The 120,912-nt window shown below is 36.1% G+C and overlaps 4 protein-coding genes across 4 annotated transcripts; 2 read left to right on the top strand and 2 right to left on the bottom strand.

The window, feature by feature from the left end:
* Positions 1 to 6,908: 6,908 nt before the first annotated feature.
* Positions 6,909 to 7,967, bottom strand: LOC138305721 (uncharacterized). Its single transcript, XM_069246001.1, has one exon. The coding sequence runs from the start codon at positions 7,965 to 7,967 to the stop codon at positions 6,909 to 6,911; it is 1,059 nt and encodes a 352-aa protein (XP_069102102.1).
* Positions 7,968 to 16,352: 8,385 nt separating this feature from the next.
* On the top strand, positions 16,353 to 81,640 carry LOC138305723 (uncharacterized). The gene is made up of 18 exons (XM_069246002.1): positions 16,353 to 16,485; positions 23,779 to 23,870; positions 25,741 to 25,845; positions 26,543 to 26,823; positions 27,277 to 27,389; positions 28,544 to 28,699; positions 28,948 to 29,042; positions 29,476 to 29,634; positions 30,086 to 31,574; positions 32,903 to 34,386; positions 50,955 to 51,059; positions 52,385 to 52,547; positions 53,290 to 53,412; positions 54,644 to 54,830; positions 58,874 to 58,963; positions 73,188 to 73,286; positions 75,215 to 75,338; positions 76,401 to 81,640. The coding sequence occupies exons 2-17, from the start codon at positions 23,802 to 23,804 to the stop codon at positions 75,297 to 75,299; spliced, it is 4,803 nt and encodes a 1,600-aa protein (XP_069102103.1). The 5' UTR covers positions 16,353 to 16,485; positions 23,779 to 23,801; the 3' UTR covers positions 75,300 to 75,338; positions 76,401 to 81,640.
* Positions 81,641 to 84,308: 2,668 nt separating this feature from the next.
* On the bottom strand, positions 84,309 to 94,097 carry LOC138306719 (dentin sialophosphoprotein-like). The gene is made up of 4 exons (XM_069247180.1): positions 92,612 to 94,097; positions 89,245 to 89,351; positions 87,142 to 87,187; positions 84,309 to 86,858 (listed from the first exon to the last, which is right to left on the bottom strand). Exons 1-4 carry the CDS (start codon positions 92,709 to 92,711, stop codon positions 86,212 to 86,214), a joined length of 900 nt encoding a protein of 299 aa, XP_069103281.1. The 5' UTR covers positions 92,712 to 94,097; the 3' UTR covers positions 84,309 to 86,211.
* A 14,846-nt stretch (positions 94,098 to 108,943) lies between these two features.
* Positions 108,944 to 118,916, top strand: LOC138306727 (uncharacterized). The gene is made up of 3 exons (XM_069247195.1): positions 108,944 to 109,115; positions 115,412 to 115,721; positions 118,814 to 118,916. Coding segments are annotated over exons 1-3 (384 nt in total). The 5' UTR covers positions 108,944 to 109,042; the 3' UTR covers positions 118,815 to 118,916.
* Positions 118,917 to 120,912: the final 1,996 nt, after the last annotated feature.

Below are 120,912 nucleotides of genomic sequence, written 5' to 3' on the forward strand. Positions count from 1 at the left end.
AAACATTCGTTATGTTGTATTATATCATTGATCTGCAAAGAATTAAAAAAAAAATAATTCTGAAATCTTAAAAAAAATGCTATCTAAGGCTAATAGTTGTAACCTAGATGTTTCCTATAAAAACTAAGAAAATCATGTTCATAAATGTGTTTTTCTAATATAAACTATAGTTTGACCCCCTTCCCATGAGACCCCAGGGGCATATTATTCACAATTTTTGTAAAGGACCGTAAGACCTTTACATCTATGAAGAGTATTTAATTCTACCAGTTCCGGAATTTCAGAAGAAGATTTTTGAAATTTAGCCTATTTGACCCCTTTTGGCCCCGCCCTTCCTGGTGGTCAGACATGGAAAATTTGTTATTAAGATTTCATGGGGATAATTCTGACAACATTTGAGAAAAACATCCTTTTTATAAATGACCAAATAATGCTAAAAAAAATTGTGTTTGCCCTATATAAACTATAGTAAACTTAACCCCTTTCCCCAAAGGGGAAATTAACATTTTTTTGAGAGGCCCATTGAGACCTTTCTATGTATATGAAGAGTATTTGATTCTACCACACCTGTGAGTGAGAAGGAGATTTTTAAAATTTTAGTCAATTTTCCCCCTTTTGGCCCCTCCCACATCCCCCTGAGGGTGGGGGTAATATAATTCACATTATTGATTGGTCCTATGCCTTAGAAGGTTTTTGGAAAATTTCATTGAAATTGCTCAGCGGTTTAGGAGAAGAAGTCAAAAATATAAATTGTTTACGGACACACGAAGCACGACGACGGACAAAAGGCGATTAGAATAGACTTTATCTCAGGTGACCTAAACACTAAACAAAATATTCTTCCGATAACACTAGAATATAAATGCTAATAAAAACATCAATGATTGATTTTACTTGTAATCTTAATATCATATTTGTTACATTAAACCATCCGGATTACTGAACTTGTGAACAGTAATCTGTTATTTGATCAAAATAAAACAAACACTTGTTGTAATTGGAGTTACAGGAGCTGGAGAACTCGCACATAGTCATGGTGTCATGGTGTAATGGATATCATGCGAATGCGCTGTTTTAGGTAGCTAATAGGGTGTTTAACAAAACAAGTAGCATTAGATACAAAAAAAACAGCAACAACAAACCAATGGCCCTACAGGTATGGAGTTAAAATTGTACTTGTTCTTCTTATTGCATGAGACGCATTTGTCTATAAAAGTGGCAGTTTCTGCTTGCTTAACGCTCAGCATTAAAGGAGTGAGACGACTGGTTTGTTCAAAGAACATTGAAAAATAAAAAAACCCTTTATTGTTGCTTTATAGATAGATATTAAAAGTGCGTTTGATATATATTATACATACATGTGCAGAGTAAAAATGTTTTGTTAAGTCTTCTCATATAAATAGAGGTTACACAACGAGTGGTTGTTGGTTATAGAATTTATTCCACACGAGTGAGTTATTTTTTAAAGTTACAAAAGAACGAGCTTTAGCGAGTGTCTTTTGTAACTTTTAAAAAATAACTTACGAGTGAAAATAAATTCCATATCCAACAACCACGAGTCGTGTGACTTGTTTCTACCACAATTATATCCGCTTTTAGCCGATAAAAATACGACGAGGATAAGTACGCTATCCAACAGCAGTTTTGGCGCCAAGCAGCGATCACAGCATAGCATGACGTCACTCGATTATTGATGACGTTGACAAATGAAGACACGACACTGAGAAAGACGTAGTTCGGTCAAAGTTCATCGTTTCAGCCAATCAGAATGCGTAGAGAGTTTATACCACGTGTGGTATAAACAAATTGTTAATCAACAGCTGCATCGTTTATTTGATACCTGAGAGTTGAATAACACCGCCTATTGTGGTAGAATCGGGGAAACTTTATGCAGTTTTTTATGGTTGTTTCGTGTGGTTTGTCTCGGTTGGTCTGTATAGCTGTAGTTGGTTCTGTAATAATAATCAAGCCATCAATAAGGTTCAGAAGTTTATTCGGTAATCATGTTTCATAATTCAAAACATACAATCGAAAGCAATAAATCATGATTTGCATGTAGTAGTTCGAATACCTGTTATTTTCTAAGTATTGAAGTTCTTACAATGTTGAATAAACAATTCTTTGGTTTTGGGAAATACTAATTAAATGAGCGGAGTTTTTTTGTACGGTTAAGTACATAATAAACGCTTTGCGTGAGAATTTACAATAGTAAAATCTTAATTCATAAGTAAGTCAATAAATTGACCAACTACATATTATAGTAAAAATAATCAAAGCAATAGCAATGAGCATGTAAGTTAATGACGTTACTTCCGATAATGACAACATCACCGATGCCTTTAATTATAAAAAATAAAGACAGATCATAATGCTAATTCTAAAGACAATAACCTAGTTCTGGCTAACACATAAATGACTTCAACATCTAATATTTTTTTGTTTTTGTATTTTTTTTTCTTATTTTTTAACACATTTGACATGACAAAGAGAGACACTTTCATTCTTCAGAGAAAGGAGAGAGAGGGGGAGGGGAGAGAGAGAGAGAGAGAGAGAGAGAGAGGGGGGGTTAGACAGAGAGATGGTATTTAGAATTATATCAACAACAACAAAAATAATAATAAAATAGATAAAAAAAACTAAAATATCAAGAAATGTATGCATATATATACATGTATATACGATTATTATATTGTGAATATTTCAGGGTAAGGAGAACGAATATAAAGCTAAAGTTTAGCTATTTTTCCCCATTTTTTCCAGTCTTTCTCAAATTTAATTTTAGTTCTTTCTCCTTGGCAGTAAGCTATATATTTCTGAGTATTATTATAATCTTTTAAATAATAGACAAGACCATTAGTACTGAGAGACTTATGGAGAAATCTTATTATATAAATATACTGTTTTATAACTGGCAGAATTTCAATGTCAGCTTACATGGAAATGAAGTTGGAGGAATGTAGACCAAAAATAAAAGTTTGTTTATTGAAACCAAAACGAATGAGTAAAACATCAAGTAGAGCTGTGAAACAATATAGTTTGTTTGTTTGTTTGTTTGATTTATTAACGTCCTATTAACAGCTATGGTCATGTAAGGACGGCCTCCCATGTATGCGGTGTGTTGCGTGTATGTTGTGCGAGGTGATTGTACTGGGAGACTGCGGAATGTTCGTGTTGTGTCTTCTTGTATAGTGGAACTGTTGCCCTTTTTATAGTGCTATATCACTGAAGCATGCCGCCGAAGACACAAAGCAACACGCCCCACCCGGTCACATTATACTGACAACGGGCGAACCAGTCGTCCCACTCCCTGTTTGCTGAGCGCTGAGCAGGAGAAGAAACTACCACTTTTTTAGACTTTGGTGTGAAACAATATAAATGATTTTTACTACTACTTTACACTCCTATAGAATATGAGTTATTGTTTCATTTTCAAAATTACATAAAATACAATAAGGAGAAACAGAAAGATTTGCTTTCAAAAGAAAAGTGTTTGTAACTTCTGTAACTTTGTGTTCTTAGTAATATGGAATGATTTTTTTAAATTTGAGACCACGTTGCATCATCAAGATCAAAGTATTTGTTCCACACAACTTTACCAGAAGGGCACAACTTCGTTATATTAAAATATTATAAAAAAAATCTTTAGTACTTTTTCTTTCCTCAGAAAAAAATTAACGTTCATTGGAACAATTGGATACTGAAGTTTTGATTGAGCAATTCAATTCAACAGCCGATGATAAGAACTTTTTAAGAGCCAATATGATACTATGATAATAAAGAAAGTTGGTATTTACATTGTACCTTTGAAGAAACTCATTGAAAGTGTAAAAACTCTTTGTAGGACTGTCTCTTAATGAATCATTAAATTGTAATAACATTTTTTTTTCAAAAAGATTTTTATCGAAAATTAACTTCTTATTAACGGTTATATTGTTATTAAACCAAACAGGGTTTTTCTGAATAGATACCTCTATAGTGGTCTTCTTATTATTCATCTTGATCAGTGTATTCCATGCTTTAAAAACTTCAATCCAAAATTTATTGGACATTTTTTTCTGGCAAATTTGTAAATTATTTCATTTCCACCATTTAACTAAAAATAATTTTCCATTTAGCTGTAGTTTGAAAAAGATCTTCGAATCCAACCAAGTTTTAAAGAACACAAATTAATCATTTTCAGGCCACCATTTAAAAATCTTTAATAATAATATCCCTTTTAACTTTATCAACCTTGTTGTTCCATAAAAATTCAAAGATAGTTGTATTCAGTTTTGAGATAAATGATTCATCAGGATTTGGCAATACCATAAACAAATGATTAAATTGTGAAAGATTTGATTAACGATGCTCCAGCGCCGACAGAGCATAAATGATATTCATCATTTGAACAATAATTGGTGTTTAATCGTGTATATATATGCCTAATTAACACAAAAATTAAGATAAAATAATTTATTTCGCCTTTGGTGCATGCGCAATCATCACTTCATTCCATATAAGATATAGTACCCCGGATTTTTTTCGGAATGCAATTAATTATTTTTCATATTTTCAACTTGAAGTAAAACTAGAAGCTCAAACTTTTCAGTGGTGGTAATGGTGTAAAGTAAGTAACTTTTGTAACTGTAGAAAAATACTAAATCGTCTGCTCCTGTATTGGATAGTGAAAAATTACCATTTGTCACCGCTGGAGCATCTTTAACTGAATTCGTCCTATTGGAGTAAGTGATCTTCTTTTCCAAGTTTTTATCAAATACTTCAGTTTGATCATTTTTTTGTTAAAGTTCATCTTTGGCATCTCATGTAAGTTAACATGGAAGTCAATACCTAATAGAGTAAATCTCTGTTTGCCCCACTGTAAGTTCAACTCTGAGAGATAAGTATTTTCAGAGAATTTCTTACTGCCAATCCAAATAACATTTGTTTTAGAGACATTCATTTTTAAACCAGATATTCGTTTATAAAAATAAGTTCAGTAATGGATTCTTTTAATGATTGTTCTGAACCATCAAGAGCAAGAGAAGAATCATCGGCATATTGTGACAGAAGAAGAGGACAATTATTAATTTCAATGCCTTTGATATTACTATTCTGTCTTAATCTTAAAGCTAAAATCTCAGCACAAAGGATAAAAATATAAGGTGCTATAGGGTCCCCCTGTCGACAGACTCTTTGTACCTTTAATTAGTAAACGAAAGTTGAAAGATTTCCATCCTGATTGATTGTCGCACTAACATTACCATGGAAAACCTTTACCCAATCTATAAAATCTAATAATTTAATATTTACAACAAGTATTAAAAGCATATAGTACACGACTATTGTCTAAAAATACATCATGTCTGTTCAATAAGATTCATTATCAAAATCCTTATTATCTATATTCTAATACAATAATCAACATATGCCGATAGCATTTTAATCAAAATGATTCTATTTACAATGATAAACAATAATAATTAACATGTGAAGTTAACGTTACACAGCGCAATGTGATTCAATGTAATTTCAATTATATCATCGACTTCCATAATTCCGATAGATTTCTACCATATCAGGAACTTTGGCCGATAATGAAATTAATAAACATCAATTCCAATTATTAATTGTTTGTATTTATAAATTACGCATCAAGTTTGAAATACATTGTACATATTACCCGATAAATCGCATACAATGTAACAATCAAAACAGTCAACAATTTACACTTTGAAGTTACAAAATTAATCCTAATGGTAAAAAGAGGTTACAAACAGATATATACAACATTATAGAAATTCTTACTAATAGAAATAGTCAAGTCATCATTAATGTTCAGACGTTTATTTGGTAATGACCATTTTTAAAACCTTCTGGACTTATATAGGCACTGGATGACCACAGGTAAAAAGGTAAAAATAAAAGGCGAACTACCTTTCCCAGATGAATTTTTGACAGCCTACACGAATACAATGGTTACACACACATTGACCACCGTATGGTTCCAAATTCATCTATATAAATTTGTGTGACTTCCTTTGATTGACATTTCAAGGCGGCCCAAATATTCGGAAGTTAATCTCCCTTTCAATCATACGAGTCGGTCAGATCAAATATATTACAGACTAATTGATAAGCCGACATGACATTTTTCTCATGTCAATGAAATGTCTTACCAACACTGATAAAAATGTATACACAATATTACAATAGCTATAAAATTATACTTTTGAAAGTTCTATGTATTAACAAATAAATTTTAGCTTTATAAAGGTAAAATATTCCTTATGATAATACTGATATGCTTTTGAGAAACATATGCACACAGAGAAAAAAAATTAAAAATAGCATGGATCGATATAACCCTGTAAAATGAACATAAAACTTTATAGTGAATTTACACGCATGTTAATTATGTTAATTGAGGTAAATTTAAGTCGATGTTTTCCCAATAATAAGAGACATATAAACGACTGAGGTGTGTATTAACGAAACACCATGTTACACTAAATATTCTAAAGTCGGTTGAACAGCTTTCCTCCTTAATACGATTTTTGATGCTTTGCAATTATAAAACCTTTAAGATGCTACATCGCTGACGAATGTTTTTTTTAAGTTAATAAGACATATATTTACATGAGTAAACGCAAATTATTTTTCAAATGATGGGTCGTTTTTTGCTTTGCTCGGTGGAGCATCTGTTTTAATCTAATGTTTTGTCTATCCCACTTGCAAAAATGTTCACAGTTCGAATTTTTTTTTAAAGTTTAAAACAATGCCATGCAAGAGAATGCATTATTTCCAAGATGGCTATAATGTGCCATATAATCCATACTTTCACAGAGAACCATTTGTTTATCCTGCTTCAGGCCAGTCCTTCGTTCCAATCGAGCGTTCCGCTCTTTCATCAGTCGGGTTGTCTGTGATCTCTATCGCGATAGGGGTGCTGGATTCCATAGAGTGTACGTCTGATCTATGACGGATATAGTTGGAGTCATCTGGGCCATCTCTGTGCCGACGCATTTCTGAATTGTCGTCAGTTCGCACACCCCAACGGGATTGGGAGAGTGTGTCTCTCGGACATTCTGGTCCGATCTACTCTCTAGGAACGGCGCCAGCAGTACTTTCTTCTCGTATTTAATCCGATCACGGAATTTCTTATTCCACCAACAGACCATTTGTAACGTAGAAAGTCTGCAATCTCTGAACCGTAACATGAATAGCAACGGAATTACAATGCCGGAAAGGTATTTGACTATATCGGCAATTAACCTAAACTCTTTTAACGACTCTTTCAGATCCGGTCTTGTTGTCCAGACCAGACGGTGAAGAAGTGAAGGCATGATCAAAAACTGATATATACATATAAAATGCAACAGTTTTACTGTATTTTGAAAACGTTCCTTACTATTTGGCGTCCTGATCTGTATAGCCCAGATCCTGAGGATCGTACTGACAGAGCAAGTGACTGTTAGAATCTGGGCGACCGATTCTAGAATGACAAACACGCGTTCCCTGATTTGTTTCATCTTGAAGTATAGTTCAGCGTTACTTTTGTCAACACCAACATCACGGCCAAACGTCACAATGGCCACAATGACCCATACGGCCACATACAATACTCGCACCCGTTTGTTTGTGATGTATTTCATATATGACATTTCAAAATTAAGACATATGCATCTGTCTACCGATATGAGGAAGGTCACAGTGTATAATAGAACCATGGCAAACGCTACCAAGGCACCACCAGCGCGGCAGATGTGTTGATACAAAGATATTATAAAAGAGACTCCGAACACAAAGTTACTGACACACAACATCATGAGTGGAACACGGACTCGTTCGACGATAGATTTCGATAATGCCATAGCAACAAACGCACATACGTTTAAACACATGATAAGACAACCGGTCGTTCCTGTTAAAGCTGAATTTCGACCAAGTTTCGGAAAACAAACAGTGGAAAAATTTAGGGATGTGTTCATGTTGGCTGTCATATAATCAAATGGTATAATCATACCGAAATGACAATCTGGATAATCCAGATTACCAAAACTACGAACGTTATCTGTAAGATGATATCATATCGACTCCGAGGAGCGAGTCGACCAATCGGAGATGACAGACAACAAATGGCTGAAATCGGTGATAATTTGTTTTGCAAGACAATAAATGGAGGTAGGGATCGCTAAGGATTACCAATGTGCAATTTTTATAAGTAAGTGAGATTATATTGAGGTTCTGTACGTCAGGGAAGCATTCGTTGAATGGATGGCGATTTTAGTCGGTCTGTGCTTATTAGGGAATCGTGACCTGCGGATGTAGCGTGTACTTTTCCGACTAACGATTTTTACACGAATCCAATTCAACTTTCGATATGAAATAAAGTTCGCCCCATAATACTATCATATCAAATACCATAGTGACCAGTAAGGAATTGTCTCCAATGCAAGACAAAAACATCCAGATCGGAAATTTTTTGCGGTCTTCAGAACATTTTGAAATTAATTACTCCATTTTTCTGGAAATGGGATACAGGGCTAAGTAATCAACAATACAGTATTTTTGTTTTTATTTTTATTTTTTTTTTTTTGCGCGTCGTAAACCTGTGATCCAACGTAGATCAACGTAAGGATATGTATTTACGATTGTTTTCGTAGAGTGATATCCGAGTTCACATAGCGGGGTCTTTCTGTCTCCTAATTATCCCCCCTGTAGCTTAAGTACATGGTAGTTGTTCTGAATCACCTTTCTACAATAACCCTACAAGTTGTACCTGTTGCTCTTATTGCATGATCATAAAAGGCGACTAGATTTACAGAATATCTAACGGATTTTCTTCTTCCTTCCGTCTCCCTTGACACCACCTTACTTATAGTGGAGCGACTAAGCATAAACTCATTCAAAGTCTGAAGAAATATTACACTTAGAACTATTCTCTAAACGAATCTGGATTGATGGATAACATGCAAACGTTAATTTCCATAAATTGGGTCGTTCATGATCCCCGACATCGTCCTTATGAACACAGTGGTTGACTTTCACTAAGGTTATTAGTAAACTTTTAATCATTTCATCCTTTCGGGCAGGTATCGGACATTTTCCTCTTTCAGTCTACAGCAGATTGAAAAACATATTTCAAATCCATTTCATTCCTAAAAGATAATTACATCGTATATAGTTCTATAATAAAATTTTACACGATAGCAATACTTGTCTGGAAAGAACACTCATACAAGAACTCAGTGTTAATGTTTTAACTCTAAAAAGAGGCTTTGACAGAGACTTTTAGATCTTTACAACAGCACAATGACCTATTGGTATACCTTATATTGTCTACAAATGCAAGATATGTCTAAACCTTATAAAAGATACTGTAGAGACCCAAATGTCATTTGGAAGAAAAATAGGATATCTGATAAACTTTAGAGAGCAGAGCAGGTGATTTCGAAAAATACAAATTGTAAACAACAAAAAACAATTCAGGTTCATCTCCTTTTTGATTGTAAAATCACTTCAGTGAGCATCCGAGTGATACTTTGTGATGGAGATTCACCTTAATATCAGACCTACAAACAGTACTAAATGTAAGAATATCATTGGGGATTCGTACTTCAAAGGAGGCTTCATGGATTAGATGGCCGCATTTATATTGCATAACCATGTTCATGCCCGGCCGTCAAATTCATCTCAGGAAATTTGATGTGGATTGAGGGGAAAATATTCCCTCTATTGTTAATAGTCATATACAAGAGGCCCATGGGCCTTAACGGTCACCTGAGTTCAGATACAGAATGAAACAAAGACATAAACACTATTTATATTGGCGCATCAGGTCCTTGAAGTCAATTAGTGATTTTATAAATTTGACTTTCTCTTTCTAATCTATGAAGAGTATTTGGTTCAATTAAATCTGTGAATTCACAAGAAAGATTTATGAAATGTTATCCATTTTGAACCCTTTTTGCCCCGCCCCTCTGGCCCTTGGGGGTCGGCTAGGACCTATATGGATATGACGTTAAAATGCTATCCCATGCTAATAATTCTAACCCAGTTTGACTCATTTCCTATTAAAACTAAGCAAATAATGTTCATAAATGTGTTTTCCTATATAAACTATTGTAAATTTGACCCCCTCCCCAGGGGAAAATCTGAGATCCCAGGGCCATGAAATTCACAATTTTCGTAAGGGGCCATAAGACCTTCCAATCTATGAAGAATATGTGGTTCCATCAAATCTGTGAATTCAGATGAAGATTTTTGAAATGCTATGCCATTTTGACCCCTTTTCTCCCAGCTCCTCTGGCTTCTGGAGGTCGGCCAGGACCAATAAGGATATGGTGTTAAAATGTGTTTTTCAGGCTTATACTTCTAACTCAGTTTGACTAATTTCTTATGAATTATAAGCAAATAATGTTCATAAATGTGTTTTTCCAATATAAACTATAGTAAACTTGACCTCCTCCCCAGGGGAAACACGAGACCCCAGGGTTATATAATTCATACTTTTTTGTAAAGGACCTTAAGACTTTTCCATCTATGAAGAGTATTTGATTCTACCAGTTCCATAATTTCAGAAGAAGATTTTTTAAAGTTTAGGCTATTTGACCCATTTTGGCCCCATCCCTAAGGCCCCTGGGGTCAGTCATGGAAAATTTGTTAATTTGATTCAATGGCCATCTCATAGGGATAATTATGATAACATTTGACTAATTTCCTAATAATAAATGACCAAATAATGCTCAAAAATGTGTTTTCCCTATATAAACTATAGTAAACTTAACCCCCTCCCCAGGGGGAAAACCTGAGATCCCAGGGTCATATAATTCACAATTTTTAGAGGGCATTGAGACCTTTCTATCTATGAAGGGTATTTGATCATACCACATATGTGAGTGGAGAAGAAGATTTTTGAAATTTTAGCCAATTTTACACCTTTTGGCCCCTCCCACAGCCCCATGAGTAATTCATAATTTTGATTGGCCTTATGCCTTAGAAGGTTTGTACAAAATGAAATTGCTTCAGCGTTTTTGGAGAAGAAGTCGGAAATGTAAATCGTTTACGGACACACGACGGACGACGCACGACGCACAACGACGGACAAAAGGCGATTAGAATAGACAAAGTCTCAAGTGACCTAAAAATGCCGGGAAATTGGTTCGATGTACTCCTGAATGACTACAACAGCATCAGGAGACTCCAATTAAGGAAGGACTTCGAGTAAGTTCATGGCAAGGTTTTGACGCCAAAGCTTTGATGTCTACCTCGTCTGACATGACCCGTTAATACGTCTATCAATTTGACAGTAGTGGCTCTAGAATTAACCACAAACAAGTCCTTGCGAAGAAAGTCATAAATTCCTCTATTTCAAAACTCCACAAACGTTAGCTGAGCCGCCTCCGAGCTAGAACTCCGAATCTTAACACATGCATAGGGGATGAAGATGGCGAAGGCAAGACAGTGATGGTGTTGAATTAGGGAGAGATATGAAACGCTCGGCTAGCAGTGCAGTATATAAAAATAAAACCACCTAAAACACTTAACCACCGTCAGTAATACATGCATAAGGTACCAAGGATTGGGTGAAAACAAAATGTAGCGATGGAGAACAGAAGAACAGTAAGCCTTCAAACTAAGCGCAAAGAGTGGAGATGATTGATTATAAACGAGATTGGGAACCACATAGACAGAAAAAGAACTTAGTCAGATATTGGTCATGTGAAACCTTGCCGAATTTAGTTCTGGTTGACGTTAATACATATGACAAAAAGTGGGACCGATAGCGCAGGCTGCTGATTGTGCCACCAGGAACTCTTGCGCGTTCTACAACCCCAGCTCCTTTACGAAAGTATAGTGGTCGCCTTCAGAAGGTGCTAAGTAAATGGACAGACATCTTGAAAAGAGAAAAAACAAAGAAGCCCTAGCCACTAATAGAAAATACTTTCATCAACTTTGATAAAAGAAAATAGAGGTGACAGACGTCAGTATGATCTGAAGAAGGAATTCATACATACACATGAGAAATAAGGTTGATTGACACCGTAAGGTAAAATTTGTATCTAGATGTTCTCAAATGGTAATATATAACTTGAAAGTTACGCTGTGAGGAAGGATTTGAAAGGAGGAAGATCAAGTAATATGGTTCGGTAGAAGATATCAATACCCTAGAATGTAGGGATGGGTATTCTTGTTTCCTCCACGTTCAACTTAAAAGCTATTGCCAACATTGGAAGTAATGGGTAATGACAAGCATTCAGCTGTGGATCTACTGTCAAAACCAGAAGAGAAGGCGCCCGACTGATCGCAGTAGAAGTCACAAAGTATGAACTGGGTGTTTTCCGCAGATTTATGAATTTATTCCAATATCATTCAAGGCATATCATATGTATCAAAATTTTAAGAGTATAATTTTTTTTGCTCGATCACGTAAGGTAAAATACGGAACGGCCATCTTGGATTTAAAAATGGCGGTCATGTTGAAATTAATATCAGAATCAAATGATTTATGTATTAAACAATAAAAAGTATATTTGCTTAAAGCCGGCTTAGTCAATTAGATGTATTTAATACAGGTATACAAAATGTCGGTCCTTCCACATGAAGTTTAACACTACCAGAATATTCCTAAGAAATACTAATATGGGTGGACGAGTAAAGTTTGGGTCTAGTTGGTATAAAACGTGATATATGGGTTGCAGAAAGTGGTTTTTGGCTGCCATTTTGAAAAACAATATGGCGGCCGACCTTAGCCGATCCACTATTTTTGAAGTCATGTGAGCCCTCGCCTTGTGCGGCTCTGGGTTATGTTTCCTGAAAATAGTCATAGTGTTAAAAAGTGGTAGTTTCTGCTGCTTCTGCTTAGCGCTCAGAATGAAGGGAGTGGGACGACTGACTCGTCCATTGTGTTTGTAATATCAACACTGGGTGAGTTGTGCTTGTTCGTTGTTGCCTTTACTGGCACGTTTCAGTGAGATAGCACTTTACCTAAGTCAGGAGTTTAGCTATAATATAAGGGTTTGTTTGCTTGATTTATCAACGTCCTTTTAACAGCCAGGGTCATGTAAGGACGGTCTCCCGTGTAAGCTGTGTGTAGCGTGTATGAAGTGCGTGGTGTGTGTTTTGGGAGACTGCATTAGATTTATTTTATGTCCTCTGTTATAGTAGATCATACATGAAAGCCGTCCTTACATGACCCTGACTGTTGATAGAACGTTATACATGGGAAGCCGTCCTTACATGACCCTGGCTGTTAATAGGACGTTATACATAGGAGGCCGTCCTTACATGACCCTGGCTGTTAATAGGACGTTATACATGGGAGGCCGTCCTTACATGACCCTGACTGTTAATAGGACGTTATACATAGGAGGCCGTCCTTACATGACCCTGACTGTTAATAGGACGTTATACATGGGAGGCCGTCCTTACATGACCCTGGCTGTTAATAGGACGTTATACATGGGAGGCCGTCCTTACATGACCCTGACTGTTAATAGGACGTTATACATGGGAAGCCGTCCTTACATGACCCTGGCTGTTAATAGGACGTTATACATGGGAGGCCGTCCTTACATGACCCTGGCTGTTAATAGGACGTTATACATGGGAGGCCGTCCTTACATGACCCTGGCTGTTAATAGGACGTTATACATGGGAGGCCGTCCTTACATGACCCTGGCTGTTAATAGGACGTTATATGTGGGAGGCCGTCCTTGCATGACCCTGGTTGTTAATAGCATATTAATTAATGAAACAAACAAACCGCTTGGCTAGAGAGAACTTCTCTGTAGGTCGATCGGTTGAGCGTCAGACTAGTGACCCTGAGGTCATGAGTTCGATCCCTGGCAGAGCAGTGATTATGTTCATATCAAATCATGCGCTCTGTTACAATAATACCATAGAGGACTATTCACTTTAAGGAAAGTTAGTTTACACTAAGGTGTTAATTCTTTCAATTTTGAAGCTGCAACGTTAACATGCATCATGCAGATCGTTTAGTGTACATGTTATACTGATAATCAGCAATAATCAATTAACTGTTCGATGAAGTTAAAATAAATTCAAAGTTTTACAATCCAATTATTGGAAACTTATTGCAAACAAAAAAAATTCTCTTCTAAATCATAAAAAAATAATCAAATGATGAAATCTTTATCAATTTCTATTTTAGTAATTCACTCAAAATATTAGTTAATTTTTTTTTTCAGCCAATAAAACTTGTGAATCCAAAATATGCAAATTCACAGACTATATATTTAATTCAACATATTATAACCATGCAACTATCTGATTCCTTTTGCAACCAAACAATGTCATAATGACTGATTGATTGTATTTTTTCATGGATTTTGAATTTTATTGTGCTTTCATACTTCCATTGCTCTAGATCTACATAGATTAGTTATCACATTATCTATATAAAACATTTATTTTAATGTTTGAAAAATTGAAAATAAATCCTCTCAATTCAAAATGTATTAAATACTATTATTGTATACAGATCTTTTCATTGCAGTTTATTTTATATATAGCAGAAATTTTGTGCAAAGCAATTTATTTGTTTCCCTTCGCCATTGTTAGATAGCATGCAGTCACGCTTTCTGTAATTTGGACAAAACAAACAATACTAATTTGACTTTGTTTACACCATCTACGGATCATATTCAAAGTCAAATACTCCATATTGACAATAATAGAAAATGTATTTGGGATGTTTTCAATTTGGTGCATATTTTCCAAAAAGATAAAGCTTGCTGAATGTGTATTACGGCCACGCGTATACGTGTATCGGGATTGTAAACAATGTCTATTTTGGTCAAGGCGAACCACATGTTCACCGACTAAAAGTTGAATAAAACCACTTGTTGCACAAAGATATATGGATTTATGCAAAGATAAATATCTTCAGATAAAAATGCAACAATTAAATCTACCGATTCATTTTCTTACCTGTTCTTTCCGAAACATGTTCTTTTCCACCTGTTGGGGTTTTCTTTGTCGAAAATACATCAAATACGACCGTCCCCTTTGTCTATACCCGGCACGCGCTTGTAACGGGATCAACAGGTGCTCTTTGGACGAAAGCGTTTGGACGACGCAGTATTGAAAGGAAAGCTACAAATACTGTCCAATCAAATGCGTTCTTTTCGAATGGCGCGCGAAAAGATCTTCCTTTGTACACGTGGCCTGAACACAAAGAGAACTAAAGTGAAATTGATAAAAAAAATATTTGCTTAAAAAATAAGGACACGAATTTGCCAATAAACGGTCAATATCGTATTAGAGATTTAGTTTGATAATTTAATTATCTAAATTTTTGATAATGTCTCTGATCGTACTTAATATACATTTGTAGAAGAATCATTGACACTAAAATAAATCTGGCCAAATAATAAATGCATACACATACATTTTTTCATGTTTTTTTCATATGTGCAATTTTTTTTGTCATACAAATGAAGTAAATGACTAATAAATCCTTAGTCATACATGGGAGATGTTTTTTTCACGGTCCCTTTCATTTGCATTTTTTAATAAAGGGAAGGCTACGAATGAATACAAATAAATAAAAATCAGATACATGCATTAAAAAAAGATCAATTACTTGTGCAATCAGTTCTAAAAATAGACATATAAATAGTGCAAGGGTTTATAAGTGAGACACTCACTCTCATCAAGGATTTATAAGTGAGATATCTCATATACGTCCTTGCTCTCATATACGCCCTTGAGATAGCGTAAATTTCTGCTAAAATTGTATACATTAAGTAAGTTTAAATATATTGCACGCAAGAAAAGTGTCATTTGATCCTACAGACGTATGTGCAGAGATTTAGATATATATTGTATCAAAATAATCTCTTTAACATATAATTAGACTTTTTGATATGACTCCTTGTAATTTTTCCCGTGATTTTTTTTCCAGTGCAACTCTATAATTTTTAATTTGCCTTAATATTAACAAAGGCATAATTAACAATTTTTTATTAGTGTTTTCTTATCATATCGATATTCGTTTATGTTTTTGACAATGCGTACATTATTCTCTTTGTGTTTCCTTTTATATCCGACACCTATTCCAACATCAACGTGTAGTTTATAAATAGGTAAATGAAAAAAAAACAATATTTTTTCTAATGTTTAAACTCTGAAGATTTCATAATCAGAATAAATTATATAAACAATAAGTTTTTCTCGAGTTTCAAGAAGTCTTTTCCTGTTAGGAATAACAATTTGCGATTCATAATTTAGATTTGTACGACAGTTTACACATTTTACTTCGCATACATATTAATTCTCTGCAAAATGATCTTCAAGCATCTGTTGCACATATCCCGGATTCCGGATATTATTAATCTGCTTTGGCCGTTAGTTGCTGTTCGACCTTGACCCGTAAGAGAAATAGATTCCGCTATCATCGCAAGTAGAAGATAAACAAGGGAGGTTTGACCCCGTGTATCACTGAGAAATTATGACGATCAAGGCACAGAGGTAACTCGACAGGTAAGAATTATCCCACCACAAATGTTACAACTCGAGTCAACGCCCCACGCGTTGCAAATTTCGAAGCTAAGACATTTGTATCGATGTGATACTGAAGCTGTGTGCCCCGTATGTTTTTCGAGGCAGATCAATTTCTGCTCAATATCTTTACGATTCACTCTCCCTGGGTGTGAACTTATAATTAGCTTACCGATGTATACATATTGGTTTATCGATGTCGTCTATACGTGCGTAGTATGTGTTTGCCATTTGACAAGGATTTCGTGTTAATTGGTCCTCGATCAGCTGTGCTGGCAAAATCACAACAAATTGAACAAAACATTGGTGTCACGGATCTAGCTTATGGCAATACACAGCGAAGTTATTAATGTTACTAACACGGCACTAATGATATCATATATAGGTCATTTGTTTTGGGATAGGCTCAGTGATTTGCTAGGACAAATTCCAATAATATGATAATTGTACCAACTAAAACATAAATATACATGTAATGATTAAAAAAAAACCTCAATGAATATGATAATATATATTGATGTATGTTTTCCTATGAAATAAACATTTCAATGAGTGCCTTGTTAAAACGGAGTCATTGACTGGGATTCCATGACCGATATAATTTCCGAAACAAACTCCTGTGAAAACATAGGGGGGATTTCAGAGCAGAACATGGACAATTCATATTCCTGGTGAGTGTTAGACCCACTTGTACACCTTTCCTAAAGTGAAGTAAATACAGACTGATGGAGGTGATCAAGCGTGGTGGGAAAATAGCTACCTTATAGATATATATATATTAATAGGGCTGAAACGATTAGTCAAATAATCGGAGGCGATTAGATTAATGAAACGAATCGCTGATGATCGATTAATCGTTAATCGTAACATGCATAACAAGTGCATTGTAAGCTGACTAAACACGTTGACAGATCATAGATTTCTAAGGAAGCCATTCTGACTGTAGTTTCATATCTTTTTATGTACACGTTTTGAACTCAACAAAGCATATATAATGTGAGAAATACTTGTTAAACTACGTCTCTGTGAAAGTTAAAGTCAGTAATCAATGAGAAAGTGGATGTCATGAGAGCTTGCAACACGCTGTTCGCCAATTTTCACTAGCGATCGACTCCTTGTTGTTACGTCCCGGAGGCCTAATCGCCGCCGGGATGCTCGGGGGCGGAAGGAGCAGTAGTCTTGAACATTTTAATTTTACTATTTCATGTGTTTATCATATAAAAAGAATGTTTTTGTTCATATTATAATTGAAGATAAGAGTTGTTGATTTTTTTGTGATTTTTTTTTCGGAATTAAAAAGTTCATTGACGAATATTTGGTCATGTCGCTCTGTGGCAATCCAGATTTGGTTGATCATGAGTTTCATTTTGGTTTTTCTACATAAAAACATTGAATACAAACGTATCTATATGATCATTTGTAACAATTTAACAATAACAATCTTTTTCAATGAAAAAAATTTAAATCTATGGTATATATTAGAAGCCTGGATAATTTTCTTTTCCTTTCCTCCACCTCTTAAGTTTCTCTGTGCAAAAGGATTGGCTTATTGATTTTTACTTATAATATATATTAATATATAGGGCTGAAACGATTACCTGATAGTAATTTTTGTATTCGATTATTCGGTCACATGTAATCGATTACTAATCGATTAATCACTTAAATTGAAGGCAACTATATTGTCTCACTCCTGACTACTGAAAACATGTTTTTGTATCAACTAATAATAACATCTACGGTACGATATGACGGAGCACATGCCTTACATAATATAAGCCTACCAATAAATAAGAATAGATTTATTGGCAAAACAAATGTATTTTATCCCAAAAAAGCTCTGAATTCCGTTCCTGTATCATAGTCTGTAACATCGGTTAAACTCGCTGTTTTAACGTTACCTTCACACGTACGACTAATGATCATATTTCGTGTGATGTTCTTTGTAGCTTCACTTCGAGTCGACATTGAAGCGTGTTACAGTCCTTACGTTATCATTATCAATGCAGTATTTTGAATGTATGTACAGATCAGAGAGCTCGAGGCCGACCGCTTTTGCGCGTATAGCTATGACAAATGCATATGGCACCTACTGAGAGAAACACTTTCGTTTTCACTTTTGGGCGAGTGCATGTCGCCGGCGTCATAAACTAGACAGAAATCCTGGAATCTGACTCAACTTGTCAACTGTCTTGAATTATGTGTTATATCCCTGATACTGTGTTTTTATATAGTACAGTAAAACCCTGTTATATCGCCACCTTCTGTTTTCCAAGATTTTGGCGATATATCGAGTTGGCGGTATATCAGATTTGTCGTTGAAATCTGAATTAGGCCAAAATATTGGTAGTCCTTCGGTGCCGTACTGAATCAGACTTTCTAGTCAGTCTATGTACTGTACTGCCACTTCGTATTTTGTAATATGGATAGTTCCAAAATCAAACTGAATTTTGATAGTAGTCTTTCAATCAATATGTCAGTTTTATGTGTGTAAAATACGAAAACCGAACTCGTTTGTGTTACCAAGAATCGTGCCGTAATTGCCTGCTAGCTGGGATTTTCTCGGTTACATGATATTTTTATCCCAGGAAATCCCGCTCGTAAATAAAGAATAGAAGTTCTGAGCAAGGGCAGTGCGGTCGTGACCTCACTTCCGCGCACATGTTTGCAAATATCAAAACAGGAACTCCGGTAATAAACGGCACTCAGATGATGATATGATCTTGATAGTTAACGGCGGATTCTTCTGCACCTACGCAATATTTATATCGCACTTGAAATTGCTAGTTGCATTTTATGGTCTAATATAAACGAACGGCTATATCGAAAAACAGACTTGTGGGTTCTTTTTTGTCAATAAACAACTAACGTTATATAATTATATTAATAGTAAGTAAAACAAATGTGCAGAAGTAAGTTTTATTAACCACAACTTGCAACACCTACCTGTAAAACAATAACAAAGGTGTACCCATATTGCTAATTGATTTTACTGTGTACACATCGGTCAGGTCGCGCGGGCATAGTGTGCATGGAGGGAAATCCTTCAGAATAAATTCATGGCGATAAGGGTTTGGCGGTAAAACGGGTGGGATATAACGGGTTTTACTATAAAGGGTTTCATTAATTTGATATAATTAAAACGTCTTGTCATTAGAACAAAACCAGCAAGTTTTGTATTCCGATTTGTCGGTCAAATGTTTGTAAGGCTAAAAAAAAATATATGTCAATGTAAACTACTATATGTCAATGTAAACTTAACAGACATATATTTACCGGTAACGTGTATTAAATTTTCAAATCATTCAAACATTTGCACGACGTTGAAAATAAACAATATGACAGTAGGTAGGCCAGTTTCTGAAACATATTGTCAAGCTGATTCGCTCCATCAATCAACAATACCGGAAGATTTCTCTAAACAAATTTAAGGCCCAGTGAATGCATGGCTGCAGGGTTTTTGCCAGCTATTTCAGGCTTCATATCACCCGCCGCCATTTTCGAATTCCTACATGTGTCAAAACAACACTGCCAGCCAATCAGCCCTTTAAAGTTTAACAGTCTGTGACGTAAATTTTTTTCGCTCCTGGTCATTTGGGCTAGTTAACCCCAAAATTTTACTAGTCCGACTATTTAATCACTAGTCCAAATTAACTTACTTCAATCATGAAAAGTGTTTGACCCAAATTACAGTTTGGATGCATTAGTGAACCCCAATTCTCACAAAATGATGCATCCCGATTCCGGACAGAAATAATCGCATACAGAATGCACTGAAAATGTGTTGAAAGATACAATTGACCATCACTCTTGTAAATATGATATATTTACTGATTTTAATCGAGTGGGGAGCCACTAGTCCAGTCCAACTGGTTCATAACAATTGGTACTAGTCCAGCCATAAAAGTAATAGTCGTGGGCAAAGTGCTTAAAGTCGCAGATTGGTTTAATCAAGACCATAAGATTATTTTGCCAGGACAAATGTACTTAAATTTGTTCATTATTTAGGTTCGAAATTGATATGTAAATATTTACAGACACTATCATGTTTAGTTATTGCATTATTATTAAGTTGCGATCGTTTATAGCCTGGCTTTTTCTCAGATTCGTAAACAAGCTAGAACCTCACATTGGAGCATTTTTGTAACTTAACAACACGATTAAATCTACTACATTATATAGCATTGTATGTTTGTATACTGTAAAGGGTGTTTTTATTATGGAATATATACAAAATAAACACCACATATCCTAAGGTCAAAATATTGCAATACATATCACAATACAGCTGTTGTGTATGACAATATATCATCTGTGACGTGTACGCTTCTGTCATATTGCCGCAGCCCTAGTATATAAGAATGTTAAGTTAAATGAAAATGAAATAAACTACAAACAACAATTCACATTTTGAAATATTTTTTTTAAAATCATATATAAATATGATATACATAAGCTTACAAAATCTGCAGTAATTTTTATCATCAAACTAAAGGGACTTTGTATTTTAGTATGTGACCCTCAAATTTTGAACTCATATGAGTCCCTACATGGATCCTCTAGCTCGATCAAAGTCAAAACTAGAGGGAAAACCCTGTCTTCTTTCCCTACAATAGTGGTATTATATATAGGCAAGTGTAACAAAGTACTCATTCATTCTATGTGCATGGCTTCATAAATTATAAAATATTTATTTTTGACATTTGGATATTTTATGTCTGCATACTTAAAGGCAAAATTTTGCCACATGCAGTCAAAGGTTTGCAATTTTGCAATTTTAAATGTAAACAAACCATATACACAATGAACCTGGTTATAAACCTAAATATATTTTTTATACAATGTATGTAATGTATTTCACTTCGGTTTTACTTGTAGACTTTCAAATTTAAACACAAACAAGTAAATGGATAAAATTAGTAGGAAAAAAAAGTTTTAAAGTGTACATTTTTTTTACTTGGGAATTAAAAAAAGACGAGCATTCTACCATAAAAATTTCATAATGTAGTCTTCAATGATTTCAGTTATTTTAAATATGCACATATAATTTTATTCCATTTCTTAGATGTTGACGAAAATAAAAGTTTAAAATAAAAATGTAATGTATATGTATGCTGTGAGTAACTTTTCATACATGTCAATTATTTTGCCTTTTCATATTAACTTTATGCTAATGATTAATAAACACTTGATATCACTATTACATAAATACTACCTGCATTAGAGGGTGACAGTGCCTAGTGTCACCCCGAGGGTATCACTGTCACCCGAGGCGAAGCCTCGGTTGACAGTGATATTCCGAGGGGTGACACTAGGCACTGTCACCCTCTAATGCAGGTAGTATTTATTTTATTATACCAAAAGTCTAGAAACAAAACTAGTTTTCAAGTATTTGCAATCTATTGAAACATTTTAACTGATTTTAGCAAAAGTCGAACAGTCACCGTCGGCAGTAGAATAGCATATCAGCTTCTACTCAGTAGCGCTAACTATCATTGCATTATAAAAAAGAATACTCACAATAAGCATTTAGTGAAAAATTCTTGTTGTCTTGTCTCCTGCGTTTGTTTAAATCTTAATGTTTTTGTATATCTCAATGAATTTTGGTTTCGTCCTGTCATACTAACCATGTATTCTGTTTATCCTGCAACCATTATGGCATTCAAAACGACAACAAATTGACAGTTCCTTACTTTGTTTCGCTTAAAGCGAGACGCTTCTTTGATGCGGAGGTAAAGATTTATTCACCTAACCAAATGAGAGTGTACTCCTTTTTACTGTGGTGGGAAATAAATAAGCGCATTCACAAACAGTAACCGTAATTCTATTCAGTGTGATATATCACTGAAAGAAAATGAAAATACTCAAATAACAATAAATACTCATTAAAGAATTACTTTACAATACATACCTTTGTCATGAGCCAATAAAAAGACGACACCGCCATACGAGATTTTCGATATCGTAAAAATGACGTCATTAAATGACGATGTTTTGCGGAAATCGGAATATTTGGATATTAAAGCGGTAGGCGGAATATCAGTCTCAAAAGCGGTAGACTTCCGCCAGAATCGGTAGGGTTAACATGTCTGGTCATTTTGGTGAATGTGACGTCACGTTTTAGCGGGACTGAATGATGTTTCATTCACCGGAAGGTTCAAGTTCTGGGTCAAGTAAGAAAAAGTTCCGTCAGATATGGAACAAATTCACATGATCGTATTGACGGATAAAGCATATCGTATTGACGGATAAAGCACAAGTTTATCCGGCAGTAGTTATCGGTCAGTATGTGGGACAGTTGCAGGATAAAAACACTTACTATCACACTAAATACTTACTAATTAACATTCTATATATATACCGTACTATAAAATCACTCAAAGGGATACATGTTCCTGTATCTTGACCTACTTCAAGTTGCTGGGTGATAAAATATGAAATTGTTACTGAATATGTAAATATTTTAAGCTATACCTCTGATCATGAGCTGACCTACTTCAAGTTAATGATAGTCAACATGTTTACTGATGAGCTAAAACAGGTCAGACCTGATTAAGAATTTATTTTCTCCTTAATCTCTAAACTAAACAAATACAACTGGTACAATATGTACTAGGTGGAAGGCAGGACATTTTAATGCATAAATTATTACATTATTGACATTGCTCTCTTGTACATACAATGTATATATACAATACATTACTGTAGGTATGTGTGATATACTGTATGTGGAGGCGAGACGACCAGTGGTTTTGTTGATGTGATAAACATGGTAAGGCTTATCTGTCATGTAACCTGTGACCACCAACAAGATTGGGGAAGGGGGAGGGGATTTGTTATAGACTGATTCTAGGCGTGGGTATAGGCGTGGGTGGGGCTTTAAATTAATTGATTTATAAAAGACTGATTCCCTGGGGTGGGGATTGATAATGGACCGATTCTTTGTTGGGTGGAGGAGTGGTAAAGGGGGAGAGAGAAGAGTGAGAGTTGGGAGAAGGGGGCTGGATTTATAAAAGACTGATTCCCTGGGGTTGGGGATTGATAATGGACCGATTCTTTGTTGGGTGGAGGAGTGGTAAAGGGGAGAGAGAAGGTTGAAAGGTGGCCATTGGTGGGGAGGTGCTGAAAAGGGGCATGTTACACTTTCTTAGAGATCTCTCACAGCTGTTAAATAATAAAATTGAAAATTTATTGTAAACTACATATTTACTTAATAAAGGTTTATTTTGGGCAACAAATCAATCCTAGCCTAATCAACGCTTTATTTTGATGTAGACTGTCTGTGATGGCTGGTGTTAATGGTGGAGGATGGTGATAAATATCTGAACATCATGGAGGATTACTTAAAGTTTACCAAGGAGGCGCAGGTAATTATTTTAACATAACCATCATGGAAGATTACTTAAAGTTTACCAAGGAGGCCCAGGTAATTATTTTAACATAACCGTCATGGAGGATTACTTAAAGTTTACCAAGGAGGCCCAGGTAATTATTTTAACATATCACCGTCATGGAGTATTACTTAAAGTTTACCAAGGAGGCTCAGGTAATTTTTTAACATACCACCGTCATGGAGGATTACTTAAAATTTACCAAGGAGGCCCAGTAATTATTTTAACATAACGTCATGGAGATTATAATTTACCAAGGAGGCAGGTAATTATTTTAACATACCATCATGGAGGATTATGTAAGGTTTACCAAGGAGGCTCAGGTAATTATTTTAACATAACCGTCATGGAGGATTACTTAAAGTTTACCAAGGAGGCCAGGTAATTATTTTAACAGGAGGATTCCTTAAAGTTTACCAAGGAGGCCCAGGTAATTATTTTAACATATCACCGTCATGGAGGATTACTTAAAGTTTACCAAGGAGGCCCAGGTAATTATTTTAACATAACCATCATGGAGGATTACTTAAAGTTTACCAAGGAGGCCCAGGTAATTATTTTAACATAACACCGTCATGGAGATTACTTAAAGTTTACCAAGGAGGCTCAGGTAATTATTTTAACATAACCATCTTGGAGGATTACTTAAAGTTTACCAAGGAGTCTCATCAGGTAATTATTTTAACATACGACCTTCATGGAAGATTACTTAAAGTTTACCAAGGAGGGTCAGGTAATTATTTTAACATACCACCATCATGGAGGATTACTTAAAGTTTACCAAGGAGGCTCAGGTAATTATTTTAACATACCACCGTCATGGAGGATTACTTAAAATTTACCAAGGAGGCCCAGGTAATTATTTTAACATAACCGTCATGGAGGATTACTTAAAGTTTACCAAGGAGGCCCAGGTAATTATTTTAACATACCACCGTCATGGAGGATTACTTAAAGTTTACCAAGGAGGCTCAGGTAATTATTTTAACATACCACCGTCATGGAGGATTACTTAAAGTTTACCAAGGAGGGTCAGGTAATTATTTTAACATACCATCGTCATGGAGGATTATGTAAGGTTTACCAAGGAGGCTCAGGTAATTATTTTAACATAACCATCATGGAGGATTACTTAAAGTTTACCAAGGAGGCCCAGGTAATTATTTTAACATAACTGTCATGGAGGGTTACTGAAAGTTTACCAAGAGGTCCCAGAAAATTATTTTAACATAACTGTCATGGAGGATTACTTAAAGTTTACCAAGGAGGCCCAGGTAATCATTTTAACATACCACTGTCATGGGGATTACTTAAAGTTTACCAAGGAGGCTCAGTTAATCATTTTAACATACAACTGTCATGGAGGATTACTTACCAAAGGCATTAATCATTTTAACATACCACTGGAGATTACTTAAGTTACAAGAGGCCCAGGTAATTATTTTAACATAACCGTCATGGAGGATTACTTAAAATTTTCCAAGGATCCGGAGGCTCAGGTAATTATTTTAACATACCACCCTCATGGAGGATTACTTAAAATTTTCCAAGGATCTGGAGGCTCAGGTTATCATTTTAGCATACGACCATCATGGAGGATTACTTAAAGTTTACCAAGGAGGCTCAGGTTATCATTTTAACATAACCGTCATGGAAGATAACTTAAAGTTTACCAAGGAGGTGGAACATGACCTACATAAGACTCTTTGTCTACCTGCAATATGCCAGCAGAGAACATAGATCAAAATACAGAAATTAAAATGCATGTTTTTAGTTATTGCTTTGTTGTAACCAAGATCAAACAACCTAGGTAGTACATACTAACTTTGAATGATTTGTCTTCCAGCTACGCCTGTCTTCTTACCAGAAAGTTCATGTTGTCCTCGGCAATGAGACATGTGACCTTGACTCGGCAATATCGGCAATCGTATACAGCTTCTTCCTTTACAAGGTAAATCATTTAATATTAGAGGTCATGTGTTAAATCATTTAATATTAGAGGTCATGTAACCTCAGCTCAACCATATTAAATCATGTTCTCTATTATAAAAATTCTTTTATTAAACATGTCTATAAAGACCACCCAAAGTTCATGTAACTTCAGCTAAACTATATTTAACCATTTTTTTATTATTATGTGATTTAATACTAACTAAAGCAGAAAATCTTAGATTTAAACCAACCAATGAACAAAGATCAATGACCTTGTCTGTATATAGTGGTCACTGGCTATTTAGTATCGGTCTTATTAAACAGGTTACTGTAATACAGAGGGGGTTTCTAAGGCAGGTACAGCCAAATCTCTTAGTCATCATAGCACATACTGTAATCCAACTTCTCGTGGATACCAAATTTCTTAGTATTCATTTCAAAACAAGTTCACAATGATTAAAATTTGTGTATTTTAAACATTGAATTTCAAAGGAAATTTCTATCAATAGATATGATGTTAATTCATGCAGATAAACTTTCATGAATTTATTTGGATTGTGATATTCGCGAAAGGAAATTGATGCCATACAAAGAAAGCCGGTTTACACTATTGTTTCAGCTATTGACAATGGTATGTTATTTACAATGTTATGGAAATATATAGAAGTTTGAGTGTTTGTTAACTGGTATTTGATAAATACTTTGTTTGTTTACAGACACTGAAGGAGGAAAGTTGTCTGGTTGTTCCTGTTCTAAACATACCCAGGAAAAAATACCCACTCCGTACAGAGACAACATTTCTTCTGGGCCGGCATGGTATCTCTGACAACCTTTTGACCTTTAGAGATGATCTTGATCTCTCTGATCTGCACTCTTCTAAGCGCCTGACCTTGACCTTAGTAGATCACAATGTAATGTCAGCATCAGATGCTGGCCTGGAAGATGCTGTTACCATGGTGATCGATCATCGCCCACGACAGCGGCCTGAAGATGACAAGTTTGTGAAAATTTGATTTCTTAATAACCTGTTCATAGCTTCAAAATTTGTTGTTCTGTATTTTCGTATAACAGAGTTATCTGCCCTTATTGGTAGGTACTGACTGTGATATCAGAAGTTTGCGAGCATTATGTCATACTTTCCAAAGAAAACTACGAGATCTTCTCGCATAAAATAACGACATCACAATGAATATCTACCTGCAAGGGAGGTAACTTTGGTATAAGGACTGGATATTTGAAGGTGATGGTTTGAGTCTATGAAATTTGATTAGAATTATTTTATATCAATGTTAACTTAGATAATGTTTTCAAAATGTTGATAATGTAAGGGTTTTTCTAAGAACTGTTCCACCAGGTTTAACTAGATACTTCAACATCACCATTACACAGAACAGTTGGCAGTGATAAAAGGGGAGGTAACTCTCACAGTAAAAGTGCAAATTTATTACAGAGTTTGTGTAATCATTGATACTACTGGTTCCTGCTCTACTCTGATTGCTGAGGAGCTGCTGATAAACAATGAGAATTTTGTTATGGATCATGAAGTGGCTGTTCTATTGTACGGTAAGAATCATTTAACTATTGGGTTCTGGATATTGGCAGATCTAAAGGGGTCTTATTGTTTTCATGACATTCTTTCCTTATTCTCAGAGTTTTCTTCGAAAATAATATATTTTTACCATTTCCTCCAATAGTACAAAGCTAAAGAATATTGTCCTATAGGTTGAGATTCTCCAATCTTACTCCTCAGCCTTGTGTTTGACCTTTGTACTCACTCTGAGTGAAACTAGGGGTCACATGAGATGAGGGGTCACTTTTAGTGTTACTGGGGGTCACATGAAACTAGGGGTCACTAGAGACTAGGGGCTAGGTGAGACCTGGGGTCACATGAAACTAGAGTTCACTCGAGTAAAACTAGGGGTCACGTGAGACTAGTGGTCACTCTGAGTGAGACTAGGGGTCACGTGAGACTAGTGGTCACTCTGAGTGTGACTAGGGGTCACATGAGATGAGGGGTCACTCTGAGTGAGACTAGGGGTCACATGAGACTAGGGGTCACTCTGAGTGAGACTAGGGGTCACATGAGACTAGGGGTTATATGAGATTAGAGGTCACTCTGAAAGAGACTAGGGGTCACATGAGACTAGGGGTCACTCTGAAAGAGACTAGGGGTCACATGAGACAAGAGGACAAGAGGTCACTCTTAGTGTGACTAGGGGGTCACATGAGACTAGTGGTCACACAGAGTGAGACTAGGGGTCACATGAGACTAGGGGTCACTCTGAGTGAGACTAGGGGTCATGTGAGACTAGAGGTCACTCTGAGTGAGACTAGGGGTCACGTGAGACTGCTGGTCACTCTGAGTGAAACTAGGGGTCATGTGAGACTAGAGGTCACTCAGAGTGAGACTAGGGGTCACCTAAGACTAGAGGTCACTCAGAGTGAGACTAGGGGTCACCTGAGACTAGTGGTCATTCTATGTGAGACCTGAGACTAGGTCATTCTATGTGAGACAAGGGGTCATGTGAGACTAGTGGTCACTCTGAGTGAGACTTTATATTAAGAGGTTTGGTCCTTAAATGTTCATAACTCTTTCATCTCATCCCTGTCCTATCACATTCTTGACATATTCTTTCATGTCCATGTTTCTTATGGGTACAGTGGCAATTATACAAGAATAAGAGTTATCTCCCTTCTCTCTAATTCTGTCATTATAGGAACAATCTTGGTGGACACTATTAACCAGAGTCCTACAGCAGGGAAAACAACTCCGCGAGACACAGCTGTTATACAGACCCTGGAAGGCTGGGTCTCTAATCAGGAAGGGAGAGAACTCTATGATCAGCTGCAGAAAGCCAAGTTCAACTTATCAGGTACATTGTTTGAATTTATAACCACCCAGTAATTACAAGCTTAAACTTAAGAAAATGAAAAAAAAAAATTTTGCTGAATTCTTGAAAAAAAGATTGATATGGCGACAACCGAAAATGACCAGTTAGACGACGTATTTCTATAGCTGTCAGCTACTTCAATTCATATTTACCATGATTGATGCTTGAAAAATCCTTATTATATCAAGGGGAAATAACTCTAATGGCATGTTACATTTTTGTTTTACCAGGACTAAGTAACACTGACATACTAGAGAAGGATTTAAAGATGGTGGCAGGAAGTTGTTGTGTGGTTGCCATGGCATCCGTGTCTATGGAAATGCAGGTAAGTCTCTATTCCAGTGCTGTACATGAGTCAATTTATAGTTTACAAGGTATATCCATATTTCTTTGCGTTTTGATTGTTTCCTGGAATTTTATCAAACTTTTAATCTTTTTTCAGTTTCATAACACAGAAAATAATTGATGTTTTATTTTGATTACGAGTTGGATTTTTGAGATCAATTTTCAAAATAAAACAAAACTACAACCAGGTACCATTAGTCATACCTGATGATATCACCAAAGAAAGAAAAAAAAACACACCAGGTTTTCAGCTAATTGTTAAATTAAACAAGAATAAATGTGACCTGCTGTCTGCAAAAAAAAATAAAAAAAATAATAATAAATTTTAAAAAAACGAAACGCCATCAAAATCTTGTTCTGAAATGTCCAGCTCTGATGGAGGGGGCATCTATATAAAATATCATATTTTGCAGGAGTTTATCAGTAGGGCAAACTTCTTAGATGACTGCCAGGAGTTTGTACGTGAGAAAGGAGCGACCATTTTACTAATTATGACACTTAGTACAGACAGTACAGGGGAACCCAGGCGACAACTGTCTGTGTATTCATCAAACAGAGACTTGGCTAGCAAGGTAACAATACATGTAGATGGAGTTTCTCAAAGCAAGGATCAGAGACTTAAGTTTTTTCCTGATGTAAATATGTCAGATTTTTTTTACTTAAGTCTGTTTTTTACTTCAGTTTGTTTCGAGAAATCTGAGTGTGGTATGAACCATTTAAAAGAAGAGGAATAAATGTTGTTCTTTGGTAATGCACCATACATCTACAAATAAACAAATGAACGATTTTGACTCGAAACAAAAAAATTGATTTAGCCCATTCACAATCCAGTGAAATACATATGATTTATTAGTTAGCTTTTCTTGTACAGATTAAGTTTTCATGATTACAACTGTACATCCTGTGAAAATATCACAGAAATTTACCAGCTGTATAGTATTTGTAGGTCATAGATTTCATCAACTGTGTAAGGTTCCCTTAGGTGAATTTTTTCATTAGAAATTATTGTTCTTTGTTTTTTAGCTCACATCAATGTTGGAGAAATCTGACGATCCAAACCTTGGTCTTTCACCACTGCCTGTCGGCCATGATGGATTGAGCTGTTATACCCAGGGTAATGTTAAGGCGTCCAGAAAGAAAGTTTTACCTCTCGTCACTGATTTCTGTAACACAGTTACCTCCCCTAGTGGTACGACCGACAACACAGGTGTCTCCCTTGAAAATACAAATCAAAACTCTGTAAATTCCACAGAAAATGATAGACACTCCCATGTAGTCCCAACGTTGAACTTTGTGAATTTTGACGATGACCTTGGAGAGTTGAATGAAGCAGACATTTTAGAGTCGCCAAGGACACCTGATGTCATGGTTACTGGTGTGAATGGGTGTTCTGGGAATTCCTCCGCGACAACGTCCCGTCCCGGGTCAGGTTACCCGAGTTATCCTGTCACCCCACCTAACAGCTACATGGATGGTGGGTTTATGGGTAAGGAACAAACATTACCAAGTTTTAACAGCTCGGAAATGTTACGGAAGATCCAGGATAAGAAAGCATCACTTTCTACCAATAGTGGGAATCCTTCGTGTAGTGGATCTGCAGGTAACAGCGTGCCATACACACCACAAAACAGCGTGATTGACGGAGGATTTGACTGGTTCGCCAAGGAACAAAATCTTCCCAGCTTTAACAGCTCAGATATGGTGCAGAAGATTCAACAAAAGAGGTCGTCCATGGGAGATAACTCTGATTTCAGTCTCGGTGGTGATTTAATGATGTCGCAAGGAGAGAGACATAATGATTATGTGCCATTTACTCCACAGAACAGTTACATGGAGAGTAACAAGTTTAATTCTTACATGGACCAGTCTGTAGATCCAGGACTTCTGAGTTCCCACCTAGAGGCCATTAAAGGCCATAGGTCAGAGGTCGGAAGTCACAGTCCAGAGGTCAGAAGTCATAGTCCAGAGGTTGTGATTTCAAATCAAAATAATGTGACTCATTCCAACAGTGATAATGTAACTAATGCGACTGATAATCTGAAAGGTGACCTTGAATCTGACCAAGGTCAACCTATAGAGGATAATAATGTAGTTGCCATGGAGATTGCTCTTGCCATGTTGAGGGATGCTGACACAGATGCAGAATTTAGTGAGTCAAACTTGACATTTGACAGAGATGATCCTGGTAACTATGATAACCAAGGATCAAATCAAGGTCAAAATCAGAGTCAGGATAGAGGAAATATCAATGAAGGTGAAGGTCACTCTCCACAAGGTGACCTTCATGGTGAACGAGGTAAAGGTTCCTGTGATGATGTTCAAGAAGAGATTGTGTTTAAGGAGTATGTCCACTCACTAGCTGGACAAATGATTGCAAACGCTGTCGAAATATTCCCTAATATGTCCAATCCTGATGTGGCCAAGAGCATCATGGGAATTCTCCAACCAAGCATGGGAGAGAACTCTTCATATCCACTTGAAATGGCTTTTAACAAAGGCCTTACATTTCCAGGTAAACATCTTTTCATTGATCAACAATTGTACATGTTTTTACTGTATCTTAAATGGTAGTAGAATAGAGTTTTGGTGGGGTATATGATATATTGGTGTATCTTATACTGTACGTTTATAAAAACTAGTGGTGCACGGTATTATCGGTATACCGATATATCCAGGTTCAATTTGAAAACGATACGTATCGCGGTACAATTTAGTCGTATCGGTTCACTCGGAATCATTCGGGGATTTTCCGTATATTTCCGTGAAATTTTCGTTTTTGACAGGACATATTTTAAAATGACCATTTTTATAAAAATTAAAACTAAAATATATGTTTTTAACAACATTTCAGCCAACTGTATAGGTTAAAATGGATTTTTGGGATGTTATTATACGTAGATTACGATCGATCTTGTGCTTAGTAACATTTCAAAATGGCGGCCTTCATAGGCACGGATGATAACCTCGTAAAAAATCCCGAAGCAAAAGCGGCTGTATGACAGCATTTTGGTCTTATAGTACATAAAGGGGAACTAAATAGCGAGGAAAACATCGCTAGTGTCGTTTGTGTAGGGCAATCGTTAAATGTAGTGGCGGGACAACGAACCTGACGACTCACTTGCAGCTAACGTCCCGTCAGGTAGTAAGTGTGTGCAAAACATCGAGCGATAGTAACACAGACATATCTCGCATTTTACAGATAGAAACAAGAATAAAAGTGATAAATTGACAAATTTATTTCATACTCTTTTGAGGTGATTGACAGAAAAAAAACATGCAATTCTTATTGTACAAAATAATACCAAAAATCATGATACGTATCATAATACACTTATGATGTATCGTGATATATCGCGATACAAAATTTTTCGCGATACCCATCCCTAATAAAAACTGAAATCATTAAAAAGGCCTTTATGTTATATACTACGGGGCAACTTAAGCTTATAATTATCATCAGGAAAATCCTGGCAAATCACACATTGCCTTATCACTTCCGTATTTCTATCGACAATAGTGGACATATATGTTTTTAAAGGTTACAAGAGATGTCTACTTGTAAGGCTGACATATATAGTGAAGAATATAACATAAACGACGGAAACATCTAACAAATTAAGGGACTACGCATTATCCAAAACAAGTTCGCAAATATTGAGCATTCGTGGATTTAGAATCAAATGGAAATACATATCAGTATAAATGCTGTAGATATTAATTTGCGGAGATAAAATTTTACGAATATTCTTGAACCACAAAATTTGCAAAAGTGAATTCCATGTAAAAGAAAGTTGAAAGTATTTAGGTTACCATGGTAATTTTGTTTCTTGTGATTTTCAGTTCAATTAAAGAAAACACCAAGTTCAGCGTCCATCACTGTGGAGACTGATTATCTCTCCCGTATTGACCCACTCCATGGCAACCTTGACCTTGCGACCTCCGGTGAGAAGGAAGTAATTGAATGTACCAGTTTCAGGAAGATAAGTGATGACCAGGATATAGAGGCCCTACAGGGGAAATCCTGGTATACAGTCATACAAGATTTAGAAACCATGAAAGGAAGTGACGCGACATGTACAGGCGACCAGAATGGGGAAAATTCTTCAGATTTACCTAAAAACTTTGAAGCCTCTAAAGTTTCAGAAATTCCGAGAAACTTTGAATCTTTAGACAGAGAATCAGAATCAGATTTACCAAAAAATGTGCAGGCTCTCAGAAATAGTTCCTTAAATAACGTAGACGCTGTGAAAAAAATGGTTCATGTAGAAAAACCCTTTCTTCACCCTACAAATTGTGTTAATTCAGTAGAAAATAGACAGAATCCTGGGATTGTGTTGTCGCCATGTAGTGGGGAGGTAGCTAGTCTGTCGGCTGTTAAGAACATAGAGGAGTATGCTAGTCATCTTATCAGGGAAATCTTAGCAACAGCAATCGCCGTGGTAACCAAATCAGAAAAGATGTCTCTGGAAACCATAGACTCTGACAGACTTATAACAGATGATATTAGTTGTAGTGATGTTTTTGAAGAGAAAGACCAATCAGAACTCTCTGATGAAATGCAGGAATTATATCCATTGACTGCAGGTGGCAGCACTGGTGGTAATACATTTTCACCGGATGGAGCCACCTGTTCTCTTCCACCAGTAGATGGCGCCTCGTCTGATAGTTCGGACAGTTGCTCCACAACAACAGAGGGAAGTTATAGAATTGTGATGAGTCCTGATACGGAAAATCTGGAAGGTCAAACAATTAGTCAAGGTCATGAAGAAACTGGTTGTGAAAATAGAGGACTTTTGAATGGTCAGAAGATTCGAGGACTTTCCACAGAGGAGATAGAGAAATGGAACGATCATGGACATTATGAGTCGGGTGAAATGTACAGTGACCATGCTGTACAAAACAATTTAACGAAGAATGTTGAAGAAGTGTTAAGGAAAACTTCAAATCACCAATTAAATACTGTAGACAGTAGTGTTAATGTCAAGTCTGTGGAAGGTGTGTCTCAGTCTGCTAACATATCAGGTGAAAATGGTTGTGATTCAAAGGGGGATAACTCTAGTCAAATTAATAAATTAAGTAAGGGAGGTAACTCTCTAGCAAACGGTGCCAAATCTGACAGCTGTCATCCTGATGTGGTGACCAGTCATGTGCCAAATTGTAACACAGACTATACTAAAGCGACACCTAGTGGGAGTCTGCAGGAGAAGAAGGGAGATAATCCCAAACAGAAGGGAAAGGGAAATAACTCCAAACACAGCATTACAGATCAGATCACAGTAAAAAGTGAAGCCCCAAGTCAGAGTTTCCAAAATGAAGACAAAGTGGTAAGTAAACTTATATATATATACATTACAATAGTTCTGGCATTGTCTGTTTAAAATAATTTTATTTCCTGTTTTTGTATACAATCCGCTATGTACCCACATTCCTATAGATTTAAACTCCTGCTCTCCTTCGATTCCGATACTTCTCCTATGATCTTTCACCATAAATATGTCCCTGATTCCAAATAAGCCAAAATCTCAATCAAATTAAAGACTGTGATGACCAAGTGGTTAAAATGTCCATATACATGTATATAATAATAACTGAATTAGGCCTCCATCTGTGGGTTGCAAGTTCGAATCCCATGTGGAACCAAATTTATCAAATCATAATACACATCTCTGCGTTGATTGGCTCTCCAAACTTAATTGACCAATCAAAGTCGAGAAAACAAATGTACTATACACACATATTTATATACTAATATGGTGATTAGAGACACAAATTTGTCAATCGAAAATTTCAAAGGACTATATTGAGCAAATGGATGGTATATAGACATATATACTAACATACCGGTAAGTATGTGTTCTACCTTACTTTCATTCTTAGGGCCGCAGTGGCCAAGTTGTTAAGATGTCTCGACCTTTTACCACAATCCCTCCACCTCTGGGGTCATGGGTCCGAATCCCATGTGGGGCAGTTGCCAGGTACTGACCGCTGGTCAGTAGTTTTTCTCCGGGTACTCTGAATTTCCTCCATCAACAAACTTGACATGTCCTTACATGACCATGGCTGTTTAAAAGGACGTTCAACTATATGAATAAAACCAAAAGTCTATAGAGCCAAACGCTAGTGGTCTTTACCAGGCAGTTACATGTACTATTGAGTGGCTTTTATTTGAAAGGAAGTAAATATTGCAATATTCGCACTCAAGTTTTAACTTATTTCCGATAACTTCACTACCTGTGATTCAAATGAAAAGAATGAAAGGTAAGATAACATGCATAGATCTGCAATGATATACATGATGTATGGGTGTCCTATTACCACAAGCTCAACACCTCTGGGTCATGAGTTTGAATCCCATGTGGGCAGTCTCAAGGTACTTACTGCTGGTTAGTGGGGTTTTTTCGGGTACTTCGGTTTTCCACCACCATCAAACCTGGCACGTCCTTATACAGTGTAACTTCCCGAAACTGAACCTTCTCAAAACGGATTACTTCTAGAAACCTACATGGATGTCATGTACGGAATGAATTCCTCTTTATTAATAGTAAATAAAACTTCTCAAAACTGATCCCTCCCAATTCCGAATATTGGACCGATTTTGAGATCGGAATAGTCAAATGTAACTAAAATACACCTCTGAAAACTGGCCTTACCTGAGCGACACTGATATTTTGCATTGAGGTGTGATCATGATCAACCGACCATGAAATACACACATAATACACACATACCTGTATCCATAGTTGTCGCATGCCATGTCCTGGAGCATGTACAGTGGAACTCGGTTAAAATACGAACTCGAAGGGACCGAGATAAAACTTCAAGTTATCCGAGTGATCGAATTAAACAAGTTATCATGTCTTCTGACGATCTCTTTACTTGGTAAAGATAGAATAGTTCCATGTCGTAAAATAATGTGAACAAGAGAGATGTCAAAATAGCCGATGGTAGTTGCAAAATTATAACAATAAAACCTAAACCTATAATTTAAAATGCTGTTCTACGGCAGATTTATGAATAAGAAAAACAGCATTTTCGGCGAACTCGTTGTCCACAAAATCTCATTTCCAGTTAAAAGAACATTTTATGTATGAATTTGGTCATTCAGACTCGAAATTTACATCGTATTATCCAAGTTCTTTGAGTTTTCCGAATTCGATTTATCCAAGTTCTTTAAACAAAAATAAAGAGATAATTCGGCGGGGACCGGCAAAATACTTTGTATTAAGCCGGTTTGTCGGATTATCTGAGTTCGTATCTACCAAGTTCCACTGTATATAATATTACATGGCCCTGGCTGTTTATAGGACATTAAACTAAACAAACCAAATCAATGATACATTATATACAGGACACAATGTGTATAACGATATAATGAATGTGATAAGATGCATATCATGCATGGACATATTTTCCGCTGAAAAAAATTTAAGGCAATAAGATAGTGAAAAACTTTATCTGATAGGTAATCATGGTCACAAATCATAACAAATAGTACAGTAATGCACTAGCACTATAATTTTCATGGAGATTTTAAGAGTGAACCATAGCTTAAATAAAGTTTTGTATCATAAGAAGAACATATCTTCTGTTTGAATAACTTTTTTTAAATGAAGAAAAAGGAAGCATCAGATTGATTTGGTGTGACACAGTTAAACATCTCAATACTGTTTACGATACAAGTAGATGTATAGTTGTAGCACTAAACTTGTAACTAGCATATGCATGTACCTGTTCAATATTTATTATTTTATCTCTGAAGGACCCTAGCGCGAATCCTGAGTAATGGTTAATTTAGGGTATCGCTATAGTTGTAGGTTTGGAAAGTAAAGGATTTTTTTTTTTTTTTTTATTAATTAATGTCCTATTGACAGCCAGGGTCATGTAAGGACGGCCTCCAAAACATGCACCTCGCACACATACACACAACACACCGTATACATGGGTAGGAAGCAAAGGAAAGCCTGAGTACCTGTAGGAAAAACATTTATCTCAAAACTTGCCCGTCCAGCCATGTCATATGACAGCCATGTCATAAATATTGTAAGACATAACACAAATATGACGTCACATGTAGTTTTACATCATAATCTATATATGACGTCGCACAAATATTTATTGTTTTATATAGAGACGAAATTAAAAGTTTCAATTATATTTGTACGGTAAAAGTTATGTGATAAATAGAATCTTACACTCATGACTATGTAATATGAAATTTATCAAACTCGTTAAAGAATTTGATATGCCACTCACCTAAAGGCGCGTGGCATATTAAATTATTGAACTCGTTTGATAAATTTCATATTACATAGCCACTCATGTAAAATCCCCCATGTAACCCTATAGAAGTTGTTAGAATTATATCTATCTGATGGTTAGATATCGATGCAATAGTAATTAAAGTAACATTTAAATCCTAAGTGTAAAAACGACTCTGAATAATTCACAGGTCTATAATGAAGCAGAAGGTTCATGAAGGAATTTGTTGTGAAACGGTCATGTAAAATGCAATTTTTCTGGTTAAAAATTCTTTGTGATTAGCTGGAAAAGTACTAGTGCAAGGGATGTCAGGGGAAGTTTGTGTGGTCTTGATTTTCAGTCCGTCCATCTGTTTCTTGGAGCTAATTAACAGGCGGATAATTTCAATTAGCAGATCTGAAGCTGTCTGGAGGGTTTCATAAATATTGATTGCAAACTTGCAGAAATGTTTGCAATTAGTTTTGTCTTTTTTTTTTATTCGGAATTACTTTTTGTCTAATTTGTTCAATAAAAAAATAGATGAAGAAAATGATAACGTTGCTTTTCAATATTGTGATTCAAGACTACAAGCTTATCTTATTACCATGACCTAACAGTGATTTTTCAGGGGTGGATGGGTGTTGCCTTTTGGGCTAATAAAGGAAAGAGAAATTTTGCTTTTATTTCTCAATCTTATGTGAATATTTTCCCAAATCCAAAACATAGACACAATTCCCCAATGAAGTACAAGTCCCTGAAATTATAGAGTACAACAATCATTGTATAAAGAAATAAAGATTGATCATTCACAGATCACAGAATGTCACAAAAAGTTTTCAATAACCGTATTCGTCTTAATTAGTACCGGGGTGCTTATTACGTACATGTATAGGCAACCAAGTTTGTAATATGAAATAATTAGAAAAAAAGTCAGCTATATTTCAACTCATTCTGTACTCAGGGCACCTTAATCACTTTTTCCGTTGATATGCATCATATTTTACGTCATGATCAATCCAAGGTCCCACAGCCTCTGTGAATAGGTACCTCTTCAAGTTAATCTCATGAACCTGGAACTGTCGTCTTGTGAGCAGGGTACTGTGTCATGATCGCTATCCAATCGATTGCCGGATGGCCAGTTTTCAATCAAACCGCACGTGACATTCCATTTTGTATTGTGTAAGCTACGATGTTTGCTCCGCATGTTTGCTCCGACATTGAATAGGTACACATGCATTTTTCGATGTTTTCACCTGGCTATATTTCGCCTTGCGAGCATTCAATTCATATGGGAATGATTCGCAAGTTTGTAAAAATGACATAGCATAAATTTCATGTAATATATTTGGGATAAAACGTCAAAGTAAAAATTGTTGTATAATCCACGAGATCCAATAATAGCGTTTATATAACTAAAAAAAATTCTCCGGAAGAAAGAGAGGCACTTAGAGGGGGAAGGTGCACATGCTAATTACGACGAATACAGCCTATTTCAGTGTTTCTTTATAAATTATCTAATAAATGATCAAACAAAAAAGGGGTTCATGACTATTAGATATAGATAAGGTAAGTTCCCATGTATCTAAATATTAAAATTTGAACATTTTTCCCATCAAACAGTAGTTCAATCAGCTCAGGTGTTTGACATTTTCTTGATACACATATAGCTTCAAGGGGATTTGATTTTGAGAATAATGAGTATTTAACGTTTTAGAATGTATAGTTGTAGCACTAAACTTGTAACTAGCATATGCATGTACCTGTTCAATATTTATTATTTTATCTCTGAAGGACCCTAGCGCGAATCCTGAGTAATGGTCAATTTAGGGTATTCCTATAGTTGTAGGTTTGGAAAGTAAAGGATTTTTTTTTTTTTTTTTATTAATTAATGTCCTATTGACAGCCAGGGTCATGTAAGGACGGCCTCCAAAACATGCACCTCGCACACATACACACAACACACCGTATACATGGGTAGGAAGCAAAGGAAAGTCTGAGTACCTGTAGAAAAAACATTTATCTCAAAACTTGCCCGTCCAGCCATGTCATATGACAGCCATGTCATAAATAAGACATAACACAAATACGACGTCACATGTAGTTTTACATCATAATCTATATATGACGTCGCACAAATATTTATTGTTTTATATAGAGACAAAATTAAAAGTTTCAATTATATTTGTACGGTAAAAGTTATGTGATAAATAGAATCTTACACTCATGACTATGTAATATGAAATTTATCAAACTCGTTAAAGAATTTGATATGCCACTCACCTAAAGGCGCGTGGCATATTAAATTATTGAACTCGTTTGATAAATTTCATATTACATAGCCACTCATGTAAAATCCCCCATGTAACCCTATAGAAGTTGTTAGGATTATATCTATCTGATGGTTAGATATCGATGCAATAGTAATTAAAGTAACATTTAAATCCTAAGTGTAAAAACGACTCTGAATAATTCACAGGTCTATAATGAAGCAGAAGATCCATGAAGGAATTTGTTGTGAAACGGTCATGTAAAATGCAATTTTTCTGGTTAAAAATTCTTTGTGATTAGCTGGAAAAGTACTAGTGCAAGGGATGTCAGGGGAAGTTCGTGTGGTCTTGATTTTCAGTCCGTCCATCTGTTTCTTGGAGCTAATTAACAGGCGGATAATTTCAATTAGCAGATCTGAAGCTGTCTGGAGGGTTTCATAAATATTGATTGCAAACTTGCAGAAATGTTTGCAATTAGTTTTGCCTTTTTTTTTTATTCGGAATTACTTTTTGTCTAATTTGTTCAATAAAAAAATAGATGAAGAAAATGATAACGTTGCTTTTCAATATTGTGATTCAAGACTACAAGCTTATCTTATTACCATGACCTAACAGTGATTTTTCAGGGGTGGATGGGTGTTGCCTTTTGGGCTAATAAAGGAAAGAGAAATTTTGCTTTTATTTCTCAATCTTATCTGAATATTTTTTCCCAAATCCAAAACATAGACACAATTCCCCAATGAAGTACAAGTCCCTGAAATTATAGAGTACAACAATCATTGAAAGAAATAAAGACTGATCATTCACAGATCACAGAATGTCACAAAAAGTTTTCAATAACCATATTCGTCTTAATTAGTACCGGGGTGCTTATTACGTACATGTATAGGCAACCAAGTTTGTAATATGAAATAATTAGAAAAAAAGTCAGCCATATTTCAACTCATTCCGTACTCAGGGCACCTTAATCACTTTTTCCGTTGATATGCATCATATTTTACGTCATGATCAATCCAAGGTCCCACAGCCTCTGTGAATAGGTACCTCTTCAAGTTCATCTCATGAACCTGGAACTGTCGTCTTGTGAGCAGGGTACTGTGTCATGATCGCTATCCAATCGATTGCCGGATGGCCAGTTTTCAATCAAACCGCACGTGACATTCCATTTTGTATTGTGTAAGCTACGATGTTTGCTCCGCATGTTTGCTCCGACATTGAATAGGTACACATGCATTTTTCGATGTTTTCACCTGGCTATATTTCGTCTTGCGATCATTCAATTCATATGGGAATGATTCGCAAGTTTGTAAAAATGACATAGCATAAATTTCATGTAATATATTTGGGATAAAACGTCAAAGTAAAAAATGTTGTATAATCCACGAGATCCAATAATAGCGTTTATATAACTAAAAAAAATTCTCCGGAAGAAAGAGAGGCACTTAAAGGGGGAAGGTGCACATGCTAATTACGACGAATACAGCCTATTTCAGTGTTTCTTTATAAATTATCTAATAAATGATCAAACAAAAAAGGGGTTCATGACTATTAGATATAGATAAGGTAAGTTCCCATGTATCTAAATATTAAAATTTGAACATTTTTCCCATCAAACAGGTAGTTCAATCAGCTCAGGTGTTTGACATTTTCTTGATACACATATAGCTTCAAGGGGATTTGCGTTTGAGAATAATGTGTATTTGGCGTTTCAGTATGTGTTGCCATTTGCATCAGCACTGTAAACATTCATTTTCACTATAATAAAATTCTAGTTTTGTGTATTAGTAAAGATAAATATGTATAAAATATTGACAATTGTATAACATATTGGAAATTTATAATGTGGAAATTTATAATGTTACAAAATGGACGTAATAAAATGTTATTCCATAATATTCCGAAAATACTTCTTAAAATTTCTTGATAATTTCTTTCTTAGAAAGTATATAAGTATATAAATAATTATGCATGTACTTGATATGTGTAAATTAATAAATTTTCCAATTAGGAGTGTTACACATGTAATCCACTTGACAAACTTTTTGCTCTTTTCCCCACCAAACTGAGTGTAAACAAACATCATCTTATGTGTATATCCTAAGTATTACGTGTGTGTACTTTGATCAACAGTATCATACATCCTGTTAGAGCCTCACCAGACTATCATACATAACTTGTTCCCCGTGGGGAGCCCCTGTACTCAGTCTAGTCACAGGAAGTTCTTCCCAACTTTTTGCATCATCAGCCCCTAGCAGTTCACAGTGGATAGAGTTTCCCAGACAAGGGACTATAAGGATCTGTCTTAGTGGTTCGGGAGTTAATTAAGGGTCAGTTAATTGATCCCTAGGGAATCCTAAGGGTGCTAGGGTACAGTAGACAGTAGAACCATCCGAATCAGACTTCAGCAGCCTTAGAGGGGTGTAGTGTGACCTACAGAGGCAGTCAGCCGATTCACTGGAGGTAAACACATTCACTACAGTGTATCCCAGTGTTGTTTATAAACTTAAGGAAGTTTTCCTGGGGATCTATATCATCTAATATACAGGTGAGATTGATAGATAGTTAGGAGTACCATACACTATATATAGGTATATCAGTATGGGATATCATGTTCATTTACTAAGTTTTTAATACTATGATATATATAATGTTCCTGGTAACTTCTAAACTATACATTATGTACATGGGATACATACTACTAACTGGACACTGACCAATATCGTCCAAACCAGTTCTGCCCATACAAACTGTCAACTGATGAATGTTTTATGTAGTTTCATTGAATATACTTTCCTTATATTCGAGAGGTAAGATGATCCTGTGTACGTACATTTATGACAAGCTAAAGACACTATCATAAATGATTAAATATTAATTAAGATTCCTATCAGTTTTGTCAACTATTATATACATATTACATGTTTATAGGTGATTATACTGGTGAAAGTGTTAAGGTGGATGAACATCGATCACACCACAAGACGCTGATTAAAGCTCATGGATAAAAATACAATAACTACCCTTATTCCCTGTTACCTCCCTATCTTTTAATTCTCATTTTCCTTTCTTTTTCTTTTCTTACCTCCCCCCCTCCTCTTAATAAAAACCAATGTAATTTCTTGTGTATGAGAGAGGAAACTTAATGCCAGAATGGAAGGAAATTGGAGACAAGTAATTTATGTGTATAAATGGCAAATTATATGTATAAATGGCAAATGCAGTTTTAGTTGAAACATTGTTTGAAAAGTAAAAAAAAAAAAATTGGAAAAAAAAAAACTGAAAAAAAAAGAAAAGAATACAATAACTAATTGGGGGTATAAGATGTTTTTAAAACAGGTACTGTATATATAGCTGTACTCCTAAACAGATGATATTTGTCCCATCTAAGCAAAATGTCTGCTCCTTACCTGAATGTATAAATAGTCCTAACGGACTGTAAACTATAATACAGGAATTTGGGGCGTAAATCAAATCATACACTGTAATTATAGCTAAGAGGTGGGAGTTTGTGATATTTTGCTTTGGCAGCACACTCCACAGGGTACTGGCAAGATTAAATGCCAACTTCATAAATTTTGGCTGCTGTATTAGGAAGTTCTATATATATATATATACCTTATCAAATATCTGTACATGTGCAGAGAAGGAAGTGGATTGTTTACAAACAAATTATCAACGACACTCCTACTTAAATTCCTCCGTAGTCTATTTATAGAAACCGTGACAAACAGATATGACCCTTGGATAAAACTTATAGGTTAAAGTTTACAAATTCTCATAACAGGGAATGGTGTATCAATATACAGTTAAACATAAAACAACTTTTCTTTAGTTATCTCTGAACTGACCATCAACCAAAGAAATTAATTCATAACTTCATTTTGTAAAATTCAGGAATAAAGTAATTGAGAAGTAAGAACATGAGAAATTTTAGAGCTTGGATGGGCTCACACCAACCCTCTGATGTTGAATGGTCGTAACAGATTTAAAATGAGGTTTATGAATATTTATTGAATACTCTCAGAGAGCTCCATCTCTGTACATTGATGGGAGGGGTTTCTAACATATAGTTAATATCTTTTCAGATTGAAAGAATTCAAAACATGAAACCCCAATATTATTTGCCCCAGTGGTTTGAAACTTCAAGTTGGAGACTTAATATTTTATAGCTCAATTTTGTGATTTAATTTGATATTCTAGAGAAAGAGACAGCAGAACAGCCTTAATACAGAATTTCTACAGAGAACTCCTGCTGATTGAACCATATGGCATCCCTGACTCACCCCATTTAGGCTGGATAAACCCTGTTTAGTCATTAAGTCTTGTGACCACATGCAGGGACATATGGAAGCAATTATAGTGAAATGTCCAGTTTGTGGTCAGCAGAATGACCACAAGTTTAGAAAATAACGAATCTTAACTAAAACATTTTAGCTGCGTAAATTTTGTCTCTTCTCAAATGTCTGACAATTAACAGTTGAGGGCTCTAGTGTTAGGCTAAACCAGCAGAGGAGATCTTAACAAAAAGGTAGATCTGAAGGCATGATGCTTGTGTTCAAAATTTCATGTTTATGTACTGGAGTTCATAACCTTTTCTACGGAGAGGTCGTGTAAACAAAGTATGGTAAGCTTTATGTTTGTAGGTACAAGTAAACATTTGCATTACAGAATTTGTGTATTGCTCTGGTAAACATTCAATTAACAGTAACACATAACATCCTTTGAATCATCAAGCTATGAAAAGAATACAGAAATGTAATTATAGCGATTTAACATGATCATGTGTACATCATATGTTTCTGCTTTCACATTTGTAATCGCAAGCTGACAATGCTGTAGCAATGTTCTGAAATATTGAGGCATTCAGTCTATAGGAGGATGTACACACATACAACATCAACAAACTGGTAGATAATATCTATTGGTACCTAGCTTTATACAAATAGGATAGAAATGTCTACTGCTCCAGCGGGTCACACCATATTGGAAAGTTAAACTCATTTACCCCTGATATTTTATAATGAAATGTTCCAGCTTTTGTTTTGGAAGAGTTCAAAAGTGTATTAAGGGGTAAGTGAGAGTTGGTCAAGCACACACCTGACATATATGTCAGTTACTATTTAGTCTACATATGACAGGATCCAAATATAAAACAGGAGTCAACTAGCTTCGACATTAGTTCACCCATAACAAAAAAGGTATGTCAAACAATTTAACTGATACATTTTATGGTGATTAAATTCTCAGCCAATACAACATACATCATGGTGTATTCTGTAATATTATTATAATTAGTAAGCCTATTACCATATTCGCCAAAATTAGTGTCCTGCCCCTCTTCTGGAGTAATTGAAGTTACATATATGACCCCTCCAATACCATATTAGGTTTTAACAACATCTAAGTTTCTGGTGTCCAGTCTAAATTCCTAATTTTCAAACTAGGGGGAGATAACCTAGTATTAGAACTGTGAATAGAAAATTTATCAGCAACTTAGGGTTGCCAGAACACTGTGACTATAAATGGTAATAGTGTATAAACGTCTACAGAAGACTGTGACTATAACTAGGAATGGTAATAGTGTATAAACGTCTACAGAAGACTGTGACTATAACTAGGAATGGTAATAGTGTATAAACGTCTACAGAAGCCTGTGACTTAAGTCGGAATGGTAATAGTGTATAAACGTCTACAGAAGACTGACTATAACTAGGAATGGTAATAGTGTATAAACGTCTACAGAAGACTGTGACTATAACTAGGAATGGTAATAGTGTATAAACGTCTACAGAAGACTGTGACTATAACTAGGAATGGTAATAGTGTATAAACGTCTACAGAAGACTGTGACTGTAACTAGGAATGGTAATAGTGTATAAACGTCTACAGAAGCCTGGCTTAAGTCGGTGAGACTAAGCCTATAGTAATAGGTGGAGTTATGTAAGCTATAAACTAGCAGCTAACTAAGAATTGGATAGAAGTTTTTGTTCAGTCAAACGCAGTTTATAATTAATCTCTGAGAACCACAAAATTACTTAGTTATAAGCGTAGTTTGTTATCACACATGTTACACACATCTTAGAAGAACCTTGACAATAATGAAAATTATTATGTATAACCATGAATTCGCTGTCAGCGTGTTTAATTGAATTACTCATGGTAACCGTGATAATTAACTTAAGAGTTTGGTCCAGACCAAGAATTTTTTTTACTTCAACTTGAATAGTGTGCTTTGATTTAGAGTACATAGTTAATTATAGTAAAGGAGTTACAGCAATGTCATGTACAATTCCCAGGCAGAACAAATGACCCGGTTTTAGCCTCATAATATGAGAGAACAGCATGTAATGGTTCTAATATAGCTACTCCCATGTGGATGTAACGTGGCACTAGAGTGCTGACATTTAGGAAGTCCCTACAGTTTTATGTCATTAAATATAGACTAACTGCTGCGACTTTCACCAAGGGCACATTGTTAAAATTTATTTTTGTTAAATAACACTAGAATTCTGTACCTCAGAATCAGTATTGTGAAATTGTGTAAAATCTCAATCATTTGTTCAGACCTACTTTATCTTTAACTAATTATTAATTGTATAATTAATCAGATAATATATATACATTCCATTAGATTTATATATCTTAATTATAATTTCATAGTAGATTTATAGGTGTTTATAATAGCCTCGTTGTGGCCTAATGTAATATATGTGAGTTATCTCCCCTTTAATAGTTGCTCTATCTTTAAGGATATATTAGTTGACAGATTGACAAATTAAATATTTGTCCAAAACTAACCATATCAATATCACAAATTCTATGAAGTTAGGATTTGGAGTTTATCTCCACTAGGAAACGGTCCTGGGGTAGGGTGCATTAGGGTGGCATTTCTCAGAGAAGTTTGCAAGAAAATGCCCTTTTTCATGACATATTGGTACACATTCTTTTAATAATTACGATTCTTCTATTTGATAATATTGGACACAGTATCACTCATGATCAGTGCTGAAAGTTTATAGTTTACATTCAACAGATACACAGGAAAGGGATGTTAATGATTATACACTACAACACATTCACAACAAATGTATGATTAAAACAAAGTTATTTTCCCGTCATAGTTCCTATAAGATGTCTGTAATTCATATGTATTATGAATTATGGTTATAAAGAAATTTTGTTGTTCCTCTAAGATTTTCTATATAAACTAGTACTGTGTTTTACATTATTCATTTGAATGTTTCAATACCTTAGATAATCTGTATTTGCATATTACAGAGTTATCTGTCCTTGCGGATAGGTATTGATTGTGACGTCATTTGTTTCAGAGGGTAAAATTTTCCTTTTCTGAGAAAACGATGCAAATTGCGCTCACAAAATAATGACGTCAAAATGGATATCTACCTGCAAGGGAGCTAACTCTTAATGTAATAGAAAGCCATTGCTAACCCCACTATTTCTGTGTCTATATATATATGTGCCATTGTGTCATTCCCGAGGATGTGAACTTCCTGTCTATTTATGATGAAGGACAAGGCACTTCACTATAACATCCTGCTCGGAAATACCTCAAGTTTGGTTTCATCTTTTATCACATGTGTACGTGTGTGCATGTGTCACGTTTGTAATGTGTATAACTGTGTGTATCACAAGCCTGTATATTGCAAGATCAAATTGCAATTGTTTCAAATGGCAGATTTGGTGGTTTTTGTATCCTGACACCCCTAAAGTTTTAACTTGAACTGTTCCAGCCTTAGAATAAGAAGAGTTCAATTGTGTCCTTAGGGGTGAAGAAGTAAGATTTTGAGATTTGGTTTCTCTGTTGTAGCTGTTGGCTAGTTGAGGAAGCCAATAACTGATGGATCTAGATATGGCACTAGTGCATGATTAATTATAAGCATTGATGTCACTAAAAAAAAATTCTGTCTGTCCGTCTGTCTGTCTGTCCATCTGTCTGTAACACTTCGTTTCCATGCAATTACTGTCACAAATGTACACCAATTTTTTTCAAAGTTGGTGACAAGGTTAAATGCATTAAGGGCTCGGCCAAGGTCGATCGCGACTATCAATGAACCTCATTTAGCGGAGTTATGGCCCTTTGAATTACTAAAAACATCATTTTCTGCTATTTCCGTGCAATAAGTGTAACAATTAAATGTAAACCGAATTTCTTCAAACTTAGTAACAAGGTTAGATGCCTTAAGGACTAAATATGAAACTTGTCTTTATACTCTAATGTCTACCATTATCTAGGAAAGCAATATATAGGCAAGTTGACCTTACCTTTTAACAAGTATATTTTATAAAAGATTGGTAAACAAATAAGCATGCAAGTGTTACAGTAATTCATTTCGGACTAGTCTATTATTTTTATGTAGAAGAGTTTAAATATTCTTCAGGGTGAATGTGTTTAGTATTAACAGTTATAATTGAATTTACAGTTAAACATTCTATTAGGGCCATAACATGAGCAAAGAAAAATGTCCTTAATTACCAAATGGTCTTTATACAAAGGTCAGATTGTTTTTTAAAATGATATTATCAGTTGAGATCTGAAGAAATTGAGTGGTCATATTAAACAGGTTGTTGTTATACCGAGTTGGCCACTAAGGCAGGTTTTACAGAACATAATGAACATGTACAATAAGGAATGGTATATATTTATATATGGGAAATATCATGAAGAGTTCAGAAGGTTTCCAAGCTGTGTATTATTTATAAGCTATGCCTACATGACAGGTTCCATAAGTTACAAACACCTCTAATCAACTAAATACAAGCTCCCCATTAACACTGATTTACCGAGAATTATGGGTAATTACTGGTAATTTGTACCTTGTATACTGTATCACTTGTATAATGAGGTCACATCATAATGTTCTGATATCTGGGTTACATCTAGATCATAACATATCTAGTTATGACTTGTCCTATTTACTACAACCATGTTATTTTTATCACTATGGTATATGGTTTTTATACCATGGAGCAAAGAAAGATGTATGTCCAGTATCCGAGCTGGTCATGTAAAGTGACCACAAGGGCAATGGCCAACATCCTTAATACAGTAAAACCTGCCTATATATAATAGCCAGCCAATGTACAGTGGGAAAATGGTCTTTATAGCCAGGTGGTCTTTATACACAGGTCAAAGTGTGTTAAAATTTATCATTTGGGACACTAGAGAAGTGGTCCTATTAAGCAGGTGGTCTGTATACAGTGGTGGTCAGTAAGGCAGGTTTTACTACAAGCATATGTTATTTGTTAAGTTAGAAATTTGGATGTGACCATTATCAAAATGCTGATCAAGAATTTGATTGTGCTAGATCTAAGTTGACATGGTAACTATACCTAAATCATAGAAAGAATGAAGTATTTTGTGATGCAATAATAAACTTTGTATATAGTTGGTAACATGTTGGAACATCTTAATCACTCAGCCTCTGCAGCCCTCATACATAGCTAGCCCAGTATATATATATATATATATGTAAGTTCATTCTGTATGATTGATATTTGTAGCATATAATCACATCAGTCAGCATACTTGATGGTTAAATTGTATCGTGTTTGTATTAATAATTATGATGTAACATGTACCTAAAGATGTACATTTGGGTGGTGTACAAATAATTATGATGTAACATGTACCTAAAGATGTACATTTGGGGTGGTGTACAAATAATTTATGATGTAAGATGTACTGACCTAAAGATGTACATTTGGGTGGTGTACAAATAATTATGATGTAACATGTACCTAAAGATGTACATTTGGGTGGTGTACAAATAATTATGATGTAACATGTACCTAAAGATGTACATTTGGGTGGTGTACAAATAATTATGATGTAACATGTACCTAAAGATGTACATTTGGGTGGTGATGTACAAATAATTATGATGTAACATGTACCTAAAGATGTACATTTGGGTGGTGTACAAATAATTATGATGTAACATGTACCTAAAGATGTACATTTGGGTGGTGTACAAATAATTATGATGTAACATGTACCTAAAGATGTACATTTGGGTGGTGTACAAATAATTATGATGTAACATGTACCTAAAGATGTACATTTGGGTGGTGTACAAATAATTATGATGTAACATGTACCTAAAGATGTACATTTGGGTGGTGTACAAATAATTATGATGTAACATGTACCTAAAGATGTACATTTGGGTGGTGTACAAATAATTATGATGTAACATGTACCTAAAGATGTACATTTGGGTGGTGTACGAATAATTATGATGTAACATGTACCTAAAGATGTACATTTGGGTGGTGTACAAATAATTATGATGTAACATGTACCTAAAGATGTACATTTGGGTGGTGTACAAATAATTATGATGTAACATGTACCTAAAGATGTACATTTGGGTGGTGTACAAATAATTATGATGTAACATGTACCTAAAGATGTACATTTGGGTGGTGTACAAATAAAGATGAACAATTTGGGTGATGTAGATCAGGAGTTTGAGGCCCAGATAGGGCACGAGTCATAAAATTGTCATTCTTCATCACTTATATGTGTTTCTCAGATATTATCTTATCAAAACACAACATAAGATATACACTATGTGTTGTTGATTCAAAGGTTAAGATTTGAATTTCCTGTCCAAAATTGTGCTCCGTTGATGATAAAGATGTATATCAATGTACATGTTGATATCCAACCATCAATTGTGCGCCGTTGATGATAAAGATGTATATCAATGTACATGTTGATATCCAACCATCACGTAAACATTTCTGGGTTGTTATTTTATGTACTATCTCCGTTAGTTGATATATATAATTACATCACGACAAAAACAGCGATCAGATTCTCATTACTGGTATATAATAATTATACACAATGCTAAATCTGTATTACCCAAGGATCATATTTGGATGATTTTGTTACAGATTAATCATAAACTAGCTAGGTGCTTAATCCCTTGATAGAAAACTCAAAATGGGCCGGGGGGGGGGGGGGAACATTTCTTATAATGATTTGATTAAATATACTAACATATCCCAGTACATGTATTATAGAATTGATTTATCATTAACAGAATGATATAGGATACATAATGGTTTACTGGAATTTTAGGATATTAATATTTTGTGAAGATAGAAATATTAGTTCTTACTATACAATAAGTCTAACTGTACATAACTGTCCATTACTGGGCCAGTTGTATGGTTTTTGTCATAGTTTTTAGGTACCCTACCTGAAGAACTGCTGGATTGTCTCCCCTGCATTTGTTCTTAAATTCAAATTAAAATACTTTGTTCTTAATTTTAACATAATAACGCATTTGGACTAAATCACATACCTGGTAGTAGATTCTTGGAAAATAACCTTGACCTTTGTTCATGTGTTTCAGGTCAAGGACACTGCTGATAGTCAAAACCCACAGACGTCATCGCCATGGGGACCGGAGAATAGCCAGACAGGAAAGCCAGCTGTATCCATGACTGCCAACTCCAAGGTAAGCATGAGATTCTAAGTCCAGCGCAGGAATTATGGTAAAGATTTGGAATATTTGCCATATATTGACCTTCAATTATTTGCTACACTGGGAAAAATTCTGATGAGAAAAATAGAAATGTTTGTCAAATTTGGGGTATACATGTACAATTTATTTATATATTGTTAATGAAAGGAGAACAATCATCAAGCGTTTAAAGAATACTTGGATAATAAAAAGAGAAATGTTCAAATTTATATTGATGAAAGTAACATTACAGTCATGAAACATTGAGGTAATTTGGTTATACATGGTAATGAGATATTTTAGACATTTACGGTAATTTGATATAGATAAGGCTTACTACTCCCAGATAGTGGGTACAGAAGCTGATAAAGCATGTCAACGTTATCTCTAATGAAATTCCTCTCTAGGTTTTTATCATAGAATATGTTCACAAATGTCTGCTTCCTTGTTGTTAAAAGTGAAAGAACATGTTGTTTAGCACATTAAGAACATCATACTATTGGCTTGGAATCCAATAATCTATACATTGGGTTACCCTTCCAGCCCCATCATGGAACCCATTACAAACCCCACCAATACGGTGGTTTTGAGATCCCAAAACGACATGGGTAAAGTACTATTTACCGTCGATAAGTCCCACCTTCTGGTGATTATGACGTGACAAAAATCACATCAAATAATGACGTCATAATCACCGGAAGGTGGGACTAATTGAAGGTAAATAGTACTTTACCAATATCGTTTTGGAACCCTTGTATTGGGCCAGCATAACACCAATATTACACATTTTATTATAAAATCATTTAATGATTATCTCAGTCACCCTGAAGACACATTTGAGCTCTCCTGCTTCAAAGGCTGGAACAGTCCATTATGAGTTTTCAGGGGTGAACGAGTTAATAATTAACAGTGTAACTTGTCCAATTTGGATGTCACAGAGAACAGGGCCGTTTTCATTTATACGGAACAACCGGTTCGACCGTTTGTAAAAATCTTTATTTCAAGAATAAATCCTGACGACTTTTGATACAAGCCTGTAAAGGCTTTGTCAAGGCTCGTCTGATAACAATATAAAATCACCGGGTCCGTCTTTTATTCATAAACGAACAACTAGGTCCAACCAGTCAAACCGCATAATCGAAAACGGCCCTGCATATCTGGGCAGTATTGCCAGATTTCCAGATTATTCAGGTTTTAAATTAAAAGGACTGTCTATATAGAGACTTTGGTAATATTTGTAGAATTATTCAAATATTTCAGTGTTATCTACACAGCTTGTGGTAATAAATGTTTAAATACTCTATTGAAATTGATTTTAGGATCGTCTTCGTGGCATAGAGTTTTCGGAGGAATGGCAGGATGATGACATTCCGGGAATGCCACCGACGGAGGAAGAGGATGACGATGACTCGTCAGAATCGTCAGGGTCAAGGTCACGGCACAGTAGTGGTTCCAGCCAGGGAGAGGATTACTCAGGACCAGGTAGGATTGACAGTTTCACCCCTAAAAGTTCTTAATGCACTGATCCCGTCTTTGAATTAGAAGAGATTTAATTAACTTATCGGAGAAGAATGGTCTGTCTATCATATGATTCACAATAACTCTATAGTTTTAGATCAATCAAAATTTTACAATAAAATACCAAAAAATATCAACTAGACAAGGGCCAGTTTTTATTATAAGTTATACTGTACATTCAAATCCTCAGTCATGTTCTCCTAATCTCTTCAGAATGTCATCTTTTGAAACAATATACAAATGAAAATGACCCATGAAAATTTAAATAATCATAGAACGATTATTAAAATTCAATTGATTGGTGACCAGAAGTATTTCCATAACTGCAAAAGCTTTCATAGCAAAAGACAATACATGGTTGCAAGATCCTAAAACAACGTAAGTAGTTGTAGAATTTACCTTGTATTAGTCCCATGTCTGGTGATTGTGTTGTCATTTATTGACGTGAATTTTGTGACGTCATAAACACCAGGATCCGGTTAATCACATGATTATTGAAATTTTCATTTCTCATCAATGCAGAAGATGGGTTTAGTCAATAGTAAATTGGACTTTGGGATCTCGAATTGAAACCGACATGTTGTTTCTTTACAGATGGTAATGTGCTTATAACAGATACAAGTGCTTCCGAACGAAGACAGATTGTTAGGATAATTATTACTAATAGTGATGATTATTATGCTAAAACCAACATTTGTCTTTTTAGTGCGACCCACAAACCTGACTGACCTTCAGAAGAAAAAGAAATTGGCTGCCAATGCAAACATCCTGACAGAGGATATGGGGAACGACCTTGACCCTGCACTCCTTGGAGAACTCGAGTGGGAGAGTAAGTGTATTTTTATAGAGTAATGTTGTAAGTAAAACTTGTTTATTAAACCTCTTAAACAAGAGATGTGATTCATATAAAAAATGTAATTCGCATGGACTGGCCACCAGTCTCTAAAATATTGAAAACATCACTAAAATTTGGCTTGATTATTTTTGTCTCAATTACATGTCTAATTCTAGAGACCCTAAGTTTCAAACTAAGGGGAGATAATCTAGTAAAGAACTCTGCTGAGAAACTCTTATCAACAACTGGTCTGGTGGCCAGTCTAATTTTGACATTTCATCAGCATTTTAAGGGACTGTGATTTATCAAATTAAATAACTTTAATGTCAATTTGAATACTTTTCTTAAAACACACTTCCATCCTTATTATCACAAGCTCTCTACCTCTGGGTCTTAAGTTTGAATGCCAAGCAGAGGAGTTGTCAGATACTGACCATTGTTTGGTGGTTTTTCCCTGGATACTTCTGTTTTTCTCTACCATCTAAACTTGACATGTTGCAGGAATCAATCTAGCTCTGATTTATTACCGTTTATGAGTAAATTTCCCCTCAAGGAATGAATTCCTCACTGGACTAAAATTCCCTTGAAGATTTAATAATTCCCTATTTTAAGCTAAAAAAAGACAGTTTTGGTTACACAATTTTCCCTGCGACTTATTTTTCATTAATTTTTAAAGACTTTTGTTTGCAAATTTCTTCATTTTTATCATACAGATACTGTATATTTAATGATAAACTCAAATTTTTCATTTATTGAGCTTAAAATCTTGCTTTAATAAATCTAAAAATAAAATTAATTGTTTTACAGTACTTTTTTGTCGAAATTAATATAAGAAGAAGAAAGAAGAAGATTCAAATTCCCCTATATTTGGCCAAACTTTTCCCCTATTTTGAAAAAGGGTAGTTTCCCCAAAAACCTAGATTGATGCCTGTGTTGCTATATGATCCTGACTGTTAATACATTGTTAATCTAATCAAACCAAACCAGTCTATATTTTACCAGAATCTGGATTTGAAATAAATACTTTTATGTCTCCTCTCCTTAAAAATGATTCATATTCATTGTTGATTTTTGTGGCTGCATGTGTGATGAAATTACAAGATTGGTTGATAATCATGATAAATACTTATCAATGAAATAATTATTTATTGAATAAGAATAATTGTAAGAGTTATCTGTTCCTGATGAGAGTGATTTATTGTTTATGAAAATTTCTCGTTTTTAGACGACACTCCTATCAAAAGTCCAGCCGAACCTATTCCACAATACACTGCTGAGGAAGAGCGACAAGATGCTAAACTCTGGCGACTCGTTGAAATAGCGGGTCGGGAACAGAAAATAGATCTTACAGTCATCGAGCCATTCAAAAGGGTTTTATCCCACGGAGGTATGACATTACCGTTCTCTCTGGGGTATTACAGTACGACAGTGAACACTCACTAATCTGGACACCTTCGATCCCAGCCTAAATTGTCCAGATAACAAATTTTCCAAACTAACAAATTTTGTATTCATAGTCAATATGTAACGTTACGGTAATCAGTTCCCTAACAATGGCCATCTGGACTGAGAGTATTCTGGACCATCAGCGTCTGGATTATAGGGGTCCGCATTATTTTAGAGTAAATTTATTGTATAAACCAAAATTTTGTATCTACTTGTCCTAGAGGTAGTATTTCTGTTCGCATTATAGGGGTGGCATTGTAACCAAATTTTGGCCATATATGGAAACATTAACTTTTTGGGGGAAGGGGAACACGAACAATTGTAGTAAATTTTTCTCTCTGATATCTTCAGGAGGGGACGGGGCCCAATAGGGGAAATAGAGGTAAATGCTATAAATCCTGAGCTCGTAACAGACTACAACTATAGTTCTGCATGGATTACAGTTCATCTGGTAACCACTAAATATTACCTGGCCAGACGACAACACATGTGTTCCTTGGGGGAAGGATGAACAGAACTTGTATAAATTTAAGGTATGGCTTTTTATTTCAGGAGGGGCGGGACCCCTAAGGGGTAACATAGAGGTAAATCCTATGTTTTATGACTACCTTTCCTAGAGTTTTAGACATATGGATTGTACCCCCAAATACATTGGCATTAAACATCATTCCCATGGCCGGTACAGTACCTGAAATAGATGGGGTTAACAGAATTCTTAAGTGGGTTTTCTCTTATTCAAATTTGAATCGGACTTGGAGGGTATGGCATTGACCTTTTTTTGTAATCTCTTATTACAGTACGAGCAGAAACTAAGTGGAAATTAACCAATTTTTGTCCACACCGTTTTTAGAGGTTAATTTGCCCATAAGTACGACTTAGAGTTTGTTTCCTGCTAACAAATATGAACATAGTATCTCAGAACATTACCTAGGGTATTACCTAACAAACCAGGTGAGACATTTTGATACCCAGTCTGGATATTGTTTTTGTGTATAAAACGACCAATATATTGTGATTAAGTTTTGACATCTGAACTCCAACGCAACAATAATAAGTATAGTTTACATATCTTTAAAATCTTTCACAGGTTACTCACGAGAGACAGGACTGAACGCTATAAATTGAATTTGAGTCGGAAGCTAAACCCTTCCAGAACTCGCGTGCAGTCGTAAAGAGACTACACAACACTAATAAATAGGAACTAACCTAATTTTAGTACATATGACCAAAAACTGATAATCTAATGGGAGGACAATACGTATGCGTCTTGAGTAATGATTTTCGTTGCATAGCGTGCCACTTGAATAAAGAACGGGCGAGAGATCGAGTGTGGTATTAGTGGGTGTTAAGAGGCACGACCATTTGCCATTCATCACTCTAGTCCCCGCCGGAGTCCCGTTACGACTCCCCAGCGCACAGGTGAAGACGACGTAAAACGGTTTCTCCGGGTCATACCGTGCACCCGAATCACTGTGGTTATATCCCCGTCCTGGCACTCACTGTTTCCCTCCCACATGCACTACAGATCCCCTCGTGTCATGCGCATTACAATCCAGGCCTAAACTAGAGAGCTGAATTTGCATACTCTACCGGTTGTTTAGGAAAAAAAAAAACAAATTGTTTTGAGTTAATCGGATTGTAAAATACACATAAGAGTCTTCTCTAATATATATATCAATTGCATCTAACAGATAAAAGACGACAGACACTAGACCATGAAATCACTCAACCACCACAAATAACGTCCGACTACATACAGACCGTACGATGACCTTACTTCTCTTTTAGGTTGCCCCAAAATATACTACTAGATAGCATCACACTGTATACCTGCAGTGACCAAGTACTTATATCATTATGAGGATCTATAGTTTTCATTCAGTAGTCCCACTGTACATCTATATTAGTGAGCCTATATTACTCAGATAGTGTAAGTGTAGAATACCGCGGTTTCCATGTCAATCTATTGGAAACTATTAATGATCACAAAAACCAACAGTTGGCTTAGTCTATTTTGTCATACCTTGAAAATATATAATGCTATTTATAGACAAACTGTGTGAAATTTTATAACACAGGGAGTCATTCCGCTAAATTATAGCCAATGTCGCTGAGTAATAAGTCACGAAAACATTTACCCAGCATGGTGACATCACTCAAGTTGGAGGAACAACAATTGTAACGACCCCGTGAGTATGTTCAATAATTCTTCAAGATAACAATATTCTAAATATGTTTTAAAATATAAAAAAATTCTGAGGGTAACTCTATCATGACGAAAACTAACACCTACACACGGAAGTTTTTGAGTTTTCTGCAATCTCGAAAGTAAGAGCACTCACAAAAACTATCTGCTTTTACCAGCGAATTGATTTTTTTAGAAGTTGAGTGATTTCAAAACAATTTTTTTCACATGACAAAAAGCTATAGAATGCTTGCCCATAGTGTCTTTTTAAAATGTATGATTCATTAGTGTCAGCACACTTGTGTATAATTTGTGTACAGTATATATAAAAATTGTCTCTATTACTCAGACACTATGTTGATGTGTGAGGAGTACGCTAAAGCGTCTTGTTTGCCGAGGACTACATGATGTTTACTTCCTTTTGGGCCACACCACGCAGACAGATGCCAAGCTTTAGCTGGCACACAAAGAAAATGTTACCATGATGATAGACAGAAGGTAGAAAAACGTTCTGACTTATCATTCATCCCCTATAGACACATTTAAACTCTTCTGATGTTCTCAGGTTTGGACCAGTTCATTATGAAATTTCATGGGGTATTGCTATGGTGGAAATTCACCAAATGGATCGATTAACATTCTAAAGCGAATATACCAATATATTTTTCTTATATGATTCCAACTTCTTGTAATACTGTGATCTGAAATTTCTGTAATTACTCTCGCAGTCAAAAACTATTTCACACTAAAAGAACAATGCTGATTAAATTACAGATCCCTTATTATCACTGTTCTTGAATAGAGAAGATCTGACAACATTTCCATTAGAGGGTCACGATCAGGATGACCTTTGGAAATGGCCAATCAAATTGATGCCACTGCCATAATCTTGACTAGGGACAAAATAGTTTTGAAAAATCTGTCTAAAATTATTTTTGTGTACCGTAGTCTCATCTCAACCCAAAGAGCATACAACAAAGCTAAATGGTATATGTGTACGGGGACAAATGACGAGCGTTACCTAATTGACATAGCCAATGTGGTAGAAAATGTATTTGATCTGAAGTTACATGTGGTAAAATAAGGTCATCCGAAACATGACCCACCAGTATGGGATGTTGTCACAGAATCCTCTATTCTGCAACGGACAGTGGTTATACAGTTTATAAAACGAATGATTTTTATACATGATTAAAACACCAATTATTGTTCAAAGAATAATTAATATCATTTATGCTCATGGTCGGCAGTTGAAGCATCTTTAAAGAGTCGGAAATAATACTGGTAATACTAATTCTCTGATTAACGGGCCAAAAAAAATAATATGTCTGCTTAGGGTAATCCGACCACAGTCCCTAATTTTTTTTTACCCCCCGACCTGCTAAGTTTTTTCTTTCCCCACACTTTTCTACGACGAAAAAAAATTAAAAGTCAGGATTTCGATCTTTAGACTCCAGTTACGGCGCCATTATTTTAGATTGAAAAGACACCAAAAAAAAATTTATCCTCGTCAACTCTACTGACCCTCTTCTTTTTTTGCCAATGTAACCCTAAAAACAGACAACATACTTTTTTTTTTGGCCTAATGGTAATATGATATCTAATACAGTTCCACGAGAAATAGAATAACAGACTTGAAATTTACATCTGGAAGTTTGTACCATTATTGATAATAATGATTACTGACGGAAGATGTTCTTTGTTTGATTATATATATACATCACTTCTGGTTTCGTATATGTATAGGAGCCCCAGTAGTTACAATGTTTACATACAATATACTCTTACAGTTATTAGTATTAAGAATTAATCTTACTTTTGTAGACTAAAAAAGAACCTGAAAGGTTTGTTACTGGTCCATCCAACTCTGTGGCTAAAGACCATAGTGAATCATGAACCAAGACCCTTTATCAGGTAAATTTACTTTTATTTTTTTTTTAAAAAGTTGTAAGGTGTCTGATATTCCACCTATCAGCCCAGCAAATCAGGTTGAGGGTGTCAAGTGATATGATAGTGTAACCACTCAGCCACTGGAGGCCCAGATCCACTAAGTATGGGAAGTGTAACCAACTATCAGCCCAACTGCTCACCAAGGCCCACAATGTCACAAGTTTGAGAAAGTGTAAACCACTCAGATCCACTGGTGTGGCCCAATCACAAGTATGGGACTGCAGTGTAACCACTCAGCCTCACTGGTGGCCCAATCACAAGTATGTAGAAGTGTGCTCCACTCAGCCACTGGTGGCCCAATCACAAGTATGGGAAGTGTAACCACTCAGCCACTGATGGCTCCAATCACAAGTATGTGAGAGTGTAACCACCTCAGCCACTGGTGGGCCCAATCACACAAGTATGACGGACAATTGTGTAACCACTCAGCCACTGGTTGGCCCAATCACAAGTAATTGGAAGTGTGACTACTCAGCCACTGGTGGCCCAATCACAAGTCTATGGAGAAGTGTAAACCACTCACAGCCACTGATGGCCCAATCACAAGTATTTGGGAAGTGTAACCACTCAGCCATTGGTGACCCAATTCACAAGTATGGGAAGTGTAACCACTCAGCCACTGGTGGCCCAATCACAAGTATGGGAAGTGTAACCACTCAGCCACTGGTGGCCCAATCACAAGTATGGGAAGTGTAACCACTCAGCCACTGGTGACCCAATCACAAGTATGGGAAGTGTAACCACTCAGCCATTGGTGGCCCAATCACAAGTATGGGAAGTGGTAACCACTCAGCCACTGGTGGCCCAATCACAAGTATGGGAAATGGTAACCACTCAGCCACTGGTGGCCCAATCACAAGTATGGGAATTATAACCACTCAGCCACTGGTGGCCCAATCACAAGTATGAGAAGTGGTAACCACCTCTCAGCCACTGGTGGCCCAATCCAAGTATGGTAACCACTCCGCCACTGTGCCCAATCACAAGATGAAGTGTAAAACACTCTAGCCACTGGTGGCCCAATCACAAGTATGGGAAGTGTAACCACTCAGCCACTGGTGGCCCAATCACAAGTATGGGAAGTGTAACCACTCAGCCACTGGTGGCCCAATCACAAGTATGGGAAGTGTAACCACTCAGCCACTGGTGGCCCAATCACAAGTATGGGAAGTGTAACCACTCAGCCACTGGTGGCCCAATCACAAGTATGGGAAGTGTAACCACTCAGCCACTGGTGGCCCAATCACAAGTATGGGAAGTGTAACCACTCAGGCCACTGGTGGCCGCAATCACAAGTTAAAAAAAATGGGAAGTGTAACACACTCAGCCATCTGGTGGCCCAATCACAAGTATGGGAAGTGTAACCACTCAGCCACTGGTGGCCCAATCACAAGTATGGGAAGTGTAACCACTCAGCCACTGGTGGCCCAATCACAAGTATGGAGGAAGTGTGTAAACCACTCAGCCACTGTATGGCCCAATCACAAGTATGGGAATGGGAGTGTAACCACTCAGCCACCACTGGTGGCCCAATCACAAGTATGGGAAGTGTAACCACTCAGCCACTGGTGGCCCAATCACAAGTGTGGGAAGTGTAACCACTCAGCCACTGGTGGCCCAATCACAAGTATGGGGAAGTGTGAACCACTCACTGGTAGGCCACTGGTGGCCACTGGAGGCCCAATCACAATAGTGGGAAGTGTAAACACACTAAGCCACTGGTGGCCCCCAATCACAAGTTTGGGAGTGTAACCAATGTGCTCACTGGTGGCCCAAGTTCACAATTTGGGTGACTACATGACAGAACTTCTACAATACTACAGTAAAACTGCTAATCGAACTATAAAACAAGAAAACTTTGCAGTTTTAACATTTTCATGAATCTGAGTCAAACCCCGGGAAAATGACTAGCTTTTATACGGTATGTGAATTATGATTTGGAAGAGGCAGTGGCCAAGTGGTATAAGATGTCACATTATATTTACCATAAGCCTAACCAGCTCTGTGTCGCGCGAGTTTCAAATCCCATGTGTAGCCAGATACTGAACACTGGTCTGTGGTTTTACTCCAGATTTTCAGGCTTTCCTCTTAATCTAAATCTGGCACATCCTTCAATTAGTCTGGCTGTTTTATTATTATTGGATGCTAATCTTATCAAAACTAACTCTTCATAAAATGCACTTAATGTCATATTCTCTTCTCACTAAATGTCCTGATCTCGTCTCTCACTAAAATGTCTGATCTACCTCTCACTAAATGTCTGATGTCTCTCACTAAATGTCTGATCTCTCTCTCACTATAAATGTCCCCCTCACTATCTCAGATCTCTCACTAAATGTCTGATCTCTCTCACTAACCTGTCTGATCTCTCTCACTAAATGTCTGAACTCTCTGATCTCTACTTAAATGTCCTGATCTCTCTCACTAAATGTCCTGATCTCTCTCACTAAATGTCTGATCTCTCTCACTAAATGTCTGCTGTCTTCTCTCTCGTCACCAAAAATGTCCTGAACTCTCTCACTGAATGTCTTCATCTCTCTCACTTTTCTGTTGTGATCTCGTCTTCACTCGGAATGTCTGATCTCTCTCTCACTTTATGTGGTGATCTCTACGCTCACTAAATGTCTGGATCTCTCTCACTACTAGAATGCTATTGTGATCTCCTCCTCATCGATGAATGTCCTCTGATCTCTCTCACACCAGTTTTCATCTATTAATCCTCAAGTTCAAGGTCTTTTATTTATATACCTTGGACCACCGCCACGGCCCACGGTGGCCAAGTAGTTTAAGATGTCTCGACATATTACCCACAAGCCCGCAACCTGGGTTGCGATTTTGAATCCAATGTGTTGGCGGCAGTTTGCCAGGGTACTGAATGCTGCGGTCTGTGGTTTTTCCTCTGGTACTGAAACCCGCTTTTCTCCACCATACAAGACGGACCGTGACATGTCCTTTACATGACCCTGGCTGTTCTATAAAAAGACTTTAAACTAATAAAAGAGTGGAAAAGAAAAACATTCAGCTTATGAGCTCATCAGTTTAAGATGGCAATCAAAAACTCTCCCTTTGATAAATCTGTAATAGTATGTTGCATAGGTAAAATAACAGAAAAAACTTTTTTTTGTTTCAGTTCCATCTGATATTTAGCTCCAAGCTCTTTCTGGTTCTGTAAGGTGTACAAGGTCTAAGTACGCTACAAGAGCTTGCTAAGTTATAACCAAAATATAAAGTTCCCTATACGTGTCCTGGTAATATATATATGACAACAAAGTAATACTTGTATGTAAGTATGTAACCCATATATAAAACACAAGAATTACAATGTACACAATAAGTATACATACAGTAAGTGCTAAAAAAAGTAAGTTTTGGTTACACAAATTTCTCCTGGTGACTATATTTCATCAATTTATTAAAGGCAGTATGTTTGTCAAATTTCTTCTTTGATTAGCATACAGATACTGTTATTATTTTTTGCTAAACGTCCATAAATTTTCATTTTTTGAGCTTTAAATCTTGCGTTAAAATATAATCTAAAAATAAAATTAGTTATTTTTACAGATTACGTTTTTGTCGAAAATTAATACAATAAGAAGAAGAAGAAGAAGATTCAAAATTCCCCTATATTTATGGGCCCCAAACTTTTGCCTTATTTGAAACGTGGTAGTGTCCCCAAAAACCTAGATTGATGGCCTGTGCTGTTATAATGATCCTGGCTGTTAATTCATTGTTTAATCTAATCAAACCAATACAGGTCAAATTTCTACCAGAATCTGGAATTGAATTAGATACTTTTATGTCTCCACTACCTTAAAAATGATTTATAAATTCATTGTTGAATTTTATTGGCTGCATGTGTGATGAAATTACCAAGATTGGGGTTGATAATAATGATAAATTATCTTAATCGAATGAAAATAATTACTTTATAGAACTAAGAATAATTGTAAGGAGTTTATCTGTTCCTGATAAGAGTGATTTATTAGTTTAAGAAAAATTCTCTCTGTTTTTTAGACGACACTCCTATCAAAATGTACTCAGCCGAACCCTAATCCACAATACACTGCTGAGGAAGAGCGACAAGATGTAAAACTTGGCGACTCGTTGTGAACTAGCGGGTAGGTGAACATAAAATTAGAATCTTACAGTCATCGAAGCATGTCAACAAAAGGGTTTTTATACCCACGGAGGACATGACATTGACCTTTCCTCACTGGGGTATTACAGATACGGATCAGTGAACAACTCATAAATCTGGGGACAATTACACTTCGATCTCAGCCGTAATTAAGTACGACAAGTGAGAACACTATGGAGGTATGACATTACCTTTCTCACTTGGGGGTATTACAGTTACGACAGATGTGAACACTAAGGAGTATGACATTTACCTTTCTCTCCTGGGTAATAACAGAACGACAGTAGAACACTATGGATACGTATGACGGTAACCTTTCTCTCTGGGTATTACCCCAAAGACAATGCACACTGGGGGAGAAATGAGAGTAACCTTTCGGGATCTGGGTAATTACAGTACGACAGTGAACATAATAGGGGTATGACATTACCTTCTCTCTGGTTTTTACAGTACACATGAACACTATGGAGGTAAGGACAAATATATTGTGATCTGGGGAATTTGGACAGTAGCGAACAGTGAACACTATTGAGTAATGACATTACTTTCTAACTGGGGTATTACAGTACGAACAGAATACTAGGAGGTCTGTAACATTACCTTTCTCTCTGGTGTACTACGGTGATGGACAAGTGAACGCTATGGAGGTATGACATTACCATTCTCTCTGGGGTATTACAGTACGACATGCACACTATGGAGGTATGACAATACCTTTCCTCCCTGGCGTAATTACAGTCCGACATTGGAACACTATGGAGGTATGACATTACCTTCTCACTGGGGAATTACAGTAAGACAGTGAATACAAAGGAGCTAAGAAACATTAGCCTTCGCACTGTCAATTAACAGTACACAGTGAACACAATGGAGGTATGCACAAAACCTTTCTCTCTGGGGTATTACAGACGACAGTAGAACACTACATACGTCATGTAATGATGTTATCTCCATCTGTGTGTAAATAACATGATAAAGACAGTGGGCACTATTGGAGGTAATGACAATACCTTTCTCACTGGTGTCTTACAAGGTACACAGTGAACACAATGGAGGTAAGCGACATTACCTTTCTCTCTGGTGGTATTAACTGTACACAGAGGAACGGTAATGGAAGTTATGACATTACCTTTCTCTCTGGGGTATTACAGTACACAGTGAACACTATTGTAGGAATGACATTTACCTTTCTCTCTGTAATTACAGTCGACAAGTGTAACACTATGGGAGTAATGACATTACCGGGCAATCTGGGGTAATTACAGTACGACAGTGAACACTATGAGGTAAACCATAACTACTCTCTGGCTATTACAGTTCGACAGTTAACACTAGGAGGTTGACATTACTAGTCACTCTGGGGTGTTACAGTACGACAGTGAACACTAGTTGAAGTATAGTACATATAACTTTGTCTCTGGGTATTACAGTACCGACAGTGAACACTATGGAGGATGACATTACCTTTCTCTCTGGGCTAATTAACGTACGAACATTGACCGCCTTTGAATGAATCAAGCAATTAACCTTGTCCCTCTCTGGGTATTACAGTACGACACTGAACACTATGGAGTTGCCCTATTACCTTTCTCCCTCTGGGGTATTACAGTTACGACCGTGAACACTATGGAGGTATGACATTACCATAATATCTTGGGGTATTACCAGTAAGTATCTGTGAACACTAATCAGAGTATTCATTTTACCTCTCCTCTCTGGGTATTCAAAGATATTGTACAGTGTGATGCTATGGAGGTAAGACATTAACCTTTCTCATGAAGTTGCTTGTTACAGTTCGACAGTGACACTATGGAGGTAATGACATTACCTTTCTCTATGGGTATTACTGTACGACAGTTCTTAATAAGTGTGAATGAGATTTCGCTACTCACTTATGCCTAAAGTACGACTGTTACAGCGAAAGTTCTCCCCGCATACAAAACCGTTTCTAAGTGGCGAAATAACAGAACGACAGTGAACACTATGGAGGTATTACAATTACCTTTCTGTCTGGTATTACAGTAAGACAATAGAACACTATGGTTTATGACATAAAAAAGTCATCTCGGTGTATCTATCAGTAACGACAGTGACCCACTATGTGAAAATTGACATTAACCTATTCACTCTTGGAAATTACAGTAACGACAGTGAACACTATGGAGTATGACATTAAATTTTCTTCTTGAAAGGGATGATTACAGTACGACAGTTTACACAATGGAGGTAAAGAACATTACCTCTTTCTCTGTGTTTATATAAAGTACGATGTCTTAGTGAACACTAAGGAGGTATGAACAATACCTTTCTCTCTGGGGAAATTACATTAACGACAGTGAAACACTAAGGAGGACTGACATTACTTTCTGTGTGGGATATTACGGTACGACAGTGAACACTATTGGTCCGTATGGATACATGGTTTATTCTCTCTCAATGGGTATTCAGTACGACAGTGAACACGCAGCAGGTATGACCTCAACCTTTCTCTCTGGGGTATAGACATGTATACGACACTGATGAACACAAGGTAGTAAATACGTTTAACCTATTCTCTCCTGGGTATTACAGGTACGACAGTTCAAACACTATGGAGGTAAATAGGTTTGGACAGTTCTCTCTGGAATATTTACAGAACGTTGCCAATGAGAACACGATGGATGTAATGATCGATTAACCTTAAAAGATATTCTAGGTATTACATTTACACATGAACACTATACTGTGATACATTACCATTTCTCTCAGGGGTATTACAGTACGACAGTGACCACTAAGGAGAATGAGACTGATTAAACCTTTCTCTCTGGGTATTACAGTACGACAGTGATAACACTATCTGACAACATTTTTTTTTTTTTTTCACTCTAGAGGTATCACAGTACACGACAGTGAGACACAAAGGAGGTAATGACATTGCCTTGCTCTCTGGGGTGATTACAGTACTACAGTGGAACAATTCATGGAGGTATGACCATTACCATACTTGTCTGGGGTATTACAGTACACAGTGAACACTATGGAGGTTATGACAAGTACCTTTCCTCTCTGGGGTATTAAAGTACGACAGTCTACACAATGGAGGATGAAATTGTTTATGCTCTACTGTGGAACGAATTACAAGAACGACCGTGAACACTATGGCGGTGTGAGAAATGCCCTTTCCTCTGGGTTAGTACAGTAACGACATGAACACCTAGGAGTATGACAAAACATGAATTCTAATCTGTTGTTTGTCAGATACACACTTGAACACGGCATGGAGGTTAGGTACATTACCTTTCTCCTCTGGGGTATTACAATAAGACAGTGAATTTTATACACGATGACAACACCAATCTATCTGGGGTATAAATTACAATAAAACAGTTTACAACTGCTGTCGGTTTGCATTACCTTGAGCTCTCACTGTTATACAGAACGACAAGTGACACTATGGAACACTGACAATACCTTCTCTCAGGGTATTACAGTACGACAGTGAAACCACTAAAGGATGTAAGACATTACCCTTTGCTCTCAGGGTTATTACCAGACCGACATGAACACTAAGTTTTTTACCCCCGACCTTTCTCTCTTCCCTCAAATTACAGTACACAAATGTAGAACACTATGTAGTGAATGACATTACCTATTCACTCAAGGGTTGCGTTACAAAAACGCAGTGCACACTATGGAGGAAATGACCATTTACCTTTTCTCTCTGTGGGTATTACAGGTACACAGTTAACACTATTGGAGGTATGACATTACTCTCTCTCTGGTGGTTTGCCAATGTCACACTACAGTGACACTATGGAGGTAATGACATTACCTTCTCTCTGGGGGTATACAGTACGACATAACACTATGGAGGTATGACATACCTTACCGTCTCCTGGGGTAATACAGTAACAGACTAAGTTGAACACTAAGGAGGTTTGACATTACCATGTTCTCTCTGGTATTACAGTACGACAGTGAGAAACACTATTGGAGGTATGACATGACCTTTCTGCTCCTGGGGTATTACAGTCGACAGTGAACACTTTGGAGGGTATTACATTAGCCTTACACTATGGAGTACTTGCAGTACGACAGTGAACACTAAGGAGTATGACAAACACTTTCCTCTCTTGGTGGAATTATAGTACGACAGTGAACACTATGCGGTATGCACATAACCTAACTTCTTCTGGACCTAAAAACAGAACGACAGGAGAACTATGGAGGTATGACATCTACCTTTATCTCTGGGGTATTAACAGTACGACCAAGAACTACTATGGAGGTAATGGACGATTACCTTTCTCTCTGGGTAATTACAGTAACTACAGTGAACTACTAAGGAGGTATGACATTACCATTCTCTCTGGGGTATTAACAGTACTACAGTGAACACTATGGAGAATGACATACCATTCACACTGGGGTATTAACAGTACAACAGTGAACACTAGCCCATTGGAGGTTATGCCATTACCTTTCTCTCCTGGGTAATTCCAGTACGACATTGAACACTAAGGAGAGTAAGACATTACCTTTCTCTCTGGGAATTACCTAACGACAAGACCATAGTGAACACTAAGGAGTATGGACCATTACCTTCCTCTCGGGGTTAACAGTACGACATTTGAACACAAAGATGTATACATTACCTTTCTCTCTGGTATTACAGAACGACAGTGAACACCTATGAGGTATGACATTACCTTTCCTCTCTTGGGGTATTCAGTACGACAGTGTAACCACTCAGCCATGGGAGGTATGACCCACCTTTCTCTGGGGTAAGTTACAGTACCACAGTCAGCACATGGTGGTATGACATTAGTATGGGGTATTACAGTACGAAGTGTAACCACTCAGACATTACCTTTCTCTCTGGGGTATCAGTACACTGAACACTATGGAGGTATGACATGGCCCAATCACAAGTATTTACAGTACGACAGTGAACAATATGGAGGTATGAATTAACTTTCTCAGCACTGGGGCCCAAGTACAACAGTGAACACTATGGAGTATGACCCTTTCAGCCACTGGGGTATTACAGTGGCCCAATCACAACTATGGAAGTGTACATTACACTCAGCCACTGGTGGCCCAATCACAAGTGATATGGAGAAGTGTACCACTCAGCCACTGGGGTGGCCCAATCACAGTAAACTATGGAGGTGATCCTTTCTCTCTGGTGGCCCAATACAAGTGAGTCACTAAGTGTAACCACTCAGCTCACTCTGGGGTATTACAAGTACGACAGTGAACACTATAAGGTGTAACCTTTCTCTCTCAGTACACTGGCCCAAGGTAGTTACCTGTGTGGTATTACCCAGTGAACACACTGGTGACATTACCTTTCTCTCTGGGGTATTACAATCACAATGGAGGTATGGAATTACCACTCAGCCACTGGTGGCCCAACAGTGAAACACAAGTCTACATTACCTTTCTCTCAGTACGACAGTGAACCACTGGAGGTATGTCACAAATGTCTCTGGGGTATTCAGTACGACAGTGAACACTATGGAGGTCTGACATTACCTCACTGGTGTATTACAGTAATGAACACTATGGAGGTAACACTCAGTTCTCTCTGGGGTGTAACAGTGAACACTATGGAGGTCAGCCACTTTCTCTCTGGGGTCATTACACTCAGCACAGGTGGCACTACAAGTATGGGAATGACCTTCTCTCTGGGGTACCATCACACTAAACCATCACTCAGCTTTCACTGGGGTATTACAATCACAAGTATATGGAAGTGTGGTATTACACTACGACAGTCAAACTGGGAGGTATGACAATTCACAAGTATGAAGTGTATTACCACGACAGTCAACATGGAGGCCCAATCTCTCTGGGTATTACAGTACGTCTGAACCACTCATGGACTAAAAGTATGGAAATGTCTAACTTTCACTCAAATGTCTGTGAACACTATGGAGGTAAGTGTATTACCTTTCTCTCTCTCACTAACAGTACTGGTGGCCCAATCACAAGTATGGGACAGTGAACACTACCAAATGTGACATTCACAAGTAATTTCTCTCAGGGTAATACAGTAACCACTCAAGTGGCCCAATCACAAGTATGTCTCTCTGGGGTAACAGTGTGAAACACTCACAAGGTATGGAAACACTAATGTCTGGCCAGTACACAATCACAAGTATGGAGGTAACATTACCTGTAACCACTCAGTACGACAGTGAACACTCACTGGTGGCCCAATCACAAGTATGGGAAGTGTAAACCACTCAGTGCCACTGTGTGCCCAAATCACAAGTATGGGAAGTGTAACCACTCAGCCACTGGTGGCCCAATCACAAGTAACAGTGAACCACTCAGCAAAAAATGTCCCAATCACAAAGTCTCATAAAATGTGATAACCAAATTTTGATCATTGCCACTAAATATTTTTCACATAGTCAATATGTGTTACGGTAATGTAGAGCCTCTCACACTTAATGTCTGGCTCGTGATCTCACTAAACTGTAATGTAATATCTCACCAAAACGTCTGTGGCTCAAACTCAAAAACTGTCTGATAAAACCTATTTTTGTACATACCTAAACTACATCTAGTACTGTAATGTGTTCCAATCTTGATAAAGAATAATGGTATCTCAGTGGTAAATGCCATTTCATCCACTAAATGCCCTTTCCCCTAAGGACGTAAAAACGGTTGGGGTGAATCTGCCCTCACGGAAATGTTTTCTAACTCTTTCCTCACACTAAATGTCTGATCTGTCGGGCCATCTGTGAATTGTACTGATCTCTCAGTTGTGTAAGTGTAACCATGTAAAATAGATCTCATCTGGTGGAAGCAATCACATCATTTAATTGTCTAATCTCTCTCACGAAATGTTAAAAATGCTCACTCAAACTGTGTGATCTCTCACTCCAATGTCTCATCTCACTCAAAGTAAAGTCTGATCTCTCTCACTAAATGTCTATCAACTGTAATCAGATTAAATGTAAGTGTGATACCTCTCACTAAAATGTGTGATCTCTCTCACTGTTTGTCTGATCTCCTCAAAATGTGAATCTTTTTAATTCAGCACTGTCTGATCCCAATCACTAATGTAAATCCTCATGTAAATGTCTGATTGGGAAAAACTCTGGGTGTCGATCCCTCACATTTAACAATGTGGCCCAAAATGTCTGAAGGTCTAAGTATGGGAAATTGTAAACCACTTTTGTTTGCAAATCTCAAATGTGGTGATCTCCAAAAATCACAAAATGTCAGAAAGATTTCAAAACACTACATGTAAAAGTATAATCTTCCCATGCACTGTAGATTCTCTCACTAAAATTGTCTGATCTCTCAATAAATGTAACCAATGAAAATATATGTCTGAGCTCACTAAATGTTCTGATCCTCACTAAATGTCCAATCTCTCACTAACTGTATGATCTGCAATAAATGTCTTAACTTTGTTCCACACTAAAATGTCTCTAATCTCTCTCATTAACTTGTGGCAAAAATTTTGTTTTACACTAAATGTATGATCTCTGACTTAATCATCACTATAGTTTAATGATCTCTGTCACTACATGTCTGATATTTCACTTGCATATGTAACCACTCATAAAGACTAAATGTCTTTTGTTCAAAGAAATATGTGGATCTGAAATCTCATGTTAAACTGTCTAAAACATCTCACACTAACTAAATGTCAAATGGTAAATTACTCCAATACACAAGTCATAATCTGACTTTCACCATTATGTGTGTCTTCATGGATGACCTTTGAAATGTCTCAAATCACCAAAGGTATAGGGACAAAATGTCTTGAAAAATCTCTCTCACAAGTATGTATGTACAATCTCACCTAAATGAGCATAAACAACTAAATGTATGATCTCTACAACGTAAATGGTGCGACAACCAATTAAATAGCAATGTGTAAAAATGTATGATTTGATCTGAGTAACTGTGGTAATTATCAAAATCCAACATGACCCTATGGGATGTTGTCAATGTCTATTGAACACTGGTTAAAAACGAATGATTTTATACATGTTATCAAGTTGTTCAAATAATAAAATGTCATTTATGGAATTTATCAAGATGTGGTAAATGTCTCACTCATTTGATAATCCTCTCATTATCTAAATGTAAATAATTCTCTTGATTTTTAAAATGAAATCTGTAATAAATTCATTTAAGTGGCCAATCATCAACTAAATGTTTGAACTGGGGTGTAACCACCATCCCTAATTTGGTTACTGATACAAGTCTTCTACGAAAAAAAAAATTAAAAGTCAGATGGTGGTACTCAACTCCAGTTATGGCCATTATTTTTAGTGTCTGATCCGAAGACACCACTGGTGTCCCTCAACTATCACACAGTTTGTTTGAATCTGTAAACAGTTCATATACTTTTTTTTGGCCTAATGGGATTGATGGCTAATACACAGAAATAGTAATAACAGATAAATGTACATGAAGTTGTACCATCATCCACTGTGATATTTTCCACTAAATGTCACTCTTCATGTATTGTCACTATGTAAAGCCACTCAGTTACTGTTTACATAAATCACTTACAGTTTTGTATTAAGAATCTGTCTCAATCTACCAAATTGTGTTTGGTCCTTGCAAAGATCCAAAGTGATCATGACATGTAAATAAATCTCCAAGATGGCAGCCCAAAAAATGTCAGGTCTGAAACACATTTTGAACTTCTTCTCAAGTGTCACTCAGCCACTGTCTATATCTCTGATACCACTCAGCCACTGTTGGCCCAATCACAAATGTCTTAATGTCCACCAACAGCCACAAATGTCCCAATCAAATGTATAAGTTTGTAACCATGCCATTCTGATCAATCTCACTAAATGTCTGGCCTCAACTCATGGGAGTGTAAACCACTCAGCCACTGGTGGCCCAATCACAAGTATAGGAAGTGTAACCACTCAGCCACTGGTGGCCCAATCACTCGTATAGGAAGTGTAACCACTCAGCCACTGGTGACCCAATCACAAGTATTGGAAGTGTAACCACTCAGCCACTGGTGGCCCCAATCACAAGTATGGGAAGTGGTAACCACTCAGCCACTGGTGGCCCAATCACAAGTATGGGAAGTGGTAACCACTCAGCCACTGGTGGCCCAATCACAAGTATTGGGAATTTGTAACCACTCAGCCACTGGTGGCCCAATCACAAGTATGAGAAGTGGTAACCACTCAGCCACTGGTGGCCCAATCACAAGTATGGGAAGTGTAAACCACTCAGCCCACTGGTGGCCCAATCACAAGTATGGGAAGTGTAACCACTCAGCCACTGGTGGCCCAATCACAAGTATGGGAAGTGTAACCACTCAGCCACTGGTGGCCCAATCACAAGTATGGGAAGTGTAACCACTCAGCCACTGGTGGCCCAATCACAAGTATGGGAAGTGTAACCACTCAGCCACTGGTGGCCCAATCACAAGTATGGGAAGTGTAACCACTCAGCCACTGGTGGCCCAATCACAAGTATGGGAAGTGTAACCACTCAGCCACTGGTGGCCCAATCACAAGTATGGGAAGTGTAACCACTCAGCCACTGGTGGCCCAATCACAAGTATGGGAAGTGTAACCACTCAAACCACTGGTGGCCAAATCACAAGTATGGGGAAGTGTAACCACTCAGCCACTGGTGGCCCAATCTCAAGTGTGGGGAAGTGTAACCACTCAGCCCACTGGTGGCCCCAATCACAAGTATGGGAAGTGTAACCACTCAGCCACTGGTGGCCCAATCACAAGTATGGGAAGTGTAACCCACTCACACTGGTCTACAAGCCCCTCAACCTCTGGGTCACAAGTTCGAATCCCATGTGTGGGCAGTTGCCAGGTACTGACTGCTGGTCTGTGGGGTTTTTTCTCCGAGTACCTCCGGCTTTCCTCCGCCAAAGGACCTGGCATGTCCTTTACATGACCCTGGCTGTTATTAAGATTTTAAACTAATAAAAGAAAAAAAATTCAGCTTATGAGCTCATCAGTTTAAGATGCAATCAAAAACTCTCCTTTGATAAATCTAATAGTATGTTGCATGGTAAATAACAGTAAAACTTTTTTTTTGTTTCAGTTCCAAGTTTAGCTCCAAGCTTCGGTTTGTAAGGTCATTACAAGAGCTTGCTAGCCTAGTCCCTATGGAATATATATACGTCCCGGACCATGTACACAAGTAAGTGGAAACATTGTAATACTTGTCTGTAAGTATGTATACAAAATATAAAGAAAACATTGTAATACTTGTCTGTAAGTATGTATACAAAATATATAGAAAACATTGTAATACTTGTCTGTAAGTATTATACAAAACATATAGCAAAACAAAGTAATACTTGTATGTAAGTATGTATACATAAAATAAATAGAAAACAATGTAATACTTGAAAACATTGATGTAATGGTATGTTGTATAGCAAAACATATAGTAAAACAAAGTAATACATCTAAAGTAATACATAATTATATAAAACAATGTAATACTTTGTATAAGTTGTATACAAAATATATAGGAAAACATTGTAATACTTGTTGTAAGTATGTGTACAAAACATATAGAAAAAAGTAATACTTGTATGTAAGTATGTTACAAATGTATAGAAACACAAAGTAAACTTGTATATAATATGTATACAAAATATATAGAACAACATATTGTAATACTCTGTATGATGATAAGTATGTATACAAAAACATATAGAAAATCTCATGTAATACTTGTATGTAAGTATGTAACAAAATATATAGAAAACAAATGTATAAATGTCTGATCTCTCTCACTAAATGTCTGATCTCTCTCACTAAATGTCTGATCTCTCTCACTAAATTGTCTGATCTCTCTCACTAAATGTCTGATCTCTCTCACTAAATGTCTGATCTCTCTCACTAAATGTCTGATCTCTCTCACTAAATGTCTGATCTCTCTCACTAAATGTCTGAACTCTCTCACTGAATGTCTGATCTCTCTCACTTTATGTGTGATCTCTCTCACTAAATGTCTGATCTCTCTCACTTAATGTGTGATCTCTCTCACTGAATGTCTGATCTCTCTCACACCAGTTTCATATTTCCTCAATTTCAAGGTCTTTATTACTTTGACCTGGGGCCACGGTGGCCAAGTGGTTAAGATGTCTCGACATATTACCACAAGCCATCAGGGTTGCGAGTTTGAATCCAATGTGGGGCAGTTGCCAGGTACTGAATGCTGGTCTGTGGTTTTTCTCTGGGTACTCCGGCTTTCCTCCACCAACGGACCTGACATGTCCTTACATGACCCTGGCTGTTAATAAGACTTTAAACTAATAAAAGGGAAAAAACATTCAGCTTATGAGCTCATCAGTTTAAGATGCAATCAAAACTCTCCTTTGATAAATCTAATACGGTAGTATGTTGCATGGTAAATAACAGTAAAACTTTTTTTTGTTTCAGTTCCAAGTTTAGCTCCAAGCTTCGGTTTGTAAGGTCATTACAAGAGCTTGCTAGCCTAGTCCCTATGGAATATATATATGTCCCGGACCATGTACACAAGTAAGTGGAAAACATTGTTATACTTGTATGTAAGTATGTATACAAAATATATAGAAAATATCATATGATTCGGTACTATATATTATATATAAGTAACATATTCTCCCAGAATGGTTACAAGACGTTAACAGAAAAACGATACAAAAATGCGTCTCTTTATTACAAGTTAAGCCAAATTCTGTGACCTGAGAGTAGACTATCTATCCTTCACAGCTGAATATGTAAAAGTATTTTTCTCTCATTCTTGTCCTTAAATAAGGTATTTCCATATGGGTTTTTTTTTAAACTTTAATTAAACAATATTTTATTCAAACAAACAATGACGATATACATACAAATACCAATACATACAGCTAGGATGGGAAAACAAACTAAAACCTTTTTATATCAATTCCTTTTTTAACTTTGCCCTATATTTGTTAGTACTATATTTTTGATATTTTTCTACTATTTTTCTAGTATTTGAAGACTTTTAACATAATATTGGCTTTATATGATGATGGATCCCATGTGTATTGATCGCTGTAGTAAGACATGAAATGTATATGATGCAGTATTTAATGTTTTCTTTTGAAGGTTTGATGATAAATTATCAAAGCACTCACCGCAAACTTCCCCGACGACCTCTGACCCTGCACCTTTGACCCCCACAAGTCCTTGACCTTGCACAGGCTATTGCTGAGAGTTAATATATTCCACAGTAAGTTGTTACACACAAGAATGACTTGCAATCTAATATTTACTCATTCACCCCTTCGGACACGTTTGAACTCTTCTAATACAAAAGCTAGATTGGTCCATTATGGATTTCCAGGGGTGAATGAATTAAAAACAATGGTTTCCTCAGTCAAATTAAAACTAGACTTGTCTAGATCTAACAACTCCCCGTTCGGGGGTCACCTCTGCATGACCCCTGTGGTTAGCCAATCAGCGTCTCGCCTACGAAATCTTCAGTGTGGTTGATTCTCTTGGAAATATAAATGGCCAACAGTATATCCCGAGATGTTTGGTTCTAGGCCAGGGGTCATGCTGTGGTGACCACAAACTGGGAATTGTTAGATCTTGTATTGAAGTGTGTATCATAAGACCCTTTCATATGTGGATATGAAGTATAGGGATATTCTACCCGAGGGTCACAAAATGTAGTAAAACCAAAGGCTTGCCGAGGGTTTTGCAAATTTTGTGATCCCGAGAGTAGGATATCCCTATCCTTCATATCCACTTATGAAAGAGTATTTTTCTTTCATACCTCGACGTTTTATTGCAATTTTACAACAATAATATCCCACCATTTTGAAATAAATTCAAAGAAATTCACGGCTGAATGTCAATTTTTCATACATAAAAAATTACGTGATATTTTCAACATAAATTATTTTGTTTGCATCTTTTATAGTAAAACCAGTCAAGTTTGTGAGAAAAAAAATTTTTTTACTGAGGAAATAGAAATTTTGTTGACGCTGTGATGTCATGAGGCTTTATTGCATGGGTAGCCATGCAATACAGCCTCAGGCGGCATGAGTGTATTGCCCTAGGCCAGCCAGTATAAACATTAATTTATACGTGTGCATTGAAAGTAAATCAACTGGCTTAATTCCAGTGGTTTGTATATTTTCAAGGCAAGGTAGGGAATGATTGTAGAATTTAAATACAGGTCTTTTATACCTTTTTGTTGATAAAATGGTGCACATTTTTTGTAATTTTAAAGATGTCTTTTACATAGATATTTATCATACAACAAAATGTTTGTCTGTTATGTCAGATTGGATTTAAAGAGCAAAGGAGGAGCGGGGCTCCGAGGCAAAAACAGACAAGAGAAGGAAAGGAAGAAGAAAAGGACAAAATAGAAAGGAAAGCCAGTAGAATCATATTAAAACACAAAGATTATTATTATATGTATATACTGTTGATTGCTTTATATCTTTGTTACTAGGTTTTATTGTAAAACCCCATTTAAACTGTGATTTTCATGGCTTCTACGCAAGTACAACATCATAACGTTCTACGCTTTTCTCATCACTGTATACAGTCTCCTTATGTCTTCACACACTTAAGCTATACTCATTATTTTCATCAGGTATCTGAAAGTACCTAAACAATTTTACATAGACATGAATTTCAGGATTAGGAATTCATTAATGTTTTATTTTTAACATCAAATTCATTTCTTGAATCATATTTTGGAGGATTAGTATAGATTGAACATCTATGAAATAAACTAAAATTACACCCTATCATACACAACATTATGTTATCAAAACAAAGATTAAATGTGAAACAGGAGGTATATTAATATAGGTAAACTTATTCACCCCTTGAATTTCATAATAAACTGCTCGAGTGTTTGATTAAGAAGAGTTTAAATTTGTCTTTAGGGGTGAATGTGTTAATAAAATCTTTTCTGGTTCTGTTGTCAAGACATGACATCTTAGTCGGAGTATTACGTCTTTGCATATTACAGAGTTATCTCCCTTGTAGTTAGATATCCATTTTGTGAGCAAAAAAACTTGCTGTTGTTTTCCTTGAAAAGTATGTTGTTTCCTTGAAAAGTATGACATTTTGCAAACATGTAACGTCACAATGGTTACCTACCCATAAGGGCAGATAACTCTTAGATGCAAATTCATTATATGTACAGAATTAGCGTTTGATTTGTAAGCGCTAGGCTTGAAGAGCTGATTAGGTTTAAGGTTCATACCTGAGTCTGTTAAGTAGATAGGGGTATCTATACCTAAGTGGAAGGTTTTTGTTTATCAGCATGAAGCATGCCGAGTGCTGACAGGCCAGATTTTGTAAGAAGGGATGAGATATCTCGTATATGAGAGTTAGGCAATCCGGGGGTTTCGAGATCCTAAATGACATGAGTAAAGTACAATTTACCGTTGATTAGTCCCACTATCCGGTGATTATGACATCATCATTTGGCGTGATTTTTATGATGTCATAAACACCGGAAGGTGGGACTAAATAGACAGTAAATTGTACTTTACCCACATTGTTTTGGGATCTCAAAACCCCCGTATTAACCGTAAGCTCCCAGTAAGGTCTGTAAAGACAAAGTGATGTGGCTATCATTTATAATATAGTGATTTATCATAAAATAATGATAATGCACTGTAATTAGTGAATAGTCAAATCTTTCCCTTTTCCATCTACAGATGTAAGGTAAAATTATTTTTCCAACCTCTGTCGAGTATATGAGAACTGTATGTGAGAGTTATAAGGGAGATTTGACAAAGTGCTAGAGACTTCTAATATATAGTTCCATGTATAATATGATATTAACATGTATAAGTTCCTGAAAGTCTACAAGAAACAAAAGGACCTATAGATTTTTCTTATGTATATTTTGTCGCCCAAATATTTTGTACATTTTTTTTTAGTTAAGATGCTTTTAACCAAATATTTTAACAGGTATTATTACATTGACATATGAAGGCTTTATCATAATGTCTGAATATTTTGTGCTTGCCATGAAGCTTGTCAAGTTTTTTATTACCCAATTTTATAATTAATGAGGATATATGTAAGTAGAACCGTGAATAAAAGTACCTTGTAGTCTATTTCTGGCTATTTTCAAGTATTTATAATTTTGTGATTTTTATTTCAACAGAAAAATTCCATTTTTAACTAATTTTACTTTTGCGATATAACATAAAAAATATATGATTCATCATTTTACAGATTATTTTTTTTGTGACAACAGTGTACAATGAAATCGCATATAAAAGTCATCCGTGCAAAATACTGGCCATATGTTTCTGGTGTAAGAGTTTATGTTATTGTCGCCAAAAAAATATATATATTTACTTATTTTTATATATTTAAGCTGAGCATAGTGGGACCTTACTGTCAGATTTTCCTTAGAGAAATTCCCCAGATTTTATCGTAACTTGCCATAGATTACTTTAGATGATGAATATTATATATATAGATCCCTGTCTTAGGTATAGAAAGTTGATAGGTTTGCGGAATGGTCATTTGTTTAGCAATTGATAGATTATTATCATTTAAAGAGTTTCTTCAAAATTAGAGGGGGCTTATTTGTGAACATGGTATTTAGAAATTAATATCTACAAAATTAGAGGGGGCTTATTTGTGAACATAGTTATTTAAAAATTAATATCTACAAAATTATAAGGGGCTTATTTTTGGACATAGTTATTTCATAATTAATATCTACAAAATTATAGTGAGCTTATTTGTGAACATGGGTGTATTTGTTGATTAATACGGTAATTTAAGGTCAAAGACTGGTCTTCCCACAAAAAGATAGCCAAATTGTAATGCTAGAATGGTTCATGTTATGGTTATCTTTCCTTAAGCTCTCATTAAAATAAAAGCAAGAAATTTTTCAACTAGTGCATATTTGGGCATGGCAATAATTGCATCATATGTGCATAGCACAAAAAAAAAGACCCAGCAAAAATATTCATGTGAGTAATTATTTCAGTGGTCATCTCATTTACCATAACTTTTATATTAATTACTGCCCTGGTATACAGAATTAAAAATGTCTTCTTTTGCTAAGAAATCAGTATTAGATTTAAACTTTGTATGCATGTTAGACACAAAATTGTACACTTTCAAATGATTACAGAGCTGTTTTTAATGTATCGTTAAAACTGCAACCATATATATAGTTATCAAAAGTTTTGTTACATTGAATAATAGATAATGGTACAAGTTTTTATTTTCTACTTTATTTGTTTTTAAATTTTTCCAAGATGAGAGGTGATATCAAATTGTTTTTTGTGCCATTCTGTCCTAAAAATTGACATTTAATGATAGCTGTTTATAAAATTTTAATGTAAACCATCTGATTTTAATTTGCAATTCATTTTTGCAAAATGAGAAAGGGAGGTAACTGTTGTCATGACATTTTAATTACCGGTAGAATCATAGGTATTTGTTAACAGTAGTCAAACCTATATTTGTGATGTGTTGGGCATTTCATTTGAACTGCTGATAAAGTTTACCCCTATTGATATTAATGGAATGCTCTGATACTAAAGGTTAGAGTCTACCACTGTGTATTTGAGGGGAGGAAAGGTTCCTGATGTCTTCCAACCATGAGTATTAGTTGGCACAGCATTATGTTTTTCCGTTCATTGTGTGATCGGGTTTTCATTGTTATCTGTTGATTGGTACATTAGTACTTCGATTTCGAGATACCAAAACGACACGGTGAAGTACAATTTTACTCTTAAGCAGTCCCACCTTCTGGTGATTTTGATGTGATTTTTTTGTCCGCACAATGGCCAGAAGGTGGGAATACTAAATCTAAAGTAAATCATAATTTACACACGATGATTATTTTGCTATCTCTGTACAACCTTGCTGCACATGATTAATGTTGTGTTTCATACAATATGGAATACCAGTATCTTTGTTTTTGAATTAAACAAAAAAAAAAAAAAAAAATTAGAAACAAAATCGTTTCTAAGATGTTAAGTAATTTACAACATGAAGTGGTTATTTAATTGTGACATGATTATCCTAATTACATGAATTGCAAACAGTTTTTTCCTAAATATTCAAAACTGCTATGTGATGAATGGAATATTGCACTCCTTGCTACATGTAAATTTCATATAGAATAATTGACAGGTATGGTTCACATAGAGGTTCATTTCATATTAAATTACTGAACAATTGTTGTTCACATAATTGATCATGCTGAACAAGTTAGCATAATGAGGAATTCATGCATTTCAATTAATTAATTGCTACAATATTAATATTTTGTGCATAATTGGATAATGTTTAGAATTAATGTTATAACCTAAAAGTAATGAAGCATGAGATGTACAAATGTAGCATGCCACCGATGTAAGTTCATCTACCTGCTGAAAAAGTCCAACAATTGCAACTATCACAGGTAAAGCTTATTTGACAGGTGATAATTCAGGAAAATCAATATTTTTCTACAAACATTTGCCCCAAAAATATTTCATGGATATATCATTATCTTAAACAAAGATTGATATCAAACAATTAAAGATGCTTCACCACTGACAAATGGTATTTTTTCACTATCAAAAACAGGAGCAGACGCACGATTTAGTACTTTTCTTCTGTTACAAAAGTTACTTACTTTACACCATTACCACCATTGAAAAGTTTGAGCTTCTAATTTTACTTAAAGTTAAAAATAAGAAAAATAATTAATTGCATCCCGAAAAAATTCCGTGGCACTATATTCTATATGAAATGAAAGTACTGATTGCGCATGCACCAAAGGCGAAAGAAATTATTTTATATTATTTTTTGTGTTAATTAGGCATATATATACACGATTAAACACAAATTATTGTTCTAATGATGAATATCATTTATGCTCTGTCGGCGGTGGAGCACCTTTAAGATATCTCAATATTACAAAGAAACATTTCATGGAAATAATGTTATAATTACCATACACAACTTTTGATAGCAAACTACACGTGTTTGGATAGCCCCTTATTATAGATGAAGATATGTGAAACATTTCATTGTACTGGCCATAATAGATATGTTTTATTGTATTTCCAATTTAAAACCATACTACTGTCATGTTTGATATAACAATAATGTATTTTCCATTCTGGTCCATCAGAGTTTATTTGCAGTAATGACAGAGTGAAGTTAAAGGGGGAAAACTCTGTACGGAAGGAGTAAAGCAAAGGGGAGTAACTCTTTACTTACGGAGTAAATTAAAGGGAAATAACTCTGTACTAATGGAGTAAATTAGTAAATTAAATGGAAATAACTGCACTAATTGAGAAAATTAAAGATTAAAGGGGAATAACTCTGATAGATAAGAATGGTATTGACCCTAATCACGATGTTTGATATTGTTACACGTACATAGTGACACGTCTTCCAGATGTAACAGTTATCCCCCTTGATGATAATGTCATTGATATTAAGGTATATAGTGCGAGTGGAAAGTCATGCTTATATTTTAACCAGATTTTATTGTGATGTCATCATGTATGTGATCAATAAACATGAAATATATTTACGGCTTCTTTGTTTTGTTGTATGAAAGATCTGCAACGGTTACCATAGCAACAAGAAAGTGGACAGACGGACAAAAACGAATCCTTCTGTATTATTCCCCAGGTTCCTGGTGAGGGACTTATATCTAGCATGTGATAACAACTACTACATATAGGGCAATATCAACTGCATGAACATGTATCAATATTATGTATGCTATAAATAAAATATGCTAAAAATAGTATGCAGGCTATACACAGGTGTGATTACATTAATTTCTAGCAAGTGAACGGTAGTACTAGCAGGCATAGGTACTAGCAATCGAAAACTGAAATCAGCTTACAGCGATATTCATTTACAAAACTTGTTTGAGTTAAGTACAAGCAGGTAACAACTACATGTAACAGGCGTTAACTACTAGCAGGTAAGAACACTGAGCAAAAGCTCAGCAGGCAATTCTTGTAACAAGCGGTTACTTCTAGTTGGCAATACCTACATGTACAAACAGGCAATAAATACTAGAAAGGTAAAACAGCCAAGGCAACAACTACTAGCAGATTACTGGGCGAAAGCAGGCAATAAATACTAGAAAGGTTAAACAACCAAGGCAACAACTACTAGCAGATTACTGGGCGAAAGCAGGCAATAAATACTAGAAAGGTTAAACAACCAAGGCAACAACTACTAGCAGATTACTGGGCGAAAGCAGGCAATAAGTCTACTAGCAGATTACTGGGCGAAAGCAGGCAATAAATACTAGAAAGGTTAAACAACCAAGGCAACAACTACTAGCAGGTTACTGGGCGATAACTACTAGTCTACTTCTGGCATCATAATAACCGAGAACAAGAACAGTCACATTATACTGACAACGGGCGAACCAGTCGTCCCACTCCCTAATGCTGAGCGATAAGCAGAACCTACCTCTTTCTAATCATAGATTATGGTGTGTCTCGGCCCGGGGACAGAACCCAGATATTACCTCACAGGGGCAGTTCGTAAGATAAAATGATGAATGTTTGTTTGTTTCATTAATTAACGTCCTATTAACAGCCAGGGTCATGTAAGGACGGCCTCCCATGCATCCGGTGCGTAGCGTGTATATTCGTGTTGTGTCTTCTTGTATAGTAGAATTGTTGTCCTTTTTATAGTACTATATCACCGAAGTATGTTGCCTAAGATACCAAGCAACACACCCTACCAGGTCACATAATACTGACAACAGGCGAACCAGTCGTCCCAACCAGTATGCTGAGCGCTAAGTAGGGGCAGAAACTACCACTTTTATAGACTTTGGTGTGTCTCGGCCCGGGGACAGAACCCAGAGCCTGTCTAACACAGGCGAGCGCTCAACAGAAGGCCAAAGGCGAGGCGGTGTCAAGGTAGGAAGAAGAGGAACTATAAGATCTTAAATTTAGTCGCCTTATACGATATTCTGCAAAAGGGGCGACAGGCACAATTCTAACGCCCTACTTGCAGGAAACTAAATGATGTATAAAATGATATGACGCGTTGCAAGATACTTACACTATCGTGACGTCAAATGGCGTAAAATACGGATAAGGACGTGCCGTGGATTTAAAAAGGTTAAATAAACAAATATCCAATATAGAAACACAATAGTAATGTATGTATTGAATCTTTATAATATGGTCTATAAAACCATTTGCATGAAAATATATGTATGTATTGTGTGTCCGTTTCTGGTCAGTATAAAGTGGCCTGTGACCGGGTGGGGTGTGTTGCTTGGTGTCTTAGGCAGTATGCATCAGTGATGTAGCACTCAAATAAGGGGCAACCTTTATTCGTGTTGTGCCTTTTTATAAAGTGGAAGTGTAGCCCTTTTTATAGTGCTATATTACTGAAGATTGCCGTTGATGAAACCAAGCAACACACCTCATTCTGTCACAATATACTGACAACGGGCGAACCAGTCGTCCCATTCCCTGTATGCTGAGGGCTAAGCAGGAACAGAAAGAAACTCCCACTTTCATAGACGTTGGTTATCTCGGCCAGGGTACAGAACCCAGAGCTTCCCTCACAGGCGCAAGCACTCAACAAAATGCCAAAAGTGAGGAGGTGCCAAGGAAGACGTTAGGAAGAAGAAAGTAAGGTCCTAAATTTAGTGCCTTTTACGATCCCAGTGCCAAGAACGCATGCAATGAACAGTTAAAACATCTCTAATGATAAAAATAAGTTTTATCTTTAAAGTGAACAGTCGGGCAAGGATGGCTAAAGTCGGTAAAAATTGTGTGAATGTATCCAGTATAATTTCTTATGAAACAGAAATAGAATATCTCTCGTCAAAATCTGTCTGCGTACGAAGAAATTAATTTTAAGTAAAGGAATCCTAAAACGTCCTCCCGGCTGATTATGTCGGTGGTTACATTTCCACGCAGCCTCGCTTTCAATGCTTGAATTTTTATTTATTTCAATGGTCAGAACTGGGAAATGTAAGCAGAACTTGACCGTCGTATTAATATGTGAGAACTTTTGGAAGGCCAATGAACGCATTTAGACCGATTTTCTTTGCCCGACTATGCACTTTAAAATTACTTAGTCTAACCTTCTTAGTATCAAGTTACTGAAAGGTGAAAAGACCATTATTAGCTGGACGACATCACGCTAATTTATTGTTCTGTTCTTTTGACATACCTGGTTAATTAAAACAAGAATGACCATTATCTTTTTATAAATTTTATTTCAAACAAAAATAAATTACATGAATTATTTACAGCATCAATATACATGCAACAACAGGAAATAAAATTTAATGTTTGATATTTGTGTCATTGTTATGAGGATAACATGAAAAACAAATTCTATCCGTCTTAAAAACTGAAAAACGAACATGTATATCAATACATTTTGTATTTTACAATTTAGTTATAAACGCGTGAAAGTTCTCCCAGATAACAACTCGCAATCGCAACATTCCAAACTCCATTAACTTACGGAAAAGTGAAATGAAGAAATTAATCAAATTAGAAAATATGATAATTTTGGACGGTTATCATGACAGTACTACAACTGTAATGAATCAGGCACGTATTAAATATTTCAAATACGTTAAAAATTAATGGAATTGTGGACCAGAAAGGTATATCATACAAAGTCTATTAGCGGAAATTCCTTCCGATATGTTGCGATTGTAGAAACTGGCAAGATATTTGTTTCTATTTAGTTATATCATACGTACAAATGTACGTTATGCTTTTATTCCTTCAACTTATAATTTATCTATAAGTAACATGAGCACTAATGTCTGTGTTATAAGCATTAAAATAAAACATATTCCTTACAATCTAACGATCTATAACCTGTGCCCGGTTGTTCAAAGAATGATTAACTTAATCACATGATGAGTGAAACTTTCAGTTCTCATTAGCTGCAAAAATTGTGATTATATATCTTTACTAAACTCAGCAAGTAAGTAAAGAATGAAGTCCTTAAGAATCGTATAGAATTTTGTGAAGTCCGTATAACGATATTTTAATTTGAATATTGCCGTTAAACTGTGATTCACATACTCACCATTTGAACAACTTGGCCCTGGCCAATTCTTCATTAATACTGATAAACACATTACATAATTATACAAACATAAAAACAAGTCAGGGACAGTCAGCTCAAAGTGTTTATATAAGATACTCAAATTACGGAAGTTCCCGACAAAATACAAAAATTAATATATCAGTTCACCACGATATAAAAAAGAAATTATCAATATGATAATATGCACCTTACACAAACATATAATATATATTGTTTTAAGAGATGATGAATTGCCTATTTTTATGTTTTGTCCTCATCGCCAAATTAACTTCAACTTGTCTGTTTGAATAGCCATATTTATCAATTATAGACCTTCGTTGAGGTTAATACGGTGTTATATCATCCTCGTAGAGTAAATAATAACCGAAGGCGTAGCCCGGTGTTATTGTCTTAGGATTGTATCAGAACCATATTTGATATGCATGTTAATATTGCAAGATCGATGGAACGAGGACACCACCCTAATGAACTCCACGACGGGGGATTATGACGTCACAAAACTAGCATGGAAACCAAATTGAACATTGTGGTAAGGGAAAAATACGTGCAAATATGTGTAAACCGCACCTATTCAAAAGAATTCGAATATATGCATAATTTGTTATTTATAAAATCTTTTTATGACCGATTTTATTTAGGGACACAGCAAAGTACACATACAATGATAGAAAGTGTTTCAGATAAGATATCAACCTTGGATTGTCACATTTAATATATCGTAGAGGATGCTAAGCCCTAAGCCCTGGATGTATCATTGTAGGACCCACCAGGTGGCACTGTTAGAGGTTTTACGTACACAACCTTAAATGACGTCACGTAAGGTTCTGATCAACCAATAAACGTTAAATTCTCTACTGTACAACTGTTTGTCGCCCATATATAATTCATGACGTCATTCAAACGGCAACACGGCGTTAATTCAACGACGTCACGCTTCGTGCAATTGACATATTGCTCACTTTACGGTCCTCAAACGAAGCGAGTTCTTGTCTTTGTTCTTCGTCCATACTGTGTGTCTCATATAAAATGTGTCCCTACCCAAAGTTAAATCCCTGATTTAGTAAATCGGTCGGGTCGAGAACGACCAGACCTGACGATGAAGTAGAACCCGATGACGAGGACGATGATTGCGATGTTGATGGCGATGATTGCGATGTTGATGGCGATGATGATGAAGATGACACGTCGTTGTTACTCTGTGTATCCGATTCGCCCTCCTTATCTCGAACTATGGTTAAAGACGTATCCGGATCAGTTGGCGTGGCGTCCGTGTTTGAATCAGAAATGCCACCATTACCAGGACTAATGATAACAGGAACGGAGTTATCTCCCGTGTCGGTAGGACCTACAGTGTCGCCATCTACCGGCATATTATCAAATGAATCCCTGATCATCGTCGGTGTAGATGAATCGTCAGTCGGTGTCGTTTGAGAGTTATCGCCGATCCTATCGACATTCTTGTCACCAAGTATTACGATTGGTATGCCTTTACCTACAGTGGCGGTCGACGGAAGTGACGTAGTAGTATCCTCAACGTCCCGCACAACAATCAATGTTGGCGCATCAGTACCGGAACCGGAAGTGCTACTAGGTCCTACAAATGGCACAGAACCAGAATCATCGGTATCCCGCTGTATTTGTAGTCCGGCGGTTTCCAATGTCGCTGTCGGAGAAGTCAACTCTAAAAAATCAAAGATGCATTAAGCTTTTCTTTACAATTTATTGAAGATTTCGCAAGTAAAACACCGTGACACTAAACTATATATTTTCATCAAAACTGCGCCTTGAAACCTTCAACATGAAGAAATGGTGTGTTTTTTTAATTCCACGTGGTGCAAATAAATGAAGAAAGAGAACAGATTGCGATGCATCGAATGAATACTTCTGGGGTTTTTTTGTAGGTAGCAGAAAAGGTGCTGATGAAAGAATTTTCTAATAACGGAAATATGCCTAATAAAACATACCTGTTGCTAAAGTGGTCTTTGACAAGAGAGGATGGAAGTTGAAGTTCTGAAAAACATAAACAAAAGTATTTAAGAAAATCAACACATATAATAATGAATGTATATGATGTGAAAAACAGATTTCTTAACACAGTTTTTAACTTTTTACACCACTTCTGTTATCTCTAGGTGTCTGGTCACCGGGTGGGGGGTGTGTTGCTCGGTGTCTTCGGCGGCATGCTTCAATGATCTAGCACTATAAAAAGGGCAAGAGTGAATACACCACAGTCTCCCAAACCACACACACCACATTCAAGTCTGGTCATCGATTATAACAATGATTGTCCAAGCCATTTTTATAGGTATTTCGTTGGTGTAATTCAACCCTCTACCGTAGAGGGGGATAATTTGATGTTTGTAAACAACGCCGTCCTTGCTCCGAGAGGAATGGACAATGATACACAAACGATGATAATTCGCCCAAAGGCTGCACTGATAAAGCCAACACTTTGTTCATTGCTAATGTCTAAATTTTGTCTAAGGCTCCAGTTTTTAAGGAAATTCCTTAACTAACAATTCCCCAACGGAGAGCATTACAGAAGTTAAGAAAAAGCTCTTTAAATTTTGCAGTGGTTCCTTTAGAGAAGTTTAAGGTAAATACTGTTCATGTAACTAGACCAAGCAACGCTATATAATTTTAATAAACATAATTCTCATGATAGTACATTATACAAAAGGAAAATGTCGATTCTCTATCATCTTACTAAGCGTATGTGCAACGTATAATCTAGACAAAGGTATCGTTTCATAACCCATAAACGGGTGTTTTCTGTGACCGATATTATTGAATTATTTTGATGTGGGAGTTGAAGACAATTCTGAGGATGTCGGGTTTATTTAAAGCCGCAAACCAATCTTTATCCGCAACCGGTTTAATATATAACTGAATAAGGAGTTACCAATATCACATGTAAATTCGAATAAACATTATTACAAAGTAAACATCTTAAAGTAGGACGTTAAACTTTAACATGTGTTTATTTTTAAAGAAAAGTTATTAATTTATGCAGAAATGTTGTCCTGGTGTCAATATTCAGCCATATGGCGATACGGTTAATGATTCCGGGCGTTATAAACACTTGCCTCCAGCGTAAATTACACGCTGTTTACAAACATCAAGCCGACCTCGAACATATAGTTAAATATATTATTCCCGCCGGTCATTGACAAATAACAGTCAACTTTCTCGTATTGCCGTACGGTAACCAATATTTTACTTCAGATAAACTGTGTCTTTGTTTTTTACTGGTCTAATCGATCTAACACTCCGGTAATTAGGGTCGGAGAACTGTATCGGCTCTGAAAAGTTTCTTCTTGAGAGACATTTTTTTCTATTTTTTTTTCATGAAATGGGCAAGCGTTTCCATTATACCATTATGGCCACAGTTTGTTTATTTGTTTGATAAATTAACGTCTTATCAACAGCCAGGGTCATGTAAGGACGACCTCCCATGTATGCGTAACGTTGTGTGTGTTTTTGGAGACTGCAGTATGTTCATGTTATGTCTTCTTGTATAGTGGAACTCAAACAAGCATCACATGCAACATGCAAATTTCATAGAGGAGAGACCGTCATAAAATAACATTGACTGTTAAGAATATTCAGTTTCAGTCTGAGTTGGGCATCCATACCGGCGGTGCGGCAGCCCTTCATTTATCGTCCATACGGTAATCGTAACGTATTGAGTTTTAACGTATCGTTAAAACGTATCGAAAGTGGAGTAACAAAGGCACTAATTCGTCGCGGGAAATTCACATGATGAAATATCCCTGTAGATAAAATAAATGTTTTATATAGTTCTATGAATGAAATACGCAATTCGATTAGTCGAGGAAAAATGTATAGGCATTTCGGATTTGTCTGTTTGTTTGATTAAATTAACGTATATGAACAGCCACGGTCATATATCACCTTTTTTCATCAAGTAGCATTCGTCAGGTTTTGTCGTCTGTGCTTTTGGTAGAGTATTCCATTTTTGAGTCAAAAACCCATTGGATTAATTTTATTACCCCAAATATGTTGATTATGAGTACATGTATCTAATATTAGATAATTATACTTACAATCCAAGAGTAGAGGTCCTTCCGGCTCATCAACCTTATCAACCATCTATAGATGAGGCTAGAGTTCATCCGAATGGACTGGATTGGAGTGCGATTACTATCGGCATCTGAGGACAGACAGAACACTCATTAGAGCTACCTGATTCACCATTGGTTTATGCAAATGATAACGTTATTAAATGATCTCCTTAGCTCAATTCATCAAACCTGGTGACTTTTAAATAGATTACTGAACAAAAATTAGCATGTCAAAATTTTCGCCTGGTTTCGGCACATATAAGTTAAAGACATCTTCTAAAAAAAGTAACAAATATGCAAATAAATCATAGAAATTTGAAATTCAAATGAACGGGCTACGCCTAACTGGGATGCCTAATGGTCCGCATTATTCTTACGTTTTATCGGCTTTTCACAAAGACCATAAACCAAAGACATCAACATTAAAACTACAACACAAGTTAAAAAAGCAAAATCTATTACAAATGGAGCTAAGTCTATTACAAATGGAGCTAAGAAATGATGTGATCAAGGCAAAACTAAATCACGGGGGAAAGAGGGAAACCAACTATGTGTACATCATCTGGTCAGGTTTTGGAGTTTGTTAGGCACCTATGAACATGGTGGCCTTGGATGGTAAATATGGTGTTATACCGCAATGGTACAATACTAGTACATTTTATATAACGCCATATTGACGTTTGTGTAAAATAAAACAGCATGAAAGAGCGACGGCCATAGGACACTGCCTTGGGGAACTCATTCAGTTCACCAGCAGAATATCAATCGTGTTGTTCGCAATAGAAAAACATTAGCAATAAAATTATTTTATGTATAAGAAATATATACAAAAGTATCATTAAAACTAATTTGTCCGTGGATGTCCCCATAATAAAATGTCGGATGTCCTGACCTGTGGTCTGGCCGAGGTCACTCGGTCCATACCCCGTACCTATTTGACCACACGTTAAACACAAAGATTACATCTACCCATTGGCTCCTGGAGTACGTCACGACGGTCATTTCTGACGACAGTAGATCAAACCATTGGCCTGGAGGTCGATCATCAATATGTCAGCAGTATTATCATGTGTTTATAGTTTGATCCTAAGACACGTGGTCGGACCATGGACTACGCGCCTAGGGTCCAGATATCGGTAATACATGTATATTGAAATACATGTATATCTGGACCACGTGTTCCCATGTAATAATTTCCCTGAAATTTATATAGACCACGTGTGCTTAACATCAACCGTCATGCTCTAGGTCCGATAAAGGTATGATAAAGTTCAAATATCAATTTCAATCATTTCGCGGACCTTACGGTCCATAAGTGAAAATTACAACATGTCAAATATACTATTTATATTACAAAAGAGATGAAGAGTGATTTATACCATATTTTCATTTCATTTTCATATTTTATAACTTTTTAACTTTTTCAGATATTTTCTTAAAAAGCAGAATGATTAAATTTTCCAGTACAGATATTTTGTAATTCTTTAATGTTGTTAACAATTAAAGTAATTTAATTAACACTTCTGATATACTCTACATAAAATGGACATTGTATTACATTGCAGAAGGCGATCATTTCATCCTAATGTTCATTTAAATCAGCTATACATGTTAACAAGCTATACTCTCTCCGTCTGGCTTAAATATTTAAAACCACATCGCCGAAAACTACATTTTAATTCAATCCCGAAAACTTTTAAGAACAAAAAGCTGATTTGTTTCAAAAAATGCAAGCATAGGAGAACTTTCGGACGACAGTATGGACAGCACCGAATCTAATCTACGATTTTGTTTGATTTGGTATTATTTCAGAATATTCCATTGCCAAATTGTTTGACAACAAGCATTTTATTTGTGTGTTTGTCTGTCTGTTTTGGAAGCAGAGCTATATTCATGTTTTGTCTCTTTGTAATACTGGGGTCTTGACAAGGAGGAACACTAATCACGAATATACCACAGCCTCCCAAAACATATAAAACAAGAATACATTTACCCACGTAACACATTACATAAAGCGGGATATCATTCAATGGCTGTTAATATGGAGTTAAATATCCTCATCGAACAGTTGCCGTGATACTTGTGGCAACACTTATACATTATACATGGCTATCCTTTTTAGAATACTCGTTTCTATTCTTGCTCTCAATGATTCTCTATGTAATACATATTTTTGTGTATTGTCCTTTACTACTGTTTTGTTATTACATAAAAAATCACATGGCCTTGCCGACAAAAATCAATACCCGATAAGAGAAGAGAGATTCCGTATTTTCGTATGGTACTAACATCGGCAATACATGTAGTTTCTTTTCTATATTGAAATGAGAGATCAGCACGTGCTTGATGACCTGTATGGTCGACTGATGACCAATACACGCTCTACAATTAGTAAAGTTGAACACAGGGACGCGCCACTAAATACGGACTCGGTGCGTACTTCCGCGGCCGTCTGAGGTCGCGAAATAACGAGAGGAATGTTCCAGGAAATGGTGTCGACCGCTACCCATCCATCATACAGCTAAATAGATAGCTGTCGTCTATCTGTATCTGTGTTACTGATCACCAGGTTGCAAGGAGCCATTATAATTTTACTGTACACATTTCAAAGTGAGTGATTAAAAAGATATCATTTTAATCATATTACAAATTTGGAATTAAATTATTTAGAAAAACTCATATTTAAGTCAAAATAACTAGCAAGACGCCTTTATAAATTTTATTCTACAATTTTATAATTGCAGAGTTTGTTCTCTTAATTTAAAAGACCGTGCCCGGGGCCTTTTGAATTGGAAATTTGGTTATTTAGAAAAAATATTTCATTTGGAGTCAAATTAGCAAGTTTTTGTTTCCAAAGGAAATACTTTGTTTAATGATATCATTCTTTTGTCATAGTTAATCATTCTTACAATATACTGTAAATATGAAGGATTAATTGGCTACCAGTTGGACAGATTGACCATTTTCAATTTGGAATGGAGTTTTATATTGGTCCCAAAATGTACTACAGAATAAACTCTGAATTATGACAAAAATACGGAATGCAATAAATAAAGCAAATATTGCGACTCATCGTAAAATGCATTGATACATTGGTCGACTCATCGTAAAATGCATTGATACATTGGTAAGCTTTGATAACAACTATTTGCGTAGTCACAATATTTTGTAAAGTAGAGTGAATTAATTTTTCTTAAATATTCAGGTTTTTGAGATCTTTCTACTAAAACCTATAGATAACGTATCAAATGTGTCGTGAAATGGCGAATTTAACTAATAAACCTAAACGTCGGGAAATATTTTAGTAACGCTAAAGAAAATGATACACAAAATGATAATGACATCTTACCTGAATTCCACACTGGAGCTGATTCTGATCCATGTCCAAATAAGGCGATCATCATCATGGACGCACATAGAAGGCGAAATAATACTCCGATACACGCCATGGTAGACAGTTTATATAAAAAATGACGAGTTCAATACAAGTCTGCTCTAGTATTAAATGGTATAATGCTTCCACAATTCAATGAAAATAATCCGAAGATAAATCACCTTTGTGTTGTAGAGTTAAGAAAAGTTAGTTAATTTAACCAGAAATTATATACTGTCTTAGTGTTTCAATTCATCCAAAAATAAAATTATACCATGTTGATCCTTTTGTATACGAAGTTGTCACTTTCTGTTGGGGAAATTAGATTATAGGCCAAACAAACTACATGTAACTATATGTTACGATGATACAATTCAAACAGCTATTGTACACCACCGAAAATTGTATAATTATTTCGCTAGCAAAAGTCACAAAAATCAGTTATACACATTGGCTGTCAGTGGCGGTATGATAGATAATGCGCTTGTTTATCATTTAATACCTATATATCCAGAATATATCTTACTGCCCCCGGGGTACAGCATATTTCGAGGAACTGTGGGTGACCATGCGACCACGCGACCTTTCCCGCGTAAACATCCGGAAGCAATGTTTAACGGCGTCGCTATGTCTGGTATTCTTCACATTCGGAACACTTCGTGCAACTAGATATTGCCACAAGTGATCACAGTTCGGAACATTTATCCAGATGATCCAAGCAACATCACGATTAATGTCGTAATCCAATTTGGGCTTGTTGGAATGTTGGATAGATTGCGGGATTCGTGTCATTGATTTCATGAATGGATCACATACTTTTGTGTGCGATTATATTTCAAAGCCGAAATACAAGAAAAAAAAAATGCGGAAATCAATCGCCGTCAAAATGATCTGATCAAATGACTATAAGTTGCGATATTAATAGTTTAAGAAGCTCCACCGCCGACAGAACATAAACGATTAATCAAGCATGTACAAGTCTAACCAACACAAAACATTATTTTTTTTTTTTTTTTTTTTGCTTTTGGTGCATGCGCAATCAGTACTTTATTCCATATTGGGGAATGTAATCAATTATTTTTGATTTTTTTTTCATGAACTAAAATTAGAAGCTCAAACTTTTCAATGGTGGTTATTAATTTTATAAAGTAACTTTTGTAACTGAAGGAAAATACTAATTCGTCTGCTCCTGTTTTTTATTGAGAAAAATACTATTTGTCAGCGCTTGAGTATCTTTAATGAAATGGTCGTTCGGCATAAACACGCGAAATGAAAGTGTTTACAATATTAATTTAACTGATACTGATTAAAACGCGGGACACTAAACAGCACCCTTACGGACACCTTAATATAATGAAAATTAATTAATTCTGAAATAAAAAGACACTAACATTTTTGATCGGGCCTATTTATGGATTATATGTTAAGTAATTAATTTTGTTTGTTTGTTTGATTGATTAACGTCCTATTAACAGCTAGGGTCATGTAAGGACGGCCTCCAATGTATGCGGTGTGTTGCGTGCATGTTGTGCGAGGTGCGTGTTTTGGGAGACTGCGGTATATTCATGTTGTGTCTTCTTGTATAGTGGAACTCTTGCCCTTTTTATAGTGCTTTATCACTGAAGCATGCCACCGAAGACACCAAGCAACACACCCCACCCGGTCACATTATTCTGACAATGGGCAAACCAGTCGTCCGGTCATGCAGGTTATATCTTCGAATTTTGCCTTATGATATATTTTATTGCGCAATTTTATATATCATGGTATTAGGCATAAGATTTCCAACTTATATGAAACCCTCTACCTAGATAATTATAATTAATTACATGGCAAATAACACAAAAATAGCAAAAATCCGAGATTGGCACGGGAACTCGACGCTATCATGACGTCATAATAGAGACGTCCATTTTGCGTATTGATTTAGAAAAAAATGGAAAGTCACTGGAATAGTACGTTTAAACGTAATTTACGTTATCAAGTAGTCTGAAAAAAAATAAATATAAACAATGATGTAATAATTTTTAATAAAGGAATTTTGTTTGCAAACTTCACACAGATCAGGGGCGCAATTTTGAGAGTAACCTTTTTGCGATTCTTTGCGATGTGCTGCATATCCACAAGGCGCAAACGGACAAGTGGAAAGGTACAACATCACTCTCATGGACGCGGTAAGATGCTTTGTTGGGAAGAGAGAAACTGATTGGGATATATTCCTCCCACAACTAGCCTGAGCGATGCGATCAACGGTGAACCGAAATACTTGACAAACACCTAACAAGATGATGATTGGCAGGGAAGTCAATCTACAAGCAAAGATTTGATGGGGAAGGACATTACCTCAAGAAGTAGCACCATATGTGACCCAACTTGTCGCGTCTCTTCATAGAGCCCATGATCTTGGCCATAAAAAATACAGGAGACACAAAGAAGGATGAAACGGAATTACGACCAATGCAATTCTGAAGAAATCCTATGACAAGGGGGATAACGTGTACATCCAAGATGACAGCGCACTGAAGGGAAAATGCAAGAAACTCTGCCCACCTTAGAAAGGGCCATGTGTTATAACAAAAAAACTTACCCTATATCTCTTTAGGGTGAAATTACGTAACAAGGTTATGATTTTAAATCATGATAAACTAAAACCGTGTGGCGATCGACAATTGCCCGCGTGGCTACGTAATTTCTCTGTCGATGATATCCCTGTTCCAGACACTGTTGCCGACAACGGAACGTACTGCGTTTGTAGGAAACCTTGGGATGGTCAGTTTATGATCCAGTGTGACTACTGTGAGGAGTGGTTCCATGGTTTATGTATCAACATATCCCCATCAGATGCTCTGGACATAGACAAATTTAAGTACACGAATTGCCTACCAGCAACCTCAATGTAATGTCTTTTTCTTTTGCAGAAGAGATAACGAGTAGGAAGGTGAAATAAGGAGAAAATATCCTCGTGTAGATAGAGCAGTCGACAGCGAAGGCTCGCCTAATGGAGACTACCACCTTACTTGGAAGGTTGTTTAATGATACCACGCTTACCAGAGAGCAGTTGGAAAGGGTTATCCGAGGCCAAGTGGCAATAGCAAAAGAGAAAAGGATGAAAAGCTGGTTGAGGGAGGCAGCAGAATGCGCAAAATCCTTGTTTTCAAATACGTTGGTGTCGGAGCATACCTGGAGGCAAAAGGAGAGGTCAGTTGCCTCAGTCAAGGAAGATGTATTAAAGACCAACAGGACTACAGGGAGACCCCATCATTCAATACGTGACAGTGGATCTAGGGAACCCAGGAACCGTGTCTACTAGCAAGACCTTCATTCAGGCAGGAGCAGATGGAACGGAAACACCACCTGATGTATTCTGGATGGGAGGTAACCCCGTTGCAGCAACAGGCTATGGAGAATGTCTGCCGGGTGCAGGGATGAGAGATTCCAGTGGAATTTAGTCTTGACCTTGTGAATTCTTCAGCAGCCCTCATTCATTTGCGCTGTTTGGTGGTGGTCGCGAATACAGGTCTAACCTGGATGACTTTCGAGCGAGATAGTCAAAAGCTATCAGATCATCAAAAACAGGTCAGAATTTCCAGCAGAGGGTTTGCAGAAGCGTAAGGACAGTAAGGAAGAGATGTATGGTTTCAACAGGTGATGTTCGCCTTTAACAGCCATTTCCACTTAGATCGCCTTCAAAATAAGCTTCAGCTTAATAGTAGGGTAATGGTTAGCGACATCTCGACAAGATTGCCCGAATCATCTGCTGAAGACAGGGTCGAATTGGCAGTATATTGTGATCCCAGTACCTACCCTGAAGAGGAAGAGATCCAACTGCTGCGATAGGAAAATGTCAGGGTTGTCGTGGGGATTCGCCCTATGAAATATCTGCATGCAAAGGACTTGGATCGGCTGAAGGTGCTACTAACTGTACCCGGAGTTGTGGGACTTGATGAAGTGGTTTTTTTTTTTTATTAATTAATGTCCTTTTAACAGCTATGGTCATGCAAGGATGGCCTCCCATGTATGCATCGTGTTGCGTGTATGTTGTGCGAGGTGCGTGTTTTTTGAGACTGCAGTATAATCATGTATCTTCTTGTATAGTGGAACTGTAGCCCTTTTAAAGTGCTATATCACTGAAGTATGCCGCCGAAGACACCAAGCAACACACCCCACCCGGTCACATTATGCCATAGAGATCAACCACCCGAACACCTGTACTAACAGGAAAGGCAGCTGAAGTCCATGCTACAATTCCTACAAGCGACAAGGTCCTGGTTCTGCATATCAGAGAGACTCGGGGAGACAAGGCTAGATTTTAGGCCTACAGGAGGTGCCTGGGTATTCTGGAGGCCAGGTTGACCGCCATCAGAAGATCAAACTCCATTGCTTCACTGGGACAGCACAAGTTGTGGAGTGCTTGCGTATTGACTTTCCCAACACTCATTTCAGCTTCTCTGGCATTGTGGCCCAGTTCGACGAAGAACAAAGAGAGGGACTCCAATCGATTTCGAAGAGGAAACTTAATTGAGACGGATGCACCATACTCTCCACTATGTCAGCAACAACAGTGCCCCTCATTTCCTGAACAGGAGAGCTCAGGATGTGGCAGTTGTCCTTGGAGACATGACTTTTGAGGAGGTGACGGAGCTTACGTAAAGGAATGGCGTCAGATTCTTCGGTCCCTGCTAGGGTGAGAACCGATTTTGGGCTCCCCTTCCAAATGCACCAATTTTACCTTGAGCGACATCGCATACCAGCTACCATTAGTGATTCCGCATATGACATACTGGGAGAGACATCATGTGCCTCTACCATAATGAAAACAACAGACCGACTCTTTGCGACATTGCAGGAGGATCAGGGTTTGTTACCTATCTTTTGTTCAACAACCCATTTACCACAGATCAAACTTACGTTGCCCAATAACATCAAAAAGAAAATTGGGGAGAGTGCGGTATAATTACGGTAATGCCGATGGAGATCAAGCGTCTGAATGAGAGCGAATAGGGGTGAGAAATTCGCTTTTTTTTTAGACCAGACCGATTTTAGAGATAGAACTAGCAACACGCTTATCACACACAAAGCTCTATATACAAAAATGTAGCCAGGAAATGCATAATGTGGAGTTTCTTGCAAGGCAGTGTCTATAGAACGTTGTCCAAAAAAGTGTTTGAAGCGTGTGGAGGTCTATACAAAGTGCACAGGAGAAATTTCTTTCTTGGACACTGGATCTCTGTCCATATCCCTTCGCCCACTTCGCTCACTCGAAAGCCGCTCTACGACGGGTGCAAAAGAGACTGGATGTATACACAGGTATCCCCCCTTCCCAGACCTCCCCTATTCTTACGGAATTCATAACCACCAAGGAGTAAATCAGTGTCAGCAACAGAATTAACAAGGTAAGTCTCAGTGACGCAGATAACATCATTATCAGAAGTTAATATTCTAACTGGGATAGTTTATTTCTTTAACTACGGATACACTAAACAGCACTCAGACGGACACCATAATGTAATAAAAATTAAATGAATTCTGAAATAAATAAAGACACTAACATTTGTGTTCGTCATGGTGCCATTATTATTTGAAATGGATAATAATTCCCACTATTGTTAAGAGACACAACCGTTACACGTAAATACCACAGCCTCCAAATATACCGACAATCACACACACCCATCGCAAACAGAGGAGACCATCTTTAAATTACCTTGGCTGTTAATGAGACATTAATAATACAACCAACCAACCAATTTCAATCAAAATATCAATATACAACTTAACTACAACTATTCCGGAAATAAGTACATTGTATGACCAAAATTGGCACCCTTGCAGACCTAACTTGTATACCTGATATCTATATTTATTTGTTAAATAAAAATGTGGTTTACTATAGGGTGGTGTTTAATATTTTTTCACTCTCCACAAACATATATCATTCCGGTCTGCAAAGTACAAAGAACGAATAATCATACCCTGCCGGGAACGGAGTGGAGAAATTTCCACCCTGGTTCGCCCGTTGTCAGTGTCATGTGACCGGGTTGGGGTTTGCAATTTGATTAAAATGCAGATCCTTTATTATCACTACGTTTAATAAGAGCACAGGGACTTGTAACGTATGTTGTAAGAAAGCCTGTTGTGTACTAGGCCTATATTCTATATAAAGGGACAAGGGAACCAACGGCTCGCTTGGAAGAGGTATACCTTCCTCTACAAAAGTCACCCGTATTCCGTCCAACATGGATAAATATGTACATATGTAATACCAATATATTCTTAAATAAATTTTCGACATGGTAAACACAACTTAAAACACGAAATAATATATTAACATACTTTTTTCACTATGAACGTGGAAAATGCAGTCAGATTTCCTCACTGTCGTTATGTCTGTCCAGTGAAATCAAGTCATAAGCACTCATATTCCCTTGTAACAAATTTTGTATGCATTCAATTCACTTTCTGGTGATATTTTCCCCATTGCAAATGCAAATAGGCTATCTCCGATAACTCTTTCATTAATCCAATACAACAACTAAGCGAGGAATCACACTTTATAGGTCACCTGACACCAAGTATCATGGTGACCTATTCTAATCGCCTTTTATTCGTCGTCGTCCTTCGTGCGAGGGGTCAAATACGCTTAAACTTCAATATTCTTCTGAAATTCTAGAACTGGTAGAATCTTTTTGTTTGTTTGTTTGATTAATGAACGTCCTATTAACAGCTATGGTCATGTAAGGACGGCCTCCCATGTATGCGGTGTGTGTTGCGTGTATGATGTGCGAGGTGTGTGTTTTGCGAGACTGTGGTATATTCATGTTAGGTTTTTTTTGTAAAGTGAAAATGGTAGAATCAAACACTATTCATCAATAGAAAGGTCTTAAAGTCCTTTACAAAAGTTGTGAATTATATAACCCTGGGGTCCCAAGTTTCTCCCTAGGGAGGGGTCAAGTTTACTATAGTTAATATAGGAAAAAACACATTTTTGAACATTATTGCTTAGTTTTCATAGGAAATAAGTCAACCTGGGTTAAAAGTATTAACCTAAAATAGCATTTTAACCTCACATGATCCTGGCCGACGCCCAGGGGCCAGAGGGGCGGGGCCAAAAAGGCTAAAATTTCAAAAATATTTCTTCTGAATTCACAGATTTGATGGATCTAAATAATCTTCATAGATTAAAAATTTATAAAACCACTGACTGACTTCAAGGTCCTGATTGGCCAATATATAGTGTTTTTATGTCTTTGTTTCATTCTGTATAACTCAGGTGACTGTTAAGGCCCATGAGCCTCTTGTTTTATCCATAGCCTTCTTCACAGGGGCGAACGCTCTACGCAAGGCCAAAAGTGAGGCGGTGCCAAGGGAGGCATTAGGAAGGATAAAGTCAGTTAGGAAGAATAGAAAAGATAAGATCCTAAATTTAGTCGCCTTTTACGATCATGCAATAGGGGCAGTAGGTACAATTCTAACGCCCTACCTGCAGGGCCAAAATTATCATATCAAGCTAACAATACTGCCGTAGATTTGATCGTCTGCTATCATGCTCTACACATCACCCTCAGAATACAGGTCACTCATGACACTACACAGGACAAAATATGAGCACAATGCCGCCTTATCTACACCTCAAACCCAGTTGCTGCAATACTACACCCGCTGTAACTGCGGCCGCCGCTGTCCGGGTCAGTCTAAAACCTGCGAGCTTTAATTAACCAAATCTAAAATTTTGGTGACTGTGTATAAAATCTGTGTAGCATTGACATACAAATCTTTGACCTATTTGTTGTGCCAATACAATGCCGCCTTATCTTCACTTCAGACCCAGTTGCTGCAACACTATACCCGTCCCACTCCCGTTATGCTGAGCGCTAAGCAGGAGTAGAAACTACCACTTTTATAGACTTTGGTGTGTCTCGGCCAGGGGACAGAACCCAGAGCCTTCCTCACAGGGGCGGATGCTCAACTCAAGGTCAAAAGTGAAGCGGTGCCAAGGGAGGCATTAGGAAAGATAAAGTCAGTTAGGAAGAAGAGAAAAGATAAGATCCTAAATTTAGTCGCCTGTTCTTAAAACGTGAGAGCATATACAAATATAACCTAACAGTACTAACGAAATTCTGGATATCACGAAAAGATGAAGAATAAGCATACACCTCACACTTCACACAAGGACATTAATCAATCAATCAAAGAAAAAGGATTTCCCAATATATGCACTGTCACTCGAAAGCACTGCAGGTACGGGTAGGGCATTAAAAGGGTACATGCTGTTTATTCTCCTCTTCCAACCAAAGTCTCTGGTAGCATGCACCAGTGGTACTAACAGGACAATTATTGCCAGAAGACAGAACAGGAATATACCACATATCCCCGAAAAAAAGACATTGCTGCACCACATCGCATGACGAACATGGAAGACCGTCAATAGGGCATTAAAGAAAGAAACAAACAACTAAAGAAACTGCTAATATATCGATTGAAGTACATACGTAATACTTGTCTATAACTTAAGTACAAATATTTCACTGTATACTGTCTAGAATAAAAACAAGTTACTAAATCCACCAGGACAGTTCAGATAGCAGACGCAAAGCTCTACGACTCTTTATCGGTCAAGTCGTTTCTATCCATTGCAGTTACTGAGTCGGAAACACTATTGCGGACAACATGAGTGTTTTCGACTCTGTAACTGCCGTTATCAAGATACCAGAAAGTACATGAAATGCTTATGAGAATATGGCAACGTTTTTACTAAACAATACTTAGATGTAATTTTGGATAACAACATGAACCCTGTTGAACACCTCTAGAGAGCAACATCTAATCATCTATTCGCTTTTCACCTAGCCTCACCGATCCCGGCATGGACGTGAAAAAATGTCAGAAGTCATTTCAGCATTATAATGTGACCGTGTGAAGTGTGTTGATTGGTGTCGATATAGCACTATATAAAATGGGCAAAAGTTCCACTATACAAGAAGACACAGCACGAACATACCGCAGTCTCCAAAAACACGCACCTCGCACTTTCATACACCTAACACACCGCATACATGGCAGGCCGTCCTTACATCGCCCTGGCTATTGATAGGACGTTAATTTAATCGAACAAACAAATAAGCAATATTGCAGTTTGCATAAAAGAAATATGAAAAGTATACGTACGTTTTATTTTGTGAATGACTAGCATACATATAAGACTAGTTTAATGCTAAAATAGATTAGATTGAAAAAGCATTAAAACAACTCATCAGCTAATAGGCCCGAACCTGGATACTCCATCTCAAATTCTAAATTAATTTCATATTAACAGACAGGAAAACAAGCAGACCTACATTTCAAGGTATTAATACATGTAAAGCATCCGGATTATAACCATTCTCCACATGAAATTCTTCATTAAAGTTATACGTGCAACAATTGGGTAAACATTTTGGATATGCTATTTAAACATAATTTACAACAGAAGAAAAACGCACATATCAAATTGACGTTTAAACATTAAGAACGGCTCTATTCAAACTATGTCTGATGTGATTATATTAATACTCAAGTTATATGTGCCGTAACTGGGCAAAAATTTTGACTTGCTATTTTTCCTTCAGTGATCTATTAAGAACCATAAAGTTTAATTAGTTAAGCTTAGGAAATCATTCAAATGTACAGACAAACATATATGAGGCGTGTTCCAGTTGGCGAACGCTCGCGATCGTTAGCGTGTGCTCGCTCCTGAACGGACATGATTGAAGCCCTGCATAGGGATTTTTTAAATAAATATTTATTCTGAAAATAGTGCCAAAACAAATGCACGAGAGACCACAATATCGAGTGGGCGCCCGAGCACTAATTGCAGTTCATTAATTTTCTTGTCGCGTGAGTGCTCGCCTCCTAAACACGCCGCTGATATTACTGTAAAAAGAAATGTGAAATGAAATTGTAGACCGGAAATCGGCATCGTGGTCTCGATGTATGTACTCATTTCGCTCCGATGCAGTGCTGCTAAAATCATTTTTAGTCCTTTTTTGTAAAATTAAAACCTTTGTATTGTAATTATTGTAATTTTCAAAATGTTGGTAACTTTGGTGTTGAAAAAAGTTTTAAAAACTCATCATGATTTATGAGTATGAAAATTACGTCACATATACCTTGAAGATTACTACTAAACTTGATCTGGGATAATCAATTTTTAATACAATGTTTGTATTGTTTTCCGAGACAAATGTTAAGCTCTGCATGTTTTTCCCGCTTGATGTTCAGAGCTCCAGATAAAATTTCAGGTCAAAGGCTTTTTACCCCCTATTTTTAAACTCAATGCTGATTTTACTCCTTGATTTTTTCTCAATGCTGATTTGAAAATTCCAAAGGGTAATTTACCCTTGTGAATACTTTAAATGCTGATTTTGACTTGTTTTTTGTAAAGGTTTTCAAACTTTTTTATAGACTGTCACTGTGTTCATTAATACATCAAAACACATACAGTCAAACCTGTGATAACAACTGTATAAATACCAACTGCTTCTGAAGAATTGAAGACTATTTTAATTTGGTCACAGCTGACCAAAATCAAAGACCACTTGTCCATAAAGTTTTTCTCTTTGTCCCATGGGTAGTCATTATGTAGGTTTGACTGTACATGTAGATATATTTGTTTTCTAAATCGATCTCTTTTCTTCTTAAAAATTGTCAGGAAATAATAAAAATACGCACAAAACTAAAATCAATTGTTTATTTTCATTTTACAAAATAGGCAATGATAAATGATAAACTGAAATGTGTTATCAGAGTTCTTTCTATAAACCAATTTGAAAACAGTTCTTTTTCCACGACTCGATCGTTTTTTTCTGAAACGGACCCAGTTCCACAATCTGATTAAAACACAGATCCTTATAACCACTCCGTTCAATAGAGGATCTGACAATATCCCATAAGGGGTCACGTCCAGATGACCTTTATACCACGTGTACTTCAGAGCAAATGCAGTTTCTACACCTTACAACATCAATTGAAAATGTCTTTTCGCCCCAGTATACATATACAATTAGCTTTGTTGTGTACTTCGGGCGAGATGACTACATACACGAAAGCAATTTTGACAGCCTTTTCAAACTTTTTCGTCTCCAGTCAAGATTCTGGCAGTGCCAATTCGATTGGCCATTTCAAAAGGTCATCTTGACGTGACCCCTTATGGGATGTTCTCAGATCCTCTTATCCAACGTAGTGATAGTAAGGATCTGTATTTTAATCAGATTGCCAGTTCCATGGACCTATTTTGAAGGCTGGGCACTTGACATCATCGATGATTTTCAATAAAATTGAATTGACAAAAGAGTTTATATCTTCATTTTCTTTCCTTGTGAAGAAATTTAGAATAGATGGGACGTTCTCGCTCTTTTTAGTCCTATAGCGTCCCGGTGTTGATGCCTCCATTTTGACCCGGCTACTTGTCAAACAGTGAGTCTGTCACGTGTTTAAATTCATACAGAAACCAATCAAAAACACCGAGATTAATCGAACGATTATAGATCAGCGTCAGTCGAATGTTTAAAGGGTATGCGTCATTGATAAAGACCGAGAATTTCTAATGGTAGACATATTTCAACTTTCGGTTTCAGTTCCAGCTGTTCTCGGAAATATTTACGTATTTTCATGCGTATTCTGTACGCATTTAATTTATTTTCAATGCGTTTTTATGTATTTTTTATGCGTAATTACGCACTTACGCATCTTATCTGGAGCTCTGAAATGTTGCCGGGTAAGTTGTATTTTTTGGTGTCTGTGGAATTGTTTTAAGTGAGATAGCACTCTTAACTGGGTATACCATAGGGGTATACTCACTAGGCACTGGCTCTTGGCAAGTACAGGTATAACATACATGGGTATATAGACAATAATAGGGGACGTAAAACACGTGTAAACTGGCTTGTGCAGGATTCGAGATATCACGATTACCAGCAGCACTCCGATCATTAAAACAATTCGAACCAGTCGTCCCACTCCCTGTATGTTGAGTGCTAAGCAGGTGCAGAAACTACCACTTTTATAGATTTTGGTGTCTCGGCCAGGGGACAGAACCAAGAGCCTTCCTCAAAGGGGCGAACGCTCAACTCTAGGCCAAATATGAGGCGGTGCCAAGGGAGGCATTAGGAAAGATAAAGTCGGTTAGGAAGAAGAGAACAGATAAGATCCTAAATTTAGTCGCCTTTTACGATCATGCAATAGGGGCAGCAGGTACAATTCTAACGCCCTACCTGCAGGGCCATATAACCATTCTCCACATGAAATTCTTCATTAAAGTTATACGTGCCACAATTGGGTAAACATTTTGATATGCTATTTAAACATAATTTACAACAGAAGAAAAACGCACATATCAAATTGACGTTTAAACAATAAGAACGGCTCTATTCAAACTATGTCTCAAGGCCATAAGTGAGGCGGTGCCAAAGTAGGCATTAGGAAGGCTAAAGTCAGTTAAGAAGAAGAGAAAAGATAAGATCCTAAATTTAGTCGCCTTTACGATTTTGCAATAGGGGCAGCAATAACAATTCTAACGCCCTGCCTACAAGGGGCCGGGGGGCACCAATGAAAGGTTTTCAACGTACGCCGGTCTTGTAAGTAAACCTATCACAATTTTCAGAATAAATGACTTCCGAATCGCCTAGAAATACTTATCCATGAAACTTTTTATGGCATTCAATAACGGAAAAAGCAATCTGACTAAAATACAGATCCTTATTATCACTACGTTGGATAAGAGAATCTGAGAAAATCCCATAAGGTGTCATGTCCAGATGACCTTTGGAAATGGCCAATCAAATTGCTGCTTGCAAATTTTGACATTGAGTTTCAGGGGACGAAATAGTTTTATTTATAATATATCCGTGTACGTAGTCATCTCGCCCAAAGTGCACAACAAAGCTAATTATATATGTATGTTGGGGCGAAATGGTGTTGTCAATTGATATGGCAACGTGCAGAAAATGTATTTGATGTTATTAAGGTCATCCAAACATGACCCCTTATGGGATTGTTGTCAGATCCTCTATTGAACGGAGTGGTTATAAGGATCTGTATTTCAATCAGATTGCGGAAAAATCTAATAAACATAATCGAAGTTAGCCGACATTGCTGCCGATGAATTGTGCCAACAAAATAATGACGTCACAATTGATACTTACCCGCATGGGAGCTAACACTGAAAAATAAAAAGACGGAATTTTAAGGGTTGCTGTTCATCTGGAAACGCAACCAAGTATTCAAATACTATTATAATAACTGTTATTGTTATGATTAAAATAAATATTGTATTCTGTATTTGCATATTATAGGTTTATCTATCCTTGCGGATAGGTATTGATTGTTACGTCATATGTTTTTGAGCGTGTCGTCACACTTTTCTGAGAAAACGACGTGAAAAGCGCTAACAAAATAATGACGTAACAATGGATACCTACCTGCAAGGGAGGCAACCCTGTAATATGCAAAGACGGAATACTTTGACCACGATTACGTCAGGTCTTCCAAATATCAAATATTATTACGAGGTGTTTTTGTAAATGCAAACGAAACTGTATCACTTGCCATCAGGCTGTACATGCGTAAACATGACGGGATTACAAAGACGGAAGTGATTTCTGTCCTAAAGTAAGATATAATTAACAACTTAATTACACGATAAAATAAAAATTTGACAATACAATAACTCCAAAAATTAAGATGGTCTGTATTTTAAAACAATCAAAATATATTTCAACCGATACATCACTACGTTGTTTCGTAAATTAAGACTTACGTACATAATAACGCCATAGATTATGATACAATTGTATTTTTAAACACCATATCATCGTATAGAAAGATTGTTTTACATCGCTACCTTAAATTATGTTATTATGTCAATAATGAAGATATTATCACCGTATTAGTGTTTCGTAAATTAACACATTTTACAATATAACTACGTTAAGATATTATACATTACATTTAGGCCCTGCAGGTAGGGCGTTAGAATTGTACCTGCTGCCCCTATTGCATGATCCTAAAAGGCGACTAAATTAAGGATTTGTTTGTTTGATTGTTTGTTTGATTTATTAACGTCCTATTAACAGCTATGGTCATGTAAGGACGGCCTCCCATGTATGCGGTGTGTTGCGTGTATGTTGTGCGAGGTGAGTGTACTGGGAGACTGCGGTATATTCATGTTGTGTCTTCTTGTATAGTGGAACTTTTGCCCTTTTTATAGTGCTATATCACTGAAGCATGCCGCCGAAGACACCAAGCAACACACCCCACCCGGTCACATTATACTGACAACGGGCGAACCAGTCGTCCCACTCCCTGTGTGCTGAACGCTAAGCAGGAGCAGAAACTACCACTTTTATAGACTTTGGTGTGTCTCGGCCAGGGGACAGAACCCAGAGCCTTCCTCACAGGGGCGAACGCTCAACTCAAGGCCAAAAGTGAGGCGGTGCCAAGGTAGGCATTAGGAAAGATAAAGTCAATTAGGAAGAAGAGAAAAGATAATATCCTCTAATATCCCCTGGCCGAGACAAACCAAAGTCTATAAAAGTGGTAGTTTCTGCTCCTGCTTAGCGCTCAGCATACAGGGAGTGGGACGACTGGTTCACCCGTTGTCAGTATAATGTGACAGGGTGGGGTATGTTGCTTGGTGTCTTCGGCGGCATGCTTCAGTGATATAGCACTATAAAAAGGGCAACAGTTCCACTATACAAGAAGACACAACACTAACATACCGCAGTCTCCCAAAACACGCACCTCGCACAACATGCACGCAACACACCGCATACATGGGAGGCCGTCCTTACATGACCATAGCTGTTAATAGGACGATAATAAATCAAACAAACAAACAAACTTATACATAAATGGCCCACTATTTTTTCGAAATGGCTTTTAATTTTTTAAATGTGAACGTAAAACGAGATCGATAATTTTGTAGATTCGCAAAAGTTATTAACTTACCTTTATTACTACACTCACCATCATCTTCGGGAAAAAAATATTAAAATGAATTAAATGTTAATTTTTATAGTGCAAGTCACCTAATGTTTCCCGCCGTCTTCCTTAATATCGCGCGGTAGTTGACTATCACTGCGTCAGACGGCAAAACAGCGAAATGAATCTCCACAGATATCATATATATAACGCAGGAAATCTTGCACATGTTTGGTGTTGTTACCTCATCTTACTTTAATACTACATTGTAAAGTTTGACATTTTTCAGTAATACAACGTTGTAGAATAAGACATTTTACAATAATATTACATTGTTAATTGTGACATAATTCAGTAATACTACGTTGTAGAATAAGACATTTTACATTAATACTACGCTGTAACACAATGTTGTAAATTATGACATTTTACAATAATATTACCTCATAAATTTAGACATTTTGCAATAATATTGCGTTGTAGATTACGACATTTTACAAAGTCCGAAAACAGAACCAGTGTAGGCGGGAAGATAAAGAATCCGGAGCGTGAACTAACATGACATCCACAGGTTGTAACATAAACAATACAAATTAAGCCCAGAAATAATTAGCATATATTTCTAGTCTATATCAGTTGAATTTCATTTCTCAGACATGTTAACATCGATAAACAAAACAATGTTACTTTGATAATCTTAAAAGCTGCCCTAGACATTTGACTAGTGGCAGACAAAATAGAAACAAGTGATGATGTGAAATGATATTGAAAGTTCGCCTTTAATCCGTTTTAATATGCAGGGGATTCCTTTAAAGCATTAGCGCTAATGGAAAAGGCGGCGTGGCTGTATTGATAAAGAATAGTCGCGCTGGCCATATCATTGTAATAGCTAATCCCCACACAGACCTTCCAATATCATCTTATACGGTAAATCTAATTATAAAAGATGAAAGTTATAGTTCTACTGCCACTCCGGGCGGGTAACTGTTGAGAAACAATTTATTTTTATCTAATTACTAACAACCAATACTCTCTCTCTGTAGCACACAGGTTAATACTAATAGGAAGAAAACGGCGGGTCCTGATTGGCGTATAATGTCTTTGGTATCAGGGGCACCATAAAGGGATATTATTTAAAAAAATAGTTGTGAGTACCCGATTAAAATTATAAAACTGCATTGATTAGTTATTGGATAATGATAACTTAAACATGTGTGAATATTTATTTTTTTACAGCAAATAATGACACAAAACAATATTTACATGAAAACATACCCCCTAATGGTGCCCCCTAATGGTGCCCATAATGAGTTATATGAGCTAATCGTTGGCGTTCATGCGCTATTTAAACAAGTGGATTGTGATTATATGACCCTTTCGCAGACAAGATTTTTCCTGAGACGAACTTAATAATTTTTGTTGCCAAACATCAATATATAGGTGCCTTTGATAATGGACGTAACGCCGGCGATTCTCGGACTGGCCGTGCTGATATCAGCCTTACAGGTCGGACACTCTAAAACAGGTGGGTTACTCTTGTCATAATCACAGGACATGTCCATGATATCCAATTCTTAAAGCTACGCACTTTACCTGAAACTGTCTTTAAAAGTGAAGTCATTTTAAATATAAACAAAATTTTGCAGACGTTATTAGGTTATTGCTGTTATTTAACTCACTTCCTAACTATTTTGAAACAGATTTAGCAGATGCTCATTTCCAAACTACCGGTCGTCTTTTCTATAAAAGTAAGGGTAAAATAACGTAATTGTTTCAAATGTTATTAACTTATCATCAATGCCCTATTATTTTGAAGCAAATATTTAAAATCTTATATTTTTTCTTCTTCGCGACACGCTTTCTTCTTCCTAACATCTTCCTTTACACTCACTTTTACTATTGAATTGTACGTTGGTCCATGTAAGGAAAGCTCTGAGTTCTGTCCTCTGAACCGACTCACCGACTTCTATACATTTGTAAAAGTGGTAGTTTCTGCTCCCGCTTAACGCTCAGCATTAAGCGAGTGGGGACGACTGGTTCGCCAGTTGTCAGTATAATGTAACCGTTCGGTTGTGCTGTTTGGTTGTTTGGCTGGCACGCTTTAGTGAGATAGCACTATAAAAAGACAATATCAATTATGACATATATTTGTTTTTGTTATGGTGAAGTGGACCTTTACCGGGCAACATGCGATGGAATCGTATGGTGGATTTGTTGGTAGCCGGGATGTATAACAAAATTCATGTTTGTTTTTTATTTTATATTCAGACTACGGTTATAGTCATAGCACTTTGATGCTCAGTATGTAAATATTTTGGAACTATAAAAAGAATGCTGAAAGCTAAACATTAATAATTTCAAACATATATTAAATGCTCAATCTGATTAAAATACAGATTCTTTTTATCACTATGTTGATTACTCCTACACGTGTATGATGTCTTGTTCCACCTGATTACATTGGGTGGATATGCGACCTCATACGAGATCCGTATGTACGCCATGTTGCTGGAAGCGCCCGGTTATTTGTCGCTGGGTTCAACGTATCCAAGACAATTTTAATAGCAAGATTTGTAAACGATTACTGATTGACTTACTTGTTGATTATATATTAATCCATTCCTGCAAGTAATTTTGTATGACACCACCCATATATTGTTAAATCCATGTTAAATCGTATACAAGTCGATGTGCTCAATTCTTCTGTCACTAAAACTTTATGGCTGCTATGGTTATTACAAAACACAAAATTTAAATTTAGCGAAACGCATAATAGAAATGAGGTTTACCTCGTTCCGCTTGTTTTGCGTAAACATTTAGATAACTCCTAAATTTCATAAAACCTTCATATTCATATTCAAATTAAAAATGGCGGTCAATACAAGTGAAAATACGATGAATGTTATAAGAAATGCATTTATCATATCTTCTTGGACTATTTTGGTTTGAAAGTCTTGCAAATATGTGTTTTTATGATATATAAATCCAATAAGGACAACATATAAATGTGATTTTTGATACATTTTACATCATTTTGATCAGCTGTGGCCCAGCAACATGAATCAATGGCCGTGCTCGTTAGAGGTCACACGAGGCAATGTGAAAAAGTATCTCGTCGTGTTAACCTCTAACAATGTTGGAGTATATGTAGATAAGAGGATCTGAGAAAATCATATTAGGGGTCATGTCCAGGTAGTCTTTGGAAATGGCGAAGCAAATTGCTGCCTGCAAATTTTGCCATTGAATTTTAAGGGGACGAAATAGTTTGAAAAAAACTGTCAGAAGTATTTTCGTGTACGTAGTCATCTCGCCCAGAGAGCACAAAAATGCTAATTATATATGTATACTGGGATGAAATATCGTTTTCAATTGATGTAGCAAGTTGAAGAAAATGCATTTGATCTGAAGTCCACGTGGTATACAGGTCACCCCAATATAACCCCTTATGGGATGTTGTCAGATCCTCTCTTTAACGGAATGGTTATAAGGATCTGTATATTAATCATATTGATTAAATGCTTGCAATTGCGTGTTTGGAACCAAAGACCAAACAGTAGTATGATGCTGGTATATTCAGGTTGATATCATATTAGTATCTCCAATTGAGTTTTCTCTGGTTATCTCACATAAAAAAGTCGATTCTGACTATGCTAAAATATTTTAACAATTCATTGATCTTTGTTCTAAAATTATTGGTGCCATAAGTTTCGTACAGACGAATAATCGCTTTTCATATGTTAATCACTACCAAAAGTTATCAACATTTGGATAATTACAATACCTTCAAAGCATATTTTTTAATTTGACACACACAAATAAGAGTTCAAATAAAAATTTGTCAGCAGTGCAAAATTCATGATATTTACGGTTCAGTGAAAGGAGCATATGTCGTAAGACATTGAAGCCATGTCGTTGTCTACAATTTCATTTCACATTTGTAGAGTGTTATTAGAAACTGTTAACGTTTTAATATACATTAAGCATAAAACAAGAACTTGTAAAGTGCAAAACGTATGAGATGTAACATGTGTCGAAATGTCCGCCCAGTTACGGCATATTACTTAATTCATTTCAAAAAAGTTGTCTACAAACGAACATGTTTCGACAAAAAGAACAAAATCACCCTATTAATATGACCTTAAACTAATTAACTTACCAACAACAAACCAATATGGTCTTAAAGATAATGTTATAGAAATAGTAATGAAAACCATTTTGTGCCTCTGACAATATTCTTTGATTTGTTACTAATCTTCCTTGTTTCATTCCATTCCTCATATTCAGATGGTTTGAGCCTTTCATTGTACAATTTTGGATTATTACAATGCATCCTAATGCCATATGTATGTCATACAATGTAATAAATAACGAAAAAAAAACATTATTACGTCATAGAAACGACACGTATCTGTAACAAAATCACGTATCTGTAACAAAATCTAAAGGTACATACATGTACGCGTTTTAATATCAGGTTTAAATGTGAAACGAGTTTCATATTTTTTTAAAGTCACAAAAGCTAGAATTGTACCTGCTGCCCCTATTGCATGATCGTAAAAGGCGACTAAATTTAGGATCTTATCTTTTCTATTCTTCCTAACTGACTTTATCCTTCCTAATGCCTCCCTTGGCACCGCCTCACTTTTGGCCTCGAGTTGAGCGTTCGCCCCTGTGAGGAAGGCTCTGGGTTCTGTCCCCTGGCCGAGACACACCAAAGTCTGTAAAAGTGGTAGTTTCTGCTCCTGCTTAGCGCTCAGCAAAAAGGGAGTGGGACGACTGGTTCGCCCGTTGTCAGTATAATGTGACCGGGTGGGGTGTGTTGCTTGGTGTCTTCAATTATTTATATATGGATTAATATGTAATAATAGGATTATCGATACATGGATTGATATATAATAATAGGATTATCGATGCATGGATTGATATATAATAATAGGATTATTGATACATGGATTAATATATAATAGGATTATCGATACAGGAAATAATATATAATAATAGGATTATCGATACATGGATTAATGTATAATAAAATGATTATTGATGCATGGATGTAAATATAATAATAGGATTATTGATACATGGATGTATATATAACAATTGGATTATCGATACACGGATTAATATATACAATACGATTATCGATACATGGATAAATATATAATAATTGGATTATCGATACATGGATAAATATATAACAATAGGACAATCGATACATGGATTAATATATAATAATTGGATTATCGATACATGTATTAATATATAATGATAGGATTATTGATACATGGATGTATATATAACAATTGGATTATCGATACATGGATTAATATATACAATACGATTATCGATACATGGATAAATATATAATATTTGGATTATCGATACAAGGATAAATATATAACAATAGGATTATCGATACATGGATTAATATATAATAATAGGAATATCGATACATGGATTAATATTATAAGACTCTTTCATATGTGGATATGAAGGATAGGGATATTCTACCCGAGGATCACAAAGTGTAATAAAACCCGAGGGTTTTGCAACATTTTGTGATCCCGAGGGTAGAATATCCCTATCCTTCATATCTACTTATGACCTCGATGTTTTATTGCAATTTTACAGCTATAATATCCCGCCATTTTGAAATAAATTCGAAGAAATCGACGACTGGAAGTCAATTTTCCATACATGAAAAATTACGTGATATTTTCATTACAAATTCCGTTGTTTGCATCGTTTATAGTAAAACCAGTCATATTTGTTTAAAGAAATGTTAAAAATTTTACCGGGGAAATAGAGATTTTGTTGACGCCATGACGTCCCGAGGCTTTATTGCATGGGTAACCATGGGTAACCATGCAATGCAGCCTCAGGAGACATGAGTGTATTGCCCTGGACCAGCCAGTATTACACTCGTAGGTATGAAAGAAATAACAATATGATTATCGACGCATGGATGGATTAATATCTTATAATTGGATTATCGATACATGGATTAATATATAATAATTGGATTATCGATACATGGATTAATATATAATAACAGGATTATCGATACATGGATTAATATGTAATAGGATTATCGATATATGGATTAATATATAATAATAGGATTATCGATACATGGATTAATATATAATAGGATTATCGATATATGGATTAATATATAATAATAGGATTATCGATACATGGATTAATATATAATAGGATTATCGATATATGGATTAATATATAATAATAGGATTATCGATATATGGATTAATATATAATAATTGGATTATCGATATATGGATTAATATATAATAATAGGATTATCGATATATGGATTTATATACGATAATAGGATTATCGATATAATGCCGGAAGTTAAGACCAGTTCCACGTTGCGTACTATTGATAAATGTCGGTGTTGACTAATTTTGTTGAAGACGTTAATAATGTTCAGCATGTTTATTTTGTTAGCATACCACCGTGATGTCGATTTAATTAATTAAAAACAACAATTATTGACGAATGACACTGTTATTGAGTAGGAGGTCTGTATTTGATATCCTACATTATTGCATTTTCTTGGAACGTGAACATCATTGTATGACCTTAGTCTCAATTCAGGTTCTTAATCATATCAACATTTAATGGAAAAAGCGACGGTGATCAATTATATAACAGCATGACGGCATTGTCGAAATAGGCTAGATTGCATCGAAATTCAGGTTGGTTCCAAAAAAAGAGCGAAAGCAAAAAGGAACATGAAACTGTGTGGAAGCATAAAGTATTTGCATGCTTGATCAATGATAAAACTTTCATGATAAATAGAGGTTCCCTAACAAGTGACTGATGTTTATCAAACTCGAGTTAGTTAATTTTCAAATTTTTAAAAGACACGAGTTTTAGCGAGTGTCTTTTGAAAATTTGAAAATTAACTAACGAGAGTTTAGATAAACATATGATAAACAACAGTCACGCGTTGGGGAACTTATTTATCCTATAACTTTAACTCTATATTTATACTTTGGTGACCATTTTCTCGTCTTCATTCAGGGAAACTAACTACCATACAATGTGTAATGATATCTTTCCGCTATAAAATATAGTGCCTTAATAGTGAACTAATATTCTATTGTTTAATACTTTAAATATGCATCTACTTGTTATACAGTTTATACAATGCTGTTTTAAAGAAAATGTGCTATGAAAAGTAGCCTGAAGTTGAAAGCCAATCGGAATCGATATATCTTGGCATTGACCAATCAGAGGCGCCGTAGGTGTTTACACACTGGAATGTGTAAACATAAATGATAACCAACTGCTATGGAATTTATCACATAGTTTTTCCATTGTGAAACATGCATAGTTATGGGATAAACAGTTATAATTATTCGGTAGTTTCGTAGTCTTTCAGTCTGTAATATTCCATCTTTGTTTCGTTCGCTTTTGTTTATAGTTTTAATGTCCTATTAACAGCTATGGCCATTTAAAGGCGACGGCTCCCATGAGTGTAATGTGTCGCGGTATTTGAATGTCTGTATTTTTGGGAAGCTGCGGTAAATTCTTGTTGTGTCTCCTTGTCATAGTGAAACGCAGCACGATATTGAAATGACATTCACTGTTAATAGACGTTAAGCGAAATCAACTAAAGGATGATTAAATCTAAATCAAATGTTCGTATTTTTCTTTTGGTTTTATACTCTTGAACAACTTATTTATATTTTTTGGTCTGTTATTTGTTGGGTTTTTTTTTTTGCTATGAATTTCGATAAAGTGACCAAAATGTTTCTCTCGTATACAAATAATTGTTTTGTCTCATTACAGATTTTGACAATTATGAACTACTACGAAAACTGGCATTCGACTCCACGCTACAGTCAATACTTTTAACATCCGGGGCTTCAGACGACGAAGAGTCACGTGATAATGATATCAAATCAGCTTCGTTCAGAAATGAAGGACTCCAATCAGATTCCTCTGCTAAATCACGTGATTATCTAAAACTTGACATGGATACCGATGACTATTCCCGGTTCTCAGGATTTGAAAAACGAGGTGTAGGGAGATGTATATTCAACTGTATGAAAGGGCGAGGGCAGATGAACTTCATCCAGTGCAAGAGCATGTGTCACTGGTAAGTATAACCCTATCAAATACACGTATTGAATAATGTATTTCACTTTCGTGTCTACTAACCTGACTGACAAATGGTAAAAACAGGAGCAGACGATTTATTATTCTTGTGTTACAAAAAGTACTTACTTTACACCATTACCACCATCGAAAAGTTTGAGCTTCTAATTTTACTTCAAAGTAAAAAATAAAAAAAAAATTGCAAAATGGAAAAAATCCATAGCATTATGCCCTATATGGAATTAAGTACTGAATGATGGGTATCGTGTATGCTCTGTCGACAGGGGTGCATCTTTAAAGTTCATGTTATAAAACCATATCATTCATGACGTATTTTTATGAATGCTATTTTCATATATTATCGAACTAAAAAAAATGACACAATGATATCACTATGACGTTGCAATCATACATATATGACGTAACAACCAGTACCTACCCGCAAGGGCAGATCATTCTGTATTTGCATATTATTGATACAGAGCATTGTTATTAGAACCAAATGTACCTCTTTCGCATCTACTAAAGTTGAAAATCCCATTAAAACTATCCACAGCCCAATTTTCTTGAAACTTTGCATATTGAAAGTACAACTAGTTGTCCCTTTAAAATGACACTACTTTTTCCTTTTGTGATTTTAAAAAGGCCGAGAAATTGTCAACATTGGATTCAAATGCATCTATCTGATTAAATAATGGTGAGAAAGTTAAACACTTTACGTCTACAGCTAGAATAACATCCCCTATTAACATCCAGGTATGTGTCAACGCCGTGTTCGATCGGAATATTTTTTGACAAGACAATAGATGGTCGGTCTTACCTAATTTGGTTTCCTACACCTTTACAAAGGGACCTTGCAGTAGCGGAAAAGTCAGTCAGAAGGTGATATATTTTCCGCTACAACAGTAGCTAGGAAAATGCAAGAATGAAAATGCAGCTATTTTAGAGTACATAATTATGTTAGTTTACAAAAAATATATCCCTAACTGTTGTTTTATCATGGTGTCTATGACCATTTTTGTATTTATTCATTTAGGGAAAATATTGATCTTTTTAGAAAATTATCTTGGCTGCATTTCAGCCTACGAAATGCTATTTTACCGGATATCATTTTTTTGAAAAAGTATCTGTTATCTGATTATACCTATAGCATGTTTTTAAAATGGTTTAAAAGTATGGACAAAATCGATAATATGCCAAATATTTCGAGCAAACCCAATATCCTCAAATTTTATCCTAACAAAAAAATCTCAGTTTTGTTTGCTTGAGAATCAATTTGTTGTGAAAATAATTAGTAAATATCATTATAAATGGATATAAAATAAAGAATGGACTATTATTTATTAACAAAAATAATTAAAAATTAAGAAATATGTTCAAAAGGTGGACACAAGAGGTCCCCTTACCACATAACCAAAGTCTTTTTAGAAAAAAATCATTTTAAGCCCTTTATGCCTTCTTAAAAATATAAAATAGATAAAAAGCACATATAAAGTAGTTATGTACCTAGACCTTTAATACTGCAAAATTAGAAAAAGAAAAGATAGGAGTGTGGGCGGATTTTGCAATCCCACCTTTCGAAGTTTCAAAGCATGTTTGCGTTGATTCAATTTCGCGGAATTAAAGTTAAATGAATTTAATTGTGCATGAATCGTGAAAGATTATCAATAAGCGAAAAAAAACTTAAATCGAAAAGAAAGTTATAGTAAGTATAGTTGTCATTGTACAAAGTAAAAGTTTCAGCTAAACGGTGGTGTGTACGAGTCTAATTAACACACAAATAGAATCTCAAACTTAACAATGATGGTAATATTGTTACGTAAGTAAGGTGTGTTTTTAAATAAACATACTAATTCGCCTGTCCCTGTTTTAAAGTAAGATATTAAATATGCTCCACCGTCGGCGGAGCATAAACGATTCTAATAGTTTTTGCAATAATTGGTGTTTAATCGTGTATATATGTGTCTAACTAACACAAAAAATAACATAAAATAATTTATTTTGCTTTTGGTGCATGCGCAATCAGTACCTCATTCCATATAGGACATAGTGCCAGGGATTTTTTTTCGGGATGCAATTAATTGTTTTTAATATTTTTATCTTGAAGTAAAATTAGAAGTTCAAATTTTTCAATAGTGGTAATGGTGTAGAGAAGGTAACTGTTGTAACTGAAGAAAAATACCAAATCATTTACTCCTTTTGGTAGAGAAAAATATCATTTGTCAGCGGTGTAGCATCTTTAAATATATAAATACTACCATTAGTCGGCAGTATAGAACTTATAACATGATGAGAACTGTAACATCATTTAGTACATGTAAGAGTTTTGAGCATAATAAGTCAGTGAAACAGCGTTGTATTTTAAACTAGCCATGGTCTGCAATTGGTTGATATTAGAATTGAATATGGAAAGTTTCAACTTTCAAAATTTTACATTTATAAGGTTTTTGTTCAAGACAATTCGATGTAAATCTCATCAAAATACCTAAATTGTCCAATGAACTTGTAGCGCTATTTTGGAAAAAATAACCAGACCTACATTTAAATCTAATGTCAAATAAGTAACTACAGATGTAATATCATATTACCGTATGTTTGTATGGCCTATGTTGTAAATCATATTAGCGTATATCCAATTATTTTCTTAGGGATACTATTTTCGCGATTTCAAATATGTATTTGAATGTCGATAATGAATGTGCATTGTTTGTCGATAATGAATGTGTATTTGAGTGTCGATTATAAATGTGCATGTGAATGTCGATTATGAATGCGAAAAGTTGACGGCGAAATATGAAGAAATTCTTGAATCAGATATACATTTAAGGCCAGATCGCGAAATTTAAAACAGCTGAAAATTTCCGTTTTCGATTTAAATAGCGAAAATTTTAACCCGCAAAAATAACCGATTAGACGGTACGTCAAACGCTTTTGAACTTTTCGCGATCGGGCTTTAAATATATGTTTCAAACATTTCTGTATGCTCTAAAATAGTTGTTTGTCATTTGTTTTCTTCTACTGTGACGTTATATATATTACAGTATATTACAGTTGAAGAGCAATTAATAACAGTCTTTTGTTTTTATTCCACAGATATACGGACTGGAGGCTGATGTATGTCCTAACTGCCTTATCTCTATCATCACTAAAGCTGAGTTATCTGTACTTCAAATGAAATAAATCACTTCAATAAAACAAAACTGAGTTTTAGTCCTTGATAAGTAATTAAAAAAGAGATGAATTATATTTGTAATAATATTTGGGTAATCTGCTTTCGATATTGTGTCAAATACTTTACATGATTTGGTTTATTATACACAGGCAATATTTCTTCGCGTGAAATGTTATTAACAGTCAGGATCATGAAAAGACTTTTTCAGAGTATGAGGAGTCTTGCGGGTCAAATTCATACAGACATTCATTCTCGATCACCAGTAACCTTAATATTTCATGTTATCACATAATCCGCCTTCCAGTGACTTCGCCCGTGTAATAAGTTTGCGTATGTCACTAGTGTAATATTGTGTAATAAAGCGATTTTCTTTGGCTTGTAATTTATTGTAACGCCATCAGTAAAGACGGCGGGAAAAAATTGCGGCCGCCCCTGGATTTTCGGAATACGTTTTGACGTGGAATTCCTTGTAATGAAGATTTTAGTAGTTTTGTGATAAAAAGTATCTTAAATTTGTGTTCTTTTCATATGAGATTTTATGAAACAAATCTAAGAAGTTTAAATGTTTGCTCACCAAGGCTCGCAAAAATGAAAACTTGAAATGAACACTCATGTAAGATCTATTTTTTATACAAAATTTTAATAATGATTTATTAGCAGAATGGTCATGGCATCTTTCTCGTTAGACACACGTGTAATAACATGGTAGTGACGTCACAGGTAAAAATGTCGTCACGAGATTGTCTCTGTGTATGGGAACGTCAAATCCGAGCTTGATTTCGCCACACTTATAGTAAAAAAAGATTGTCTCGTCTATATTTCCATATACACTAGTTATGTTATAAATATAATCTCATACTTGTGACTACGTAATACGATATTTATAAAACTCGTTGAATAATGCAATAAGCGACTTGCCTAAAGGCTCGTGGTATATCTAATTATTGAACGAGTTCAATAACTTTTGTGTTATGGGGTACTCCTGTAAGATCATCTATTTCGGAAGGATACGTGTACAAACAGCTTTAAAAATTAATGAATGTATGTCTTCTCCAGAATTATTTCAAACTCATGATAAATACAAAATAATTTATAGTTAATTACTTTATACCACAGTCTCCAAAAACACACACCTCTCACAACATACACGCAACACACCACATACATGGGAGGCCGTCCTTACATGACCATAGCTGTTAATAGGACGTTAATAAATCAACCAAACAAACTTATTACAATATATTTCAAATATAGTATTAATACAGAACTCTTACAACACGGGGAGATAATCTAGTGCTGAAAAAGTCTTACAACTTAGTGTTAGGTGGCCAGTCTAGATCTAAAGTACGACGATTTACAGTACACAGAAACCGGCATAGACAGCGCTACTCTACTATAGATTATAGTCCCATGTAACGCAATCCGTGTGTGATTCCGATTTGAGTCTGGGTTTGATAGAGATATGTATACACGTTACATGATTAACATTTACATATGAATACGATACATTTGTTTGTTTGTTTGTTTGTTTGTTAGATTTATTAACGTCCTATTAACAGCTATGGTCATGTAAAGACGGCCTCCCATGTATGTGGTGTGTTGCATGTGTGAAGTGCGAGGTGAGTGTACTGGGAGACTACATTTACACATGTATTAAAGGGACAATTGAGTAAGGGAGTGCACTGAAATAACGTTTAACCTAGAAAACAAACCTGTTATTACAAGTTGGTGTAGTGTTTATCACTGTCAAGTGTCCACTAATCTAGCTCGCTCTCCGCCATTACACATTGCTGGGCTACATCAAATCAGCGCCAGTGTAGTAAAACTTTTATCTTTTGTCTTAAAGTGCTTAAACCGCAGAAGTATATTTTATACAGTAGTATATTTGACATTTTTTTTAGATATATGATAATGTGGGGTATCTATTTGTTGCATTTGCGAACATTAAAGGAGTCCTGCTCGGTAATCGTATAGCGCACACATCTGACCTACTTAGTCGTATAGTTATACGATCAAGAAT

The sequence above is a fragment of the Argopecten irradians genome, chromosome 13, assembly GCF_041381155.1.
Source record: "Argopecten irradians isolate NY chromosome 13, Ai_NY, whole genome shotgun sequence".
Lineage (NCBI taxonomy): Eukaryota > Metazoa > Mollusca > Bivalvia > Pectinida > Pectinidae > Argopecten > Argopecten irradians.

Coding starts and splice junctions, on each gene's coding strand:
- LOC138305723 (XM_069246002.1), top strand. CDS start 23,802: ATGGTGGAGGATGGTGATAAATATCTGAACATCATGGAGGATTACTTA. Junction 29,043..29,475: donor CCGTGTCTATGGAAATGCAG/GTAAGTCTCTAT, acceptor CATATTTTGCAG/GAGTTTATCAGTAGGGCAAA. Junction 51,060..52,384: donor CCATGACTGCCAACTCCAAG/GTAAGCATGAGA, acceptor AATTGATTTTAG/GATCGTCTTCGTGGCATAGA.
- LOC138306727 (XM_069247195.1), top strand. CDS start 109,043: ATGGACGTAACGCCGGCGATTCTCGGACTGGCCGTGCTGATATCAGCC. Junction 109,116..115,411: donor GGTCGGACACTCTAAAACAG/GTGGGTTACTCT, acceptor GTCTCATTACAG/ATTTTGACAATTATGAACTA.
- LOC138305721 (XM_069246001.1), bottom strand. CDS start 7,967: ATGAACACATCCCTAAATTTTTCCACTGTTTGTTTTCCGAAACTTGGT.
- LOC138306719 (XM_069247180.1), bottom strand. CDS start 92,711: ATGGCGTGTATCGGAGTATTATTTCGCCTTCTATGTGCGTCCATGATG. Junction 87,188..89,244: donor AGGACCTCTACTCTTGGATT/GTAAGTATAATT, acceptor TATGTTTTTCAG/AACTTCAACTTCCATCCTCT. Junction 86,859..87,141: donor AAAGACCACTTTAGCAACAG/GTATGTTTTATT, acceptor TTGATTTTTTAG/AGTTGACTTCTCCGACAGCG.